Consider the following 144179-nt stretch of genomic DNA (forward strand, 5'->3'; position numbering starts at 1 on the left):
CATCTTTACCCTTTACCTTTACCCTTTTACCCGGTAAAAAGGGTAAATTACCTTACCTTGCCGAGGCCTACCGTCAGACCAGAGCAATTGATGTCACACACCAGTATTGACGATGCAGTCTGCTACAGTCTATGAAATAGGCGCTCATATGCTACATATACATATGTAATAAAGGACTCTTGCACTGGGTCTGTCTCCGTTGTCCTTTATTGTGGTTCTTACAACTTTGCCCGCACGGCGTCTCGCTCAGAGTCTCCTCCATCTCCCGCTCGGCAGCCCCACTGCTGCCGTCGCTCCCGCAGACTTGCTGCTGGCTCACAATGCAGCCCCGCTGCTGGCTTTTTACTCAGCCTCTCTGCCTCCGACCTGCAGCCCCACGGCTGCTCTCTATGCAGCCCCGCTGCTGCTCTCCGTCTCCTCCGTGCCCGGACACCGCTGGCCAACGGTGCCGAGTCCTGACCTGTGGCGATCACGCCACTTTCCACCTCCTGCCCTGCGTGGCCTCCTCCTGCCTTTATTCCCACACTCTCTTCCAGCCCTTCCGGTTCCTGCCCTTAAAAGCACTCCCTCTCCCCATGTGACCCAACTCCTCCCACCTGTTTCGTCATATCCGCGAGGCCGTTTACGCTCGCATTACACATATATACACACATATGACAAATATACTTTCCTTTCTAATTTTCCAGACATAGACATAACTTCAACCGAGATGATGGATTCAAATTGAGCAATCATTGGAAGGATGTAATTAACCAAGTTCAACTTTAGCTGCCGTTCAGTTTACTGCTAAACAGGCAGTTTAGATGTATTTTCATAATCATATCTATATTCCCAGTATGTTACCCCCAGCTTCACACACTACCATCACCATTACCACGTTGTTTTTTCATCTTACGCATTTCTAATATACCCCCCCCCCCCCTGCAGCATGACAAAGGCTGCTTAATCTTAGCTTTCTTATCTACTTTCGTCCCCTGCGTCACAAGGCTTCAGTTTGAGCTCCATGCGTTTGCCACCCAGCGCCCTCCCCGTTCCTCACATCGTTGGCTCCCAGTCCACAGCCCGCCCACACACTCACCATGCCCCCCCCCCTTCCTCCATCCCCCGCGACTATATAATTCCTCGTCAGTCATCTCTTGGACACACATAAGCGGTTGTGCTTTCGCTACGTTGTCCCCACCTGAAGGACGCTTGTGTTGCGCCAGAAACGTCGTGATTTATTTTAGTTGTTTTCATTCATTCATACGTGACTTTACAGAAAAAAACAAAGAGTATTCGTTTACCGCTTTAATATTCGAGCAGCTTGTTCCCGACCGCGCTGGTTACCCCACGCTAAGCCGGGGACGAGACTAGGCAAGGCCGATGCTCTGCTCGTACACCGAGAAACCCGCTCGGCCGCACTCAGGAAGCAAAAAAAATTTGTTTAAAAAAACTGGCCGACAAAAATAAACTTCGTCTAGAAAGAGGTCTCGTTGACTCACAGCAAGTTACACGCCACAGGCAGGGTGGGGGGGGGGAGACACTCACCACTGCCCTTGGCTCCAGAAAGAGAAAGTGCAACTTTGCTGTAGACGTGGGCACCCTGCGGTGCCCACAAGCCAGCGGCTGGAGTCGGTGACTCACGTTTGGGGTCACTGCTGGCGACTTCGCTTCCCCCGCACGCACTCTGGTGCTGCCATTCACCATCCTGTCAGAATGATGGCCAGGCCATAGCCTTGCCGGCAAGAATAGGGCTTGGGTTTCAGATGCTGTTCGGTAAAGGATGTTTTGGGTTAAATCGCGTAAATATTAACCCCAAAAAAACTATATTAAGGATATTGGTCGTAAAAGCTTACATGTTAAACCAAAAACTATTCTCTGTCATCATCTTGATACTGGAAAAAGAGGGTCCCGTACACCATCTTCGAACGTCAATAGGCCGCCGCAAACTCAATCACAACTGGAAATTATACGAAAGCTACAGCAGAGCACTCTGAACTCGCAAAATTTAAAAAGAGAGATGACTTAGTCATCCTCTCGGCCAACAAGGGTAATGCTACTGTCATCATGGATAAAACCACGTACAACAGAAAAATCCAGGACCTTCTTAATGATGGAAGTTATACCAAAATCAACAAAGATCCGACGAACAGCCTGGCGACATAAACCAACAATATCATTACCAGTTCGACTTCTCTAATCGAACCATTCAAACGGCTCTCCCTAAAAACTTCTGCTACTAGACCACCCAGATTCTATGGTCTTCCTAAAATCCATGAAGGTACTCCACTCCGGCCTATCGTTTACACTATCAACTCACCTACCTACAAACTGGACAGTTTTCTGTCTGATACCTTGCTTCCATTCACTGGAAAGACTACCTCAGCAGTACGTAACTCAACTCACTTGGTCTCTCTAATCAAGGGCATTTCGCTGTTTCCAGATTATTTTCTTGTCAGTTTTGATGTAGTTTCTGTTCACCAAGGTTCCTGTGCCTGACACCTTAGCAATAATTGAAGATTTAGTCCAACATGGACTGAATCCTGATATTCCTACTCTGGTTAGGCACTACCTTACCAACACTTACTTCACCTGGAATGGTACTTTCTACAAACAAAATAAAGGTGCCCCCATGGGTTCCCCATTATCACCAGTGATAGTGAATGTTTTCATGGAGAAATTTGAAACAGATGCCATCCAGACATCCACCCTACGTCCTTCCTTGTGGAAGAGATATGTACATGACACTTTCGTCAATTGGCCACATGGCCTGCCAGCATTGAACCAATTTCTCAACCACATTAATTCCATACACCTATCTATCAAATTCACCATGGAAGTGGAGAAGGATGGTAAGCTACCATTCCTGGAGGTTTTGTTTGAGAAGAGGCCTGAAGCCTCGTTGGGACACTCTGTCTACAGGAAAGCCACCCACACAGATTCCTATCTGAAACCTGATTCCCACCACCATCCGGCACAGAAGAATTCCCTCATCAAAACACTACACCATAGGGCCCACTGCATTTCTGAGCAACACCATCTGACCAGTGAATAAGAACATGTACACCCAACCCTAAAGATGAATGGATATTCAGACCAGATTATCCGCAAAGCTATTTCTCCAACCATGGAGAGACAACCTCCTGAGACTCCGATCAAAACCATCACGCTGCCATACATAGCAGGCATTACCAAAAAGATTTCGAAAATCTTAAACAAACACAAGATCCAGGTCCGATTCAATACAGTACATACAATTTGTGATCTAATCCCATCTGTGAAGGATGTCATTACTGAAATGCAATATCCTGGAGTCTGCAAACTAAGTTGCACCTGTGTTGGCTGTTACATTGGGGAAACGAAACAACATATCTCGGACCGTGTTTGCGAGCACAAGGCAGATCTTAAACACGGCAGAACCAATACCTCCGCCGTGGCTGACCATTGCTATAACGCTGTGGGGCTCTCATGATATAGTTTTTTCCGAGACCAAGATACTCTGCAAACCTTCGGGCTACTATCAAAGGTTTGTTCATGAAGCAATCAAGATATATAAACATAACTTCAACCGAGAAGATGGATGCAAATTGAGCAATCATTGGAAGGATGTTATTAACCAGATGTAATAAAAGACTCCGTCAGGCGATGCTGGTCTCCGTTTGGCTTTTATTTAGGTTCTTTTCCGCACCCCCCACTGGCCTCCTCTCGGACCAGTGTCGTCTCGCGCGCGCCCCGCGCACGCTCCCTCTCGCGTGCCACACATGCTCTCTCTCGCGTGCCCCGCACGCTCCTCCGTTAGCTCCTCTATTTCCGCACTCCGCACACCGCTGGCCGACGGCGTGCAGAGGTCCTTCGGCCACGTGGCCAATGGCGCGGATCTTTCCTTACCACCCAACGTGGCTCAGCCTCTTAACTTCCCAAACTGCCCCGATCTCTTCCGGGCTCCCACTTATATACATTCCCCCCACGTGACCCTGACTCCTCCCCTTCCGGATCCTCAGATCCAGCCTTCCCATACTACCCCACTGGCTCCGCCCCCATTCACCTCGCCTCCCATTGGAGCCGAGGTGAATGGTGGCCCCTCCCACACGCCCCACAGACCAGGCTCCGATCCCCCAATACCCCGGGCCGTGTGATTGGACCCGAGCCCAGCAACAACCCCATTTACGCTCGCATTACATGACCCCCCTCCCTGATGAAAAAGCCAGCCGTCCCGGCTGCAATAGGACAAAATAATGCGAGCGACAGCATCACAATCAGGAATACCAGACACAATGGAGAGTATAACAACAACACAATTAATGAAAGGGAAGGGATTTGGAACGAGTGCGGGTCGTCCTTCATGAGAGGCGGCGCCCTCAAAGGTCGCAGTCCCGACAGGGTTTTAGGAGCGGCGGAACCGGAACCATCCGCCGCTGGTGGAGGCCTGTCCGTCTCAGCACCCCGTTCCCCAGAGAGGTCTGTAGTCGGGGCCCCCTGCAACTACAACCACGGCGGGGTTGGAGGGGCAGTGGGGCCAAGTGTCCCCTTCGCCGTGGTAGGCCCACCCGGTGCAGGAATCCCTGTGTCCGGCAGGATCACAGCCGGCCCGTCTACAGGAGGCACGACAGGCGCGCTTGCAGGTTGAACAGGCAAAGTCAGTGGCACGTCAGACGCGACAGACACCGGCAAGGCAATGTTAGGAGATGATGCATCCACTCGCGGGGCCACGTAGGGTTATAATCGGGACGTGTGAACGTACCAACGCCGCGATCCGACCCGAACGCGCGCGGACTGCGGGCTAGGGACCTCAATAAGCTCAACTGGCCCCTGCCAGGGTTTGTGCAACTTAGGGGAGGTCCCCACCGGTACCTGTGGGCAGTGGAGCCAGGCCATGTCCCCCACTCGCCAGGGGGACCCACAATGAGAGCGCCGGGCACAACGTTCGTTCTGGGCCTGGGTCCTGGCCGTAGCCAATCGGGCCGCCTCCCGCGCCTTCGCCACGCGTCGAGCGGCATCACGAATATACTCGGGGAGGGGCTTAACAGGACCCCTCGTCCGCGTGCCAAGTTGCACTTCCGCCGGCGGCACATTCTCGCGGCCGTACATTGACGCATGCGGCGCCATCCGGTAAGCGTAGAGCACCCCAGGGATATGCAAATCCCAATCGGCCTGCTTCCCGCTAACCGTATGACAGAGCATGGCCGACAGGGTCCGGTTCAACCGTTCAACCATCCCATCAGTTTGTGGATGGTAGGGAGACGTCCGAACCTTCTTAGTCCCCAGTGCGTCGCACACTTCCCGCAATAGGTTGGAAGAAAAATTTCGCCCTTGGTCTGTAAGCAACCTTTCCGGCGCCCCCTTGTCCATCACATATCCGAACAGAAATGCCTCCGTGATAGACGCCGCCGACTGTTCGGGCAATGGCCAGGCCATCGGCCAACGGGAAAGATATTCAACCCTGACCAACAAAAATTTGTTCCCCCGTGTGGACGGGGGAAAGGGCCCCAGAATATCCAACGCCACCAACTCGTTAACCCACGACACTTGTATCGACTGCACTGGGGGAACATACGGTTGCTTAGGCGGCTTCCGCCGGGCACAGTCAGAGCACGCCCGAACATGCCCCACGACATCAGTTGTCATGCCGTGCCAAAAATAATCCCGCTGTAACGTCAACAAGGTTTTCTGCACCCCGAGATGTAACAACTTCTCAGCGTGCAGAATCCGAATCAACTCATATCGCAACGACGACGGCACAACAAGACACCAGCGATCGTGCAAGCCTTCCCTCCACATCAACAAGCCATCACGGAGAGTCGCTCCCGGCGTCCCATCGGACGACGGATATCCCCTCTCTTTTGCAGCCCGACTCCGTAAGGCCCCCAGCGAATCATCGAGCAATTGCTCTTGAATCCACACGGAACGCGGCAAATTCAAAACCCCGTTGGCCGGTTCCGGACACGTGAAAGCCCCGGGCATCTCCACAGCGGACACGACAGGATGCGGGGGTTGTGGAACCCGCGTGCACCTATTCGTGCCGGAGGCACAGGCGCAGGGGGATCCCTGCGGCAATAGGGAGAACGCGTCCGCGTTTGCGTGACGCGACCCCTTACGATATTGAATCTCAAACAAAAATTTCTGCAAAGTTTCCAACCATCGCGCCAATTGGCCAGACGGTTGGTTAACTTTCAGGGAAAATTGTAGAGCCATACAAATACGGCCGGTATTGACGGACAAAATGCACTATAGCCAACAGTTCCCGGCGGGTAATGCAGTAGCGAGTCTCCGCCGGAGATAAAACGCGGCTCCCGTAAGCCACCACGCGCTCAACGCCACCCTTAAACTGCGATAGGATGGCCCCAATCCCCGTGTCACTAGCGTCAGTATCCAGAATAAAAGGCAGAGTGAAATCAGGGTAGTCCAGCATCGGTGCTGATGCCAAGCGATCGCGTAGGCCATGAAACGCCGCCTCCTCCGCCGGCCCCCAGCTGCACCTCTAGTTCTTTGCCGTAGGGAGGTGCAACGGCATAGCGATCGTGGCAAAATTTGGAACGAACCTGCGATAATAGGAAGCGAACCCGACAAAACGACGCACGTCACCCACCGTGGCCGGAATCGGCCAGTCCCGGACGCACGCCGTTTTCTGCGGGTCCGTGGCCACACCGTCAGAGCTGACTATGTGGCCCAAATAGCGCACGGATCGTTGCAAAAGGTGACACTTCTTGGGCTTAAATTTCAAATTGGCGGAACGCACCTTAGCCAAAACAGCATCCAATCTCTGAAGATGCTCCTCAAACGTACGGCTGAACACAATAACATCATCCAAATATATCAAGCACGTGTCCCACTGCAGACTGGTCAACACGAGTTCCATCAACCTCTGGAACGTAGTACGGGCGGCGTTCAACCCCATAGGAAGACAATTAAACTGAAACAGGCCCTGCGGCGTACGGAAAGCCGTCTTTTCCTTCGAGGACTCGTCCAGGGGGAGCTGCCAGAACCCCGAAAAGGGGTCAAGAGTGGAAAAAAATTTCGCCCCAGACAAGGCATCGAGGGAATCATCCATACGCGGCAGGGGGTAAACGTCTGCAACCAACACCTTGTTTAACTTCCGAAAATCGACACAAAACCGTAATTTACCATCCTTTTTCTTTACCAGGACCACCGGAGCGCCCCACGGGCTGTTGGATGGAGAGATAATGTCAGCGGCTAGCATATCATCCACCGCGCCGCGTATATGATCCCTCTCCGCCGGGCTCAACCGATGTGGATTCATCCGAATGAAAGCAGCATCCCTGGTATCAGTATGGTGGGAGAGCAACGAGGTGCTTCCTAGATCGAAATCGTCTTTACTAAAGACATCAGAATATTTATCCAACAGCGCGCGAAGCGCGGACCGCTGGTCCGTAGTCAAGGACACGTTTTCTTGGCACAACCCGGCGATCCATCGATCGTCCTGCGCCGTCGAGGCCGAAACCCCCCCTACGAGGCCCCGGTGAGCCGGATCGTCATGGGCCGTGAAGGCGGTTGTAGCATGTGCCAAAACCGTTCCGGCCGGCACGATGACATTGTCCACGCCTACATTCAACACTTGCTAAAACGGAGGCTGACCCGGCCGAACAATCGTTCATGCCACGACTAGCGCCAGGCCATCCGAAACCGCATTGGACGGCGACAACAACACCCCCACCGCCCCCTCGACCCCAGGCACGGGCCTCCGATAATGCAGTGGGATAAGCATCTGCGAGCCAGGTGGAATGTCGACCGAAACATCGGATAGCGCCTGCACCTGACGGTCCGGAGCGGACTGTTCCCACGGCGACGGCAAAAATAATCTTCTGGCCCGCCGGTAACTCAATACAATTCTGATAAACCCTTATCTGAATGGGCATCTTTGCCAGGAAATCGGTCCCCAACAAACACGGCACAGCGAGGGACCTGGAGATTAACACCGTCCCGGAAACTGACACACCCCCAACCGAAATACGCGCCTCCACCTGACCAACGATGCCCATACTCCCTCCGTTCACCGCAACACATGAATCGTAAACCGGTCGTACCCGCGACGGCGGAATGGACAGGAGATGGAATATCACGTCCGAGATGATAGTTGCGGATGCGCCCGAATCAATCAAAATCCGCACGTCGACCCCCTGTATCGAACCCGGCACGGTCGACGACCCAGTAGCGGCTGCGACCACCCTCCGTGCCAATTTCTGCCACTGTCAGCGAGCGACGCGGATCCCTTAGAGTCCCCCCGTTAGAACAGGCCCCCGGAACGCATACCGACGGTGATGCATGAGATGACAGGCCTTGACAGATGTCTGATGCATTCCGACTTGCCTGACACGGTTGACTCTCTGGCGTTGACGTCGCGTCCTTTGCCGGGGACTCCGGCTGAAGAGGCGGGCGAGGGCGAGGGCGACTCCGACAGTCCCGCGCGAAGTGTCCAAGACGCCCGCAGTGGTAACACGACGAGTCGGCCCGCCGCCCGACTCCCCCCCCGTCTCGACGATCCCTCAGCGGCAGGCCGGAGCGCGACTCCGCTCCCCCTTGAGGAACCCACTGGGCCGCTGCAGCAGAGAGATCGCCAGGCTCCCTCTCGTCCGGCACAAAGACGGCCTTTGACGGAGTCTACCCGGCGGCGCCTCCCTCCACGGTCGGGCTCCCCATCCGGGAGGTCAGCTGCTCATGGCCGCATATCGGCATCGGAATGCCCAAGTCCTTGGACAGCTCCAACATCTTACCCAGTATCAAGGGCTCCAACAAGTCGGGCTCCGTCTCTGGATACGCGGCCATGGCCAGCTCAAGCACAGCGCCCCGGAAAGCCACAGGCGATTCCTCGGGTGCCCGTTGCCACTGGACGAATCTGCGGTGTGCGTCGTCCGGAGGCTCGTACGCTTCCGCCATCTCTTCGAACGCCCCTTTCAGCATCGCTTTCTTCGCAGCCTTGATGGAGCGGAAGAATTTCAAAGACTTGTCGTCCAGGAGCGTCGGCAGAACTTCCAAGGCCTCCGCATCCGTCCACTTGGCGGATCGGACGGCCGACTCAAAACACCACGCAAATGCGCTCCAATCTCCTCCAATTGAGAATGCTTTAATCGTTGTCAGGCGATGGCTGCGAGTCCCCGAGCTGCTGTCTTCCGATGCAGGCGTCTCCTGCTGCGGCGACAAGATGGCATCTTCCTGCCGTGGCAGCGACAAGATGGCGGCTTCCCGCCGCGGCGGCGACAAGATGGCGGCTTCCCGTCCCGGCGGCGACAAGATGGCGGCTTCCCGCCGTTTGTCCGTGACCACACCCAAGATGGTGGCGTCCTGCCACGTGTCGGAGGGCGGGAAGCATCGCAGAGGCCCCAATGGCGGACGGCTCGGCCCCACCCGAAGGCTCCCCGCCTGAAGGCCCGCCGCGTGGCCGATCCGGCATCGTCGCTGGCGCGACCAGGGTGACTAAATCCAGCAGAACGGCCCGCAGCGAATCAAGCTGGACTGCCACGTGTCGCCAGCCGTCCTCGGCGCCCGTCGACACAGACGACCCGGCCGCCCCGACGATCTTGTACTCCTGTCGTGTCGCTCGCCGCCACTTCGCCCACGCCTTCCATTGTCGGGACCACCACCACTGGAGGAAGGTCCTCTTCGTCTTCTGAAGATGGTGCAGGTATATTCTTTTTCTTGAGATGTTTTGACATCTCTCCATTTGTCTTTTATTTAGGTTCTTCTCTGCATCCCCCACTGGCCTCCTCTCGGACCAGTGTCGTCTCGCACACGCCCCGCGCACACTCCCTCTCGCGTGCCACACACGCTCTCTCTCTCGCGTGCCACGCACGCTCTCTCTCGCGTGCCCCACACGCTCCTCCGTTAGCTCCTCTATTCCCGCACTCCGCACACCGCTGGCCGACGGCGTGCAGAGGTCCTTCGGCCACGTGGCCAATGGCGCGGATCTTTTCTCACCACCCAACGTGGCTCAGCCTCTTAACTTCCCCGACTGCCCCGATCTCTTCCGGGCTCCCACTTATATACATTCCCCCCACGTGACCCTGACTCCTCCCCTTCCGGATCCTCAGATCCGGCCTTCCCATACTACCCCGCTGGCTCCGCCCCCATTCACCTCGCCTCCCATTGGAGCTGAGGTGAACGGTGGCCCCTCCCACACGCCCCGCAGACCAGGCTCTGCCCCCCAATACCCCGGGCCATGTGATTGGACCCGAGCCCAGCAACAACCCCATTTATGCTCGCATTACACAGGTAAAACCTTAACTGCTTTATGGTGTTGCCTTCATATCCGCATCTTCAGTTTCTTCCTCAGCCTCCCACTCCGTGCCCCGCCCACTCCCCCCCCCCCCTCCGGCATTTTGCCTTGCTCCTAATCCATCTAGCAGCGTTCCACTTTCCCCTACCCCACATCCCCCCTCTATATCTCTCCTCCCTGGCTCCTCCCCCCTCTCTTACCTATATAGCCTCTTGTCACGACAGCCCTTTTGCCCACTTCAGCAATTGTTTCTTGCTGTGGTAGTCCCACCTGATGACGGACGCTTGTGTTGCGCCCGAAACGTCGCGATTTAATTTATTTCATACCTACATGACTTTACCGAAAGAACCAAAGGGTATCATGAACTGGGTTGTACCACATAAAACTGACGAAACATCCACATCTTCTCATCACTAACCACATCCACACCACTCTCTCATATCACACCACACTTTCAACACTCATCAGTCTAGACATATACTTAAGTGTAGTGTTGTAAAGGACTGACTTCTAAACTTCTTTATGGCACACAGTTTATTGACTTAATACACAGTCCCTATCACACAAAGGGGTATATGGTCCCCTCACCCGTTACCCTGAGGAGGTACAGCCTCTGGACCGTGTACAGCTCCACACTCACGCTTAGCTCCTATTCTAAGGAGGTACAGCCTCCGGACTTTGCAGGCTATCTAATCTCCCTGCTATCCCAGCGTCCTCTGGCTGGACCTAGGGGATCTCTCCCCGACCACTGGTTACAGAGCCCTAGCCCTGATAAGGGCTGGAGGGCTTGGTCCAGGGTCCTAGATGTCTTCGGCCGACTTGGGTCTTCGTGTAGCAGAACTGGCCAAGAGCTCTCAGCGCTCTGGCTTTTATACCTGTTCGTGGCCGGGTTGTCCAATCCCCGGCCACCTTGTGGAACCCTCCGATTGGTCCTTCCCAATCTGGCGTTTGGATCCTACCTCACCCCATTTGACCCTGACCGTTTGATTGAGCGGGAAAACCTTGTTTACGATCCGCTCTCACAGCTTGCGAACAGCGAGTAGTTATCACCACTACAGAAGTATAATTTGAACGAAATTATTTATTAGTATGCTATTGACGCTCGTAACGATTACGTTCCTTGCAGCTCCCCCGACATGTAAACAAACTAGCCAGCTGACCGAGGGCCTGAAGTGTGTTTTCACTGTTCAGCTAATGCGCGTTCAGTTTTCGCCTTTGTGCAGCGGCTGATTTCAGTTTCAAATACCTTCGTATTCATGCGTCGTATATGTCCTAAGATTATATACACATAGAAACCACACTCCCATTAACTACTGTGTTAAAATAGTAACCCCAATTGAAGGCGATAATATAGAGCTAAAATCGATAACCTTCAAAGTCAGGTAGGTAGATGACGATTGCTTGTGTTGCGATCGAAACGTTGTGATCTATTATTTTTCTACCTACGCGACTTTACCAAAAGAACCAGAGTATGGATTCCTGCAGTCACGAAAGCTTCAAATCAAGCATAAACACCCAGTCGTTCATATAAGTTGAAGGCAGTATAGTACTATAGTATGAGCAAGTACAGAATCACCGAAACGGAATTTATAGCTTGAAAGTGCGGGGCCCGTAGCAATATGCTACTTTTCCCACTAGGATAATCGACTGACCACGGGGAGAACATGCAAACACCAAATATACAGGCATCAGGGTCGGGATATAACCCACGACCTCCTGGAGACCAGGCGAAGTAGTTAACAGCTTGCCACTGTGGCACCCCACCATGGAGATGGAGCGACATCAGCTCATGGACAGGTGCAATACGAGCTGTAGTGTCGCAGGACAACCATGTGGGATGCCAATGATGGTGGAAGGCTGATCCACAATGCTTGATCAGTGGCAACAAGAAATCCAGTCCAGCACTTTATTCTTATAGATGGCCATCGATGTTCATGCTGCGTAACTTTACCAATCAGCCGACAAACGCAGGTGTTGTGCATCCCGAGTCAACCAGCAAGACAACTAGACGTGTCACCCGTTTTTGTTACTGCTGCATTGCTTTTAACAGCAAAAAAAACACTTCACAAATGTTTTGGTGTATTTTTGGTTTAATGCAATGGTCAAATAATTATCAATTTGTTTGCATTCTACACAATGTAAAATTCTGACAACGTATCCTTTATTCATGGTGAGCCTAGACCTCCATGTCTAAAAAAGACAAGGGTATACGCAAGGCTTAACACAACGCAATCAAATTTTAAATTATGTGTTAACAATGGCGCGGTCTCATTGTGTGTGTGTTGAAGTCGGGTCGGTAGTTCGGGCCAATGAGACGTGGTGGGCACAGACACCGCGTCGCTGTGGAGTCCCACTCACATCTCTGGTAAATGGCTGTTATTTCAAAGGGCACAAAGCCACAGGCAGGCGCACACAACGGGGCCTCGAGAACAAGGGAAGAATATTGGTCAAACAGCAATTACCATACAAGGAGAATATTAGGGCCTAAAAATGACACTTGCTTCACACAGTGGATGTTTAATCTCCCGTGATGTTAAATAAAAGACAGTCGGGCTCGAGGGCTGGCTGCGTGTTCCAAATTTGCCGCAAGTAAAAAAATGGCACTGAAACTTACTCAATTGGGATTACAGGTAGCAACATTGCCCCTTACTGCAAAACTACAGCAGACTGTGAAACGTAGCGATATTCTTGCACTATGAGATTGGCACAAATACCCAATACGCTAATGATTTGAATTGACCATTTAAGTGTATGTTTGCATAGCCATTAAATATTTATTTAAATGTATGAGTATGAATTTCAAAGTGAAAGGGCAAAAATTTACGTGTGAAGACCACGTGAATGCGTATGAGTGAACAAATGCACATTCATCTTTGCACAACCATGCGTAGAAATATTACCCAAACACAGGCTTCAAAACAAACGCGTTTCACAGATCATTCCCTGCAACCAGCACGATGAGCTCCTCTTCACGCATGAAATCTCTGACATAGGCCCCTCCAGGTTAATATGCTAGGTGATGCTTCCCATGGGTGCCCCGTCACGGTGGGTTCTGTCTGTTGCCTGCACCGAATGCGAATCCCACACACAATGCAGACTGCATTTGGCAAGCACGATCAAGTCGTTGAGCACGAATATCACACGAGCACACGGGAGAGAATGCAGATTTTAAAAAAACGTATGACCGTGTGGGTGCATGCAGGTATAGGAGACATGGGAATTCCCTCTGCTCCCTTCAGGCACAACACACCGAATGACGGGGCGAGTGTGCGCACAGTGCATCACTTTCCCAGCTGCTCCGGCATGCTGAACGCCTCGTACACGTTCGCCGCAAAGTTGCGCACGGTCTCCATGGTCAGCAGTTCCTAGAAACATAAACGGGGTACAGGAGCAGGCCTTCAAAAAACCAGGCAAACTCAAACTCTGCAAATATGGGTTGGTTCGGCACCGATTTGTGGTACTTCCACACTCGAGGTACACGCACCATGCCCGGCCACGGGCTGACACTGATGAAGACGATGAAGGGAAAGTGTCGATGAGCAGATAGTTCTACGCCTGCATAGAATTCTCACCTTCAATCCACAACCACCACCAACCACCACATTCACTGTCACATCCCTACTGGGTCACACTTCTTCAGCTCCTCACACTAAAGTCACCAACAGCACCTCTACCTCATTCCCACATGAGTTTAATAATCTCCTTTTGACTCCCAAGCCTCGCATGCTTCGGACTCCCTTCACCTTCTTCTTGGTTCTTTCGGTAAAGTCACGTAGAAGGGAAATAATAAAATAAAGCAAATAAAACATAATAAAATGAAATAATAATAATGTAATTTTTTTATTGTTTTATTTTTATTATTTTATTACTTCCCTTCTACGTGACTTTACCGAAAGAACCAAGAAGATGAATCCCTGCAGTCACGAAAGCTTTAAATCGAAAAATCCCTTCACCTTGTCAGGTCACTATAAACCGCATCTGTTATTGTAAAGAGTGGCATAAGGGTCTTACTTTTATGCTTTTTTTCTAGATTAGAATTTATTATAACTGAGGATCCAAAAATTTAAATGCCACCCAACACTATCGACCAAATCTGCAGACATTATATCTAGACATGGATTGGGGGACTGCCTACTTGAACATCAGGGGGCTCATTTGGAAATGTAATGCTTTTAACCCGGGATTTAACAACCTTAGTCTGTACATGTTCTGAGACTTGACTAGAACATCACATTCCTGAAAGTATAGTTCGAACAGACGATTACAGACTTTTTAGATTCAATGTATGTATGCAGAACTTCTTTAGCACCGTACATAGCCAACCGTGCTAATCAGAGGTGCGGGAGCAGGACAAGAGGTGCAGTGGTCACCATTTATGTTCACATACATGCAAACCAGGCATTACCTTGATGTGCTGCTGTAGACCTCCAAACAGCTCGGCAACAAGCGTTTGTCTGGAACGTATTATGGGTCTTCTTCCAAAAGGGCAAATTTACCATTATAGCGATCTTATTAGGAATTCGATCAATATTGCACCAGAGGCACAAGAATTTGCGAATATAATTTAGAGCAAATAATCTCTTCTGCCACTCAAGCGAATAACAGTAACTCGGAGAAATTATTGATATTTTAACCCATTCTTCAAAAATACTCTCCCAAGGTTGATGCCATTGGAAATCATCAAGCACTCCAAAATACTTAAACTGCTCAAGTCATATCTATGGGACCTTATTACCAGTACCTAAAATGATGGTAATAACACAAGTGTAAAGATGTTCAAACACCAAATATATACATTTTAAACTAGATTCGAAGCTTTCGTGACTGCAGGAATTATTCTTTGGTTTTTTCGGTAAAGTCACGTAGAAATAAATAAAATAATAATAGAATACGACGTTTCGATTACAACACAAGCAACCATCATCAGGTACAAATGAATGGGAAAACAAACATAGTAAATTTGGAAATATAGTGCAATACAACAGTCGGCCAGCAAAACAGTCAACACCCCACCTGGTTGATTACGTTCTTCCAAAGATTGCTAAATTTGAGAGAGAAATAAAACATAGACACGGAGACACACAGACAGACACACAAGCAGAGAGAGACTCACACAGAGACAAACAGAAAGACAACGTCTCTGTGTCCAGGCCTTAAATAGAGAGAGAGGGGGAGGGTTAGGGCAGAGGGGGAGTGGAATTCTTGCCCATAGGGGACGGACGAGCTGGACACTGGACTTCTAAACAAACAAGCACGGAGTGTTGTGTGGAATTACTGCCCATAGCGGCCGGAGAAGAGAATGGACCCATAAACAAGCACGTAAGAAAGCAAATTTAGTAAAACCAGGAAGTGTAATGCAATGCAACACAGAGTCGGTTAGCGCACGGTTAACGCATAGCCTGGTTGATTACGTTCTTCCAAAGATTGCTAAATTAGAAGTTAAGTGTGAAACAAACAAGCACGGCAAACCCTCCCCATAGAGGTGGTTCAAACTAGATTTGAAGCTTCTCTGTGTTAGTCTCTCTCTGCTTGTGTGTCTGTCTGTGTGTCTCCGCGTCTATGTTTTGTCTCTCTCTCAAATTTTGCAATCTTTGAAAGAACGTAATCAACCAGGTGGGGTGTTGACTGTTGTGTTGGCCGACTCTCTGTGTTGTATTGCACTATATTTCCAAGTTTACTATGTTTGTTGTTTTAATCATTTGTACCTGATGGTTGCTTGTGTTGCAATCGAAACGTCGTATTTTGTTATTAATTAATTAAATTTCTTTCTACGTGACTTTACCGAAAGAACCAAAGAATATATACGTTTTGTCACGCATCAAGTCTGCATTAACCACACATACTCGTGGCAAGACAATGCATATATTACCAGATATTTGTTTGCATGTTTTGCCACAAGTACGTGTGGTTAATGAAGACTTGATGTCTTGCTAAAGGTATCTATTTGGTGTTTGAACATCTTTACACCTGTTCTATTTCCAGAAAGGCTAAAAGCTATTATTTTCCCCAATCACAACATTTTTTCTCCAAAACTGACGCCCACATTAAATTTTCCATTGCGATTTGTGACACTGCTCGTAAAATGGCAGTGCTCGATAATGCCTGGTATTATTTTAACAAATAAATTCCCGGTATTATTTTAAAATGCCTGCTATTATTTTAACAAAGTCTGGTTTTATTGAAATAATGCCTGTTATTATTTTAATAATGCCTGGTCTTATTTTAATAATGCATTGTATTATTTTTTAAATAATGACTGGTATTATTTAAAAAATAATGCCTGGTATTATTTTGAAGCCTGGTAATATTTGAATAATACCTGGTATCATTTTAAAACCCAGTTTTGTTTAACACGTAGGCGTTCGTGACCAATATTTTGGGACCTAATAACTGTTAATTACCCAAACAATAATATACATCCATTGTAATTTATATTACATTAACCCCCCCTCCCCCACTCCTTTGGTCTTTGCACCTGATTGGCTCACAAGTGACATGACATTTATCCCTCTATTTACCGGGGAAACGTCATGGTACTTGAATTGTAAATGTTGTGGGTTTACTCTCGAACACACCGGTGTGCTGAACTAGTCACTAATTGCCACGTTTAGTTTACGTAACAAACTGTACTAATTGGCTGTGTTGGGTGGTGGCGGGTTTAACGACACATTTATATTTATGCAATCTAACCCAAAAAAACCTCTTTTATTGAAAACCCAGTTTCTAAAGTTATTTGATAAACATGCCCCCATGAAAGAGATTAGGATTAGGGGCACTAGGCCACCTTGGTTTCATGCATTAGTTGCCAAACTGATGAAGTCTAGAGACCATGTGTTGACTATTGCCAAAACAAACAATCGCTCTTTTGATTAGTCCAATGACAGAACCCTAAGAAATCGTTGTACAAGATAAATAATAAACACGAAATACAAATACGACCGAGATGCTCTTCTCTGCTCTCAAAATGACCCAAAGGTCTTCTGGAAAATTCTAAAAAGATTTTAAATAAAGGTAACCATCATGGGATTCCTACTGGACATGTGAATAAGAGCTTCACAGCCCATCAGATTCCTCCAGTATAAATAAATATTCAGAATTTAGGGGTAAAATCTTGGTTGATGAACAGGAAATTATAAATATCCTAAATAAAAATTCTGGTCTACCAGGTCACATTTCCGATTGCACAATTCAATGACCCAAAGATCAGTGGTTGCACTCAACAGGATAAGACCCGAATGTTGATATTCAAAATAAACGACTGTCCGCCATCCCATGGGGATCATGAGTTTTTTTGACAGGGTATCTAAAATCAACACCCTGCGCAATGTTATGAAGTTGAAAATGTCTTCACCCCAGAGTGGACGGCATTCCCGCGTTCGCCGTGAGCGGCAGTGGGCGACACGACCTGCAGATCTCTCACTCAGTTGTTGCAGCTTATTCTTTTGCAATGGAACGTCCCAATTATGAGAAAGACAGCTATTGTTCATCTGTTGAATACCGTCGATGCGACAGAAGATCCTAACAATTGAAGGCCTATACCGATTCTCTCAACACTTATTCGAGTTTTTTAGACACATTTTAAGACTCGCATAGTTAGTTTTATCTCAAAATACAATGTATTCAATCACAGCCAGGCTTAAATATAATACAACCACAGCAGTAATTACGGCCGTTAACAGTCAGAAATCAGGTCACGAATCAATTTTCAAGGGCTTTATTCTTTGAACTCTGAAGTTTTTTAATCTGTTGATCAGAAAATTGGGTTAAATTCCCTTGCAGAACTAGACTTATCTGGAAGTGCCATATACGGTTTAAGTAGCTACCTCTCAGACCATCACCGGAATGCTTACATGTGTAATGGTTCGACAGAGGCGCACTCGTGTGGAGGGAACTCTATTTATTTAACACAACTGCAACAACACACCCTATACATAAGGTGGTGACCACCGTCCTACTCTCACTAACACTCGGTACTACTTGGCGTGGCCAAGCCAGGAGGCTACTGCTTGGCCACGATGACTGGAGGCGTGTGTCTTCAGAGTCTTCATACAACGGCTTCATCCCAGGCACCAACAGCCCCACTCCGCGCGCTAAGCCCGCTTATAAGCCACTCCGGCGTGGCCGGCCACGCCCTGGCCACGCCCCCTTCTCGAACCCTCGAGAAGGCTCCACTGCCTGACCACGTGACCCCCGGGGTCCCCCAGGCCCCCCTCTTGGATTCCAGCCTCCATACCGAACAGGCAGTGACGTCACGCCTGCAGACCCAACATGGCAGTGACGTCATGTGTATACAGGCCCGACATAGTAGTGAAGTCATATGTCGCTACATCACCCCCACCCCCCCGTGTAACATACAGCCGTCCCGGCTTTGCCCCACAACAACAGAACGTCAATAAATAACCGGAAAACGACAATAAATTACACGACTAACATATGTACACAATAGAGAGAGAGAGAGAAAAAATACAACAACCATGTGTAGGGGTGTTAGAAAGAGCCCGTTATGCATGGCAGCCTATGGTAAACAAACACAGTGGGCGGGGCTACGTGAGTGCACGGGCAGGTGCCCTCTACGACGTCCGCGCTTCGGACGTTACGATCCCCCGGGGCCCCACCCCTCAGGGAGGGGGGAGTATAAAAGGGGAATGTATCGGGGGGCTCGGGAGTGATGTGTTAGCTAAGAAGAGAAGACGGAAGACGTCCTAGATAGAGCCCTGGTCTCCCCCTGTTACGCCGTCCTTATCAGAACCGCGCAGGCTCGAGCCAGTGGCGTGGTACCAGAGCCAGAGCCAGTGCTGGTCTGGACTCTGGGTACCGGGCCCGACTGACCAGTGTCGGGCCAAGATAGCCTCCCCTAGTCCACGAGTGGAGGACTCTGAGGCAGGCTAGGGTTAGCTAGGAGGTGTGTCCTCAGATAGACGGGTGAGGGGGCCGATACCCCCTCAAGTGTGTATGTCACAACGTATGGTGTTAAATAAACCAGTGTGCCTCCAACTATCCGGTGTGAACGAGTCGTGAGCGTTACCACATCTGGCGTCAGAAGTGAAACAAAGTACGAACATGGATACACGCCGGATGACTCGAGTCGGGGTACCAGAGGCAGAAGACACCACTGCAGTCGGAGGGCCCGACACGGCTGAAGATGCCATCGACCAGCCGGGGCTGGGCGCATCCACGCCACAGCAGCTGCAGGAAGGGGAGCCGTCGATGGAGGGGCTGAGGCAGGCGCACGCGAAGCTGGCCGAGCTGCTGTACGCCGCAGCCGCCATGCTCGACACCATCACGCAGCTGGGGGCTGCGGGACCGCCACGGGGCAACGGCAGCCGACGACCACAGCGCCTTCCCGCCATTTCCACGGAGCAACATTTTGAAACTCCCGCCATCGCCGCAGCTGCTGTTGAGGGCGTGGCCGCTCTAAGCATCGCGTCCAACGGCGGGAGTACAGTACCTGCCGCGTCGCCACCAACGGGCGGAACGTCACCACGGGTGCGACCGGCGATGCCATCGCTGGTTCGTGCCGACGCTGAGTTGAGTGAGGCGGACGAGGGAGTGCGTTCTTCCTCTGCAGCCGCTGCCTTACATCAGCGGCTACCTCCACTCAAGGAATTTGTGGGCGAGGATGGCGACTGGGGCGGCTTCCAGCGGCGCTTCCTTGCTCACCAGGAGATGGCACAGTGGACAGACGCCGAGGCTCTCCGCGCGCTGCCAGCACTCCTCGACAGCGACGCCCTCGCCACTCTAACATCGGCTCCGAAGGAGAGGCGCTCGACGCTGCGGAAGGCGATGCAGGTGCTATCTGCAGTATATGGTCCACCATCGGACTGTCGCCAACTCTTTTACGATCGCCAGCGGGGGACGAAGGAGTCGCCCCTGGCGTACCGCACAAGCCTCCTGGCACTGGCGAAGGAGGCCTTTCCACGAATGGACGACGAGGGTGTCGACGCCATGGTGACAGAGAAGATACTTTTGCTGGCGGACGACTTAGACATCGTCATTGTCGCACAGGATGATGCAGAGATGTGCTCCCTCCAAGCGGCCCGTCTTCTCCACGCAAACCTGTCCTCTCAACGACGGAAGGCCAGCAAGGCAGCGAGCGGGCGTGCCGTCGCTGCGGCCACCCTCCCGGTGGAAGCGGTTTGCGCCATCGACCATCGACGGCAGCATGGAGCGGGAGTACGGGAGGACCGGGCCGGTTCAAGCCGTCTACAACATCCATCGTTGTCACCAGCGCTTCCACGCTGTTACAACTGCGGCATCCGGGGCCACGTCGCCTCGGGGTGCCGCTCTCCTCGGCAGCGCGGGACGACACCTCAACCGGACGCCGGCCCTCGTCACAAGCTCCACCATCATAATCCGGCGAGTCGCGGCACCCCTCATGTTTGGCCCACGCACACGCCCGTCACACACTCAAACACCGCAGCGAAGGGGGGGCCAATATCGCGTACCATGGCACCAACACGCACCGCTCTGGGTACTCACATTGAACCCAGCCAGTGGTCCGTGTTGGCCCATCGGGTTGTAGCCGCGTCGTCGGGGTCGTCGGCCGTTGTGGGTCACATCGATGGGGTCGAGGTGCGCATCCTGGTCGATACAGGAGCATCGGCGACCATTATTTCGGAGTTGATTTATAACATTCTCCCTGCCCAGAGCCGTCCTTTGATGCCTGTTAATGTGCCATTCTTTGCTGCTAACGGGGGTTCACTTGGCATCATCGGACAAATTCGAGCCCAGATTTGTGTCGGGGATATTAAATTATCTGGGCCGATTTTTGTTTCCTCCTCGCTGGCGGTTCCGTGCCTGCTGGGGACGGACTTCCTGGCCAAAATGCCGATTAGGATATTAATCGACCAGGGATGCATTGAGCTTCCATCGGGCCGACGCATGGCGTTTCTGCCATCCCCCGCTACGAGCCGGACGGCGTTCGCGACGGTGCCGGCGTTCGTAGATAGAACGGTGCGCGTTCCTCCGGGGGCGCAAATGTTGATTCCTTTGAAACTTCGGCGGCCCTTCGCTAAGGGCATTGGGGCTCAAGGGGTTCTGCTGGGACCGTCTAGGGCCGGGGTCAGTGGACCTAATTTACTCCCGGCCCAGACCATAGTGAGAGGGGAAAGAGAACCCTTCATCGCGGTCCTCAATGTGGGCTCGCAGACGGTGGTGGTCCCACAGGGGACCGTGCTTGCTCACGCAACGCCGGTGCCCTGTGAGGAACCCGTCGCGAGTCATGTCGGCGCTGTCCCTGCACCGCGACCACATTCGGACAGCGATGAAGGGTGGCTCGAGGCGCTTTGCGCGGGATCGACGGACCTGTCAAATTTAGAGCGCCAACGTCTTAAGACACTACTGAGGGAATTTTCCGACGTTTTCAGTCAAGATAAATACGATTTGGGCTGCACTCATCTGCTGCGTCACCATATTGATACGGGTGACAGCGCGCCAATACGCCAGAATCCTTTTCGGTTGAGTCCCGCCGAAAAGGACCATGTCAAATCGGCTGTTGATGACATGCTAGCCGCCGACATCATTTCTCCCTCCAACAGCCCTTGGGGAGCGCCGATCGTCCTGGTTAAGAAGCAGGACGGTTCGTTGCGGTTTTGCGTTGACTTTCAGCGCCTTAATAAAATTACGGTTGCCGACGCATACCCGCTCCCACGGATGGACGAATCGCTTGACGCCTTGGCGGGAGCGCGATTCTTCTCCACATTGAACTTACTTTCGGGATTCTGGCAGCTTCCTCTGGACGATGATTCAAAGCCTAAAACTGCTTTCCGTACTCCGCACGGCCTGTTTCAATTCAACCGGTTGCCGATGGGCTTACACTCAGCGCCGGCAACTTTCCAGCAGTTGATGGAATTGGTTTTGGCTGGATTGCAATGGGAGTCGTGCCTGATTTATTTGGATGACGTCATTGTCTTTGGCAAAACTTTTGATGAACATCTCCAGAGGTTGCGGGCGGTTTTCCTAAAGATGCGGGCTGCTAATTGGAAATTTAAGCCCCAAAAATGCCATTTGTTACGCGAGTCGGTGCGTTATTTGGGGCACATCGTGGGGCGCTCAGGTATTTCTACCGATCCCGCCAAAACGCAGTGTGTAAGCTCCTGGCCGACTCCCACCTCAGTGGGAGAGGTTAGGAGTTTTATTGGGTTTGCGTCGTATTATAGACGCTTCGTCGCTAATTTTGCGACTATCGCCAAACCCCTACATGCTTTAACATCTAAAGGGGTTCGGTTCTGCTGGGGTCAGGAGGAGGAAGCTGCTTTTTGCTCCCTTCGGGACGCTTTGGTAAACGCTCCTCCCCTGATTTACCCTGATTTTTCAAAACCGTTCTTGCTCGACACCGATGCGAGCAACACGGGTATTGGGGGCGTGCTCTCCCAGGTGGTTGACGGCGTGGAACGTGTGGTTGCGTACGGCAGTCGGGTGTTGTCTCCAGCGGAGCAACGATATTGTGTCACCCGTAGGGAACTGTTGGCAATTGTCCATTTCATCCAACAGTATCGCCCATATCTGTACGGTCGGCATTTCACCGTCCGCACAGATCATGCGGCACTGCAGTACGCCCTGAGGGTTCAACAGCCATCGGGACAATTGTCCCGATGGTTGGAGGTCCTCCAGGATTACGATTTCCAAACCACATACCGTAAGGGCGTTCGCCACACCAACGCGGACGCTTTGTCGCGCTTGCCAACCACCTCCGAGTGTGCATGCCTCCTGGGGTCTGGACGTTGCAGGCCTCCAGGGGACACATCGGTACCTGTCTTGGCGGCCGCCAACGACGACGATACAGTGGTTCCTAATTCGATCGAACAACAGGGCAAAGATTGCCTGTTGGGGTTGCCCGTCATTGAATGGGGGCGCCTCCAGATGGAGGATGTCTCCCTCCTCGGGTGGCGACGTCGCGTTGGCGGTGCGGCGGGGGGAAAAAAGAGGTGGTTCCGACGCATGGGAAATGTGCCAAGGTCTGCTGATGCATTGGGACGGGAAGTCACGTCGACATCGGCTGGTGGTCCCTACTGGGTTGCGGGGCGGGGTGGTATGGGCCGCTCATGAGCGCCTCCTACACCTGGGGACCCAAAAGACTCTCGCCTTGCTGCAACTTGATTTTTATTGGCCTGGCATGACGAGGGATGTTGGGGATTTGTTGGGATCATGCCCTCAATGTGCACAACGCAAACCGCCGGCACGGGAGTCTAACCCGCCCTTGCAATCGATCAAAGTGTCCAGGATAAACGAGCTGGTCGCTCTGGACATTTTAGGACCATTCCCCGCCACCCCCAGGGGGAATAGATATTTGTTGACTGGTGTCGAGTATTTTACACGCTGGCCTATGGCCTGGCCTCTGGCCAACCAGTCGGCAGCAGCCATCGTGGAGGCCTTTGTTCAGGGTTATGTCCTGGACAAAGGTGCTCCGGAGAGGCTGCTGACCGACCAGGGCAGAATTTTTTCCGGTAAACTACTCAGACAAGTCTGCGATCTCCTGGGCACAAAGAAAATTCGGACCTCCCCATATCACCCACAAACTGACAGGATGGTCGAACGTTTGCATCGCACCATCTCGTCCATGTTATCACAACAAGTTTCGGACTCGCAAACGGATTGGGACCTACAAATTCAGGGGGTCTTGGCGGCGTACCGGATGGCACCCCATGCAGCTACGGGGTTTTCTCCCTTTTACCTCATGTACGGCCGAGAACCAGACCCGCCTGTTCGTGCCCAGTTGCGGATCCCCATGCCGCAGGGAAAAACTAATCTGGCTGACCACGTTAAATTTAATCTGGACAAATTGACCGAGGCACGGGATGCTGCAATGCAAAACTCTGACCTCCGTCAGAAGGCGAATGAGCGCCTCAGATTGAGTCGAGCGCACATGCTGCAGTGGAAGCCGGGGGACAAGGCATGGTTGCACTGCCCCCATGTGCCACTGGCAACCTCCTCTAAACTGGTGCGGCCGTGGCGGGGCCCTGTGGAAGTGGTGGAGGTGTTACGTCCGCAGTGCGTGCGCATCAAGTGGGGGAAGCGGCGATGGTTCGTACACCCCTCCAGATTAAAACCCTTCGCTGCGGTACACAACCCCACTTCACACGCGCGTGGCCAAACATGTGGGGGGTCGGCCGACTTGCTGGGTCCGTCTCCGTCGCTCTCACCTAATGCCTTGCCGGCTGTGCCACCTTCAGGAGCATCAGGAGTGACGGGCTCACGCCCGATCACCCCTCCTGCGGATACCGAGGGTCACGCGGAGTCGGATGAATGCTCACCCCAAGACGGACAGTCGCCACCTGATGGTCCGCCACGCGCGGTTACCCCGTGTGAGGGGCCCGCTGCAAGGACGCGCGCTAAAATGCGCAAACTGTTGTGAGGCCGGAAAATGTGTACATAGCTGTTGTGTTCATTGGGTGTTGTGTGGGTGGTGTGTTCCCCGCTCCTCGGATGTACATATGTTGGGTTCACCGTGTGTTGTGTGTGCGTGGTGGGTTCCCTGCTGATTGTATATAGGCTGTTTTTTTTTACGGAATTCGTATTTATTCGGGGGGGGGGGGGGGGGTGCGACGGGTTGTTTTCTCATCTTGCTGTTGCGTTCTTGTTCTGGTTCCTGTTATTGTTCAAAAATAGTGAGGCACACGCGCGGTCAGGGGGTGAAGGCACCTTTATTGTCAAATTTTTGTATGTTGGCAGCCGGGACGGCTGCATGCTATGCGGGGGGGAGTGATGTAGGGGTGTTAGAAAGAGCCCGTTATGCATGGCAGCCTATGGTAAACAAACACAGTGGGCGGGGCTACGTGAGTGCACGGGCAGGTGCCCTCTACGACGTCCGCGCTTCGGACGTTACGATCCCCCGGGGCCCCACCCCTCAGGGAGGGGGGAGTATAAAAGGGGAATGTATCGGGGGGCTCGGGAATGATGTGTTAGCTAAGAAGAGAAGACGGAAGACGTCCTAGATAGAGCCCTGGTCTCCCCCTGTTACGCCGTCCTTATCAGGACCGCGCAGGCTCGAGCAAGTGGCGTGGTACCAGAGCCAGTGTCGGGCCAAGATAGCCTCCCCTAGTCCACGAGTGGAGGACTCTGAGGCAGGCTAGGGTTAGCTAGGAGGTGTGTCCTCAGATAGACGGGTGAGGGGGCCGATACCCCCTCAAGTGTGTATGTCACAACGTATGGTGTTAAATAAACCAGTGTGCCTCCAACTATCCGGTGTGAACGAGTCGTGAGCGTTACTACACATGCATGAAGCAGTCAGTTCACAGGAGCTCCTCCATCCCCGGTGCACCCCTGTAAAATCATGCACACACCGAACAATAAACAACCCGAGTGACAACATACACGTGTGAGAGTGTCATTTAAAGCGCGCGGTTTTTGAACGGGTCCGTGTGGCTGGAGCCCCAGGCGAGGTGGGCCGAAGCTCCCTGGAAGGTCCGGGAGAATCGTCAGCGCTGGCGGGCGAGTGTGGCCCCTCCGACACGGGGTCGTCGACGGGAGGTGGTCAATCGCAAGCTGTTCTGCGCACCGCGGGGCGTCCGCAGAAGCAGCAGCCGGTAGCGCCGGGTTCTTCACGAGCTCCGATCCTGCGGACTTTACCACAGAATCACCCTAAGCAACTACCTCCACGGGTGCACCCCCCAGCTCATCCGGCACACCTGACACTCGGCCTGTGGGATTTGGAGATGAGGGGACTTGACGGGGATGAATAAACGGCTTAAGGCGCGAGGGATGAACAAACCTATTCTGGCGGCCGAACCGGATTTTAACACACTGTGGCCAGTCGGCCAGCACCACTTCGACCGGGCCCCGCCAAGGCTTATACAGCTTGGGGGATGTGCCGACAGGCACTTGCGGACAGTGCAACCAAGCCTTGTCACCCGGAGCCCACCGTTTGCCCGACTTGCGACGACCCCTCAACCGCTCGTTGGCCAACTGGCGGGCAGCGGAATATTCAATGGGGGGGGGGGGGGGGGGTTCGGTTCCCGCCCATACATCAGAAAGAAAGGCGAGTAGCCAGTCGAAACGTGCGGAGGCATTCTGTAGGCTGCAAGCACACCAGGGATGCGCAAATCCCAGTCTTTCTGAGACTTATCGATCTGCTGACTCAGCATTGACGTCAGCGTTCTATCGAGCCATTCCACCATCCCATCCATTTGAGGATGGTAGGGCGAAGTCCCCAAAAGGTCGCACACCACCTTCAGCAATTTAGCCAAAAATGTTTTCCCTTGATCGGTGAGGAGGCGTTCCGGGGCCCCCTTATCCAGCACGTACCAGTGCAGGAACGCCTCAGTAATACTGGCAGCCGATTGATTTGGGAGCGGCCAAGCCACAGGCCAGCGGGAAAATTATTAAATGCCCACAAGCAAGTATTTGTTATCCCAGGCCGTAGTGGGGAAGGGTCCCAAGATATCCAGGGCCACCAGCTCATTGATGCGGGACACCTTAATCGACTGCAAGGGTGGGCAGCACTTGACAGGCGGTGGCTTACGGCGGGTGCACGGCACACAGCCCTTCAGGACGTTTCTCACGTCTGCCGCCATGGAGGGCTAAAAATAATCAAGCCTGAGGGTGGCCAGGGTCTTATGGACCCCCAAATGCATCAGGCGTTCATGGGTTTCTACAATCAGCCTGCCTCTGAGGCACGTGGGTACGATATCATATCGTTGCATGCCGCCATCCCAACACATTAACAGACCCCCCTTTAAAACGACGGGAGCAACCTTGCATCGCCCAGAGCCGTCAACCGACTTTTCGGCACGACGTCGCAACTTCAACAGTGAGGCGTCCTCCGCCTGGAAGCGGACCCATTCGGAATGACTCAGACCGAGGACAGGGTCCTGCGCCACGGAACCACTGGGCTCCTGGGGGTGAAGCGTTGATGCCGACACGACAATGGGGGGAGCAGCAACCACGCCCGACGATTAACAACAGGACGAGCCCGTGAGACACGCGCATTCGCCGTCCGGGGGAAGCCGCGACAGCACGTCAGCATTAGCGTGCCGCGTAGCCTTACGATAAGACACCCAGAACGAGTAATCCTGCAGGATTTCTAACCAGCGTGAAAGCTGGCCCGATGGTTGCTCAACGCGCAGGGCATACTGAAGGGCGGCGTGATCGGAACGCACCTCAAACCGCCTGCCATATAAATAGGGCCGGTACTGTTGCATGAAGAAAACTATGGCGAGCAGCTCCCGGCGCGTTATGCAATAACGCTGTTCAGCCGACGAGAGCACTCAACTGCCATACGCCACCACCCTTTCCACACCGTTCACCACCTGGGACAGTACAGCGCCGATTCCCATGTTGCTATTATCGGTGTCCAAAATGAACGGCAAGGAGAAGTCAGGATATCGGAGGGGAGGGGCGCCCACCAATCCATCGCGTAGGGCAACGAAGGCGGCCTCCTCCTCACCCACAGACTTCGGGGTAGGCCAAGGGCGCACACACGCAGTTTTTTCGGGATCGGTCACAATACCTGATTCACTGACAATGTGGCCCATATACTGTACGGATGTTTGCAACAGATGGCACTTCTGTGGTTTAAACTTAAGATTAGCCTCTCTCATCTTAGGGAAAACAGCGCGTAGCCGGGTAAGGTGCTCACCAAACGTGCGACTAAACACGATAACATCGTCCAAATATATCAGGCAGGAGTCCCATTGGAGTCCTGCGAGAACTAGCTCATCAGAAGACTGTTGAGCAGTCATCGAGAGGCAATTGCCAGAACCCCGAAAGCAGGTCAAGAGTGGAGAAGAAACGCGCCCCAGACAACGCATCAAGCGAATCGTCCATCCGGGGCAGGGGGTACGCGTCCGGGGCAGGGGGTACGCGTCCGCGACCGACACCTTGTTGAACTTCCTGAAGTCTATGCAGAAGCGCAGACTTCTGTCGTGCTTTTTAACCAGCACGATGGGAGCACCCAAAGGGGCTTGTGGATGTGGAAATAACATCGGCGGCCAACATTCCATCGACCGCTTGGCATGTGTTCCTTTTCAGCCGGTCTTAACCGCTAGGGGTTTTGGCGGATGGGCGGAGAGTCACCCGTATCAATATGGTGGCTCAGGAGGGTCGTGTGACCGAGATCGAATTTACCCCGGCTGAAAACGTCTCCAAATTCGAGCAACAGCGCACGCAATGCGGATCTCTGTGCGTTAAGGCAGGTTCCGATTCACGGAACACAGAGCATCTGCCCATGCGGCATCCTCAACACGCGCGTGGGCCTGTGGGCCGCGAAGCATCAACGTCCCCAATCATCTCACTGTGGACCGACGCGGCCGACGCGTGAGCGAGCACCGTTCCCGCCTGAATGACCGACGCATCCGGCCCCACATTAAGCATTTGAATAAAGGGCTGACAGTCCCCGGAAATCAACGTTTGGGCACCTACAAGCGCCATTCCCCGAGCTGCCTTGTTAGATGGTCCCAATACAATCCCCTCTGCGGTGGCCTCCCGATCAAGCAGCTTACGCAGCCGCAGGGAAACGAGCATATTTTCCCCAGGGGGAATCGTGACCGTGTGGGTAACAAGCGCCTGAACAGATGCGTCCACCTTGCGCATTTTGGCGGGAGATGATAAAAATGCGATTTGCCTCCCAGAGGCTAGTTCCAAACACCTCTGATTAGTAAGAATTTTAAGGGGTATCTTCCCAAGGAAGTCTGTGCCTAAACAAACACGGCACCGCCAATGAATCAGAAACCAATACGGGCCCTTCCAAAGCAATGTCCCCAATGCACACCTCAGCGACTATGTCCCAAAATTCCCAACGATCCCCCGTGAGAGGCGAAGTACGGAACGGAAACAGGGCACAAAGAACGACACTCCTGCAGAAAAATGTTGAAAATCAATTAGGAAATTATGGTGACGGAAGCACCCGCATCGATGAAGACCCGCACCTCAACATCTTGTATAGTACCCACGACCGCGGACGAGCCGGCGGTCGCGGCAACAACCTGCTGGGCTAATTGGGACCACTGATCTGGCCCGAGCGGCGAACCCTCACCCAATGCAAACGACGCCTCACGCGCCGCGACCCGACGTGAACGGATCTATCAGAGCATGAGATGGGTGAGGTGGAACCGAGGGCCGAGTGTGTGGTGCACCGCGACTCGCCTGGGGCCCTTTTGCAGTCGGTGGCGGCCGGGATGACGATGACGGTGGGGCGAAGCGTCTTCGACGTGCAGCACGGCACCCCGAGGCTACGAGTCCCGGCAGCCCACAGTTGTAGTAATTGGCGCGGCTGGAGCTCGGCCGAGGGAGGGTCCCTTGTGGATGGTGTTGTCTCCCTTGCCGCTCCGTATCACGTCTCCGACCTCCACCGCCGTCAACAGCCACGCAAACTGGGACGTGTTCATCCTCTTCTGACTCCTCGCACAAGCCCGCAGATGCGGCGCATGCCACCAGCCCCGACCGTTTCTTCAACCTCAGGTGAGTCTGTATAAATCGAGCGATGACGAGGAACGACGGCAGGTAAGGTGATGTTCAGCTCCTTTTCCAACCCCAACAGTCAATTCCTGCCGCCTCCATTTTTGGAAACGCCGCCTGCGCCAGGGACAGCAAAGCGCTTCGAAAGGTGAGGGGTGTCTCGGTATCCCCACACCGTCATTCCACAAATCTGTTGCGTACACAGGACGGCGGATCGTCGTAGACTGGAGCCATTGCCTTGAACGCTTGCAATAGCGTGGACCGCTGCGCGGGCAGGATGGCATAGAATGCCGCCAAGGCATCGTCGTCAAGAGAGGTGGGGAGCGCTTTCAAAGCTTTTTCCTCCATACACCCAGCCAACATGCAGCTTGTGGTGAAACGACGTTTGAACGTCTCCCAATCCCTGCCGGCAGCTGTGAATTCGTGGACAAATGGGAGCTGGCGATGCAGCGCTGGAACGTCCCGCGGCATGCTCGGCGGATGGGAGAAAATGGCGGCCTCCCCGCCGCGCGTCTCTGCCAAAATGGCGGCTCCCTCGCCGTGCGTTCCCGCCAAAACGGATGGCGCAAGTTCGGGCGGCGTGGCGAAAGAGTCACGCGCTTGGACGGCAGCAGCAACAATGTTAACACCATGTGGCGCCGGGGCAATCTTCTCCGGCGACAGCTCCCCGCTGTCGAGTTTGGCGACCAACTCGGCCGCAGCGCCCAGCAACTCAGCGAGGCGGGCACTGGCCGTCCGACAGGCGTCGGCCGGTGATGAATCGAATCTGCTACCTAAGCCGCACAGCGCTGTTCCGCCGGCAGCGAAGCCTCGGCAGGACTCTCCGGGGTCGCCATCCCTGGGGCGGTTGGAGGGATGAAGTCTCCGTTGTCCTCTTCTCCCGAGAAATTCTTGGCAGGTTGCATACGACGTGAGCATTTCGCCTCGCTGTAGCTAGGGCTAACTGACAATTTGCCACTTCTGTCACCAAATGTAATGGTTCGACAGAGGCGCACACACTCAACTGCAACACAACTGCAACAACACACTCTATACGTAAGGTGGTGACCACCATCCTTCTCTCACTAACACTCGGTACTACTTGGCGTGGAAAAGTCAGGAGACTACTGCTTGGCCACAATGACTGGAGGCTTGTGTCTTCAAAGTCTTCATACAACGGCTTCATCCCAGGCACCAACAGCCCCACTCTGCGCGCTGAGCCCGCTTATAAGCCACTCCGGCGTGGCCAACCACGCCCTGGCCACGCCCCCCTTCTCGAACCCTCGAGAAGGCTCCACTGCCTGACCACGTGAACCCCGATGTCCCCCGGGCCTCTCTCCCCATGCTTTGTCTACACCAAATCCCATTACAGTGCAGACAGAAAGTTTGTAATCAATTCAGCACTCTCATTCAGATTCCATGTTGAACAAATGTAAATTGTTGATTTAAAGCTTTCGTGACTGCAGGGATTCAGATTTGTGTTGTAGTCGAAACGTCGTGAGAATTTTTATTGTTTTATATTTGTATTATTTTATTATTTCCCTTCTACGTGACTTTACCGAAAGAACCAAGAAAATGTAAATTGGTTATCTCACAGACAAATATTGTTGCCCAATACAAATTCGTTTGGATATGATTAAAGTCACTACCGTCCTTCCACTCCTTGATGATTGTGATGTAGCTAACAGGTTGGAATCTACAACTGTCATCAATAAGCTACATCCTCTTTGGTTATTTCGGTAAAGTCACGTAGGTATAAAATAAAATAGATCTATTCTTTTTATTTTATACCTACGTGACTTTACCGAAAGAACCAAAGAGTATAAATTCCTGCAGTCATGAAAGCTTCAAATCAAGATTGAAGCTACATCCTTTATACCACTCTGCTCTGAGATTTTCCCTAGTCACCTCTTCTACAGAACACACCACTATGATATATATCTCACGGCTAACTTGAACTATTTGGAGGTGCGCTGAAATATTCATTGGGCTTTATTCATTTGAAAAGTACAGACAGTCCACGACTTGCGAACACCTGACTTACGGACATCCGCACTTACAAACCAGATTCCATCAGATTATTTTTCATTAAACATCAGCGGAGCAATCCTCCGCGAGATGTAATGAAAGAGTGTGTGTGGTGTGTGTGTAGGTTCTCGCTAACAGCACTTGCCATAACAGTCTGTTAAGAATATATATATGGGGGTCTTTATCTTTGTGTGCGTGTGTGCAGGCATGGCTGCGCTGGCTGGGTCATGTAGCCCACATACCTAGCCACAGCATGCCCAAGCAGCTTCTGTTTGGCCGGATAGAGGGGGCTAAACGGGCACAACACAGATGCAACACGGGCTGGAAAACTGATGGAATGTGGTAAGGGAGGACATGGAGCTGAGTGGACTTAACAATGACTGGTACCAGCGGTGTGAAGATTAGCCTCTGTGGAGGAGGCTTGTGAAAGATGCTATTGGACAGTTGGAGGCAGTTTCCTTCTAATAACAATGGAGGGCAGAGGAGCGGACGCTCACAACGAGTGGAATTCCAGGCAGCTAAAATACAGCAAGGTGGCACAGTAGGGGGCAGAGGTGGTGCATCTGCCAGTCATCTCAGTCAGCCAACCAATGGTACCTGGATCTGTCCCGTGACCTCCTGCCAGCGGGCATTTGATACTTCACGCGGCCTTAAAGCACACATAGCCTGGCACAAGTGCCGTGGTGATGTCACCACTACTTAGTAGCGAATGGCATTTGTTGTTTTGTGCGTGCAACATGTGTGTAGGTAGCAGTAGCGGTTAACGCACTACACTACCAGCCCGGCAACCCAGTTGGATTCCTGCTCACGACCAACTCCAGTGATGAAGGCCATAATTGTGGAGAAATGCTCCAATTTTAGTTTTATACATTTATATTTACCTGATCTACCCCAAAAAAAATCTCTGGATAATTTTGGTCGTGAAAACCTACGTGTCAAACTTACTATACCCTATTTATTACAGCATTAGATGAAAATGTAAAATATTTATTCTTATTTAAGAGTTTAACAATGTTTCCCTTTTTTAACCATAACACTGACCTATATGCATTTAAATACAGTACATTGTTGTGTTCCGACTTACGGACTGTTCGAGTTACAAATGGGCCTCAGGAACAGAAGTCGAGGACTGCCCGTAATCAAATCTCAGTCTGCTCAGTATCTCTCAAACTTGCTGGTGGCTTCTAAAGTCAACCTTTTACATTCAAGACAAAGCTCAGATAGATTTCTGTCCATCATTACACATTTTTGGAATGCAATGAGTCATGGGCTTTCTTAATTGCGGCACCTAATTCTGGAATGAATTGATCACTAATCTCAGTAGTCCGACCCTGCCTACTTTATATGTGTAACGGGTTCCGGAGACACTTGTAGAGGTAACTCCTTTATTACAATACAACACTCCAACAGTCCTGATACTCTGTTACAGCCTAGGTACACAGCCTAGGTACACAGCCTAGATACTCTACTCTGGCTACGCTCTGGAACTCGCCCTCACAAGGTCGCCGAGTCGGGAGTTCCAGAGTCCCACCACTGGCTCTCACAACATCCCAGGGTCTTCAGATGGCTGGTCGTGGGTCTTGGGTCTTGAGTTACAACTGGCCCCGATCGTCTAGGGAGCTCCCCTTTTTATGCCTAGCCCAACGAGGGGTGGGGCCGTGTGCGCCCCCAGATATCCCACAGAGCACACACAGCCCCCCCCCGTTGGCGGCGCCAAAAGGATTAAGCGCCTGGGAACCCAACGCCTGATGCCAAGAGGCTTAAGCGTCTGACCCGCCTGAGAACCCACGCCTGGCGCCAAGGGGATTAAGCGCCTGGCCCTCCCAGGGACCCAGAGCCCCCAGCAGCCCCTCCCTTCTTATGTCACTACATATGTATTGACGGCATTGATTGATGATTACTTCTGCTACACTTGTGAATGCCATTAGTTAAAGCCATATGTGACCAGAACTTGGGAATGCCATTTACAGAAAGACTATTAATAAAAAAGAAAAATATAAATGCCATGTGAGAGCTCCTATTGAGTGTTATGCGTAACGTGGTTATTTTGGATTGCTCACTGTTTTTCCATTGTACATAGTTCTGGTTCTTATTATTTAAAGTCATGTTTATAACATTCCCTGCTGTTGAGCTAAACAGCCCCTGTAAACTCTCCCTTCCTATGTAATGTGCTGGCTAATGAGATGGAACACGCTCATGTATATATGTAATAAACGACTCTGTCAGGCTCTCTTGGTCTCCGTTGTCGTTTATTTAGGTTCTTCGTATCGCACCCCGCTGGTCCTCGGCCGGACCCGCGCCGCCTCCGCCGCGCGCCCCGCGCACGCTCCGTGTGGCCAGCACTCGCTGGTGGCCGCTCCACTCTCTCCATGTGCCCCGCACACGCCGCCAGCCACACCGCTCGCTCCGTGTGCCCCGCACACTCCGCTAGTCACTCACTAGCCACGTGTGCCCCGCACACTCTGCTAGCCCCTCACACACCGCTAGCCCCGTCTACCCCACGCACACCGCTGGCCGACGGTGTGCGTAGGTCTTCGACCATGTGGCAGATGGCGCCGCTCTTTCCGCACTGCCCAGCGTGGCTTCCCCTATTCTCGCTCCGTTCCAACTCCTCGATCTCTTCCGGCTCTCTCCCTATATCCTTCCCATCACGTGACCCTGACTCCTCCTTCCCGTACTGCCCCCGTCTCCGCCCCCCGTTCACCTCGTCTCCCATTGGAGCCGAGGTGAGCAGTGGCTCCTCCCACACGCTCCGCCAACCAGGCTCCGCCCCCCAATGCTCCAGGCTGTGTGATTGGCGCGGAGGCCAGCAACCACCCCGTTTATGCTCGCATTACATATACATAGAGGTCTGATGCGACATGTTATGCATATGTATGTCAGGTGTGCTCAAATAGAGCAAGTCAAGATCTATAAGTATCTTGGGGTCATCCTTGATTCAAAACTGAATTGTGAAGATCATATTGATTACATTGGTAAAAAGACAAAAATAAAAATTGGTTTTCTGTATCGACACAAGCACTGCTTCCCTCCTATGTTCCGTTTGGAATTGATAAAAGCTACCATACTGCCTCTACTTGATTACTGTGACATTGTATATAAATCAGCCCCTAGTACTGTACTGAAGAAGCCTGACTCAATTTATCACTCGGCCTTAAGATTTGCATTGAACTGCCCATATAGGACCCACCACTGTGATCTCTACATTGGGTCAAACTTAACATCTCTTAATGTTCGACAGCTTGTGCATCAGATCTTATTTATTCACGATGTACTTACAAAAAAATCTGCAGACTACCTGCTGGATCTCCTCTCTGTTTCGAAGAACAAATGTGACCTAAGGTCTTCGCTCATTTACCAGCTTCACATTCCTTATTGCCGTATAAATACTGGAGGAAGGACCTTTGCTATTGATGCCCCCAGGATCTGGAATGCTATAGCCAATAAACTGCAACTTGGATCACTACCTGTGAGATCTTCACTCAAAACTGCTCTAGAGGAGTTGTACACCCCTAGCTGCCACTGCTATTCAGTTGCCTGAAATCAAATGTTTCGCTCCGGATGACCGCTGCAAAGTATGATCTTGTGTTTTGATTATAGTGTGCTGATCTTAAAGGTGATACTCCTGCTGTTATGGAGTGACTCATGCAGCCAGCTATGGCTGAAAAGTTTGGTAGTACTTGTTATGTATATCGTTTATTGTAAAATTTCAATCACAGTTCCTATGATCACTGTTACATTGCTTTTATAGCTTTATTTTGGTGATTTCGAAAACGTTTTGGTTTAGCCATATTTGTTTGTTGTAGTACAGAGTTAGACTGATAACTTTATAATCCAAATTGTCTTATGGTTGTTATTGTTTGACTTGCATCCCACTGGGATTTTTGCACACAGCAATGATATATGGTGCTTTTTCTGGAAGACTTTGCTGTTTTTTCCTGGATTTTTCTGTTCATTTTTTTGTTTGTTGCGGTTGCACCCGATTCAAGAGCCGAATGGCTCACAGGGCTATACCAAATAAATTAAACTGAATATTCATATGGATAGCATATAAGAACAAGCACTAGGGCATACTGAGAACTCCTTAAAGTCTGTAAAGTTACCAGATTAATTCAATGTGCTTTTACGTTATACAAGGCATAACGTTACAGCTACCGCCGTACCAGCCATTATGTGTAGTTCCTGTAAATATTCCCTAGCCATGTAACTTGATTGCCGCTTTGACCCGGTTGCCACTGAAAAAGAGCATCTTAGTTCAATGGGCCCTACCTGCAATCAGCCCCCGACTGAATCGTACGTCCACTGACCTGCACGAAGTGGTTGGGCGCGTCGCTGCAGACAACGTGACTCTGGGCATCAAGGATGGGGATGACCTTTGCGAGAGGGAGCCACTCTGCCGAGATGCTTCGCACAAAAGTACAAATATGACGAGCGATAAAGATAATCCGAGTACAAGGCATTGCCATTACTATTTGTATACGGTTTTACTTTACACACTATTTTCACAAAGTAATTATCTGTGACTTTTTTTGCAAACATAACAACGCTCAAGTAAATATTCACTGTGGCCACCACGTTAATGTAACCGCATGTCATCAGATCCTTCCGTAGTTGTGTGCAACTAGTAAAAGTAAGAAGAGCCTCATAATGGCAAATGGTACCCACACAGAATGGTAACAGTGATTTTGTCATTACAGCATCACTCATACCAATGGCATCCACAGACTCAGGAACAACCCAATGCTCTAAGTGCCACAGCCACCAAGCAGCACACTGTGAATGACCTGTAGAGAGAGTGAAGATGGCTGTTTCTGTTCTGCCTACTTGTCACTGAATCAGCTTGATCAGCATCAATGGTTCGATTCCCACACCTGAATTCAGAAAGATTATGGAGGTGGTGGAACGTACCCCATCATGTCCCGCCCTCCGGTAATCTGATCCTGCCGAAAAGACTCCGCTGCTCCATCAATGAGACGCAAAAAGCCTCGGTCCAGACATGCACGTAGCACGGTCCAGAAATCCATGCTGTGTACGCAGAGGGGAAGTGGGGAAGCACGGCTAAGTTTGCATGGTCGCTCAATAGCCGTTACCTGTCCATCACATCCCTCGTCTCACTCAGGTCCAATACACAAAGTTCTTGCCACAAATTAACCACAATACCTTGCTGAAGGAAAGTTCTTCTTTCCAATATTAGAAAGCCATTGGAGCTATGCACTTTAAAATATAGATTGAAAACGAATTTCTTTAGAACTTATTTTTGTGTTTAGGTTGTTGTCATTCCCTCACACCTCCGATGAGCACGGTTGGCTACGTACGGTGCGAAAGTTCAATATACATACGTACATCATGTCCCTCATCTCCCTCAGGTCCCCACACTATTACCTGTCCATCATGTCCCTCGTCTCACTCAGCATCTTCTGGGCAGTCAGCTCTTCCTCCCTGGAGCCACACACCTGCACAGTAACGAATGCCAAGATATAATCTTTGTCAGCATCATTATCGTCATCTCCACACGTGATCAATGTCATGTTATATTCAAAAACAATCGTCACCGTGTTTTTTGTAATGTACGTATATAATAACAATTGCCAAGGAAAGGCTAATATAGTATTTTGTGTCAGGAAACCAGCATACCCTGAAGAAAAACTACTTGCTGTACTGAAATCTCCTGGATATGCAGAAGATTATTGATATTTGGAGTTTCACAAATCTATGATATTCATAATCCCTTTTCAGAAGGATAGCCATTACATCACCATGTCACAAATGTAGCACGTTTTATTTTCTACATAAGACATTTAGGGATTATTATTTTTCTATCTTGGTTTGAAGCTTTCGTGACTGCAGGGATCCATACTCTTTGGTTCTTTCGGTAAAGTCACGTAGGTATAAAATAAAACAAAAAAGATCTATTTTATTTTATACCTACGTGACTTTACCTGAAAGAACCAAAGAGTATTATTTTTCTACTTAATCTGGAAGAGAGTGGTAGGAACATTGCTTGGGGACAGTGGCACAGAGGTAAAAGTGGAGTTACCCTAAAATTGTCAAGCACTACCACAGCCGTGCTAATAGTGAGATAACAACTAGAAGATGCCAAGATCCAGAAACGTATTTTGTCATGCAAAATATTTAAGCGCACCCCCCGAAGCTCTGTAACTCTCAGTGGCATAGCTACCGAGTGTGCAGGCACCGCTACTGCACCACCCACAGGCCGCAGGGCCCAGGTGCTGGGGCTAGGACGGGAGGGGACAATGCCCCCATTTATTTCCTTGCACCAGGTTCCAAGCCAACCACACCGGACCACTGTACAGGCAGTTCTCGACTTAAGAACGCTGAACTTATGAACACCCACACTTATGAACCAGCTTCCATGAAATTAGTTGTTTTAACATTAACTTAAAACGTGCACTCCCACTTGCAAATTGAACCACAGCACTATTTTGTTCAGCTGAGCGATCCTCCGTGAGATGTATTGAGTCTGCCTCATGCTGGGAGTGAGCGTTTGTGTGTGTGGGCATTTAAATACGGTAGATTACTGTGTTCCGACTTAGGAACAATTCGACTTAAGAACGGGTCTCAGGAACTAATTGTCCGTAATTGGTTTGACTTTCTATATCACACTGAGACAAGCAGGCCCTACAGAAGTAACTGAGAATAGTTTCCTCGTGGAAAGCAAGGGGTTTTGGGGCAAACCTGTCCGTCTAGTACGTCGTCTTCCGGAGCCAGCATGAACTTCCCAAAGCTGCTGAGCTCCTGTCGCCCGTCGCCCTCCACCAGGGTCCTCACGCACGAGATCATTCCATCCAGCTCGCGCAGCGTCACACTCTGCCTCAGAGACACGCTGGGATGCGCGGCATGGAGCCATTGCTGAATGCAGCCAGGGAAAGCAACGAGCACCTACATCACACGGGGTTACCTGGTCCACCTTTTCTCAGGACAGCACTCGAGCCATGAATCCAGAAAGTGGCTCCGTGTGCCATGGTGCTGCTGTGAGCGGCCACGCTGCACATGGAGCGCAGCTATTGTGTGGAGGCTTTCCGCTATGTCATTGTGTAGTGGGTACAGAAGGAGACTCAGGCTTACTATGGGAGGCAACACATTTATTAACTTTACACCAACAGATAACCTATGGTGGTGGACCACCAGGTAGCTACTCTAACACTCTGAGTGAGCTACAACGAACTGGAACCCCAACCCGGGTCAGGGTCCGTGTGTTGGAGACTCTTCTTCCGGCATAGAACGTAGATTTCTTCATGAAGACAACAGCAGCCAGTTCCACTGGGGACCCGGCTTTTTATCCAGTGTGGCAGGCCTCACTCCGCCCCTAGCCACGACTCCCTTCTAGAACTCTCGAGGAGTTTCTCCACTGGACACGTGGTCCCCCCAGCCCCCCCCTTTGGGGGTCCCCGGATAGACACCTCCAGTCACGTGTCCTCTGGTGTCAACCAGAGTGCCCTGGCCCCCTGCAACCCCGTTCCGAAGCCGGCACTCTTGCCCCCTATCCTATCGGGGCTGGCACTGCATGTAGAGCTTGGTGCCATTCCTTGACTGTTGGACTGTGCTGCCCGAGGCCCTCTAGGGGCGGTACTCCATCCCCCTTCAGTGGTGTCCGTGGTGGCAATATATTTGCATGGCGTGCCTTTCCCAGGCTGGCCACACATAGCGACGTGCAGCAATGTCACTACATCACCCCCCCCCCCCCCCAATTAACAATAGATAATTTAGTGAATGAAGTGAGGAGACCCCCCCCCCCCAAGTGCCTCAACAATAACAATAAACAATTAATACCCCAGCCCACCTATACAATATATACACTATCTACAAATGTACAGTAACGGACGGGGAAAAGGTGGAAGTACAGAACAACAAGCAAGGCGAGAGAGAAAACAAATAAAATACATTAAAACGCGAACGCTCGGAACCCCCTCCAGCACCAACATCTCCCAACCACACCGTGTACCAACACCCACAAGCACAACGAGGGCTAGATTCAGCCAATAGCCGATGCGGCCTGCCAAGTGCGACAACCAAGTGACAGCGTGGGAGTTTGTATGGGGATCACGAAAACTGTAGAGTTTTTGATTGAGTCCTCATGGCCGGACTCCCAGAGGAGGTGGGCTCAGTCTCCCTGGAGGTCCCGGGGAGAAAAATGTCCCGACGAACCTGGCTCCTCACGGGGAGCAGTCGGCCGGGCAGACGGGTTCCCGTCGTCCGGAGCCAGTGGAGCCAGAGCAGGTGGTGACTTGGGGGGCGTCAGTTGCGCGGCACCTGAAGACGGGATCACACGACTCCCCTGAGGGCCAATCTCAGCGGGCACACACCTCAGCTCGTCTGACACGTCACACACTCGACCCCTGCATTGTGGAGATGGGATGAATTTGCGCGGAGCGATGAAGGGCTTAAGGCGCGACGGGTAAACAAATCAGCTCCGCTGGCCGGAATTACATCAACAGGTCCTCACCAGGGTTTAACATTTTTGGTGACGTACCCACTGGTACCTGTGGGCAGTGGAGCCAGGCTCTGTCACCCCGTAGTCGCTCATTAGCCAATTGGCGCGAATAAAAATTTACCATAGAAGCCTCATGCACTTCCGATAGCTTCTGAAGGTTAAAGCGCATGGATTCCGAAAGATTTGATTTGGCCTTGTTTGCAACGACACGTAGTTGTACATCAATTGGGGGGTCATGATCTCTGCCGTACATTAAAAAGAAGGGCGAATAGCCGGTGGACGCGTGAGGAGCCATTCGGTAGGTAGCCAGAACTCCGGGAACCTGCAAGTCCCAGTCAAGCAGGGACTCGCTGACCTGATGCCTCAGCATCGAAGAATCCTATGCAGGCGCTCCACCATTCCATCCATCTGGGGGTGGTATGGTGATGTACGTATTTTCTTAGTACCCAATAAGTCGCACACCTCCTGCAGTAATTTGGAGGAGAAATTCTTGCCCTGATCAGTCAAGAGACGCTCAGGAGCACCCTCGTCCATGACATAGCCATCGAGGAAAGCCTCGGTGATGGCAGCCGCCGACTGGTTGGGGAGGGGCCAAGCCATTGGCCAGTGCGAGAAATATTCGACGCCAACCAACAAATATTTATTTCCACGAGGGGTGGAAGGAAACTGAGCAAGGATGCCTCGAGCGACCAACTCGTTAATGTGGGAGACCACAATTAATTGCACAATATACACACCCCGTCAACAAATCAGCTGCATCCTCTGCCATGCCCGGCCAGAAGAAGTCAAGCTGGAGCGTGGCAAGAGTTTTGTGCACACCCAAGTGCAACAGTCGTGCACTGCCCATACAAACTTCCCCCGCAGGGCAGTGGAACCAAAATACAATATTGTAGCGGCGCAAGCCGCCATCCCAGCACATCAGCAGACCGTCCCTCAGGAAGACCGAGGACACGCCCCTACGTTCCCTACCCCCCATACGTTACCTTGACACGGCGGCGCATTTTAACCAGGGAAGCGTCCTCCACCTGCAGGCATCCCCATTCCGCGAGGTCAAGGCCAAGGATGGCGTCATGCGCCACAGGACCGTCAGCCACCTCGGAGGAGGCAACCTCAGCCAACGGTGCAAGGGGCGGGGGTGAGTCGTCGTTCGGTGCCTTACAGCGCTCCGCGCCCAAAAAACACACGGACCTGTCGCTTGGTGCTAATTGCGACAGGGCATCCGCGTTCATATGCTGTGTGCCTTTCCGGTAGGACACAGTGAAGGAGTAGACCTGGAGGACCTCCAGCCAACGCGAAAGTTGGCGGGACGGCTGTTCAATCCGCAACGCATACTGTAGCGCTGCTGGGTCAGAGCGCACTACAAAGTGTCTGCCATACAAATAGGGGTGATACTTTTCGATTTAAAGCCAGTGAACTCAACACGTACGCCATACTCTTAAGGCTAATGGTTACTCCGACTACACAATCCGCAAAGCCATCGCTCCAACCATCAAGAAGGATCCTGTTGAGGAGCCTTTCAAAACCATCACCTTACCCTACATTGCTGGGGTCACAAAAAAAATCTCCAACACAAGATCCAGGTCCGATTCAACACAGTACAGAACATCCGTGATCTGGTCCCGTCTGTAAAAGATGTGGTTCCAGACATACAGTACCCTGGCGTCTACAAACAAAGTTGCCTCTGTGGTAGCAGTTACATTGGAGAAACCAAAAGACATGTCTCGGACCGCATCCGTGAACATAAAGCAGACCTGAAACACGGTAGGACAAACACCTCAGCCGTGGCAGATCACTGATACAATTCAGTGGGCTCACATGACATTGACTTCTCCAAGACAGAGGTTCTCTGCAAGCCATCTGGCTACCATGAGAGATTCGTTCATGAGGCGATCCACAAATACAAACACAGAGACAATTTCAACCGAGAAGATGTATTCTGGCTCAGCAATCATTGGAAGGACGTAATAAACCATTTCGGATCTTAACTGATTGTGTACACGTTTACGGTGACTTTCAGACCGCAGTTCACTCACTGGCATGACTATATATCTTGTATTCTCCGCAGGGAATGGATTCTTTGCTCCGCTGCAAGTCCCCTACCACTCTTCCATTGAATTATTTCGTTGCTTTCTCTTAGTATCTTTCACTCGACGTTCAATGGTATAGTGTATAGCAGATTGTATAATAATAAATAGTATAAAATTGTAATGTTTAATACAATGTATAAGGCTATATATAGTATCGTAATTGTATAGTGAATATACAGCAGTATGATATACAGTAGGGTGGATAGAATAATACATAGTGTAATATTACACTATGTATTATTTTAAGGTATAGGGTGGTGTATAGTAATACAGTATATAATTTAATGTTGGGTTTGTCTATGGCAGCATATAGTACGGGGTAGACCCGTGTGATGTAAATGAAAAAAGTTTAGCTGGAAGCATATTATATTTTTTGCGACATAGAATTGTAATGTATTACTTACTGTTAGTAGCTCAGCTTATTGGAGAGTATATTTAGTATACTGATGATACTATGTAGTTTATACTTTTGTTTTTTACGTGGTTGTTTAGTTACTGCAGCTACATACTATTAACATCCCTTCCCTTTATTAATGCTACCCCTATCCCCTCCCTTTGATGCTGCTAATCCTGCATAATGCACGGGCATAATATGACTTTGAAAACCTCCCGCCCACCTCCTACACATTTCACAAGTAGTACTAATCACATACCTGCATTTCCCATAAATATGCTAAATTCCTCTTGATATGCAAATTATTTTGTCAAGGCGCCCTTCCCCCCTTCAAAGCCAGCTTAAATATACGCTCCAAGCATGGAGGTGTTTCATTCAGACGCTGTCTCCCCGACAGACATGGTCTTCACCTGAGGACGGCTGCTTGCGTTGTGGCCGAAACGTCGTGAGAATTATTTTATTATGTTTTATTTTTATTATTTTATTACTTCCCTTCTACGTGACTTTACCGAAAGAACCAAGAAGAGGGGTGATACTGTTGTACAAAAAAAACGATCGGCAGGAGTTCCCGGCGTGTGACACAGTAGGGTTGTTCAGCCGGTGACAACACTCTGCTGCCGTATGTGTAGTGGTGGTATTGACGTGCGCCGACTGTGACAGTGATGGATCACGGGGCGGCGCGGGGTGCGGGGTTGGGCACGCGTTGTGGGCGTGGTGTGGACGCGCGCGCCGGGAGTGACAGATGACGGGGCGGCGCGGAGTGAGTGGTGAGGCACGATGAGATGTGGGAAAAGAGGATCGTAGCCAGCGCCCGGCGATTGGTCGAATAAGTGGGTGCTCGCAGCGACGTCCGCAGGTGGGGTATAAAGGGGGACGCGCGAGAGCACTCGGGGAGAGTTACCCAGTTGAAGACCCGAAGACGGAGCTGAAGACCTAGTGCACCCGAGTAGCTCAGTGGCGTTAGTCGCCGAGTAGCTAAGTGGATGTTGGTCATCCGAGTAGCTCAGTGGCGTTAGTCGCCGAGTAGCTAAGTGGATGTTGGTCATCCGAGTAGCTCAGTGGCGTTAGTCGCCGAGTAGCTAAGTGGATGTTGGTCATCCGAGTAGCTCAGTGGGCGTTAGTCGCCAAGTAGCTAAGTGGGTGGTTGTCACCCGAGTACTAAGTGGATGTTGGTCATCCGAGTAGCCCAGTGGCGTTAGTCGCCGAGTAGCTAAGTGGATGTTGGTCATCCGAGTAGCTCAGTGGGCGTTAGTCGCCAAGTAGCTAAGTGGGTGTTTGTCACCCGAGTACTAAGTGGATGTTGGTCATCCGAGTAGCTCAGTGGGCGTTAGTCGCCAAGTAGCTAAGTGGGTGTTTGTCACCCGAGATACAAAGTAGGTGTTAGTCACCTGTAACCAAGTTTGATAAAATAAAGAGTGTGTTACCCGTGAAGTCGTCTCCCGCCGAGTTACTACATTACAACTGGCGTCAGAAGTAAACCTGTCTTCAAGAAGTATGAACACAAGGAAGACTACCCGTACCCACGAGCGAGGTCGGGATGACGACGGCGTACCGGGGACACCGACCTCGGGAGTAGAGGACGAGGAGTTGCCGCCGATGCAGCACTTCGCGGTGATGGCCGACGCTCCGCTTGCCTCCGACACCAGCCTCCAGGACGCGCACTCCCGGTTGGCGGAGTTGCTACTCGCCGCCGCCGCTGTCTTGGCCGACATCTCCGTTCCGGCGAGCGGAAAAACGGCTGCGGGGGTCGTGGAGGAAGCGACGTTGGAGGATTCCCGCCAAAAGGCGCTTCGCGCCAAAAGTCTAGAAGTTGCCGCCGTTTTTGGGGGGCCGCCACCGATTGGCGGGAAAGACGGACGCCACGTGGCCGGACACCTCCGCGCAGCGCAGCCCACGTCATCAGCGCGCGCCGGAGCCCTCCATTTTGCGCCTGACAACCGAGCCGACATTTTACACAACTCCAGCGGAGCGCGGGAAAATCTCTCCGACGTCGACGACGATCGGGTCCTCCAGCAAAGATTGCCCGCGCTGTCGGCGTTCAAGGCGGATGGGGGCGACTGGGGAGCCTTCCAACGAAGGTTCCTCGCTCATCAGGAGATGTCGGGGTGGTCCGACACCACTGCCCTGCGTGCGTTGCCAGCGATGCTTGACGACGACGCGCTTGCAGCCTTCACATCTGCTGCAAGGTCGTCCCGCTCTACGCTCCAGGCCGCACTACACCTGATGGCGAAGGTGTTCGGGCCGCCCTCCACGTGTCGCCACCAGTTCTACGATCGGCGGAAGGTGGCTGGAGAAACGACGCTCGCCTATCGCACGGCACTACTCGCCTTGGCGGACGCAGCTTTTCCCCGCATGGATAAGGAGGGGAAGGACGCCATGGTGACGGAGCAGCTGCTGGTGTTGGCCCACGAGTTGGGGGTCCCCATCAACGTGGCAGACGAGATGGATATCTGCTCCCTGGCGATCGCCACGAGCATTCACGCGTACGAGGTCCTCAAACGCAGGCCGGGGGTCGTCTGCAATTTGGCGGGGAACGCGGTACTGGCAGCCACGATCGCCGAACCTCAGCCAGCTGCGGTGCAGGTGCAGGCCTTCGCTGCATCGCGTCCGGGGGAGTGGAGAACGGGAGGTCGTTCGCCCACACGTTCGCCCCGCAAGCTGGAGCAACCGAAACCTACGACGTCCGTCGTCTGCTACAACTGCGGCCTTCGGGGTCACGTCGCAGCCGGGTGCCGGGCCCCGCGTCAGCGCGCCACAGGACCACGTCGGGACGACGACCAGGGCCACAAGTCATCCCAACAAAACCCGGCAAGTCGCGGCACCTCACACGTTCGGTCCACAAACACGGCACATTCGGGTCGCCGCTTGGCGGTGGGGGGTTCGCGGCTGGGTGCCGGGGGTTCATTTCGGCGAGGGGGGTCCGTACGCGGCCCGCAAGCAGTCGAGTGGTCCGAATTGGCCCACAGGATCGTGGTTGCGTCGGCCGGGTCGTCCGTGGTAACGGGCTTCATTGACGGGGTTGAGGTCCGGGTGCTTGTTGACACGGGTGCGTCGGCCACCATCATCTCGGACCTTATTTATAACATTCTTCCCGTCCAAAGTAGACCCCTTCTGCCAGTAGACGTGCCATTTAATGCGGCGAATGGGGGATCCCTGGGGATCATCGGCCAGATTCGGGCGACTATTTGCATTGGTGACATCAAATTGGCGGGCCCTATTTTTGTATCATCATCGCTGGCCGTTCCCTGTTTGCTAGGTACGGACTTTTTGTCCAAAATGCCCATCAAAATTCTCATAGATCAGGCCTGCATTGAGCTTCCGTCAGGTCGGCGGCTTGCGTTCTTGACGAGCCCTACCAAAATACGCACGGTTTGTGCGACGGTGCAGGCGCTGGCAACTCAGACTGTAAGGGTGCCCCCGGGATCGAAAATGTTGGTACCCCGTCGGTTGAGGAAGCCACTCGAGGTGGGCGCGGTGGCACAGGGGGGGCCGTTGGGGCCGTCTAACAGGGCCAGAAGGGGCCTCGACTTAGCGGTTGCTCAAACCATGGTGAGAGGGGACAGTGAGCCGTTCGTAAGGGTCCTGAATACGGGGTCGCGGCCGGCCGAAATTGTGCAGGGAACGGTGCTGGCTCACGCCGCGCCGCTACCCGTTGAGGAACGGCTCGTGTCTCAAGCGGATTTCACTGTCGAGTCGCATCCTCCAAGTGATGAGGGGACAGAGTGGTTGGACTCGTTGTGTGCCGGTTCTGCTAACTTGTCCAAAGTGCAATTGGGAGTCGACGCTCCCACGGGGAGGGATTCGCTGTTGTCATTGCCCCTCATTGAGTGGGGCCGTCTCCAAATGTCCGACAGCTCCCTACTTACGCTACGTCGAAAAGTTGGCGCTCCCGAGGTAGGGGATGCGCGGGTCGGTTCCTGGGTGTGCAGACAGGGCCTTTTGATGAAGTGGGACAACATGTCCCGGGGTCACGTGCTCGTTGTGCCTGTTGCTATGCGGGGTAAGGTCGTTCTGGCAGCTCATGAACGGCTCATGCATCTGGGTTTTCAAAAAACGCTCGCCCTAATCCAGCGAGACTATTATTGGCCGGGGATGGGTAACGACGTGGCGAACATTCTTAAGGGATGCGTAGGGTGCGCCGAAAGAAAACCGCCACCATTGGCAGCTAATCCACTGCTGCAATCCATTCAAGTTTCGCGCACAAACGAATTGGTTGCGTTGGACATCTTGGGGCCCTTTCCTGCTACACCGAGGGGAAATAGGTTCCTGCTGGTTGGCGTGGAATACTTCACCCGATGGCCTATGGCATGGCCGCTCGCCAACCAGTCGGCTGCGGCGGTGACGGACGCCTTTGTCCAGGGTTATGTGTTGGACAAGGGCGCCCCCGAACGCTTGCTGACGGATCAAGGGAAGAATTTTTCGAGCGTTTTGTTGCGCGAGGTGTGCGACCTGTTGGGTACAAAGAAAGTGCGTACTTCCCCCTACCACCCGCAGACTGACGGGATGGTTGAGCGTCTGAACAGGACGATTACGTCTATGTTGTGCCAACAGGTCTGCGACGATCAGGTTGATTGGGACTTACAGGTGCCGGGGGTACTCGCGGCCTATCGAATGGCCCCTCATGCGGCGACGGGGTTTTCCCCATTTTTTCTTATGTATGGGCGGGAGGCCGATCCGGCCATGGACGTCCAACTGGGGATTTCCCAGCCACGTGCAAAATCTAAATTGGCAGACCACATCAAATTTAATATCGCAAAATTGACTGAAGCACGGGAGGCGGCGAGGTTGAATTCGCGGTCGCGGCAAATTGCGAACGAGAGATTGCATGAGCGGAGGGTGCATACGCATGATTGGAAACCAGGCGATAAGGCCTGGCTGCATTGTCCACATGCACCGTTGGCTACGTCCCCCAAGTTGTTGAGACCTTGGAGGGGACCGGTGGAAATTGTGCGGGTTGCACGACCCCAGAGTATACAGATTAAATGGGAAAAACGCCGTTGGTACGTGCACCCCTCCCGACTGAAGCCCTATACGGCACCGTGTGACCCCGTTCTGTGCCGTAACGACCGGGCGTGTGATGTGACCGTCGACTCGGGGAGGGAGGTGTCGCAGGCTGCTCCTCACGTGTTTCTACCTGCCCACCCCCAGGTGCCTCGGGCTTGACGGCTGCTAACCGTCGGGAGCCTGAACCCCGCGGCACGCACGGGTCCTCGGTGCCTGGCCGATGTCTTTCTGAACCGCTGGCACCACCGGACGTTCAACCGCGTCTGGTGCCGTACGACGGACCGGCAAGGCGGACTCGGGCTAGGTCTCAACAATTTTCATGAAGACGTTTTTTCTCTACACCGAGCTCGCCCGGTGTTCCCCTCTGCCGGGGTAATGTCCCGTTGTAGGGACGCTCGGAAGAAAAAGGGGACACTGCACGAGTCGAAAGAAAAAATTTTTTTTCCATTTATTTTCCTTTTTGCATACACATTGCTATTGTCACTCGCCGGTTTGTATATATTGTTCTATTGTCGCGGTGGCATTGGTTGAGGGTTGCGGATGGTAGTGTTCGCGTCGTGTTGTGTTGTTAGGTTAGTTGTTGTTCTTGTGGTTGTGTTGTGTTACGGGGCACACAGGGGGGTTTGTATATTTTTATAGCAGCCGGGTCGGCTGCGAGCTATGTGGTAGGGGGTGATGTAGTGGTGGTATTGACGTGCGCCGACTGTGACAGTGATGGATCACGGGGCGGCGCGGGGTGCGGGGTTGGGCACGCGTTGTGGGCGTGGTGTGGACGCGCGCGCCGGGAGTGACAGATGACGGGGCGGCGCGGAGTGAGTGGTGAGGCACGATGAGATGTGGGAAAAGAGGATCGTAGCCAGCGCCCGGCGATTGGTCGAATAAGTGGGTGCTCGCAGCGACGTCCGCAGGTGGGGTATAAAGGGGGACGCGCGAGAGCACTCGGGGAGAGTTACCCAGTTGAAGACCCGAAGACGGAGCTGAAGACCTAGTGCACCCGAGTAGCTCAGTGGCGTTAGTCGCCGAGTAGCTAAGTGGATGTTGGTCATCCGAGTAGCTCAGTGGCGTTAGTCGCCGAGTAGCTAAGTGGATGTTGGTCATCCGAGTAGCTCAGTGGCGTTAGTCGCCGAGTAGCTAAGTGGATGTTGGTCATCCGAGTAGCTCAGTGGGCGTTAGTCGCCAAGTAGCTAAGTGGGTGGTTGTCACCCGAGTACTAAGTGGATGTTGGTCATCCGAGTAGCCCAGTGGCGTTAGTCGCCGAGTAGCTAAGTGGATGTTGGTCATCCGAGTAGCTCAGTGGGCGTTAGTCGCCAAGTAGCTAAGTGGGTGTTTGTCACCCGAGTACTAAGTGGATGTTGGTCATCCGAGTAGCTCAGTGGGCGTTAGTCGCCAAGTAGCTAAGTGGGTGTTTGTCACCCGAGATACAAAGTAGGTGTTAGTCACCTGTAACCAAGTTTGATAAAATAAAGAGTGTGTTACCCGTGAAGTCGTCTCCCGCCGAGTTACTACATTACATATGCAACAACGCACCCCACCCCGTTGACAACCTGGGACAGAACCGCGTCAATGCCGGTGTTGTTCGTGTCCGTATCAAGGACGAATGGCGCAGCAAAGTCGGGGTAGCAGAGGGGAGGGGCGTTCACCAAGGCATCGCGGAGCGCAACAAATGCAGCCTCCTCCCCCCAATGAAACTTCTGGCATTTAGCCGTCAAAGCGTGGAGTGTTTTTTCCGTACAAAGTGAATCCAGCCACTTCTCATCCCAACTCTTACGCGGCGGCATGTGTGACTCGACCAACATTCCTGACAACACAATCCCCCTGAAGTGCGGGTGACGCATGGGCAAGCACGGTGCCTTGCTGAATAATGGACATGTCTAACCCAGCATTGAGGACCTGGATGAAAGGTTCCCGGTCGTTGGACACGGGTTTGGGCTCCTACCAACGTCAATCCCCGAACAGCCTTATTGGAAGGTCCCAAGAAGATCCCCCCCGCAGTCGCCGCCCGATCGAGGGGCTTGCGCAAGCGTAAGGGGACCAACATTTGCGCGCCCGGGGGAATCCGCACCGCTTTAGACGCTAGCGCTTGCACGGTGACGTTGGCCGTGCACATCCGAGTGAGAGAGGGTAGAAATGCCAAACGACGACCCGATGGCAATTCAATGCACCCTTGGTCAATTAAAATCTTTACAGGCATTTTACCCAAGAAATCAGTCCTGAGCAAGTATGGAACAGCAAGGGACGAGGAGACGAGAATCTGACCGGTCAATTTAACGTCGCCAATACAGACCTGTGCTATTATATTGCCATTGATGCCCAATGAGCCACCGTTTGCGGCAAAGCACAACACTTCAACGGGGCATAGGCTACGGCATTTAGCGGGCAAAATATAATAAATTAGCTCTGAAATTATGGTCGCCGACGCCCCAGTATCGACGAACATCCTAAAATCGACCCCCTCGATGGAACCAATAATGACGGACGAACCCGTGGTCGCGGCAACAAACCTATGGGCCAGCTCCGACCACTGACCCGGTCGGAGCGGCCAGTCGCCCCGATCGCAATCCCAACCCCCCTTATTGATGTATAACGAAAACGAGAACCGGCGCAACGAGGTGAGTGAGGTGGATTCAGGGGCTGAGTGAGTGAGGTGTCGTGACTCGCCTTAGGTTGCAGCGGAGAGGATGGTCGGGCGGACGACCGCTGTGGCGTTGTCGTGGCGCTTGGCAACCCGACGAGACGTGGCCAGGCAGGCCACAGTTGATACAGACGGTGAGGCCGCGCTCCGGAAGAGGTGATGTCCTCCCCTGGTGTTGGAAGCCGTCCCATCACGCCATACCGTCCCTCCTCCAACCTGGGTCGATGCGCAGGCTTGGGGTAGGCTCCGATTCCTCTGGCATACCCCGCACCTCACAAGGCATGGCACATGCCACCTGTCCCTTCTTCCGTTGCAAGAGGAAGTGTCCCTGGATGCACCTTTCAACTTTGAGGGAGCACAGGTAGTTGTCGTCGATGGCGTGGATGACGACTTGAAGGTCCCGCGCCAACGCCAGCAGCTTCTCGAGGACCTCCTGGTCGATCCTGCCTCCGCGCAGTAAACCGATGGCGCGTGTTGGACGGCGACCCGTAGATCGCCGCCATCTGTTTCAGCGCCTGCTGCAGCGTAGACCTGTCCCCCGGCGGGATGGTGACCAACGCCGCCAGGACATCGTCGTCCAGGGCGGTGGGAAGCGCCTTCAACGCCTCTGCCTCCGTCCATCCTGCCATCTCGCAGTTGGAGAGGAAGCGCCGCTGGGAGGCCGCCCAGCCGCCTCCAGCGGCTGAAAACTCTTTAAGGACGGGTAGACGACGTTGGAGAGATGGGACGTGCACCAGCGATCGCGGTGCAGCTTCGAACTTGGCGGGAACTCCACTCCGCTCCGCCAACAAGATGGCGGCCTATTCGTGGGCTGTGCCGCGGAGGCTCCCGATTGGCGGGAATCCTGGGCGGGAACCGCGGAGGCTCCTGGTTGGTGGAAAGATTTAGCGGGAACTTGAAAATTTTCTGCGGGAAACCCGGAAACATCGGCGGGAACTGCGGCCACGCGCGGCTCCGTCTCCCTCTCCTCCTCCGCCGACTCAACACGCTGGATCTCGTCCAGAATGGACGCCGCGACGTGGAGAAGCTCGGCGAGGCGGGAGTGTGCCGCCCGGAGAACCCTCCCCGATGGTGGTGAGCCGTCGTACAGCTGGACGGCGTGCTGCTCCACCGGCGGCGCATCTCCTCCCTCCTGCCCCTTTACCAGATAACCTATGGTGGTGGACCACCAGGCTAACTACTCTAACACTCTGAGTTAGCAACAACGGACCGGATTGGACCCCAACTCGGGTCCTGGTCCGTGTGTTGGAGACTCCTCTTCTGGCGTAGAACGTAGATTTCTTCATGAAGACAACAGCAGCCATTTCCACTGGGGACCCGGCTTTTTATCCTGTGTGGCGGGGCATGCTCCCCCCTAGCCACGACCCCCTTCTCGAACTCTCGAGGAGGTTCTCCACTGGACACGTGGTCCCCCCAGCCCCCCCTTTGGGGGTCCCCGGGTAGACACCTCGGGTCACGTGTCCTCCGGGGTCAACCAGAGTGCCATGGCCCCTTGCAAACCCGTTCTAAGGCCGGCACTCTCGCCCCCTATCCTGTAGGGGCTGGCACTGCACGTAGAGCGTGATGCCATTCCTTGACTGTCGGACAGTGCAGCCCGAGCCCTGCTCGGACCAGTACTACATCCCCTCTCAGTGGTGTCCGTGGTGGCAATATTGCATGGCGTGCCTTTCCCAGGCTGGCCACACACGGCGACGTGCAGCCATGTCGCTACAATCGTAATAATCCTAATGTAAGTGTTTTAAAAAAAAAAAAACATTTCAGTAAATGTTTTGAGGTGCATTACTTTACTGTCGAATCCATCCAACTCGCATGGACCAGCACGGTGAAGTATGATAAATAAACCCCCGGGACCTGCACGGTGTGGAAAGGCACTCATCTGGCAATGGATTGACAAAGGGCTGTGTACATGTACAAGAAGACAAAAATATATTCATCATGGATACAACAAATGCAGATTAATTTAAAAGTGGTGGAATTGAGGTACGTGTGTGAGTTGGTGTACATGGGGAACCCGTACCTGCCAACAACAGACTGCACGGCGTGCTTCACCTCCGTGGTTAGCTCGCTCAGCCCTGGGGACACAAACAAAGGCCTCTCATCCCATTGGTAATCTAGTAACACACGACAAGCTCCCCACGCAGCAACATCTCATTCTGTACGATTGTATAATCTATAAACACCCGCTTGGCATCGAGCCATTCTGCATTTCATCTCATTATCCAGGAATTTGCCCTCCTAAACTTAAACAAGGATGGAAGAACACCAAACTGAAACCTTTTACAAGGAATCATGTGTGCATTAACCATAATACTTGTGGTCAGAATGAAAACAAAAAACATACTAATATATGCATTGTCTTTGAAACTGATTGGTCCACACCAGAGACAGTTTTCTTTGGAGCCTAGTCTCAAAACAGTGTTAGACCAGTATTAGACCAGAGGACGCCAAAAGGCTCACCAAAAGGCGTCCTCTGGTCTATCACCGTTTAGAGACCAGAGGCCGCCAAAAGGCAATTATATTTTAATTGCCAAAAGGCGTCCTCTGGTCTAACACCGTTTTGAGACTGGGCTCAAAAGAAAGCTGTCTCTGGTGTAGACCAATCAGTTTCAAAGACAATGCATATATTATCAGAGTAGGTTTGTTGTTTGCATTCTGACCACAAGTTTTGTGGTTAATGCAGACATGGTTCCTTGTAAAAGGTTTCGGTTTGGTGTTCTAACATCTAAATACCTGTTTTGTTGCCAGAAAAAAGGGAAAAACCTCTTCTCATATTTTGGTACTGGCAAAGGAGGTCCCATGATGAAAAAAGATGGAGAAGTTGTACACTTCATTTTGTTATCTTACACATTCAGCAAACAGCAGAAACGGAGGCTTGGTTTGTTTAAGCGTGGAAAAGGTTACTCCATGAGGTGTGCACCTATGTGTGAACACATGTGTGCGTGCACACCTCAGTGCACGTGTGTGTGCACACCCTAGTGCATGTGTGTGTGCGTTCGCTAATAGCACTTGCTCCGACAGTCTCTGCAGGTTATACGGGGGATCTTTGTGTGCATTCCCCAGCAGTTAGTGCGCTGCCCTGCGAACCTAGCGACCTGAGTTCGATTCATGCTCACAGCCAACACCAGTGATGATGATCTGAACCCGTCCTGGGTTTCTCCTAGGTCGACTCAGCCTTAAATAAGTACTTGGTGAGGTGTGTAAACATCACCGCTCGGGAGACAAAGGCGTCCGGGCATGGTGCTGGCCACCCAACCTCTCGTATGCCGTGCTTTTCTTCATAGGTGCTCGCTAACAGCACTTGCCCCAAGAGTCTGTGTGTACACCCCAGTGATGTAATGCGTTGAGTGCATTGTTGCTATTGTAAGCACTGCGCCCCTAACAAACTGCTGGAGTTCAGTGGACACATGCAAACACAATGATATTTTAATTGCCAAGTTAGTATCATTTTATTTGTGTGGGATAGAAGTGGTGTCCTGCAGCCATCTCCCTACCGGTGCTTTAATGCAAATAAAGAGTAACACGTTATCTTTGACGGATTTAGCGCGAAAGACAAGATCGCAAGGAGGCCAAGTGCAGTGGAAAAACTTGCAGACACAGCACTGTTCACATACGGTTCAAAGTTCAAACTTGGGCATTAGGTTCGTGTTAAACGGCGAGCCTATGCAGGCACTGCAAAATACATTTCTCGATGCACAAAACACAGGGACAGTGTCACAAGTGCTTCCTTGCCATCGTGTGCATAATCCGCATCACAGTTGGCTGATTAACATGAAGAGATGAACAGCAACATCTTCCTGGAAACTATGCAAGTGATTTTACAAATGTGTATTTATTTATTTTTAATAGATATATATATTATGTACTGTTAATAAAATAATGTAGCGAGACTGCTGGATGTTGTGTGCATGTGATGTGGCATCACAATGCAAGCGGTGCTCATACCATCCCCCAGCAGGTACTGGATGGAGGAGAGGTATCGCTGCTGTACCTCCATCGGGACACGAATGGCCTGGCGCAAGACAAACACAGTGGCATCACACCGCGCACTGCTCTCAACTCGCTCTACACGCAACTGAAGAAAACCCACATCTAGGCAACAAGTCTGTGTGGCATGTGCGTGCCACCGCAGGGCAACGGCCTTTTCCCGCGAGAGATGTAAACGCCATGTTTCCACGACCACTGCAAAGGAAGCCCACCACCCCCGTTTACGAGTGATTAACGCAGGCTTGGGTTGGAATGCCACAAGCAGCCTGTCCTGTGCAGACTGTGTGAGTACCAACCCGGGCTGCGTGGCCCACGCTTACCGATGCCGCGAGCCTCACTTTGCTAAGGGGGCTACACGCTTTCATCTGTGCTGCCCTCAGGACTGGTCAGTATCACAGAGGTAACGCAGAAGAGACAAACTGGCAAGGGCAACTTGAGATCCACCGGTTTTTTTTGCAGCTCTCGACACCGGATCTGATTTATTTTTTAGACCCACAACAAGAACAAAACAAACTATAATCTTTAACATGAAACAGGTCAACACAAGAAACATAAATATCATGAAAGATCACTTGCTTCTCCTTCCAGCTGACAGGGAGGAGGGAGAGGGAGAAGAAAAGAGGGGGGTGGGGGAAAAGGGAAAGAGGCACAGAGGGAGGGAATCAAACAAGCGAGGAAGGCATAGAAACACAATAAAACTGGGTCCGAGTCTGAATCCGTCAATGGTAGCAGCAGAAACCTTTGCGCCCCATTCTGCCCCTTAAGAGGCTCGAAGGTAATGGGGGCAGAAGTTGTTCTCCTCCCCGCAGCGCGAGGGGGGGCGGTGTAGTTGAGGGCAGGGTGGGGGGGCGTGAGGCCAGCACCCAGCGGACCGATTAATGGCACGGTGGACGGTCATGATCCAGATCCACCCCTGGGGCGGGGGGTCTCCCGCATGAGCACAACCGCCCGCTGGCGAGCGCGGCGGGTAAAGGGAGAGGGATAGAATTGGAGAACGTAGGTCATACGGGTTCTCCCACACAGCCTGGGCGAAGCTGGCGGCAGAGGGGGCAGATCGTGAGGGGCTCGTCGCACACGGGCACAGGAGGGCCAAGGGGGGGTTAGGCGGGGAGGCCCCACCCCCCCATCGCCCCACTAGGGGGAGAGAGAGGGCAGAGCCTAGTTTTTATTTTAAACACGAATGGAAATGGTTTAGAGACAGCAAATGATAACTGAAGCATAATACAAATAAAATGGCTTTTTCTTATATTTATGATCATTGTCCTCTACCCAGGAAAGGAGCAGTGCTGGGTCACGACAGGAATCGCAAGGCACAGCTCAAGTCCGATTTCTCATGGCTGTGCAAACATAGCGTCAGCGTAGGTATCGACAGAGGTAAAAACAAAATGCAATACAGATGATAATTGTTTTTTTACCCTTTTATCTGGCAACAAAACTGACACCTTTTTCACGAGGAGTCATGTTTGCATAGACCACAATACCTGCAGTCATAATGCAAACAAAAAACATAACTCTGATAATGTATGCACTGTCCTTGAAGTTGACTGGTCCACACCCGAGACATGTTTCCTTAGAGCCTAGTCTCACATGGTGTTGGACCAGATGACGCCAAGAGGCGCAAAAAAGGTGTCAATTTTGTTGCCAGATAAAAGGGTAAAAAAACAATTATCATATTTTTCTACTGGCAAATGAGGTTCCAATGGTGCAATACACATGTTGCACAATCAAAAGTGAAATATTTAGGTCCAAGGCAATGTCTATAGAAGACACTTGGCTAATGTTTTAATCGCTTCGGGACCAAAAGCCAGAAGCTCCAAAGTCCATATCATCAGCTTTTAAACCACAGCATGTACACAGTACTACGTGTGCCGCTGTGACTGACAAAAAAATTTCAATATATAGAGAACTGCAGAACTTGGCCAATTGTTGGTGTCAGATCACTGCCTGGCTGCTGCCTTCCAGCTCGTGTCCGCAGCTCCTCAGCGAATTTGAGATGCAATTTCCGTAAACGATGCTAAATAAAAAACAAAACAAACTTATCTCATACAAGAAGTAGATGTTCACACAGGTAATCGATTGCTATGCAAATCTGTTCCCATGGTTAAGCTGTCACATTCTGATAATAGGTTTTTCCCCTTTTTTTCTGGCAACAAAACAGGTGTTAAGATGTTAAAACACCAAACTGAAACCTTTTACAAGGAATCATGTCTGCCTTAACCACACATTCTGTACATCATTAGGTAAAGGTATTAAAGGGCTTGCACGAGGATGTAAGAAACGTAGTATCACAATCATCATTTTAAGGCATTCATGGTAGCACAGCTGTTAATATGATTCAAGGAGCATTCTGATGAGTGAAAAATAATGACAAATCGAGTTGGTGCATGTGTGCGGTGCTGGAGAGTCGCAGCAGTGTTAAGGGAGTGTCTCTGCAGTGCCTCCCTCACAGTGGTACAAATGACACTGTAACGTCTCTTAAATGGTCAAAGGGCAAGGCAGGTGCACTGGCATTTGAAATGATAAAGCTGGGTCTAATGCTCATCTGGGTAGGGCACACCTTAACAAGCCTGCGTTCTTATATCTGCAATCGTATGGAAAGAGGGAGCCATACTTGAAAGAGATGTATAAAACAAATGTCTTCCTTAGTGGCGTGCCAGGCAACGCGCAGGTAACAATTACATTTGGCACCAGGTTCCCTCTTGCATCACGGGAACGAGCGGACATCCTCTCGCTGGGAGCACACACAGCAGTCTACCCCCACACTCGTGTGGGTTCCAGGTGAACTCTGAGCGGGAGCTGCACGCCTCCTCACGTCTGCAATGTTGCGAAGTCCCGGCGCGTTCAGGTGCGAGATCCACAGTGCGTCACATGCGTGGGCGGTCCGTGGGACGTACGCACACTAACGATTATATTGTGAGAACTTCCATTCAGAGCTAAGGTTGTAGGAAGTCAGTGAGGTGTGTGTGTGCCCCACCTCTGGACCCCGCGTGCTGGAGATGGCGTTGTCCAAGTAGATGTAGCCTCCCACTACGTTGAGTTGCACTCTGAGCATCACCACCAGCATGCACGCTCCGTACACGGCCACCACGCTCCGTGCGAAGCCTGCACATCCCATGCCGCGTAAATGCACAATTATTTGGCTGCTAAAAATTTCCACGTAAGCCACTTCGTTGAGCTATCATTTATGGCCAGGTCTGCTTGTGAAAAAGAGTTAATAACTCAGTGGGGTTCATCTGGTAAATAAAATAATTTGTATAGGTTAGTTTAACCTCTTCACATGTGCATGAAGCCAAGCCAAAGCTGCCATGATTGAAATCATAGGAGATGCATTTATAGCTGCTATTTGTGGCTCTTCTTGTGTCTGAGCCAAATATAATATATATTTTTTACCTTTTGAAATATCTGATATGCATTGTCAATCTCTCCAGTGGCTACATCTGTTATTCCAAGCAGTATGCCGAGTATTACCCGAACACATGGACCCCCCTTATTAATTTGTGTGACTATTCGGCAATGCAATGCAAGGAAAACATGTCAGGAAGGCAGACAATATAGATGCAATGTCACAAAGCCCTATAACTGATTTCAAATACAGAGTCTCAATAGGCTACCCAAAACCTTTGGACGAATGAATACTCACTGCTGTTTATACCATTACCGCATTGCTAGAAGGAAACGGTGGTTTTAATTACACACAGAAGTGTACAGCATCGCACATACAGAAGCTCTCAGCCTTAGAAAGAGCATCAGCTCATAGGAACTGAATGCGTGGTTATTTGGTCGTATACACCACCAACTCAAGGAGTTATATATATATAACAAAGAAGTTTGCATAGTCATATTTTATCATCTATTTGAATTTGTGGTATAAACCACAAAATTACCAGATTCAGTTCATTTGAGCTGGTGGTCTGGATAAGGCTGAGAGCTCGTATACATGCGATGCTGCACCCAGTGTGTTGTTAAATATACGTGTTTCCAGCTTGCACTAAACTTTTCTGTTGCGACCAGATTTCTTTCGTCATTAACATATTTGCAGAGCGTTGAACCTCTCCAGTAATGACTGGAGGAGCTCTTGGTTGTAATGCGGCCTTGTGGCTTGGTCCACTGCTAAATGCAAATCCAGCAAACCCTCGCTATGCGCGAGTTCTTGATTAGCGAGTTGTGCATAATCGCGAGTTATGAGGTGTATACTAATTGCTTATTCACGATACGCCAGACTCCCGTATTCGTGAGTGTATGCAGTGCCTAAAGACCACCGACACCGCGAAGTTGTACACAGAATGTTACTACATTGGAAATTGTCTGGGAAGATTAGGCATGCCCCCTCGGCTGCCCGCTTAGTCCTCAGTCTCACAGTAATCGCACTCTAAACTAGCTATTGTGCAATTTTACTTTATACGTACTTACAGTCGACTCATTTATACATTTTGGTATAAACGAGTCCACTGTGAGGTCCATTAAAAATAATGTAAATGCAATCAGGGAAAGTTGTAGCTAGTGCTGAGAGTGCTAAAATGATAACTGTGCAGCGTTGTTATCAAGCACCTGCATATCCCGATGAGTCAATCCTCCTGTTTTCCTCACCATCACCACTACCTTCATAGTCAGCAAATTATCATCATCAAAGGTAAAACAAATACAGTTATTTATAATGTATTATTTATTGTAGTTATTGTTATTAAACATGTCCTCCTTATTTTCACTCATACCAGCAACTTAACCCCATTTTTTCCCATTGAAACAAGGTTTCTGCTTTTTGAGAATTCTACATTCGTAACCCTCACAGGATACAGAGGGCTTACTCTACATTATACTGTAAATGCTAATTCACTGCTTGATGAGGGACTCCCCAAAGCCTGTGGGGGCTTTCAGCGTTGTTAGACCATACTTCACCTCAGTGCGGAGTGTAGGTTGCAGGAGGGAAGCATAGACATGGGAGCATATACAGTACAACTAATTTTGCTGCCTGCCATCTAGTCCCCACTATACAGCCTTGCAAGCCCTGTGGCAACCTTTTTGTACATAGTGGTCAAGCTCAAATCTGCTGAGCTTCTGAGATCCGATAAGAATAGGTAATTCAGTCATATGCGCAGGATAATAATCACCCTCTGTTTTAAATGTATCAACCCCTTGCATTTACTGATAGGAGTGAACAGCACAATGCAGTGAATATTACATCAGAAGAGCTAAGTATTATATTGAAATACTCACTCAGAATCTTAAGATCTTCCCATATTTCCAGCTTGTTTGCAGGTCTTGGGGCACAGCAACAGTAGCACTCCATGTTACACACTCATCATCATCACCTGAACAACATACTTCACAAAACCGCACCATCATTCACCATACACGACCACCAATCACAAAGTTTACGCCACTTGCACGACACCGCTATACACAATCCTACAAAGTCGACCATTCAAAGCCCCACACACTCACTGTCCTGCGCAGTCCACATCACGCTCACCACACTGCACTCACCGTCACTTGCATGCCGCTCTCATGCACGCTACAGGGCTCAGGCTAAGCGCATTCTCACTCTTATGAAGATTGCTATGTTCAAAAAAGTGTTGCATAATTGTAAGACTTTCAAGAAAATGATTTGCTGCCCTCTTTTAAAGTATGGCAATAATACTAATTTGTGCTTGTGCTTAATTTACTTGGGAAAGTCTCACCGAGTCTCAAGACATTTCCACATGAGGGTCTTGCACTGGCATATTTGAGCCACTTCTGTATTTGGGAGTGTCTGCGTATGGAAGGAAACTAAAGTACCCGGAGAAAACCCATGCCAATGGATAACAAACAGTCTGTATACAGACATCTTCATGAACCCACTTCCTGCACTGTCATCACCTGGTTACCTCTAAACACAATGGGTGTGTGGGCATCACACATTTACATGACCCAACAATCCTTTCTTCTCAAGAGGTGGACGACAAGCTCACAACACCGCTACGCCCGGCTCTCAGCCGGGCAGAGAGAATCTCATGCACATTAGTGACTGTGGTGGGGGCAGCTTGCCTGGCGCGCAGGGCGGCCGTCAGGCTCTCACAGTCCAGCTGCTTCGTGATGTTGTCTCGCAGCGTGGGCAGCATAGACAGCACTGCAGAGATCACACGTCCACTGCCATTACACGAAGATGTGGCCCAAAAGGCAAGGAGCTCTGGTCTCGAAGGTCCGTTCCTAGGTTGCACATCCCAGTCTCTCCAACACACGAGATGTGGTGTGGCTCTGTAAGCTCTGCTCACCTGTCATGTTGCACGTGCGCTGGTTGCTCTCGAAGTGGTGCACGCGGCGAGCGTGAGTGATGTACGCATCTGCCTCGCGCTCCTGCAGCTCCAAGAGCTTGCGGCGAGCCACCCGTGCCAGCACCAGAACACCTAGACACGTGGAACGTGCGGGCCCCATGCGCGCACACCGACGCACACACACACACACACAGCACAGCTCGGCCGAAACTCACCGACCTATGCCTAGCCACACAAGAGTTACATGCGGACAGACAAGTGTTTGCATTTACAGGCTTTCAGAGCAAGTGGTGTCAGCAGGTGTTGTTAAACAGAGGTCACCTTGAAAAAGAAGCAAAGCTGTTTCATGTGCCTCAATCGGTTTGTTTCACCTCCTGGTTAAATATAATATATAATAACAAACAGGCACCTATTGCCATATACGAGATGGCATGGACAATATCACGCCTGTTTATGTATTCCCATAACGAGTGGAAAGCTGGCTGAGTAGCCCTGCAATGGCTCTGGGCCATTCCAGCCCAGCTTGGGTCTGGCCCCACCACTCCAGGAGCAGCTTGCGGCACTGTGGGCTCAGCTCCTGCTGCTGCAAACCCCTGCCCCACCCCCCTCCCAACCCTCCAGTCAGACTGAACGATGGTAAAAACAAATGAAGAACTTTACTCAGGCCTGTGTTGAGTTGGGCAACTGCAAGAGAAAAAATATATACAGGAGACCCTTGAATATCGTGGGTTTATCGTTCGTGGTTTGGACTTATCGTGGGGAACCTCTTTGTACACCAATTAAATTATTGCGGAGGTTAGTTTTAGCGTTTCGCGGGTACGCTGTACACTTTAGTACAATATCACTCAAGGAGCTGGCGATGGCGTGGCTGACACCATGGTGCGGGGCGGGAGAGGAATGCGAGGCAGTTTTTTGTACCCGTAACTATGGGTGCTAAGCATAAACCAGCGGATAAGAGTAATAGTGTTGCTAAAAGGCAGTCATGACCTTAAGTGAACAAATAGAGTTGTTAGATAGGTTAGCTAGAGGAGAAAGTGCGGCATCTGTGGGCCGCCATTACAGAAGAAAACGAATCAACTGTGCAGTATATTGAAAACTGTGAAAAGAATATTCATAAGTGTCAAGGCAAATGCTCCTCAAAGTGTTAAAGTGGCATTGCAATCTTGTGACTATAGAATGCATGGAAAAGGCATTACATATTTGGATTGAAAGGCAAAAAAACAAGTATCATTGAGTGGCCCTGTGACACGTGCAAAAGCAATGCAGCTCTTCAAAAAACACGCACAATGAATCCGGCAGTTCAGCCAAGCCTGCCCCCCAGTTGAGCCAGCAAAGGCTGGTTAAATTTTTCAAACGGCGTTACGGCCTTCATAACGTCGAGTTCGCAGGCAAAGCAGCATCGGCAAATCATCACCCGGTGGAATTGAAAAAGTAAATCGAGAAAGGATATCGACCTGAGCAGGTCTTTAATGCAGATGAAACGGGATTATTTTGGAAAGAGGATGTGATCCCTACCTTCCTATCCAAACAAGAAAACCTGCTCTGGGTTATAAGGTGGCCAAGGACCACATCACGCTCCTGCCATGTGGCAACCCCGCAGGAGACTGCTTCACAAAGTCAATGATTTACAGATTGCGTAACCCTCGTGCCCTCAAAGGAAAGAACTACAATTAGCTCCCGGTATTCTAGCGATCCAATTGGGAAGCGTAGGTGACTGCAGCAATATTTACTGAATGTATAACCAATTGCTTCATTCATCAAGTCAAAAGATATATTGGCATCGAAAAACCTTGTATTTAAAATTCCTACTTATTTTAAACTAGCGGTAAGTACCCGGCGTTGCCCGGGCAAAAAAGACAGACACACACATCGACTTACAATGTACATGAGTTTAGCAGAAGAAGCAAAGAAGAGAATATTATTTGTCCGCACACAAACATTATGATTGTAATATTTGCCAGGTGATTATTTTGAAAATAGGTTTCTATCAATGTGATTTGACGCAATTACAAATATATCAACGCAGAGCAAGTTATTAATAAATTATTAGTTGTGAGCACACAAACGAAAATCGTGAACATTTGCAAGGTGATTATTAAAATACCAGGTTTCTGTGTACATGAGTTGAGCGAAAGAAGCAAGGAATAGATAAAATATTTGTCTGCACACAAACATTATTAATGTACATTCATTGTGCCTTTCGGTAAAGTCACGTAGAGAGAAAAATAATGAAAAGTGTAAAAAATGTCACACAATACCATACAAGAACAACAACCGCCATTCGGCACTAAGTGGCGGTGATGTCACCACGACGCTTGTGGCAGGCTATGTGCACCTTGAGGCCACGTGAAGTGTCGAACGCCTGCTGGCAGGATGTGACGGGGCAGACCCAGATGCGACAGGTCGACTGACTGAGACGACTGGCTGATGCACCACCTGTGCCCCCTACTGTGCCAACTTGCTGTGCTTTAGCTACCCAGCGCTCCACTCATTGTTGTAAGAGTCACTCCTCCGCCCTCCGCTGTTGGAGGACGACTGCCTCCAACTGGCCAGTAGGGTCCATCACGAGCCTCCTCCACAGAGGCCAATCTTGACCGCACTGGTAGCAGTCATCGGCAAGTCCACTCAGCTCCACATCCTCCTGTACCACATCACTCCATCTCTTCTCTAGACCGTTCCGCGCCCGTTTAGCCCCCACGATCCGGCCGAACAAAAGCTGTTTAGGCATGCGGTGGCTGGGCATGCGGGCTACATGGCCCAGCCAACGCAGCCTTGCCTGCCGGATGAGCTCACCGATGGGACTTTGTCCACATCTTTAAAGGATTTGTGATCTCTTCACACAATCCAGCCTGGTTAGACCCAGGATGGATCGTAGGCAGGCCAGCCGAAATGTTTCTAACTGGTGAAGATGTTCCATTAGGGGGGTCCACGTTTCGCAAGCGTAGAGAAAGGAGGGAATGACTGTGGCCAAGAAGACCTGAAGCTTCGTGCGGAGCGACATACTAGGTAGCTTCCACACAGCATTATGCAACCGACGAAAAGACAATGCCGCTTGACTGATTCGGAGTGAGACCTCTGCTGTTAAACCGGAGCCGGTCATGAGCACACTGCCCAGGTATGGGCAACTCTCCACTCTCTCCACAACTGCCCCATCAGCAATTGGGAGTTGTGGGGATGGAGTGCCCGATGGTACAAAATACCCAGGCAGGTGCTAAGTTTTGGTGGGGCTGATGGCAAGGTCCCACCTCTTAGTGGCAAGCTCCAGGTTCAGCAGCAGCGCCTCCAACTCCTCGTCTGAGTGAGCAGCAATTACCAGATCATCGGCATACGTAACATGGTTGAGCAATAGGGAGCCATCCCTTGACCGCACCCGGGCATCGATCAGCCTCCCATTGTATCTGTACCAGATGGAAATTCCTCCAGTACAGCTATTGAAGGCTTCACGAACTACGTGGTAAAAATAGATGTAAAATAATGTGGGAGCCAGAGGACATTCCTGTCGCACCCCAAGGTGTACAGGGAATGGCTCCGACTCCCAGCCACGTAGCTTTACCCGGGCCTGCTCACCATCATGAAGGTCCTTAGTGATCGTGAGCAGAGGGTGAGGGACTCTGAAAGCACGCAGAACAACTCAGAGGGCAGGCATACTGATGGTATCATAGGCCTTGACCAGGTCAATAAAGCAGATATGTAGGTCTTGTTGGAATTCCCTACACCTCAGCTGTAGCAGACGGACAGAAAATATGGCATCTGTACAGGACCGCCCTTTCCTAAAACCGCATTAAAACTGCACAATACGATACACACCATGCTATACACACATAACCACGCACACAATACCATACATACCATGCTATAGACACAATAGCATACACACCATGCTATGCACACAACAGCAAACACCCAATGCCATACACACAATACTGTAAACACCAGACTATACACACCATGGTACACACACAATAGCCTACATAGCATGGTACACAAACAATACCAAACACACAACACTGTGTGTATGGTATTATGTGTATGGTATTGTGTGTATAGCATGGTGTGTATGGTATTGTGTGTAAAGTACGGTGTGTATGGTATTGTGTGTATGGTATTGTGTGTAAAGTACAGTGTGTATGGTAGTGTGTATGGTATTGTGTGTATAGCACGGTGTGTATAGCATGGTGTCTATGGTATTGTGTGTATACCATAGTGTGTATGGTATTGTGTGTATACCATGTGTATTGTAGTGTGTTTCTGGTATTGTGTGTACGTTAATGTGGTTAGCATGGTGTGTATGGCATTGTGTGTATGGTAGTGCGTGTATAGCATGGTGTGGATGGTATTGTGTATGCTATTCTGTGTATGCTATTGTGCATGCTATTGTGCATGGCATTGTGTGTATGGTAGTGCGTGTATAGCATGGTGTGGATGGTATTGTGTATGCTATTGTGTTGTATGCTATTGTATATGGTATTGTGTATGGTAGTGTGTGTATAGCATGGTGTGTATGGTAGTGTGTATGGTATTTTGTCTATAGTATGGTGTGTATGATATTGTGTGTACAGCATGGTGTGCATAGTAGGCAGAGGTCGCAAACGGGTTTTGATTCCTTACCCGTACCCGGCCGCACCAGGGTCGCAAACGGGTACCCGTACCCAGCCGGGTACGGGTACCCGTACCCTACCCGTACCCTACCCGATACCCGGCCGGGTACGGGTAACCGGGTATCGGGTAGGGTATCGGGTACCCGATTGCGACCTCTAGGATGAAGCCATGTTGCAGGCGCGGGTGGGTTGATTCTAGAAACTTGAATTGTGAGAAGAGACAAGACGTTGGGAAATGAGTGACAAACGGTTACTCCCAGTGACTCACGGCCTACCCGTACCCGGCAGCACCAGCGTCGCAAGCGGGTACCCGTACCCGGCCGGGTGGTTTATAGCAATACAGTATATAATTTAATGTTGGGTTTGTCTATGGCAGTATATAGTACGGTGTAGACTCGTGTGATGTAAGAGAATAAAGTTTAGATGGAAGCATATTATATATTTTTTACGACGTAGAATTGTAATGTATTACTTACTGTTAGTAACTCAGCTTATTGTAGAGTATATTTAGTATACTGATGATACTATGTAGTTCATACTTTAGTTGTTTACGTGGTGGTTTTAGTTACTGCAGCTACATACTATTAACACTCCTTCCCTTTATTAATGCTACCCCTATCCCCTCCCTTTGATGCTGCTAATCCTGCATAATGCACGGGAATAAGTAGTACTATTCACATACCTGCATTTCCCATATCCCCTCCCTTTGATGTTGCTAATCCTGCATAATACACGGGCATAAGAAGTACTAATCACATACCTGCATTTCCCATATCCCTTCCCTTTGATGCTGCTAATCTTGCATAATGCACGGGCATGAGTAGTACTAATCACATACCTGCATTTCCCATAAATATGCTAAATGCCTCTTGATATGCATATTCCTTTGTCAAGGCGCTCTTTTTCCCCCCTTCCAACCCAGCTTATATATATGCTTCTAGATTTGAAGCTTTCGTGACTGCAAGGATTCATATTCTTAGGTTTTTTCGGTAAAGTCACGTAGGTAAAACATTTTTTTTTTTACTTGATACAGCTGTCGTGGCTGTGACGGTTCCACCTGAAGACGGAAGCTTGTGTTGCCTCCGAAACGTCGTGATTTTTATTTTATTTTACTTTTATCAATTTTAATGTTTTACCTACGTGACTTTACCGAAAAAACCTAAGAATATATATATGCTCCAAGCACGTGTGCTGTTTCATTCAGACGCTGTCCCCTCGACAGACCTTATTTTCACCTGAGGACGGCTGCTTGCGTTGTGGCCGAAACGTCGTGAGAATTGTTTTATTATGTTTTATTTTTATTATTTTATTACTTCCCTTCTACGTGACTTTACCGAAAGAACCAAGAAGATGAATCACTGAAGTCACGAAAGCTTTAAATCGAAAAATGTCTTGTGGTTGTTGTTGTTTGACTTGCATCCCACTGGCATTTTTGCACAGCGTTGGTGTACGGTGCTTTTTTTCTGGAAGACTTTGCAGTTTTTTCCTGGATTTTTCTGTTTGCGCATAGTCACTTTAATATGTTTTCTTGTTCATGTTTTTGTTTGTTGCGGTTGCACCCGATTCAAGAGCCGAATGGCTCACAGGGCTATACCAAATAAATGAAACTGAAAACTGAAAAAACTGACTGCATAGAAAAGAGGTTAAGTCTACGACTTGGAAGGCGTGTTGAAGGTAATGGAATGAAGCTGTGTATGACTTCCGTGAAGCTAGCACATGCCGTTGGGGATGAAGGCTTGGTTGACATCCAGGCAAATGAGGAACTCCTTCAATCCCACCAATACGAATTAACAAAGGACGAGTTGGATATGCTCATATGTGAGAGTGGTAATGAGGATGACGAGGAAGATATGATGGTGCCGAAACCACCAACCGCGAAGATGCCGGCATAGGTGCTGCAGATGAGTCAGGCCATGGCTGACATTTTTTTATTGATGCATTTGTAGTAGCATGGTTGGGCACTGTGTACATTTCCATATTTCATCCTTACCTCTAGTAGCAGGCACGTGTCAATAGCGGGTGGTATACTGAATGGGTAAGATGAGTCAGCCCGTTAGGCAAATAAGGCTCCCCAGACCCCAAGACTCCAGCGACGACGAGGTGATGGCAGCTGTTCCTCGCTGGGTTCCGAAACGCCGGCCACGCGAGCTGCGTGATGGGGCCAGACGTCCACGAGCGGGGTCCGGGGCGACCGACCGCCGGGCGGCGGCGGCCACGTGTTTGAAGTGTGGCCGACGAGGCCATTTCGCCCGGGATTGCCGCTGCCGACTTCAACCTCCTCAGCTCCCGTCGGGCCGACTTCCATCTCCTCCACCGGACGCGGATCCACGGCACCCTCGGGCAAGTCGGCACATATCGGACACCCGGCAGGTCTTGACACATCACGCATCCACTCGCACCCATGTTTGCACTCCTGAAGGGAATTGTGGGTCACCTGGGTCGATGCCACACTCGGTTACACAATGGAAAAAAATGGCTCGAAGGGTGGTGGCGGCCGCGTCGGGGTCCTCGACGGTACGGGATACTCCATGTGAACCTCATTTGCCAGTAAAAATATGATAATTGTTTTTTTTACCCTTCTATCTGGCAACAAAACTGACACCTTTTTTACAAGGAGTCATGTTTACATAGACCACAATACCTGCAGTCATAATGCAAACAAAAAACATAACTCTGATGTGTACTGTCCTTGAAGTTGATTGGTTCACACCCGAGACAGCTTTCCTTAGAGCCTAGTCTCACATGGGTTGGACCAGATGACGCCAAAAGGCGCATGGCCCATGTGAGACTAGGCTCTAAGGAAAGCTGTCTCGGGTGTGGACCAATCAACTTCAAGGACAGTGCACATTATCAGAGTTATGTCTTTTGTTTGTATTATGACTGCAGGTATTGCGGTCTATGCAAACATGACTCCTTGTAAAAAGGTGTCAGTTTTGTTGCCAGATAGAAGGGTCAAAAACGAATTATCATGGTACGGGATACTATCGAAGGGATCGATGTCCGTATTTTGGTGGACACCGGCGCGTCTGCAACCATCATTTCTGATATTATTTTTCATCTCCTGTCCATTCCTACGTCGCGGTTCCGACCGGCTAACGACGCATGCGTTGCTGCGAATGGGGGTAGCATGGGTATTTTGGGGCGAGTAGATGTGCGCATTGCTATAGGGAATATCACCGCGGAGGGACCAGTTTTGATCTCGTGCTCATTGGCCGTCCCATGCTTATTGGGCACCGATTTCCTTCGCCGGATGCCCGTTAAAATACTCGTCGATCAGGGTTGCTTGGAAATGCCAGGGGGCCGTAGAATGTCCTTCCTGCCGTCCCTGCTGGGCTGTTCGCCCCCAGGAAACGCTGTTAGTGCGATTGTTGCTGTTACGGTGGAAGTACCATCAGGCTCACAAATGCTTATTCCGCTGCGTTACCGAAAGCGCTTGGAAGCCGCGGACGATGCGACGGGTATGTTGCTGTCCCCGTCGAACTCGGTGGCAAAATCCTTTTCCCTAGTGGCGGCTCAAACTATCGTTCGGCCTGGTCAGGCCCCGTTTATACAAGTGTTAAATGGGGGCTCGGACCGGGTCGTCGTCCCGGCTGGCTCGGTGTTGGCTCACGCCACTACCGATTTCACCAGCTTTGAGAGCGACCAACCTACCAAAATGGATGCTGGCGTGCCATGATCCGATCGTTCGGACGATCGATGGATCACAGAATTGTGCGGGGAAAATACGTCCTTGTCGGCCACGCAGCAGAGCACCTTGCGTTCACTATTGTCGGAGTATGCTGACGTTTTCAGTAAAAATGATTTGGATCTGGGCCATACCTCGCTCTTGTCGCACCATATCGACACCGGTGCGACCGATTTGTATGCACCCGCATCGCATGAGCCCTGCAGAAAGGGAACACGTGCGTGGCGCGATGGACGACATGTTGGCGACCGATATAATTTCGCCGTCCAACAGTCCTTGGGGCGCGCCGGTGGTGCTGGTTAAAAAAAAGGATGGCGGGACGAGGTTTTGTGTAGACTTCCGCCGATTGAATAATATATCCGTGGCGGACGCATACCCCTTGCCAAGGATGGACGACTCGTTGGACGCTTTGTCGGGGGCAAATTTTTTCTCTACCCTTGATCTGTCGTCTGGGTTTTGGCAGCTTCCCCTCAATGACGCGTCCAGACCCCAGACCGAAAACGGCGTTCCGCATGCCACAGGGCCTCTTTGAGTTTAACCGCCTAACTATGGGCTTGAATGCAGCACCGGCGACGTTCCAACGCCTGATGGAACTGGTGCTAGCAGGCCTGCAGTGGGAAACGTGCCTCATATATTTGGATGATATCATCGTATTCAGTCGCACCTTCAAGGAACACCTCCAACGACTGGAAACTGTCTTCCAGAGGATGCGGTCGGCTGACCTAAAATTTAAACCAAATAAGTGCCACCTTTTGCAACGATCCGTCCGCTACTTGGGACACATCGTCAGCTCGGACGGTGTCCACGGACCCTCAGAAAACGTCGTGTGTCCGAGAGTGGCCCATGCCCACTTCAGTGGGCGACGTACGGCGGTTTATAGGGTTCGCATCCTACTATCGCCGATTTGTTAAGAATTTCGCAACGCTGGCTAAGCCGCTGCATGTACTGGCGGGAAAAAATCAGAGATTTAAATTGGGCCCGGAAGAGGAGCGCTCTTTTCAATCTCTCCGGGATCGCCTGGCCACCGCTCCGACACTCGACTACCCAGACTTTTCCCAGCCTTTCATCCTTGACACGGATGCTAGCGACATCGGCATAGGGGCCGTTTTGTCGCAACGGAAAGACGGAGTCGAGCGAGTGGTGGCATACGGCAGCAGGGTTCTGTCTCCTGCCGAGACGCGATATTGCGTGACGCGACGGGAACTGCTGGCAATCAAACATTTTGTTCGCCAGTACCGGCCGTACCTGTATAGAAGGAAATTCTTCGTGCGCACTGACCATGCTGCCTTGCAATATTCTTTGAAATTGGAACAACCGTCCGGTCAATTGGCTCAGTGGTTAAAATTGCTGCAGGAGTTTTCCTTCAATATCACGTACCGCAAGGGTACTCGAAATGGCAACGCGGATGCTATCTCTAGGTTGTCCCCGACTCCTCCCTGCGCCTGTCTGACGGGTACGCACCGCTGTGCGGCGCTGCCTACCCCGCCCTGTCCGGTCATGGGGGCGATGTCGAACGATGAGGGCCAGGATGTGCCCGTTGGCGCCGACAATACACTGCATTTGCCGCACTCGGTGTGGCTACGCGAGCAAGAGGCTGATGCCTCTTTGGCTCCACTGCGAGAACTGATCGGGAAACCGAGATCTCATTTGGCAGGATGTAAATGGCAGTTGTTTCGGGGCCAGGCAGGATTACTGATGTGTACGGATGGGTTGTTGGACCATTCACGCCTGGTTGTGCCGACGTCCCTTCGCCACGATCTGATCCGCGCGCTGCACGCCGACAAGCTGATGCACCTCGGCGTGCAGAAAACATTAGACGCGATGCAGCAGGATTTCTTTTGGCCTGGCATGACAGCGGATGTTACTAACTTTATCCGGTCATGCCATGATTGTGCGAAGCGGAAACAGCCACGTCAAAATTATGTCCCGCCCCTACGATCGATCGAGGTATCCCGTATTAATGAGCTGGTTGCTCTGGATATCCTGGGCCCGTTCCCTCCATCGGCTAGGGGAAATAAATACCTTTTGGTCGGGGTCAAATACTTTTCTCGCTGGCCTCTGCCTGACCAAACGGCCTCATCCATCACCGAGGCTTTCTTGAATGGCTGCTCACAGATCAAGGACGTAACTTCTCCTCTAAATTGCTCAAAGACGTGTGCTCTGGCTTGGGTACAAAGAAAATCCGCACTTCCCCTTACCATCCGCAAACGGATGGCATGGTGGAACGATTTAACCGCACCCTTTCGGCCATGCTTTGACACACGGTGAGTGAAAAACAAACCGATTGGGACTTGCAAATACCGGGCGTTCTGGCGGCATACCGCATGGTTCCGCACGCGTCCACAGGATATTCGTCATTTTTCCTGATGTATGGCCGTGAGAATGTACCCCCGATTGATGTGTAACTTGGTGCAGTGGGGAAACAACCGTCCCCTTCTTTGCCTGACACGTGCGGGACTCGCTTAAACGGGTTACGGAGGCGCGAGAGACCGCCAGATGTGCGACGGCCCGTACGCAGGCAAGGAACGAGAGGTATGAGCGTCGATCGCGAACTGGCATGCCTTGGTCGGTGGTCGATATGGCATGGCTCCATTGCCCTCAGGTGCCAGTGGGAACGTCCCCTAAACTGCACAAGCCTTGGCGGGGACCTGTCGCGGCTCAAGCCCTATGTTGACCCACATGCTGGCCCTTCATCCCCACTTGTTGACCTGCCGGGGTCTGGCGTGCCAAATGTGCCACTTGCATCGCCGATTGATCCACAGCGGGGCTGTGTTCTACCCCCCGCAGACGAACAGGTTTTGAAGGACGACGAGACCCCGGACGTTCCACCTCCAACGGGGCTTGTCCCAGACACAACGGAAACCGAAAATTCTTCTTCTTCTCCACGGCAACCACCTCCTGCTGAACAGTCGGCGAGGCAACCACGCGCGAAGAAAGGAGAGGGTCCGGCGTCGCGTACGCGGTCGAAGTCTCTCCCATTTCGCTAACACTGTTTTCCTTGCGGTCTGTCACCCTGGTGTTACTGCGTTACAGGGGCGCCCTAATGTATGTCTGCTGTTTTAATGTTTTAATTCCTCTGCGCGTTGACGCGTACTCTCCCTTACCTTGTGAATGCGTCATGGACGCCCTAAGATGTTATTCAAAGGGATTCGTTGCTGTCACTCTTTTCCCAGCCGAGACGGCTAACTTTTTACACCGGTGGGGGGGGGGGGGTGATGTAATGTGAGGATATATCCGGGTTGCTGATGGATCACAACTCGTTACGATGATTGGCTCTGCCGGTCCTGGCCCATAACCAATGGGGGGAAGTCTAGGGGCGTGGCCCTGACGTAATGGGAAGGTGACATCTGTAAGTAGAGGATTGGTTCTGGGGCGTGGTCCCGGGAGCATACGATGGAGTCTAGAAGATTCCATAGAGGTTAACCAGGATTGGTGGAAAGGTACCACGTGACATGGGTATTAAATAGGGGTGGAGACGAACAACACGTGGTCAGATCTGGAATGAACGGAGGGTGAGGCCACGCGGGAGCGGGGTCCAGGCTGCCACGTGGCCGCGCGTGTCTCTCTCTCTATCCCTCTCACGCTGTCTGTCAGCAGCGTGAAGGAGTGTTGTAAAAGAAAGACAAATAAAGACCGGATTCCATAAGTCGCTTCCACGACCTTTATTACAATTGGAAGGACGTTATTAACCAGGTAAAGTCTTAACTGACTGATGTTTCCATCCTACCTGCCTATGTCAGCTGCTATTTCCGACTCTCTGTGTATCTCTCTCATGCCTCTCTCTTAAATCTCTCATACTCACATGTCCTTTGCATTGTACCCTTTGGGTTGCACTCATGCTTTGGATTGCACCACTCTTCGATTTTACATTAACATGCGAGTCTCTCACATTAACATAGCCACTTCCGTACCTTCGTCGAGGAGGGCGCTCTCCGATCTTACAGTTACATGCTAATTTCTCACATTAACATCACTAGCTCCGGCCACTTCTTTATGACTCTTCAGCTACACCCATTTCAAACCTTTTAAAACAGTCTGCCTCAGCAGCAGACCATGCATTCCCACCTGATGATGGATGCTTGTATTGCGCCCGAAACGTCGTGATATATTTTATACCTACGTGACATTACCAAAAGAACCAAAGAGTATAGATTCCAGCAGTCACAAAAGCTTCAAATCACTATGAAGCTCACTCACACCACTGTGCACACCAACCCCGCTCTGCTTACTCACCCCGCTGTGCACACTCACCCCCCTCTACTCACTCACACTGCTCTACTCACTCACCCCGCTCTGCTCACTCACCCCGCTGTGCACACTCACCCCGCTGTGCACACTCACCCCGCTCTACTCACTCACCCCGCTCTACTCACTCACCCCGCTGTGCACACTCACCCCGCTGTGCACACTCACCCCGCTGTGCAAACTCACCCCGCTCTACTCACTCACCCTGCTCTACTCACTCACCCCCCTCTACTCACTCACACTGCTCTACTCACTCACCCCCCTCTACTCACTCACCCCGCTGTGCACACTCACCCCGCTGTGCACACTCACCCCCCTCTACTCACTCACCCCGCTCTACTCACTCACACTGCTCTGCTCACTCACCCCGCTCTACTCACCCCGCTGTGCACACTCACCCCGCTCTACTCACTCACCCCGCTGTGCACACTCACCCCGCTGTGCACACTCACCCCGCTGTGCACACTCACCCCGCTCTACTCACTCACCCCGCTCTACTCACTCACCCCGCTCTACTCACTCACCCCGCTCTACTCACTCACCCCGCTCTGCTCACTCACCCCGCTCTGCTCACTCACCCCGCTCTGCTCACTCACCCCGCTCTGCTCACTCACCCCGCTCTGCTCACTCACCCCGCTCTGCTCACTCACCCCGCTCTGCTCACTCACCCCGCTCAGCTCACTCACACCGCTCAGCTCACTCACCCCGCTCAGCTCACTCACACCGCTGTGCACACTCACCCTGCTGTGCACACTCACCACGCTCTGCTCACTCACCCCGCTCTGCTCACTCACCCCGCTCTGCTCACTTACCCCGCTCTGCTCACTCACCCCGCTCTGCTCACTCACCCCGCTCTGCTCACTCACCCCGCTCTACTCACTCACACCGCTCTACTCACCCACACCGCTCTACTCACTCACCCCGCTCAACTCACTCACCCCGCTCAACTCACTCTCCCCGCTCTGCTCACTCACACTGCTGTGCACACTCACACCGCTCTACTGCCCCCCTCTACTCACTCACACGCACCCCGCCATGCTCACCCCCTCCCCCTCTCTTCACCTCCGATCACGGCGCCCGTGAAAATCAGCTTCCTGCGGTGCCGCTTGAAGAATCCACCGAGTGCGGCCAACATAGCTCACGAGTCCGGGACCTCCTCCGCTGCCCCACCGGCTCGCTCAGCAGTCCCCGGGGGTGGTGGGGGGTCCTCCGCTCCGTCGGCCCCACAGGATCGGCAGCGCAGAGCTCACGATCACGCCACTCGCTCAAGGCGCCGTGCCGGCAGACATGTTGCTCAGGGAGAGCGGCTCTGCGCATGCGCCAACCACCCCTCCCCAACATGGTGACCATCGCGCCCCGCGCGCAAGTTCCGGTCGCTGCTGCCTGCCAGCTCCCCGTGCGAGCGCCGCGTCCCGCGTGCAGCTTTATCAGTCCCAGGGCACCGTCGTAAGCGTCGCAGCTGCGACTACTCCGCGTTGCCAGGACAAGCAGCCGGTTCCATGAGATCCCACGACTGTCACGGCGGTGTGTGGGGGCCCTGGGGCACCGCAGCGCTACCCCCGTAGACGGGGGGGGGGGGGTCCTTTCAGGAGGAAGAATCCCGAGCTGCTGTGCGTCGGCGAGGAGACTTTGTGGATTGTTCTGTTACACTCCTGCGTGTGATGGCAGCAACAGCAGCAAAATGTTCTTCCAGAGCTGCTCAATGCCAGTGTAGAGGTCTGCTAGCCACTGAGATGGGGCTTCAGAAGAGAGTTGTCGTTTTGCTATTCCTCCGTTGAAGGAGCGTAGAAAACTGGTTTCACTACACAGTCTCTATAGCTCTACGAGTCTTGAGTCTCTGGGTTTACTATAGTTTGGCTTGCATGGCGACAATCTCACTGTGAATGAGATGTTGCGCATCCGCTTCTCGGTGTTCTGATTTGCGTTGATGGTTGCGCCAGTGTAGGAGTAGTCAAAGTCAGGAGGTGCGATGTTTGGGACTCACCATTGAGGTGTTTATTTTGGATGTTACAGATAGGGATGAGATTGGGACTTGGTTGTGCGCAAATCGTGTCATTGTCGAGGTATTATTTGACCAGTGGGTGTAAACTCGTGTAAACTGCGTTGCAGTTTGCATGTCTGCGGTCTCAAGTGTTCCGCCTACAATGCGCGTTGTGTTATTTAATATTCAGATTCTTTGAGTCTTTCGGTAAAGTCCCGTAGATGGTTCAAAGTTTGCATCTGTCAGTTTAATGTACGAGCTGCCGGACCAGGCTGGAGCATAGCGACTGCCACTGAGCAGTAGATCACAGCACATCGACAACGAGTGGAGCGCCGGAAGGCGAAAGCACAGCAAGTTGGTGCATCTGCCGGTCATCTCACTCAACCCATGGCACTTGGGTCTATCCCGTAACCTCCTGTGGCCTTAACGCGCAATTAGTCTGGCACAAGCGCCGTGGTGACGTCACCGCAGCACATCACCGAAGGCGCCCCCAGGTGGTTGATTACCGCACGTAGCAGAGGTGAGTCCGCTATCAATGATAACCCCCTAGAGTGGGGTCATAGCGAACTGGGCCACTACAAAAGGACATTGCTTCAAGGAACATCAGATCAGTTGTTAGCGCATTGGCAATGTGCTCAAAGTGCGTGCCTTCGGCAGTAACGGCTGTGTAATTTGCATATATATGAACCTAAAGGATTACGTACATCGCAAGTCACTTGTGTTATGTGTTAAGTAGTGACGGTGCTAGCACCGAGCATTGAGAGAGGTGGCTATTCTTCATGATTCTCTGGCGGCTGTTAGCTATCACTTAGCATCGACCTCTCTTCCTCATTCAGCCGGATGAGAAGCAGCAGCATAAATGTACTGTGAGTGGTGGCCGCGATGTTAGAACACCATAGACCAGGAGTCGGCAACCTGCGGCTCTGGAGCCGCATGCAACTCTTGAAGGACCGCTTAGTGATGTTATTTATGAAGTACCCATCGTTTCGTATTCACTACATGCATTGCAGCTATTCAAATATTGAGTTGTCGATCCCCTGTAGTAGACCATGAACCACCCTAATGTGATACATTCAGAGGCCGGTTATCTTGCTGCCATAATGACTATCGTCACACTTACTGGGGTAATACCGACCTGGTAGAACATCTGAATTGGTTGTTCTATGGATAGACTGGCCCCTTAAGGTGCCCACTATATGCATATGGAAAAGTGAAGTTTCAGTTTTCTGCGATCTCTACTCGTTATTCTTGGTGTAAAAAGTCAACAGCTGAGAAAGTTCTTGCACTGTGTCAATAATTTACAAGATGCTCAGGATTCGTCCTATGCGCCTTTGCCATGGCTGTGTGTGTTGACTGTCGTGCGTTTTTCAACTTCGTTGGCGCAACTTGTCGATGTAACAGGCAAGCTAATGAAGCAGCAGGAGGCGTTACCTTCAAAACAATAACCTTGAACTTTGAGAGGCACCCCGTACTGGTCCCCTGCCAGGACCAGAATCGGAGACGAGCACCTCCATGTGATGATGTATGTTGATGTGCACGCTACGTGTAGGATGTGTGATTATGTGCGATTATGTGCACGGTGTCCCAAAAGTCAAGACAGGATTATTGACTTCATTTTAACGCTGTCATTGAAATGTTTTAATTGTTTATGCTTAAAGTTCGTTTTGTTTTTATCTATTAATAATCTTTTTTTTGTAAAGTCACGTAGATAGAAGAAAAATAATAATAAAGAAAGTTAATGAAAATGAAAGAATAATATCGATTTCTTGACTTAAAGCTTTCGTGACTGCAGGAATTCATATTCTTTGGGTCTTTCGGTAAAGCCACGTAGATAGAACAATAATAAAAAAATATCACGACGTTTCGATCGCAACACAAGCAATCGTCATCAGGTGAAACAAAATTATAGCGGGAGAGCTGCTGAAGCAGGATGTTATATAGTTTTGAGATGGGTTTAGCCCAAGGGTAAGTGGGTGGGGTTAGAGATGGCTCCAGTTCACTACTAGGTGTTGATGGTCAGAAATACAATGAGCTCTATGGTGTAGAGTTTTTATGAGGGAATTCTTCTGGGATGGATGGTGTTGGGAGTCAGGTTTTAGGTAGGTATCCGTATGGGTGGCTTTCCTGTAGACAGAGTGTCCCATTGAGCCATCTAGTCTCTTTTTTATTAAAACAACCAAGAATGGTAACTCGCCATCCCTTTCCACCTCCATTTATTGGCTGGGTGTATGGAATTGATGTGGTTGAAGAATTGGCCCAGCACTGGTAGGCCATGTGTAATATAAAAAAATAAGTGCTAAATTAATTTCAAAAGAAAATGCATATATTAATGTTCATGAAAGTCAGTCTGAACATTTCACAGTCAGGTGGTGAACTTGCAGCTCTTGCTCTGAACGTGTATCAGCCATACGAAGGAAGAAGAGGTTTGGACATTTGTTAAATAAATGAAATAACCCTGTGATTTGGTAAAATAACTAAAATTATCCTATGCGATTTACAAATAAATATAATAACTTTGTGTCCTGACTTTTGGGCCACGCTGTATTTATAATGTGAGTATTTATAATATAATCACACTAGTTTGGGAATTGTGTGTTGCTATCCTTGACTTTAGGGAACATCTGCATTTGAGGGCAGCACTGAGCCACCCAGAGATCGCTGAGCCATGAACCCTGGAGAGCCTGGTTCGGAGACTGACAAGTGGATGCAGCAAGCGTTCAACATGGTACTCCTCTGCTGTTCAGGCCACTAGCATGCGGCAGCCACCACCACCACCACCACACGTCCACTCGATTCCTCAGCACTGTTCATCATCTCAAATTGTATTGAGAACATGAATAGAGGAATAAGCTGGTTAGCAAATCCGAGCCAGTCATACCTGCTTATTAGTACACATTGGATGTTAATAACTTTTAAACAATGTGATACAAACAAACATCCTTGCTAATCTTTTCCACAAAATATACTGTCCAGAGTATAGTTAATCAACAATGCAACAATTAAAACGTTTTAGTAAAAAATAAAATTGTCATTATCTCATATCGTGGAGCCTGACAGAAACAGGAGACTGCCATGACTTGTGTGTGCATTAATTTATAATGGTCACCAACAATGCACAGTGTGATGTAGCACAGAGAGACATAGCTTTCTCGGTTGAGTTAGTGGTTTTTGTGAAATAGGTTTGAAACTTGCAGAATACCACACTGCAGTGTTTCCCAACCTGTGGTCTGTTTAACCTCTGGTGGTACGCATGGCTGTGGCAAGTGGTCTGCGGAACTGTTGCAGATTATATGAATTAGAGCCGTTTTACATAAAAAAAAATATTATTGGTGCATGGTGGCATGTGAGAGATGTTTGAGGGTTGACAGTGGCCCACGTGACCTATAGAGATTGGGAACCACTGGCTTACCATTTAGCTGTAATGCGCAACAACAATAATGCAGAGCTAGAATGTGTGAAGCTGTTTTGGACGAGACTGTCTAACATAACTGTTCCCACATCACATAGTGTGGTATTTTCACTAAAAAGCCTCACACTTGCCCTAGGCAGCCCACAATTTTGGTCAAATGTTTTACTGTCAGGCAGCTAAGATTGAAAATTTGGCAAAATAGGGAAGAGCTTGAGATGTACTGTAATCTTTACCAGAAGTATTTTATTGAACAGAAACAAAAACGGGAAGGTACAGCATGCAATCAAAGGGGGTTAGGTGGGGGGATGTGAGGCATAAAGCATATAACGGAGTTAGGGACCCACACATAGGGTGAACGTTATAAGTGGACAAGTCTTAGTGGAGGGAGAGATGCTTTAAGGAGTGTTGTGGGAGAGGCAAATGAGGGTGTGAGAGTGTGGTGTGTGTTGCGGAGGTTGGGTGACTCACAGGGGGAGGATCGTCGGGGATGAGGGGGGGGAGCAGCCCTTAGACCATTCGTCCTCTAACTGTACTGAAGGCTGCAATCTTCAAGCAAGCACGTAGGACTATGGGAACAACTGTCTGCTTAAGAAGCTACATGAGACTTGGTCCTGTGTAGGATTATAAGAAAACCCATTAGCGTAGCTTGAGATGAAGTATGGTGCCATGGATGGCCATATTGGTTGGCCATCCATGACACTATGAACCCAGCTACCTAAGTTGGATTCCTGCTCACACCCAACATCGCTGATGATTATCTAGACGGTTCCTGGACCTTCCTGAGGTCAGCTCGGCCTTAAATCGGTACCATGTGTGGTATGTACACATCAGCACTGGGGAGACAAAGGGTTAGGGTGTGGTGCTGTCCACTATCCCCCTCATGTGCCTGTCGGCCTTAATAGGGGCTCACTAACAGCAATTACTCCAACAGTCTGCTGAGGCCATGTGGGGGTTATGTGTGTGTGCAGGCACAAACGGCCCTGGCGCGGGGGGAGGTGCCAGTCGGCTGCCTCGTGGTGTACGCGGGACGTGTCATAGGGCGCGGGCGCAACCAAGTCAACGAAACAAAAAACGTGAGCTTGGCGGGACGACGTGCGGACACGCGGCTGGCACGCATTCCCTTTCGTATGTACGTTGAACTTATTTCGCACCATATGGAAATGTGACCCATGATGTTCTCGCCCGGGTCACATTTCCATATGTGCACGTGCACATTCCTTTGGTCAGTATACTGCTGGATGAGAGGGCCTTCTCATGTTTGCACAGGTCATGAGGGTTATTCGACCATACTTTACCATGATGATCAGTGCAGATGTGTGCCCCCGGTTTCTTGCAAATGAGACTCTCCTGTTCTGGTGTGTTCTCACCTGATTAAAATAAACTCGAAACTATGAAAACTGATTATAGGTGCAATGTTTCTTTAAACGTTCGTTTGGAGTGATTCAGGCTTCAAATTGGAGCAGTTACGCAGTGGGCCAGCTTTAGCGCCTTCGCCATTTGTTTAAAAATCAGCAGCCACCCTCATTATTACCGTGGTGTATGATAGCGGCAATAATACCGTGCACTCTCTGCTTCACAGTAGTCGCTAATGAGCCTCTGGATGTAATTCGCAAGAGTTGGCCACTGTGCTGGCGTCTGGATCCGCATTCTCCAAATTGGAAAATTACGCCGCAAATTACTCGATTGGAATTCTACGCGGCAATTGTCGCCCCCCCCCCCCCCCCTTACTCGCAGACCATTCATCAAAATAACCATGAACTACGAAGGTATATGAGGCAGACTTTCGTCATTAGCCATGATCGATCTACTCTTGGATGAAGGTTCCTCAAGCCATCGCCATCAGTCATGGTCTTTCAATCCAACATTCCATCCAGCTCACACACACAAGATGATTAAATCACTGCCATCTCTCCTTTGGCTGCCACTCCATTATTTTACTTGACCAATGGCCAGCAGAATCTCTTCGCACAACTTGTCCTGAAAAATCCCACTTAGATCTTAGCAGTCAATATGATGTCCATACCTTGCGTACGTTCTCTAATCCACACGTCCCTCTTTCTGTTATCTGTGTACAGACTGCACAAAAGCAATACAGATACAATCGAGACAAAAAAACATTGGATGCTTGAATTTAAATTGTGGGGTGGAGGTGTGGATGGTTATGTGATCCGTGGTGACTCTACCCCCCCCCCCCAACCCTGCTGCCAGGCGACGCGTCACGCCGAGCTGGTGGCACTGGATGAGGCGCTGGAGTGGTGCCGCGCCCAGGGCCTCGCCCCGGCTGGCGTGCTGCAGGCCTGCAGCCTCTACGTGACCGTGGAGCCCTGCGTGATGTGCGCCGCCTCCCTGCGGCTCCTGCGTATCCACCGTCGCCTGGCCGAGCGCCACCTCTGCTTTCCGTCGCCTCGCTCTGACTTTGGCTATTACAGCTCTGTCCGAAATGCTCGACCACTCGATCGCCACGCCATTGGGTTTAGTTGGCGTGGTCACGCCACCGCCCAGCCGCCGCTATAAGAGGCGAGGCCTCCACAATGTTATGGACAGCTTCCCAGTCACGTGTAGTTGGGGCAGTGTGCAAACCAACATGGTGTCAAATGAGCATGCCAAATTCATCAGTCTATTAAGCCTGATTAAAGACAGTCTGGGGAAGATGAGGATAGCAAGGGTGGCCATTTCAAAATCGTATATTATATTAACAATTATATATTTATGTATTTTGTGTATTGTCCATGCCTCCGTATATAAACAAATGTTTTCAGTCCCATCGACTTATTGGCTTTTCAATAGGCCGATGCAGATATTTTTTATACTTCTTCCTTCCTGTAAGGCTGTTCCAGCAGTAAGCGCACCGTAGGGTGCCTCATGTTCTCTCGCCTTGCACAATGTGAACACGTGGAGTGGAACACAGCTGCGCAGGCTCCTTGACCGCAAACCCCAGGATTGCCCCGCGTGGTCTGCGGCTGCCGGAACGAGCGCTTTGGGGGCTGCGGCTCCGTCATGAGCGTTCACTCAGCAGAGCTGCCCCACACAGGCTCAACGTTCCAGGTGTGAGCCAGGGAGGGTGTGCATCTGAAGCCCTGAGCAAAGGGCATTTGAACAGTGAAATGCGGAGGTGGAATGATACCATCACGTTACCCTCGTCGTCACATAACAGAGGCATGCTTCTTCAGTGTTCGTGTTCTTCGCGACCATTGGGGAACATCTGCCCTTGCTGCCTAATGTGTCACTGCCTCCAGGATCTGTTCTATTCTGTGCTTCTTCCCTGATCTGTCTACTCTTGCGCCATTCTGTGATATCGCTTTCAATCGATCAAAGTGTATTGGTCGCATAAACAGTTAAACTGATGTTATAGTTGGTGCAGTGAAAAGCTTAAGTTGTCAGCTTCACAACATTGCAATAGAATGTCTAACAAATAAACAACAAAAAATGTATAATTATTTTTGATCACGAAATTACTAAACAAATCCAAATTCCAAACCAAATAACACTAACAATAATCAAAATAACAATCTGCATATATTCTTGGGATGAATGAACACAAAGATAAACTATGAATGATATGTACAACAATATATATTCGCGTGAGCTCTGTCGAGTACACGGTATATGAATATGCAGTGTATCTCAACAGCTGATGTGCTGTTTTGCCACGGCCTCTGAAGCCTGTTGTTTACAGCACCGTGCGCGTTGGCGTGTCACCACTCGTCCTCTTTACATGTCCATAACATAAGATCTTTTGTCTCTTTATTATGGAGTAATTATTCGAAATGCATTGTTGTGTATTTAGTAGCATATTAAATGCATGTGGTGTGATCAACGGCAGCTCGTGGCCCAAGTTTGAGACTGCAACAAGCTTGACTTGGCCTTTTCAATGTTTTTAGGTGATGCCTGTTTGTGGCTTAATGGATGAATGGAATGTAAGGGCATCACGACACAATTTGCCAACGCTGGGCACCCAACAGACCTGTTCTGCTAAGAGGCTGCACAGGCACATGGTATGATCTAATGGAGCTGGTGTTGCCACTGCCATCAATAAATGTTCCTCTCCACGTGTTACCTGAGATTGGAAAATCCAGGGTGGACAGTGTCGTTTCCTCAGAGTGGAGTCATGAGCGCCTCCTGGGCATGGTTCAAATTACATAAGTACACTAATTCCCAAGCTTGAGCAAGGCAGCAAAACGACAGCAAAACAGTCCCAGGCAACACAGTCCCTCAATAAAATTCCACATAAAAATGTAACTTTTGATAAATGGGTAAGGATAAAAGTTACAAATCACATTTGCAAATGCAATTGTATCCAACACTAATCATCTGCTTCAGTATATTTTTTTAAGGAAGAGTTATGATGTGTGCTTTGTAAATGTTGTCATGTCCCGTATGTGATGTGCAATACATTTTAAATATTGATATTTAAAATGCAGGAAAATATTAAGTGGCTCATGTGGTGGCAGAGGGCTGAGCTAGCACCACTCAGATCCTGGGTTCAAATCCAGGCAGCTGCCCTCCCGTTAAACCAGGCTATCAAGTGCAGTGTGTTGCTGGTCACAGTAGGGTCACCAGTGACTGCACAGAAAACCCATTCATTTGAAATTGTTTTTTTTCACTTTTGGTTTTCTTACATTTTTGAAAACAAAGCAGTCAGTTTTATTCACATGACACGATCACTTATTTTCAGGCTTCTCACCAGGCATGTGTCAGTGCTCCTCGTGGATACGAGGCCAGGTGAAGTGACTTTTCAAAAGTATATCCTCGACATCACTTTTTGGGATGGGTGTCAGTTTTCTGGGGCCTGACATAGGTGTGGTGCCTGCTCGCTGTGAGAGTTCAAAAGAAAAAATGTCTTTTGTCTCATGATAACTCAATAGCATGATTATAATATAATTGGGGACAATAATACTAATAATAACATGAAGCACTGTAGCAACAGGCAATTTGCAACTAAGCGATTTGGTGTGTAATGTGTGTGTGATGCAGTGTGTGTCAGGGGTGCGTTCCCAGGAGGCAGTGGACATGCTGAAAACCTTCTACAAAGGACAAAACCCCAATGGTCAGTGCTTCCACTACGCCAACCTTACACCTGCATTTCAAGCTGCTCTTACTAGTTTAACACGTAGGTTTTCGTGACGAATTTTATCCATAATCCAGGTTTTTTTGGTTAGATTGCGTAAATATATAAATGTGTTGTTAAACCCGCCACCACCCGACAGCCAATTAGTAAGGTTATTCACGTAAATGGAACATTCCAATTCGTTACTAGTGTAGAGGTGTTACGGGAGGGCGAACAAACACCAGGGGTGGTTATGCCCGCACACGGAAGGATGCTTACATCCACATCCGCACTGTTCAGCCTGGGGGGCTGAAACAGCGTTGTGATCCCCCACGGCCCCACCCCTCGGTGGGGGAGTTGCTATATAAGGCGGTGAGCCGGTGGGCTCGGGGTTCAATGTTTAGCTTAAACCAGTGAAGAAGGAAGACCGGCTAGATAGGCCCTGGGACTCCCCTGTGACCGACCAGAAACCGCCACGTCATCAACAGCGGCCGACGGCGGCGACCGCCAATCAGCGGCCAGCGCGTCACCAGCGGTGCGACCACTGATGGCGTCCGCCGTTTCCGCCGATACTGAACAGATTGGCGGGAACGACGGTTGGCGATCTACAGCTGCGGAGGCCTCGTTCCAGCAGAGATTACCGGTCCTCAAAGAATTTGTGGCGGAAGACGGCGACTGGGGAGCCTTCCAAAGACGTTTCCTCGCCCACCAAGAAATGTCGTGATGGACGGACGATGAGGCGCTACGCGCGCTGCCGGCGACGCTGGACAGTGATGCCCTCGCCACCCTCACTACGGCGCCAAGATCGGCGCGCGCCACACTGCAGGCGGCGCTTCGACTCCTGTCTGCAGTCTACGGTCCACCTTCTGACTGCAGACAGCTGTTTTACGATCGTCAGCGGGGCGCCAAGGAATCGCCCCTGGCATACCGCACGGCTCTCCTGGCCCTGGCGAAGACGGCTTTCCCGCGGATGTACAAGGAAGGGGTGGACGCTATGGTGGCTGAGAAGATATTGCTGTTGGCGGACGATTTGGACATCGTCGTCTTGGCACAAGACGACAAGGAGATGTGTTCCCTGCGGGCCGCACGGCACATCCACGCAAACTTGCTGTCCCAGCGTCGCAAGGCCAGCAAGGCGGCGGCCATACATACCGTGGCTGCCACCACCCTCCCATCGGAAGAGGTCTGCGCTGTGGGTCGCCCGACGGAGTGGAGATCCGGGGGACGGCCAGCTCGGGACGGGCCGAGCCACCAGGATCAACCTAAGCCGTCTGGGGCGCTCACGCGGTACTACAACTGTGGCCTCCGGGGCCATGTGGCTTCGGGATGCCGGGCTCCTCGACAGCGCGGTGCGACGCCTCGGCCGGACGACACGCCTCTACCCAAGGCTCCGCAGCGAACTCCGGCAAGTCGTGGCACCCCACGTTTGGCCTACGCACACACCTGTGACACACTCACGCATTGCAACGAACGGGGGTCAGAAATCGGCTGTCGTTGCGTCGAAATGTGCCGCGATGGGGAGGGCGTTCCAACCGGGCCAGTGGTCTGAGTTGGCCCATCGCATTGTTGCCGCATCGGCGGGGTCGTCGGTCGTTGTGGGGCATATTGATGGGGTTGAGGTGCGGGTCTTAGTTGATACGGGAGCATCGGCGACAATTGTGTCCGATTTAATTTATAACATTCTCCCTGTTCAAAGCCGTCCTCTGCTCCCCGTTGATGTTCCGTGCTATGCTGCCAACGGGGGCTCGCTGGGCATTATCGGACAGATCCGCGCGCAAATTTGTATTGGGGACATCAAATTATCCAGGCTGGTATTGGTCTCCTCCTCGCTGGCAGTTCCGTGCCTGTTGGGGACGGACTTCTTGGCCAAAATGCCAATTCGAATCTTGATGGACCAAGGCTGCATCAAACTCCCGTCGGGCCGACGTATGATGTTCTTGTCCTCCCCCGCTATTGTCCGTATGGCATTTGCGATGGTACAAGCGCTTGTTACGATGACGGTACGCGTACCGCCAGGGGCTCAGATGCTCGTGCCTCTTAGGCTGCGTCGACCATTCGCTAAGGGGATTGGGGATCGGGGTGTTCTTTTGGGACCGTCTAGGACCGGGGTCAACGGACCTGATTTGGTAGCGGCCCAGACCATTGTGAAAGGGGACGGGGACCCCTTCATCGCGGTCCTCAATGTTGGGTTGCGAACGGCTGTAGTTCCTCAAGGGACCGTGCTTGCGAACGCAACGCCGGTACCCTGTGAGGAACCGGTCATTGGACAAGTGAGCACCGCTCCTCCGTCGCAACCGCATTCGGACCTGTGATGAGGGGTGGCTAGATGCGCTTTGCGCGGGATCATCAGACCTGTCCGACTCACAGCGTGATAAGCTACGAACCCTTCTGCGCGATTTTTCCGACGTTTTTAGTCGACACAAATATGATATTGGTTGTACTAAACTGCTGCGACACCATATTGACACGGGTGACAGCGTGCCAATCTGCCAAAATCCTTTTCGGTTGAGTCCCGCCGAAAAGGATCATGTCAAATCGGCCGTAGACGACATGCTAGCTGCGGATATTATATCCCCTTCTACCAGCCCTTGGGGTGCACCCATCGTGTTAGTTAAAAAACACGACAGCTCATTGCGGTTTTGTGTTGATTTTCGTCGGCTAAACAAGATTTCCGTAGCCGACGCATATCCGCTCCCTCGGATGGATGAATCGCTTGACGCCCTGGCGGGGGCGCGGTTCTTCTCCACATTGGATTTACTGTCAGGGTTCTGGCAGCTCCCTCTGGATGATGAATCTAAAACTAAAACAGCTTTCCGTACGCCGCATGGCCTATTCCAATTTAACCGCTTGCCGATGGGGCTCCACTCAGCGCCGGCAACTTTCCAGCGATTAATGGAATTAGTCCTGGCTGGGTTGCAATGGGATTCTTGTTTGATTTATTTGGACGATATCATCGTCTTAGTAAACCATTCGACGAACACCTCCAGAGGTTGCAGGCTGTTTTCCTCAAAATGCAGGCTGCTAATTTGAAATTCAAGCCGCAGAAATGTCATTTGCTCCGCGAATCGGTGCGGTATTTGGGCCACATTGTTGGACGATCAGGTATTGCCACAGATCCCGCCAAAACGCAATGTGTCAGCTCCTGGCCGACTCCCACCTCGGTGGGGGAGGTCAGAAGTTTAATTGGTTTCACGTCTTATTACCGACTGTTTGTCGCCGATTTCGCGACGATTGCTAAACCCTTACATGCCTTGACATCAAAGGGGGTCAAGTTTCACTGGGGACAGGAGGAGGAGGCTGCTTTTTGCTCCCTTCGGGACGCCCTTGTGGGGGCTCCGCCATTAAGTTATCCCGACTTTTCGAAACCCTTCTTGCTCGATACGGACGCAAGCAACACGGGCATTGGGGGCGTGCTTTCCCAGGTTGTTGGGGGCGTAGAGCATGTGGTAGCATACGGCAGTCGGGTTTTGTCTCCGGCGGAACAGAGGTACTGTGTTACCCATCGGGAACTATTGGCAATCGTTTACTTCATTCAGCAATATCGCCCATATCTGTACGGTCGCCATTTCACCATCCGCACAGATCATGCGGCACTGCAGTACGCCTTGCGGGTTCAACAGCCATCGGGACAATTGTCCCGATGGTTGGAGATTCTCCAAGATTTCGATTTCGAGACTACATATCGTAAGGGCGTTCGCCACACAAACGCAGACGCTCTGTCGCGTTTGCCGCCCACCTCCGAGTGCGCTTGCCTCCTGGGTTCGGGGCGTTGCAGACCTCCGAATGTAATCTCTGATTCGGTCCTTGCGGCCGCCGCTGATGCGTCTTCAATTGCGGGTCCTATTGAGCAAGAAGGGAGGGATTCTTTGCTGGGATTGTCTGTTGCGGAGTGGGGGCGCCTCCAAATGGAGGACACCTCCCTCCTCGCGTTGCGCCGTCGCATCGGGGGATCTGGTCGGGGGGTGGAAAATGTCGACTCGTGGGGGTTGTTGCAGGGTCTCTTGATGCATTGGGATGGGAGATCCCGCCGCCACCGGCTGGTGGTGCCTTCCACACTGAGGGGTAGAGTGGTGTGGGCTGCTCACGAGCGACTCCTGCACCTGGGGACTCAAAAAACCCTTGCCATGCCCCAGCTGGATTTTTCTTGGCCGGGGATGGCAAGGGACATGGATGATCTTGTAGGGTCTTGTACTCAGTGCGCGTAACGGAAGCCACCAGCAAGGGGGTCCAACCCACCATTGCAGTCTATCAAGGTTTCCCGGGTTAACGAACTCGTCGCGCTTGATATTTTGGGCCCATTCCCCGCTACACCTAGGGGAAATAAATACCTATTGACCGGGGTGGAATATTTTACGCAATGGCCTATGGCCTGGCCCCTAGCCAACCAGTCAGCAGCAGCCATCGCGGAGGTCTTTGTCCAGGGCTACGTCCTCGACAAAGATACTCCGGAGCGGCTGCTGACCGACCAGGGGAAAAATTTCTCAGGTAAACTTCTCCACGAGGTGTGCGAGCTCCTGGGTACGAAAAAAATCCGTACCTCCCCATATCATCCGCAAACTGACGGGATGGTGGAGCGTCTGCATCGGACTATCACGTCCATGCTGTCTCAACAGGTGTCTAAATCCCAGACCGACTGGGACCTGTTGTATCTATACCCCTTTTTCCCACCGCCGGGCCGGCCGGGGCTGCCCCTTGTGACGGTCCCGCTGCAAGAACGCGCGCCAAAACGCGCAGACTTTTGTGAGGTCGGCCGCTCGTGCAGCCCTTGCTGGGGTCGCGGGGTGGGGGGTCCTTGAAATTGTATATATGTTGGTTTCTTACGGGATGGGGTATTTATTGGGGGGGGGGGGGGTGCGTCGGGTTATCTTTTTTTCCTCTCTCGGTAGTGTTGTTTTTTGTTGTTGCTGTTGTTGCTGGTTACGCGAGGCACACACGGGTTTGGGGGGGGATGCATTTTTATTGTGGATTTTGTTGCAGCCGGGACGGCTGCGGGCTGTAGAGGTGTTACGGGAGGGCGAACAAACACACCAGGGGTGGTTATGCCCGCATGCGGAAGGATGCTTACATCCACATCCACATCGTTTAGCCTGGGGGGCTGAAACGGCGCTGTGATCCCCCACGGCCCCACCCCTCGAGGGGGGAGTTGCTATATAAGGCGGTGAGCCGGTGGGCTCGGGGTTCAGTGTTTAGCTTAAACCAGTGAAGAAGGAAGACCGGCTAGATAGGCCCTGGGACTCCCCTGGATCGCTGTCCTTCTAAGGACCGACCAGGGCAAGCCAGTGGCGTGGCCCTGAGAGCCGAGAGCCGATGCTCTTGTAAGAGCCGGTCTGGGGACTCAGGGTGCCGTGATCCCAGCTTGGCCAGAGCGGGATCAGATAGCCTCCCCTAGCTCTGTAGTGGAGGACCTGGGAGTAGGCTAGCCGGGATAGAGATCGTGGGATCTCCCTGTTAGACGGGTGAAGGGGCCAATACCCCTTCGAGTGTTGTATACCTTGGCCTGTATAGAGTGGAACGTTTAATAAATAAGTGTGCCTCCGACTACATCGTCCAAGTCTCGTTGAACCTACTACACTAGTACAGCACACTGGTGTGTTGGAGAGCAAAGCCACAACATTTACAATCTGAGTACGACGTTTCGCAAATAATTACATCTAGCTTCATCAGGCTATAGCCAGATTTGTGGAGAAATCCTCGGTTACGTTCCTACTGCACATGGACATGCCATATAGTTTGCAGTAATTTTTCCCACACCCAGACTGGTTTGTGTTATTGTGTATCTATATAATGTGTTTTAACTTGTGCAACAATAATAACATGGTGTACATCATGGTATCTAACATGGCATTTAAAACATACCACCACTTATGATACTCCAGTGAACATTATCATTTGTCACCCTCATTGCTGTGAAAGTGTTAGGGCCAGTGAATCGACAGCTCTTCTCCTTAGCTGTGAATCCTAGAGAATATGCAAACTTAATTGGGTGACAGGGAAACAAGAGTTGCATTTTGTATGTATGTATGTTGAATTTATATCGTACCTTGCATAGCTAACCATGCTTTCGGAGGTGTGGGATCATCAATTGCAGTTGAGCTTTGTTGGATGGGCAGTGTCTCCCTGCCGTGCCCATCATGGATGCAATTGTTTTCACTGATTTATATTGCCTCAGCTTCAAATTTTGGGAAATCTCTGCATTTAAAACATACACATTCACTTAACTTGAATTAATGGTACAGCTCACTTGCCTTATATCTCTTGCAAAAGCTATCATGGTCAGCAGTGATTGCTGCATCTGTTGAGCTCAAAATAGATTTGCCATATCTTAATTTTTGGAGCTTTCGTGACTGCAGGAATTATTCTTTGGTTCTTTCGGTTAAGTCACGTCTAAAGATAAAATAATAAATTAAAATAATAGCGACGTTTCGATTGCAACATAAGCAATCATCATCAGGCATAAGAGAAATAGCAACAAAAATCTAACTAGAAAACTATAGACAGACATACAAGCAGACAGACATCACAAGGACACAGAGAGAGGACACATATCGGCACAGAGAGAGGGGTCGTTTCTGTGACGGTCCCTTAAATATAGGGAGGGGGGGGGCGGGGACGGAGAGAGGGAGGGGGCAGAGAAAATTAGCATATCAATGAGTGGACGGCAACGTGTTGCTGCTGCGCAAGTAAGATGACGACGTGGCACGGCACGCAAGCTTGAAAATTAGGAGAAAGACACACTAAAATTAAATAACCTCGCAAAATATCGAAATGTGATGTAATGCAACACAGAGAGTCGGTCAACACACAATTAACGCATAGCCTGGTTGATTACGTATTTCAAAGATTGCTAAGTTAGAATTTAAGTGTGAAAATTTCAAAGAGGACACAGGCAGAGAGAACAAATAGCCAGATAGAGAAAAAAGATAAGCTTAAAACTTCCCCGTAGAAGTGGTTCAATCTTAATTTTTGGAGCTTTCGTGACTGCAGGAATTATTCTTTGGTTCTTTCGGTTAAGTCACGTCTAAAGATAAAATAATAAATTAAAATAATAGCGACGTTTCGATTGCAACACAAGCAATCATCATCAGGCATAAGAGAAATAGCAACAACAATCTAACTAGAAAACTATAGACAGACATACAAGCAGACAGACATCACAAGGACACAGAGAGAGGACACATATCGGCACATTATTTAATTTTAGTGTGTCTTTCTCCTAATTTTCAAGCTTGCGTGCCGTGCCACGTCGTCATCTTACTTGCGCAGCAGCAACACGTTGCCGTCCACTCATTGATATGCTAATTTTCTCTGCCCCCTCCCTCTCTCCGTCCCCGCCCCCCCCCTCCCTATATTTAAGGGACCGTCACAGAAACGACCCCTCTCTCTGTGCCGATATGTGTCCTCTCTCTGTGTCCTTGTGATGTCTGTCTGCTTGTATGTCTGTCTATAGTTTTCTAGTTAGATTTTTGTTGCTATTTCTCTTATGCCTGATGATGATTGCTTGTGTTGCAATCGAAACGTCGCTATTATTTTAATTTATTATTTTATCTTTAGACGTGACTTAACCGAAAGAACCAAAGAATAATTCCTGCAGTCACGAAAGCTCCAAAAATTAAGATTGAACCACTTCTACGGGGAAGTTTTAAGCTTATCTTTTTTCTCTATCTGGCTATTTGTTCTCTCTGCCTGTGTCCTCTCTGAAATTTTCACACTTAAATTCTAACTTAGCAATCTTTGAAATACGTAATCAACCAGGCTATGCGTTAATTGTGTGTTGACCGACTCTCTGTGTTGCATTACATCACATTTCGATATTTTGCGAGGTTATTTAATTTTAGTGTGTCTTTCTCCTAATTTTCAAGCTTGCGTGCCGTGCCACGTCGTCATCTTACTTGCGCAGCAGCAACACGTTGCCGTCCACTCATTGATATGCTAATTTTCTCTGCCCCCTCCCTCTCTCCGTCCCCGCCCCCCCTCCCTATATTTAAGGGACCGTCACAGAAACGACCCCTCTCTCTGTGCCGATATGTGTCCTCTCTCTGTGTCCTTGTGATGTCTGTCTGCTTGTATGTCTGTCTATAGTTTTCTAGTTAGATTTTTGTTGCTATTTCTCTTATGCCTGATGATGATTGCTTGTGTTGCAATCGAAACGTCGCTATTATTTTAATTTATTATTTTATCTTTAGACGTGACTTAACCGAAAGAACCAAAGAATAATTCCTGCAGTCACGAAAGCTCCAAAAATTAAGATTGAACCACTTCTACGGGGAAGTTTTAAGCTCATCTTTTTTCTCTATCTGGCTATTTGTTCTCTCTGCCTGTGTCCTCTCTGAAATTTTCACACTTAAATTCTAACTTAGCAATCTTTGAAATACGTAATCAACCAGGCTATGCGTTAATTGTGTGTTGACCGACTCTCTGTGTTGCATTACATCACATTTCGATATTTTGCGAGGTTATTTAATTTTAGTGTGTCTTTCTCCTAATTTTCAAGCTTGCGTGCCGTGCCACGTCGTCATCTTACTTGCGCAGCAGCAACACGTTGCCGTCCACTCATTGATATGCTAATTTTCTCTGCCCCCTCCCTCTCTCCGTCCCCGCCCCCCCCCTCCCTATATTTAAGGGACCGTCACAGAAACGACCCCTCTCTCTGTGCCGATATGTGTCCTCTCTCTGTGTCCTTGTGATGTCTGTCTGCTTGTATGTCTGTCTATAGTTTTCTAGTTAGATTTTTGTTGCTATTTCTCTTATGCCTGATGATGATTGCTTGTGTTGCAATCGAAACGTCGCTATTATTTTAATTTATTATTTTATCTTTAGACGTGACTTAACCGAAAGAACCAAAGAATAATTCCTGCAGTCACGAAAGCTCCAAAATTAAGATTGAACCACTTCTACGGGGAAGTTTTAAGCTTATCTTTTTTCTCTATCTGGCTATTTGTTCTCTCTGCCTGTGTCCTCTCTGAAATTTTCACACTTAAATTCTAACTTAGCAATCTTTGAAATACGTAATCAACCAGGCTATGCGTTAATTGTGTGTTGACCGACTCTCTGTGTTGCATTACATCACATTTCGATATTTTGCGAGGTTATTTAATTTTAGTGTGTCTTTCTCCTAATTTTCAAGCTTGCGTGCCGTGCCACGTCGTCATCTTACTTGCGCAGCAGCAACACGTTGCCGTCCACTCATTGATATGCTAATTTTCTCTGCCCCCTCCCTCTCTCCGTCCCCGCCCCCCCCCTCCCTATATTTAAGGGACCGTCACAGAAACGACCCCTCTCTCTGTGCCGATATGTGTCCTTTCTCTGTGTCTTTGTGATGTCTGTCTGCTTGTATGTCTGTCTATAGTTTTCTAGTTAGATTTTTGTTGCTATTTCTCTTATGCCTGATGATGATTGCTTGTGTTGCAATCGAAACGTCGCTATTATTTTAATTTATTATTTTATCTTTAGACGTGACTTAACCGAAAGAACCAAAGAATAGATTTGCCATAATTGTCAAATATAGATTTATACAGTGGCCTCTCGGTTGATTAACAATATTTTGTATTAACTATCCGCCTTCCATAGAGTCCCATTGTTTCTATTAACAATACATTTTGGATTAGCGATATGTTTACGATTTCACGCGTACCACCAATTTCGGCCAATCGGAGCTCCTAAGTGGACCTCAGCCAATCAGCGACGCCCGTTTGAGCCTCAACTTCTCTATCAACCCATTAAGCCATCCATCTTCTTTGCCTCGGGTAAGAATTTTATTTTATGCTTTATTTATGCGCCTTTTTGTGCTATATTCATTATTTTTCTATGTTTCTAATCATATTAATGCTTTAATATGTTCTTATAACGTTTATTTATTAACATTGCGTGTTAAAATATTATAAACTATGTTTTATATGGTGTAAAAGGTCAACTTCCAATTGTCTTGGAACAAATGAAGCACTTTAACATGTATTTCCTATATTCGATTAACGATAATTTCACTTAGCGATGTTTTTTGTGGAACCAATTAATATAATTAACTGAGGGACCCACTACATTTCCATTTTTCACAAATAATCACCACAGCTTCATGTTCAGCAGCATTGGTCGGCCGTTGTAAGTTACAATCTGTGAGTACAGCGATTCGTGGGTTTCTCATGAAACCGTGATGACGTGTCACGCTGTGTGTTCCACATACTGCTGCGCCGTGGCGTGACGTCATCGAGATGTTGAAGCTCACTTCCACAAGCCCCGGTGTCACTTGCTCAGGCGGCGTTGCCTCTGTGAGGATTGCGCTGTTCATCCCCATGTAACGTGGCGTGATCTCTCTGTCGTTGCTGCAGCTCCGAATCCAAAGATCAAGAAGGGCAACCAGCATCCCAGTGACATCGCCTCCTCTCCTTCGCTCTCGACACTGTGATGGTTCTACAGATGGTGGTCATTTCATGTTCATGGCTCATTCGGCTAAAGACCAAAGGGTTTACAACAATCTATGGTATGGCCATCATTTAATGAGTGGTGGTGGCAGCAGCATATGCCTGTAGTCCAGCACTGTGGAGGCTAGGGTTGGTAGATCTCACAAATATTGCGAAATTCCCTTCCCGTGGGTGTCAAAGTGCAATATTCTGAGTTTAGGGTGCCAAGCTGAGGATATAGTAACTACTTCGCCTGGTATAAAGGAGGTTGTGGGTTCGATCCCACCTGTTGTATATTTAGATTTTGCTCGTTCTCCCTGTGGTCACGTGGATTTTCCTCCAGGTTCTCCTGTTTTTCTCTCCACGTTTAGAAACATATGGCTGCTATACATTTCCACATGATAAGCCACTTCATTGAGCTATCACCTGTGACCAGGTCACTTTTGAAAAAGATCTCTGCATTCGAGAGTGAGTGAATACTGTGCGGCATATCATACGTTGAAATTATTATTATCAGAGCTGTGATGCTCAACCACAAGTATCCCACTGCAGTAATTCACAATTATGTGACCGTTTGTGAAATTGATACTCTTCCATCTACTTTTGTGCAGAAAAAAATCCTAATTTATCATATGTAAATTTAACACTTCGGCTTCCGTGACTAATATCCATAATAAAGGTTTTTTGGGTTAAATCGCTTTAATATAAATGTGTCGTTAAACCACCACCACCTGACAGCCAACTAGTAAGGTTTGTCGCGTAGACAAAACATGCCAGTTTTTTTCTTGTTGTGGTTGTCCCACCTGATGACGATTGCTTGTGTTGCGATCGAAACTTCGTGATCTATTATTTTTCTACCTACGTGACTTTACCAAAATAACCAAAGAGTATGGATTCCTGCAGTCACGAAAGCTTCAAATCAAGCTTAAAACATGCCCATTAGTTACTTCAGCACCGAAGTTATATGACTACATTAACCCCCCTCTCGTTTTCGCGCCTCATCGGCTCACAGTGATGACACCACCTTTATTTAAGACTGAAACAGGAAGACTTCACAATTCTGGTAAATCGCCTGATGAGGCTGGTTATAATCACCAGCGAAACGTCGTACTCAAATTGTAAGTGGTTGTGGGTTTACTCTCCAACACACCGGTGTCCTGAAGAAGTAACTAATTAGCACGTTTTGTTGTCATGACAAACCTTACGAGTTGGCTGTGTCGCGTAGTGGTGGTTTAACACATTTACACGATCTAAACCAAAAAACCTTTATGTCTCTGCCAATTTGGTAAACTTGTATAACATTTGTAGAAGTTAAAATTGTTAATTTGTACATACAACCCTTTTACAATAAACTCGCAGAAACGCAGATAAGGGGTATGCTCATTGTGGTTTATTTTCTGATGAAGGCCCACGTGACAAGCCACAGCACGGGTTCGAGAGTCACTTGGCTGGCGCATGGCAAAGCCGTGGTTGGTCATCTCCTGTGACGCGCGCTCTCTGCCAGTAGGTGGCGCAATGGTACACGGCACAACTAACTGGTGGTTATTGTACAGTCTCTTGACGTTCCACATTAATTTTAAAATTCAGCTTTGAAGTGAATTGCCTCCTTAAAATCACACGTTTTTGGTTAGTTTTAGACCCTACGCTAAGCTTGAAAACAACGTTGCCCATTTGTGTTCATTGCTTTTAATAATGATCCTTGCCCTTAACTTCACGCAAACTATGAGAGACTATGTATGTTGAACTTCTTTCGCACCGAACGTAGCTAAATGCTAATTGTAGATGCGAGAGTAAAATACCTTTCGATTTAAAGCTTTCTTGGTTTTTTCGGTAAAGTCACGTAGAAGGGAAATAATAAAATAATTAAATTAAAACAATAAAATGAAATTTTCACGACGTTTCGCCCACAATGCAAGCAGCCGTTCTTAGGTGAAGAAATAGAGCTGTCGGAAAGACAGCGTCTTAATGAACACTGCTAAGCTCGGCAGCGTATTTTAAGCTGGGTGGGAGGAGCAGAGAGCCTTGACAAAGGAATTTACATATCAACAGAGGAATTTAGCATATTGATGACAAATGCAGATATGGGGTTAGTTACTCCTTGCGGAATGTGTAGGTGGTTGGGGGTCTCAAAGTCATATTATGCTAGTGTATTATGTCGGATTAGCAGTAATAAAGGGAGGGAAATTTTAATAATAAAGAACTGCAGCAGCCAAACCACCGCGTATTAAGCTAGTGCATTATGTGGAAAACAGAAAAGGAGTTTCTAAAGAACTACAAATACCTTACTACCATACAATAAACCGATGTGAAAAAAAATTAATATAAACTACAGCAATATAATCAATGTACTCAATATACTCTCCAATAAGTTGAGCTATTAACATTAAGTAACTGGGTATACACTGCACTATATAATGAATACCATATAGTAAACTGATAAAAAAAAACCCTAGAATATTAACTACATCAATATCAATAAACTCAATATACTCTGCAATCAGCTGAGCTACTAACAATAAGTCACTATACATTACAATTCTATGTTGAAAAAAGTGGCGGTTTCTTTTTTCCTCAACGTTAGCACCACGGAAAGCGGCGATCGTTCAGACAGACGAGTCCATCTATGCTCGGAACGGAGGAGGGGGGAGATAGAGAGAAACAACCATGATGAGCTACTCTGTCCTGTGTTGCGTTACAACTATGCTATAAACTAGACTACTATACATTACAATATTATACCTTCCAATCTAAACTACACTGTATAATATCGTATACACAGCCCAATATAAGCTCTAACATTATGCATTATATTGATATGCCTCCTCCCACCCAGCTTAAAATACGCTGCCAAGCTTAGCAGTGTTCATTAAGACGCTGTTTTTCCGACAGCTCTGTTTCTTCACCTGAGGACGGCTGCTTGCGTTGTGGCCGAAACGTCGTGGTAATTTCATTTTATTATGTTTTATATTTATTTTATTATTTCCCTTCTACGTGACTTTACCGAAAGAACCAAGAATAGTAAAATACCTGTTGAGAAAGATGCTTTCACACCGAGGCGCACCATATAATCCCTATACACACGTGGCAGATTGTCATCTTCCAATTCGATCTGGTCACTTAGCATGGGATGTTTATAATTATTTTGTATTATGTGATACGTGTTATCACAGCCTTTATTCGTAATGGCACATCCCTCTTGCTTTTCCAGATCCAGTGGTAGAAGTTCCACGTTTCTGTGGGCAGGTATTAGAAGTGATCTCAGAACGCGGTTCTCGCCATTGCATCCCACCCATGGTACAATACCTTAAGACGTCCTGGTTTTAAAATGTTTGATACGTGAACGGAGGGTAAGGGTCAGGAGGACCCCACATATGCTCTGCGTTCTCACACCCGAAAATCCCGCGAAGAGGGTAACAGACTGACTTTAACTGTTACCCACACATCTGTGGAACGGAAGAGGCCATTTGAGATATATAGGCGAAATGCATGTCTGAATTCCATAACTTTGACCCAAAAAGTATTTTACAAAGCACGCAGGTTACTGAAGAGTGGGTGTTGTCCACTTAATCTCAGCCAAAGTGAGAGATTAATACAGTGATAAGATTTTTATAAAGCTGTAGGCAGGCAGGCATGTTGGCTCACACCTGTAGGCCAACATTTTGGAGGCGCAAGAGTTGGATGATCTCAGATTTTGTGAAATTACAAAATTCACATGGCCATAAGGTGGCAACAGATGGCAGTAGAGCAAATGGGTTGGTGAAACTGTCTGTGAGGTGCTTTGTCATCGCCTCTATCGGCACGGTTTTTCTCTGGGTGCCCCCGGTCCCTGGCCAGACTCCTCTCGAAATGGAACACAATCTCGAGATGGGAAAGGCATCTTTAAAGTAGTATTTTTTTCCAGGAAAGTTTTGAGACTTAGTGAGGCTTTCCTGCACAAATGGCATTCAGGTGGCTGCTTTGTTGGTGCTGCTTTGCAGAAGCATTAATGCAGCCAACTGCCGTTGTGGGTGAAGCCCCCCACCCACATCTGCCCCGAAAACGGCCATTCTCTTAAACTGGTGTCTTATGCATTTTTCAGCTTGAATGCATTGTTGCTGACAATGGCGTTGGCGTGTTTACAGCCCTGTTTTTGTGTCGTACTTGGTGACAGCGGCAATTACGGAGGTATGTTTCCGCACTTGTCAAGGAGAGGATGCACACCACTCATTGTTGTAAGGGCTGGGGATTTTTTTTATTCTTTCCATCCTGTATTGTACGCCTCTTCGTTAACGGCACGGAAATTCGGACGGAGGGTTGGTTTGGGCATCGGCAACAATCGCCCCACCGAGCACGGCCTGCGCCGTGGACGGGTCACCGCACCCTGGAGGGACGTGCCGTCCACGCAGGGGGTGGGTGTGGTAACATTCGTGTTAATGTCAGGTAGTGAACCGAACTCCAGCCGTCTCCGCTCGTATATATGTGTGTATGAACATGCGATATCATTGCATAGCGAGGTTTTCATACCAGGTTGGAGAGGTTGTGGAAGTTTCGTGGCTTTTTGTTAAAAGTCCAATTTCGAGCAGAGGGCTCCATTTACATTATAAGGCTTAAGGTGTAAAGCATTTATTCGTCAATTCCCGCTGTACGTGTATAAGATGGGGTCACCAGAACTTGTACAGATAATACAATATCCATTTACCACCACCCTCTTCTCTTCGCACCTGATTGACTTACAAGTGACCACATCACATGTATCCCTCTATTTAAGACAGAAACAGGAGGATTTCTCCACAACTCTGGCTGCCGCCTGATGAGGCTGGTTGTAAAACGTCATATCAGAATGGTAAATGTAGTGGGTTTACTCTCCACACTGGTGTGCTGAACTAGTAATGAATTGGCATGTTTTGTTAACATGACAAACCTTACTAATTGGTGGTGGGGGGTTTAATGACACATTTACGCGATATAACTTTTATGCTATGCACAATATGCAATACATTTTACCGTATAATTTTGTTACGATTCGGGACTTGAAAAAAAACTTAACATGTTTTTCAATCACAGTGCGGCCTTAAAAAGAAAGTGATATAATAGGCAACGTTTCGGGCCAATGACCCTTTTTCACAGCACACAGGGAGGCCAGCGAGGCAGTCTATAAAGGTGGCCAAGACTAATCAAAGGGTTGCCCTAAACGTAAGGTTGGGAAAGGTATTGGAGGTAGCGTCGTCACTGCTCATTGAATACCTCCTGAGGACAATTCGCGTTGGAAAGCACGACAGGGAATGTTACAGAATCCGTGCATATGCGTGAACTTTCTTCGTTGTATAATAAGACTCTTTGAGACGACTTCTGGAATCCGTCTTTTATTCACTTTGGGTTACATCTACTTCACGCTGCTGGTAGACAACGTGAAGGGACAGATAGACCGAGAGAGACGCACTGCCACGTGGCAACTCGGAGCCCCGCTCTCGCGTGGCTCCTTCCTCCGTTGGTTCCCGTTCTGACCACGTGTCATTCCTCTCTACCCCTATTTAATCCCCGGGTCACGTGGTACGCTTCAGCCAATCCTCGTTAGCCTGCGTCGAATCTTCCAGGCTCCCTCGTCAGCTCCCAGGACCACGCCCCTGACTCATCTCCCCATTGGCTGAGGCCAAAGCCAGCAGAACCAATCTCCATAGCTGTCACCCTTCCATCACGTCAGGGCCATGCCCCCAGGCTTCCCCCTAGTGGCTGTAAACCAGGACCGGCAGAGCCAATCACCATGACAAGGTGTGATACGTCAGTGAGCCGGATATTCTCATTACATCACCCCCCCCCCCCCCCCCCGGTGTAAAAAGTCAGCCGTCTCGGCTGGGAAAAGGGTGACAAGCCGAATCCAATTTAAATAATTATTAGGGCGTCTGAGACGCATTGACAAGGTAAAGGGGAGGAGTAGGCGTCTACGCACCGAGGAATTCAACCATTAACAACAGACATACATTAGGGCGCCCCTGTAGCGCAGTAACAACAGGGTAACAGACCGCAAGGCAATCATAACTAATGAAACGGAAGAGATTTCGACCGCGTACACGACGCAGGACCCTCTTCGTTTTTCGCACATGGTCGCCTCGCCGCCTGATCTGCAGGAGGTGTTTGCCGTGGAGAAGAAGAAGAAGAATGTTTGGTTTCGGTTGTATCCGGGATAGGTCCCGTTGGAGGAGGGACGTCCGGGGTCTCATTGTCCCTCAAAACCTGTTCATCTGCGGGGGATACAACACAGCCCCGCTGGGGATCAACGGGCGAGGCAAGTGGCACATTCAGCATGCCAGACCCCGGCAGGTCAACAAGTGGAGATGAGGGGCCAGCGCGCGGGTCAATGTAGGGTTTGAGTCGCGCGAATGGACATACCAACGGCGTTTTCCGTACTGGACGCGAACACTCTGGGGATTCCGAATGTCCACCAGCCTCACAGGCCCCCGCCAAGGCCTGTGCAGTTTAGGGGACGTGCCTACTGGCACCTGAGGGCAATGGAGCCATGCCAGATCGCCCACCGACCAGGGCATGTCAGTTCGCGATCGATGCGCATACCTCTCGTTCCTTGCCTGCGTACAGGCCGTCGCACATCTGGCGGCCTCTCGCGCCTCTGTAACCCGTTTAAGCGAGTCCCGTACGTGATCAGGCAAGGAAGGGGATGGTTGTTTACCCGCAGTACCCAGTTGCACATCAATCGGGGGTACATTCTCACGGCCATACATCAGGAAAAATGGTGAATATCCTGTGGACGCGTGCGGAACCATGCGATATGCCGCCAGGACGCCCGGTATGTGCAAGTCCCAATCGGTTTGTTTTTCACTTTCCGTGTGGCAAGTCATGGCCGAAAGGGTGCGGTTAAACCGTTCCACCATGCCATCCGTTTGCGGATGGTAAGGGGAAGTGCGGATTTTCTTTGTGCCCAGCGCAGTGCAAACATCCTTGAGCAATTTTGAGGAGAAGTTACGTCCCTGATCTGTGAGCAGCCCTTCGTGTGCTCCTTTATCCATGACATAACCATTCAAGAAAGTGGCTGTTTGGTCAGGCAGAGGCCAGGCCATAGGCCATCGAGAAAAATATTCGACCCCGACCAAAAGGTATTTGTTACCCCTAGCCGATGGAGGGAACGGGCCCAGGATGTCCAGAGCAACTAGTTCATTGATACGGGACACCTCAATCGAACTCAATGGCGGAACATAATGTTGCCGAGGCGGTTTCCTCTTCGCACAATCATGGTATGATAGGACAAAGTCAGTGATATCTGCCGTCATGCCGGGCCAAAATAAATCCTGCTGCATCGCAGCCAACGTTTTCTGCACGCCGAGGTGCATCAATTTGTCAGCGTGCAGAGCGCGGAGCAGGTCGTGGCGAAGGGATGTCGGCACGACCAGGCGTGAACGGTCAGACAATCTATCAGTACACATCAATAGTCCCGCCTGGCCCCGGAACATCTGCCATTTCCATCCCGCCAAATGAGATCTCGGTTTCCTGATCAGTTTCCGCAGCGGAGCCAGAGAGGCATCGGCCTCCTGCTCGCGTAGCCACACTGAGTGCGGAAAATGCAGCGTCTTGTCGGCGCCAACGGGTACACCCTGGCCTTCATCGTTCAACATCGCCCCCATAACCGGACAGGGCGAGGTAGGCAGTGCTGCACAGCGGTGCGTACCCGTCAGACAGGCGCAGGGAGGAGTTGGGGGCAACCTGGAGAGAGCGTCCACGTTGCCATGGCGAGTACCCTTGCGGTACGTGATCTCGAAGGAAAATTCCTGTAATGATTCCAACCACCGAGCCAATTGACCCGATGGTTATTCCAATGTCAACGAATATTGCAAGGCCGCGTGGTCAGTGCGCACGAGCAATTTCCTTCCATACAGGTACGGCCGGCATTGGTGAACAAAATGTACTATTGCTAACAGTTCCCGTCACGTCACGCAATATCGCGTTTCGACAGGGGACAGAACCCTGCTGCCGTACGCCACCACTCGCTCGACCCCGTCTTTCCGTTGCGACAAAACGGCTCCTATGCCGATATCACTAGCATCCGTGTCAAGGATGAATGGCTGAGAAAAGTCCGGGTAGTCGAGCGTCGGCGCGGTGGCGAGGTGATCCCGAAGAGATTGAAAAGAGCGCTCCTCTTCCGGGCCCCATGTAAATCTCTGATTTTCCCCGTCAGAACATGCAGTGGCTTAGCCAGTGTCGCGAAGTTATTATCAAAACGGCGAAAGTAGGATGCGAACCCAATAAACCGCAGTACGTCGCCCACCGAAGTGGGCGTGGGCCACTCTCGGACACACACCGTTTTCTGAGGGTCCGTGGACACACCGTCCGAGCTGACGATGTGACCCCAAGTATCGGACGGACCGTTGCAAAAGGTGGCACTTTTTCGGTTTAAATTTTAGGTCAGCCGAGCGCATCCTCTGAAAGACAGTCTCCAGGCGTTGGAGGTGTTCCTCGAACGTGCGGCTGAATACGATGATATCATCCAAATATATGACGCATGTTTCCCACTGCAGCCCCGCTAGCACCAGTTCCATCAACCGTTGGAATGTCGCCGGTGCCGCATTCAAGCCCATAGGTAAGCGGTTAAATTCAAAGAGGCCTTGTGGCGTGCGGAACGCCATTTTTGGTTTGGACGCGTCATCGAGGGGAAGCTGCCAAAACCCCGATGACAGGTCGAGGGTGGAGAAAAAATTTGCCCCTGACAAAGCGTCCAACGAGTCGTCCATCCGTGGCAAGGGGTATGCGTCTGCCACGGATATCTTATTCAATCTGCGGAAATCTACACAAAACCTCGTTCCACCATCCTTTTTCTTAACCAGCACCACCTGCGCGCCCCAAGGACTGTTGGACGGCGAAATTTTTTTCGGCCGCCAAAATGTCGTCCACCGCGCCGCGCACGTGTTCCCTTTCAGCAGGGCTCATGCGATGCGGGTGCATACAAATCGGTCCCGCCGCACCGGTGTCAATATGGTGCGACAAGAGCGAGGTATGGCCGAGATCCAAATCGTTTTTACTGAAAACGTCAGCGTACTGTAACAACAATGAATGCAAAGCGTTCCTTTGCGTGGTCGACAAAGATGTATTTTCCCCGCACAAATCCGCGATCCATCGATCCTGTGAACGACCGTAACGAGGACCATCAGCGGCTATTTTAGTGGGTGGTTTACCCTCAAAGCTGGTGAAATCGGTAGTGGCGTGAGCCAATACCGATCCAGCCGGAACGACGACCCGGTTCGGGCCCCTATTCAACACTTGTATGAACGGGGCCTGACCCGGCCGAACGATAGTTTGAGCCGCTACCAGGGAAAAAGATTTAGCCACCGAATTCGACAGGGATAACAGCACACCCGTCGCACTGTCCACAGCATCCAAAGGTTTCCGGTAACGCAGCGGAATAAGCATCTGCGAGCCCGACGGCACCTCTACCGTGGCAGCAACAATGGCGTTAACTGCGTTACCCGGGGGCGAACGGCCCAGCAGGGAAGGCAGGAACGACATCCTACGGCCCCCTGGCATTTCTAAGCAACCTTGGTCAACAAGTATCTTAACTGGCATGCGGCGCAAGAAATCGGTGCCTAATAGGCATGGGACGGCCAATAAGCGAGAAATCAACACTGGTCCCTCCGCGGTAATATTACCGATAGCAATGCGCACATCAACTTGCCCGAAAATACCCATGCTACCCCCATTAGCAGCAACACACGCGTCATTAACCGGTCGGATCCGTGACGTGGGAATAGACAGGAGATGAAAAATGACATCGGAAATGATGGTGGCAGACGCGCCCGTGTCCACCAAAATACGGACATCGATCTCATCGATGATACCTCGTACCGTCGATGAGCCCGACGCGGCAGCTACCATTCTAGGGGCCAATTTTTTCCATTGCGTATTAGAGTGTGGCATCGACACAGGTGTACAACAATTTCCGTCCGGAGCGCAAATATGTGTGCGAGTGGATGGGTGATGTGACAAGGCCTGCCGGGTGTCCGATTTGTGCCGACTCGCCCGAGGGTGTCGTGGATCCGCGCCCGGTGGAGGAGATGAAGTTGACTCGACGGAAGCGGAGAAGGCAGAGGTCGGCAGCGGCAATCCCGGGCGAAATGGCCCCGTCGGCCACACTTGAAGCACGTGGCCGTCATCGTCCGGCGGTCGCTCGTCCCGGCCCCTGCACGTGGTTGACCCGTATCATCATGCTGGTCGCGCAGCCGGCGTCTCGGGATCCAGCGCGGAACAGCAGCCATCACCTCGTCGTCGCCGGAGTCATCGGAGCAGTGGACGACCCGCCGTGGAGACCATCCCAACGGTGGAACGTCTATTTGGGGGTTCCCCGTCCATGCCGCCATCTGATCCCAGCGCTTCAGATTGAACTTAGCGTCCAAGCAGCGCGCCACCCATCGCAACGTGAGCGGTTCGTGGCCGCATACCGGCAGCGAGATGTTCAGTTCCTGGGATAGCTCAAGCATTCGGGAAAGGATGAGAGGATCCAGGAGATCAGCCGTCGAGTCGGGGTAGGCGGCCATGGCCAACGCTAACAGCGCCCCCCGGTAGGCCAAGGGCGATTCCTCTGGTCCTCGACGACGTGACATAAATTTTCTGGTAGCCGCCGTCGGCGGGTCGTAAAACTCTGCCATCTTTGTGAAAGCATCACGAAGCGTCTTCTTCTTGGTCGCCGGGATGGATCGGAAGACCGCCAGGGAGACATCATCCAGCAGCGTGGGCAGCGCCTTCAGTGCCTCTGCCTCCGTCCATCGAACGGATCTGAAGGCCGACTCGAAGCGCCACGTGAAGGCACTCCAATCGCCCCTGGCGATAAATTCCTTAATTTGAGGAAGACGATGTCCGCGGTGAATGGCCAACGCCTCGAGCGTCTCTATTCCCGCTTCCCGCGTTCCTTGCATCTCCGTCAAAATGGCGTCCGGCGACCGCGTGGCGACAGCCCCGCCCAAGATGGCGTCCGGTGGCTCCATCACGGCCGCCCCGTCCAAGATGGAGGCCTCTCCCCGCGCGGCAGGAGCAATGGCGGACGTCGATACCCGCTGCAAATCTTGGTCCTCGGCAGTCGGCTGAAACCCCGGCGGCCGACCCAGGGCCATTAGCCGCCATCCTTTGTCCGCATTTGAGGCCGTCGCTTCTGCAGCCTGTCAGCGATGAGCGGCGCCGAGGAGAGCAGCAGCCGGAGATAGAGGAGCCATAGCTCCCAGCAGTTCGTCCTCGTCCGTCTCAGCTTCTTCCTCCGATGGAGGGTCCGGTGGGTTCCAAACGGTCCCAGAAGAAACTTCTGACACCAATGTAATAAGACTCTTTGAGACGACTTCTGGAATCTGTCTTTTATTCACTTTGGGTTACATCTACTTTACGCTGCTGGTAGACAACGTGAAGGGACAGATAGAACGAGAGAGACGCACTGCCACGTGGCAACTCGGAGCCCGCTCACGCGTGGCTCCTTCCTTCGTTGGTTCCCGTTCTGACCACGTGTCATTCCTCTCTACCCCTATTTAATCCCCGGGTCACGTGGTACGCTTCAGCCAATCCTCGTTAGCCTGCGTCGAATCTTCCAGGCTCCCTCGTCAGCTCCCAGGACCACGTCCCTGACTCATCTCCCCATTGGCTGAGGTCAAAGCCAGCAGAACCAATCTCCATAGCTGTCACCCTTCCATCACGTCAGGGCCATGCCCCCAGGCTTCCCCCCATTGGCTGTAAACCAGGACCGACAGAGCCAATCACCATGACAAGGTGTGATATGTCAGTGAGCCGGATATTCTCATATTACAGTTGTTTGAAGTGATGCTTGGTATTGGATAGCGTTGTGGATTGTGGAATGTTCTCCTGGTACCCCATGTCTTCCTGTCTGCGTGCGTCTCTGTGTCATAGTTGCGTTACCGTACGGCCCACGCATCTGTGCTTCCCTATATCTGTCAGTGTATGTAAGAGATGTGCCAGAGATGGATTCACGATGTGGCTGTATAAACGTCCTAGTATTGACGATGATATTATACTCAGTATTGGTGATGATGATGCTGCTCATGTTTTTCATGACAGTGATGCTTGTAGGGGTGATACTCATGATATGGATAGTGATGGTGAGAATGAGGATGATGGTCTATCACGACAGAAGTCAGGGCCTCTCCATCTCAGGCAACCTCATTAGTGACAGTGTTGACAGTGGTGGTGGTGGTATTGAAATTGTACCTCTGACAATGAATCGTTGAGCAGACACCGTATATCGAACTTCTTTCGCACCGTCCGTAGCAAACCGTGCTAATCGCTGGATAACTGCAGCACACACCTCTCATTCATGTTTAAAAGGAGCACATGCAAATTTTTATCAATGTAATGCGGGCGTAAACGGCCTCGCGGATATGACGTAACGGGGGGAGGGGTTAGGTCACGTGGGGGAGAGGGGAAAGCTCTTAAGGGCGGTAACCGGAAGAGACGAGAAGAGAGTGTAAGAATAAAGACGGGAGGAGGCCACGCAGGGCAGAGAGTGGAGAGTGGCGCGATCGCCACAGGACGGGACTCTGCACCGTTGGCCAGCGGTGTCCGGGCACGGGGGAGACGGAGAGCAGCGGTGGGGCTGCAGAGAGAGCAGCTGAGAGACTGCACAAAGGCGGAGAGGCTAAGAGGGAAGCCAGCAGCGGAGCTGCATCGGGAGCGGGGAGAAAAGGCTACGTGAGCGACGGCAGCTGTCAAGCTGCCAAGCGGAAGGCTCTGAGCGAGGGCCGTGTGGGGCAAAGTTGTAAGAACCCAAATAAAGAACAACGGAGACAGACACAGTGGAAGAGTCCTTTATTACATCAATATTAATCACTCAATATAGTTTGCTGTTGCTGATTAAGTTTCCAAATTGTTTGGCTTTGTTATGTTTGTAGTTCATAACCGTTTCTCCAGTGATGCGACTCCCCCTTTGTAATTCGTGCCAACGCGCTCATGATGTAATAATGACATGATGGAAGAAACCGCATATTCTCTGACATATCACGGCGTTCAGATAGGGAGTTGTGTTCGCGCGCTGTTGGAGGAATCTAAACGCGTTTCCGACTTCATTTTCGGCGGCGCAACTGGCCGCTCGCATCTTTTTGCACTTTTCATCATCCCATTGCTATTTTTAGCTTCCATTTCGCAAACGTCAAAATACAATGGCCTTACGTGCGAACACGCCACATAACAATGGAGTTGTGAAAATGGGATTTAGGAGCGGGTGGTGTGGTGGGCTTTATTGCTGTCATGTATAATTCAAACGTACACGCAGGACCGCATGACCCCCCCCCCCTCCTGTCAGCCTTCCCCCCCCCCCCCATCATAGCACACGGGCGCATACTGCCTCCATCCCTGCTCTCGCGGCAAAAATAAGCTGTACCCGCGGTCAGGTTCGTGCTCATTTCCAAGTCTAACTTTAATCCTGCCGTGTGTTGAGGTTATGAAGGTGGTGTAGGAGCAGCGGCCAGCCACCTATAAACAAATATGAATGCGTCCACGAACAAGGTTAGATAACAGTAATAATAATTTGCTTACTTATCCAGGAAAGCTATGCTGAGTAGTGGGACTATTTACAGGATGATCCTGCGTTGGGTTTTTTCAGCCAATTTTGTGACGAGGTGTTTTTATGTTCGTCTACAGCATGTATGTATATTGAACTTCTTTCGCACCATACGTAGCCAATTGTGCTAATCTGAGGTGCGGACTGAGCATATGTGTAGTGACATAGAATCGGTCACTTGGCAGCATAGCGCTTGTTGCTGGCAGGGAAGGGGATCTGCAGTTACAGCAACCCTGACTGACAGCCGGTCGCATGATAGACCAGAGAGAGGGATGTCGGACAAAGGTTACGGAAGGGGCAGATCGAGAACCTGCTAGTGGGTTTCAGAAAGGGGGCGTGGCCAGGGCGGAGCCAGGCCACGCTGACAGTATAAGAGGGGCCCCGGGAGGTGACTTTGGGGCTGTCATTTGGAGTGGGATCCCGTCGTGCTGCTGGAGTTTTCATCACCATCACCGTCTTCACCATCTCGGCGTCACCAGTCAGGCAGTCTGCCAGCTGTCCTGACTGGGGACCGTAGTTGCTAAAGTGTGAACTGTTAAGTCTGTTAATAAACAGAGTGCCTCCTACTCTTAGTGTCTCCGAGTCAGTCACTACATATGTATAGCAAAGTAAATATCACATTTTCAATGCTTTACCAAGCTAATCCATGCACTTTACGGGCCGGGAATGTGTTTCCCATTCATTACCCCGAATGTGTAATCAGGAAGGGACACTGGGGAACCGATTCCTCCGCATCCTCTCACACTGTCCTCTCTGGTTCCACCTGTTTCACACAATTAATTGGACCAAACACTGATACAGGACAGTACAAGGATTTCAGCAGTAAATGCTTTCACGTAATTTCCGACGAGCCAATAGAATGTTGTGAAAGTGTCAAGTTCTGCACAGATCGGGAAAGTAACGTGAGCCTATCCTAAATCTATTTATTCTATTATTTTAACAGGTAAGGCCCACTTAACTATGTAGCTCTTTTTCAGAAGCGACCTGGTCACATGTCCCAACGAAAGTGGCTTATGTGGAAATTTATAGCAGTAGCCAAATACTCTAAACGCATGTTGATTCTAAATGTGGAGGGTAAGAACCGGAGGACCCGAAGAAAAATTCACGCGACCACGGGGAGAGAGACATACAAACTCCAAATATAGCAGGCGTCAGGGTCGGAATCGAACCCACGAACCCACGACGTCCTGTATACCAGGCGAGGTAGTGAACATCTCGCCACCGTGGCGTCAGCCAAGTTCTGAAGCACCAATAATGGTCCGAACGCGTTTCGCTTCTCCTTGGATGACCCTGCCCACCAGGGTGCTCTGCCAGGACACCCGCTGGGCGGAGGAGGATGTGACCAGTGGCATGGCCACAAGCAGCAGCTGCTGCCGACAACGAGCAATGAGAAGTCCGGCTGTGGGGTGGTGCCGAGGAGGGACCCCTGTGGGGTTGTCACGAGGGAGTGGATGCTGCTATGCGCTGTCTAGCAGTGACATCGTTGGCATAGGCCCCAGTGCAAGGAATGAAACGGGAGCCAATTCGTAGTTGGCGGCGGGGTCCCTCTGGCTGTCTGCGTGCTCACCACAGCCCTAGAGGGTTGCACGACACTGGTCCAGCCCGCCAGCGGTGACACTCGTGCTGCCCTACAGCGGTAACGCTCGTGCTGCCTTACAGCGGTGACACTCGTGCTGCCCTACAGCGGTGACACTCGTGCTGCCCTACAGCGGTGACACTCGTGCTGCCCTACAGCGGTGACACTCGTCCTGCCATACAGCAGTGACACTCGCTGAGGTTCCTTGCCTATGAAGGATGCTCATTAGGTGGCTTCGTAAATACCATGTGTTCCTAGCATTTTGAATTTACATTCAGCCTGTTGGCGTGTTTATTTAATCAACAATACGGTTTGTAAATTACATTGTCCCTGGAAGGAAAATCGTGCGCGTATCACAATACGTGTACAGTTCGGTGTAGCAGTGATAACACAACAATGCGTGCTGAGCTCATTGAGGCATTGGGCCCGATTATCGTTGAGGAATGAGACTGAAAGTCTCCATGTTACGCAATTTGCCTTCACAAATGTACACTCCATGATTCTCCACGTCCATCGTGTCCAATAGCATCGCGACTTGCAATGCGGTAGAAGCCCGTTCGTTCGTGCTCGGTGACAGAGCAATCGTGCAGCCGCAGCCTCCTCTAGTTTCATGATGCCAATGTTGACAATGTTACACGCGTACTCCACATTTTCCCTGACCCGATCGATCGCCTTAAATAAATAAGCGTTGATGGCTGTGTATGGTTTCCTTTTTTTACATTTTTATATAATACAACGTACTGTAGTAACAACTATCATTCCCATATGATGTTGCCTTGATTAAAACTTAACAATACATGCCCACGACATGCATCTCACGAGAACCAAAAAAATGCCTTTCATTACACTTTAGAGCAGTGGTTCTTAACCTTGTTGGAGGTACTGAACCCCACTAGTTTAATATGCGCATTCACCGAACCTTTCTTAATTGGAAAAATAAAATATGATTTTTTCAAATTCAAAACATAGGTATATGTTTTACTGGTGCACAAAATGAACCGTGCATCAACATCACTGTGTTCAAAGAACAAAACCAGCAAAACATGATTTTCACACAAAAACATAATAATGAATACACTATGAGATCTCCTTTACCAGTGGCAAAATATAGTAATAGGTTTTTACCCCTTTTAACTGGTACAAAATCTGACACCTTTATACAAGGCATCATGTTTCATTATCATTATCAGCGTTGTTTCTTTTTGTTTGCACTTTGACTTCTTGTGTTGAGGTTATTGCATTATGATGCCTTGTATAAAGGTGTCAGATTTTGTACCAGTTAAGAGGTTAAAACCTATTACTATATTTTGCCACTGGTAAAGGAGATCTCATAGTGTAAATGCTTACCCCGAGCTCTCAATACTCTGATAGTGCGCTGTCTTTGAGTTGTACGCCTTTTGGCGTCATCTGGTCCAACACCAATGGAGACTAGGCTCTAAAGAAAGCTGTCTCGGGTGTGGACCAATCAACTGCAAGGACAGTGCATATCATTATCATCATCAGAGTTGTTTCTTTTTCTTTGCAGTTTGACTTCTTGTGTTGAGGTTATTGCAAACATGATGCCTTGTATAAAGGTGTCAGATTTTGTACCAGTTAAAAGGGTAAAAACCTATTACTATAATAATGAACACTTACTGCAAATCAGTGTGACTTCTGCTGTTGCCTTTCAGAGACCAGTTCAGAAATGCGCGGCTTCACCTTGGCAAGTGGCACTCTCATGTCATTTTCGCAACAAAGTCTGTTCCTTTTCTTCGTTTTTATGTCCAGCATCCTCAAAAAGGATTGCTCGCAAAGATATGTTGTAACAAACGGTATGAAAATCTCCAGGGCTTTCTTAGCAATAACAGGGTACGTTACCATTTGTTGACACCAAAACGTTGAGAGCGTTGTTGTTCTGAAGAGTTGCTGTTGAACCTGACTGCTGAATTTCAATGATTTCGTCGAGGTATTCATCATTGACATCTGCTGTCTCAACACTAAACGTGAACGGCTGTCTCACCCATGCTGGATATGACTCTTGTAGGGAAGTATCTGTCGAGAGACTTTGCAAGCTCATCTAAGTGCGTGGCAATTGCTTGCTTCAGTTCCGCGGGTACAGAAATGTCTCCGATTCCAGATACATCTTCGATCTTACTTACATAGTCGTCCAGCAGGGGAAAGTTTGCGAAGTTATCGTTCTCTGTTCGTCGTTTCCATAACGGTAGCTTTTTTTGAAAAGCCTTCAGGTTTTATTCCACTTCAATGATGTTGACTCCACCGCCCTGCATCTGCTGATTGAGATGATTGAGAGCTGCGAAGATATCAGCCATGTACGCTAAAATGAGAATGAACTCAGAATTTTTGAAGCAATCTGCATGACAATGTTGGTGCTCTTGCAAAAACAGGGCTAATTCCACACGCATTGCAAAAACACGATTCAGCACCTGTCCCCGGGATAACCACCAAACGTTAGAATGGTACAGAAGTACCTCGAATTCAGAGCCCATTTCTTTACACAGCTCACTGAAGATGCGGTGCCTCAGAGCACTATTTCGCACATAGTTCACGCATTCCACTACAATTTTTAATACTTCTGTCAGTTTTGGAGGCAAGGTTTTTGTTGCCAACGCATGCCTGTGCAGAATACAATGCGTAACAATGATGTGTGGTGCATCGGCTTTCACTAGCGCACCAAAACCAGACTTTCTTCCCAGCATGACTGGAGCTCCGTCCGAACAAACTGCAGAAACCATATCCCACAAAAGATTGTTGTCTTTGAAGAAGTCATCCACAAGTTTCTTCACATCGGCTGCCTTAGTTGTTGTTGTAAGAGGCTTACAAAATAAAAAATCTTCCTTTATCACGTCGTCTTTCACATAGCGCACGAATACAGCAAGCTGGCTTAGATTGGAAACGTCTGTGGTCTCGTCGAGTTGCAGGCTGAATTTTGCCGGGCTTGAAATCAGATCTGCAACTACTTGAGCCAAGATGTCTGCTCATGTCCTCTATTCTGTCGCTGATGGTGTAATTTGAAAGAGGAATTTGGGATAACTTAACTTCAGCATGATATTCGCCATCTTCAACACAGCTGGTTTTATGAGTGTTTCACCAATGGTGTGTGGTTTGCCCTGCTTTGCGATCAGGTAAGCAACTTCGTACAATGCTGTGAGGATCGGTTTGTTGATGGGTACAAAGCTGAGAACAGGCAGAGTAGCCTTTTCATCGAATCTGGCTCTCTTCACCTTGAATTCAGCGAGCGTTGTGTATTCCCCATCTCCATGCAGCTTAAGGAAGTGTTCCCTTAGTTTTGCCGGTGCTAGACTAGAATTGCTCAACTTGGCATTGCAAATCATGCAGGTAGGACGCTGACTCCCATCACGTTCCGTTATACATGTGAATCCATATTGTACATATTCGTCCGACCACTTTCTTTTTTTGCTCGACATAGTATGAAGGGATTAAAATATTAAGAAAGAAATCACACGACGTACCATCACGGCAGTCACAAGTCGACTACCGAGCGCACCAAATTCCCTGCAGCACGGATAGGCCAAGCGATGTAGCGTGATCACTTGCAGCCAATGATGGCCAAGCCGGACGTGTCATCACGAATCATGAGTCGGGTGTGTGTCTTAACCTCCGCCGAACCCCTGAGACTGACTCACCGAACCCCTGGGGTTCGATCGAACCCAGGTTAAGAACCACTGCTTTAGAGAGTTTGATACAATAACAGCCGAATGGATTTCATTTTTGTAAAAAATTTATGAAATATGCAGTTGTCATGGTTCATTACTGGTAAACCTGGAGCCGATTTCAGAATCAGTAATCGATTCGAGTGGAATTTTATTAATGCACGGATTGGCACACGCGAACGTACAAACAATTTTTAGCAGGGAAGACCCACTGATCTATGTAGTTCTTTTCAGGAAACTACCTGGCCACTGGATATATCAACGAAACGTGGATTTTCACTTGGAAATATTTCGTACCCAAATGCTCGAAACGGATTATTTTAAATATAGAGGGAAGACCCGGAGAAATCCGCGCGACCACGGGGAGAGAGACCTGCAAATTCCAAACATATAGGCGTCATGGTCGGGATCGAACTCATACTCTCCTGTATACCAGGTAAGGTAGTTATCATCTTCCACCGTGGCACCCTGCACTCACCACACTACAGGTCGCATCACCTCTCTGTGTCTTCCCTCTCTTTGCTCCACTTTGGAATTCCCACCCATCGTCCTCTCTTCCACAAGCTCATGTAACTCGAGTAACGAGTTTATTATTTTCCGTTACAACGGTGACCTTAATGATGAAAAAATAATAGGGTTTACCCTTTCCAGCAATAAAACAGGTGTTAAGATGTTCAAACATCAAATATATACATTTTGCAAGACATCAAGTCTGCATTAACCACACATACTTGAGGAAAAAAAGATCTTCTGATATATAATGAAAAATGCATTGTATTTTAAACTGATTGGCCTACGCTAGAGAAGCCTTTATGGCCTCGTCTCACCAGTGTTAGACCAGATAACGTCAAAAGGCAAACCGTACAAAGACAATGCAAGTGTAGTGACATCGGATATGTCACTGTACAATGCCAGCCCTGGAGAGGCACGGCGTGCGATGTACTCATATCGCGGACACCCCGTATATGTGGGTGTAGTACCGGCCCAAGAGAGGCTCGGTGAGCACCGAGTCATAGCACTGAGTGGCACCACGCTCAGCGTGCAATGCCGACCCCTACAGGATGGGGTGTGAGAGTGTCAGCCATAGAATGGGGTTACTGTAGGCCATGGCACTCTGGTTGACCTGGGAGGACACGTGACTCGTAAAAGTCTACACAGGGGCCCCAAGTGGGGGGCTAGGGGTGGTCACGTGTCGGGGCGAGATCCTGCTAGAGGATTCGAGAAGATGGTCATGGCCAAGGGTGGAGCCAGCCACCACCAGTGAGGATATAAGCCAGGTCCCCAGAGGGACCGGGGTTCAGCATTGCTGTTGTCATCTGAAGATCTACATTCGACGTCCGTGAAGAGTCACCAACACGTGGACCTGGACCCAAGCTGGGGTCCTGTCCGTTGTAGCTACTTCCAGTGTATTTAGTGTAGTTAGCCTGGTGGTCCACCAACATAGGTTGTTATCTGGTGAAGGGGCAGTTACCCCTTTGTGTTGGTATGTGTTGCCTCCAAAGAGTACGTCTGCGACTAAGTTTAACTCACTACACAAGTACCAGAACACTAATAGCTCTGGTCGAGCAGTTACATCTATGATACCTTTTTGCCAGTAACAAAAATTTTCGTTATTTGAAGCTTCTAGATTTGAAGTTCTCGTGACTGCAAGGATCCATACTCTTTGGTTCTTTCGGTAAAGTCACGTAGGTGAAAATAAAAATTAAAATAATAAAATAAAATAAATGCATTTATTTTAATCACGACGTTTCACAAACAACACAAGCCTCCGTCATCAGGTAGGACAGCCACAGCAAGAAATAATTTGCTGGACTGGACAAGAGCTGCTCGTAACAAGATATTATATAAGGCAAGAGGGGGGGAGGAGCCAGGGGGGCGGGGGTGTGGAGGAGGGGTGGGGTTGAGTGCCACCAACCAATCACCAACGGTCGGTGAGAACAATGCCGGAGCTGGGAAAGGTGCCGGGGGCGGGGGGGTGTGGAGTAGGGAGGGGGGAGTGAGGGGCAACGACATCGCCGGTGTGACACAATGCCGGAGTGGTGCACTGAGTGGATCTGGGGGTGGAGTAGAGTGTTGAAGAGACTGGAAATCGTCCTGTTTCAAATCTGCCTTGTGCTCGCGCATACGGTCTGATATGTGTCGTTTCGTTTCCCCAATGTAACAATCACCACAAATGCAGCTCAGTTTGTAGACTCCAGGGTACTGCAAGTCAGGAATGATATCCTTTACGGATGGGATCAGATCACGGATTTTGTGTACTGTACTGAATCAGACCTGGATCTTGTGTTTGTTTAAGATTTTGTAAATCTTTTTGGTAACGCCTGCTATGTATGGCAGCGTGATGGTTTTGATCGGAGTCTCAGGAGGTTGTCTCTCCATGGTTGGAGAAATAGCTTTGCGGATAATCTGGTCTGAATATCCATTCATCTTTAGGGTTGGGTGTACATGTTCTTATTCACTGGTCAGATGGTGTTGCTCAGAAATGCAGTGGGCCCTATGGTGTAGTGTTTTGATGAGGGAATTCTTCTGTGCCGGATGGTGGTGGGAATCAGGTTTCAGATAGGAATCTGTGTGGGTGGCCTTCCTGTAGACAGAATGTCCCAAAGAGCCATTGGGCCTCCTCTCAAACAGAACATCCAAGAACGGCAGCTTGCCATCCTTCTCCACTTCCATGGTGAATTTGATGGATGGGTGCAGGGGCGGTTTCTTCATTAGGGCGATTGGGCGACGCACCACCAATGTCATTCAACCACAGAGTCACGCTAGCCGTCACTGTCAGCCTCTGGATATAGTCCAATCAGCGTCATGTCACGTTCTGTGGAGTACCGCCTCTTTTTGGGCGATTTCACTACGGCTGAGAATCGCCCCGAGTGGCCCCATAGACTTACATTCAAAGATGTTTTTTTTCGAACGGGGGCGCTGCAATGCATTCTCTATGGCTTCCGGGAGGGCATGCACTAACGTGCTTACGTCATCATACGTGCTAACGTCATCATACGTAAGCACGTTTCATCCAACAATATAATTTATTGCCACCTAGTGGAATCTTTAATAAAAGAAACTTGAGTGGTTTGTTTTAATAGTGAGTATATAAACAAACAAGATGTATTGTAAGAGTCACTTTATTTTTCATTAATATTAAAGAAGTGAAGTTGCCTTTACATGCTTAAGCTGTTAATTTATTCATTGCATGGGTGGACCTTATCCTTATCAATCATCCAGACATTTGCCCCCCCCCTGAGAGATTTTGCAGGAGCCGCCACTGGATGGGTGTATCGAGTTAATGTGGTCGAGAAATTGGTTCAATGCTGGCAGGCCATGTGGCCAAATGACGAAAGTGTCATCCACATATCTCTTCCACAGGGAAGGAGGCAGGGTGGATGTCTGGATGGCGTCTGTTTCAAATTTCTCCATGAAAACATTGGCTATCACTGGTGACAAGGGGGAACCCATGGGAGTACCCTAATTTTGTTTGTTGAAAGTACCATTCCAGGTGAAGTACGTGTTGGTAAGGCAGTGCCTAACCAGCGTAGGGACATCAGGTTTCAGTCCATGGTGGACTAAGTCTTCAATTATTGCTATGGTGTCAAGCACCGGAACCTTGGTGAATAGAGAAAATACATCAAAGCTGACGAGGACATCATCAGGGAACAGTGAAATGTCCTTGATTAGAGAGACTAGGTGAGTTCAATTAAGTACCGCTGAAGTGTCCTTGCCAGTAAAGGGAAGCAAAGTATCCGACCCTCCACACCCCCCGCCTCCCTGGCTCCTCCCCCCCCTCCTCTTGCCTTATATAATATCTTGTTACGAGCAGCTCTTGTCCACTCCAGCAAATTATTTCTTCCTGTGGCTGTCCTACCTGGTGACGGAGGCTTGTGTTGCTTCCGAAACGTCGTGATTTAATTTCGTTTTTTTTCATTTTTATTATATTTAAATTATTTCATTTATTATTTTATTATTATTTTTATTTTCACCTACGTAACTTTACCGAAAGAACTAAAGAGTATTGATTTGAAGCTTTCGTGACTGCAGGAATCTATACTCTTTGGATCTTTCGGTAAAGTCACGTAGATAGAAAATTTATAGATCACGACGTTTCGATCGCAACACAAGTGTAGTGACATATGACATCATTACTATCTTCTTCTTCTTCCTAGCGTTGTTTCCGCTGTGGCACAGGGTCCGCTTTTCGGCATTGTCTTCTCCATTTGGCTCGGTCCAGGGCATCTTCGGGGGATGCGTTGACCGTCTTCATGTCTTCCTTTATTCGATCCATCCATTGCTTCTTCGGACGTCCGCGTGGACGGCGGCCCTCTGGCTCAATACACATGGCAGTCTTGGCCACTGATGACTCTTCACTTCGCATCACGTGGCCGTACCACCGAAGCCTTGCCTCAAGCATCTTGTCCGCAATGGGGGCCACACCAAGTCGCTTCCGAACGTCTTCGTTTATGACACGATCCCATCGAGTCAGTCCAAGGCTCCATCTGAGCATCCTCATCTCCATGGTATGGAGGGCTTGTTCGTGTACAGTTGTGGCTGGCCAGCACTCGGAATCCATAGAGTGCCACCGGTCGGACAATGGTCTTGTAAATTTTTCCGATCACAGAGGACTCCGGTGACTTTCCTCCACTTCATCTATGCCGCATTGACTCGTGACCTCACATCAGTCGTGATGCTTCCATCTGAGCTGATGGTGGAGCCCAGGTACTTAAAGTCCGTCACTTTCTTCAGATCTTCTCCGTCAATGCTGATGGTGCCGTCAGTTTGGAGGCCACATTCCATATACTCCGTCTTTTTGATGTTGAACCTCATCCCGTTTTCGTCCAAACGTTCCTTCCACAGGCGCGTTTGTCTTTCCACATTTCCTCTCTCTTCATCTGAGAGTAAGACGTCATCCGCATAGAGAATTGACCATGGCAGGAGCGTGTGCAGGTCAGCAGTGATCGTGTCCATGCACAGGATAAACAGGAGTGGTGACAGGGCCGATCCTTGGTGCACTCCAACGCTGATGGGAAATGGCGGTGATATGCAAACTGCGCACCTGACTGCACTGGTGACGTTCTTGTATAGGAGTTGCACCCAATGCACGTAGGTTTCAGGGACTCCATGGGATCGAAGCGAGTGCCAGATGAGGTCGTGGGGGACCCTGTCAAATGCCTTTTGAAGGTCTAGGAACGACACGTGCACAGCTTTGATCTTCTCTCTGTGCCTCTCCAGCAGGAGCCTCGCCGCGAATATGGCGTCCGTAGTGCCACATCCTTTGACGAAGCCGCATTGGTTGGGTGATAGGGTGATGATGTTTCTAATCCTCGTGTCCAAAACTCGCTCAAAGATCTTCATCGCATGACACAGGAGCCGGATTGGCCTGTAATTCGAGCATTCTGCCACGTCCCCTTTACCCTTGCAAATTGGAACCGTCGTGCTGGTCGACCAGGCTTCTGGGACCTCACCGGTACTCGTGATAGTGCTGAAGAGCTGGGTAAGGAGGGCAGCACCCTGCCTGTCAAGGATCTTCCAGGCCTCAGCAGGGATATCGTCCGGGCCAGTCGCTTTCCCATTCTTCATTCTCTTGATAGCTTGTTCCACTTCGATGATGGTGATAGGCAAAACGGGCCGGCGAGATCTTCCCAAATCACATTCGCTGGTCGGTTGGTGTTCACGTCAATCTGATTGAGGGCGACTCTCAGCTGATCCTTGCATTCCTTCATCCGCCACCACTTAATTCGCTGCTGTCCCGTTGTTGGTGGGCGATGTCGCTGGCCAATGTCCATTTTCATGTCCATGACCAGGATGCGATGTTGTGGGGCGAAGTTGTCCGATGGTATGACTTTAGTGTTTGTCACCGTTTTGAGCTTATCCCGCTTGACAAGCCAGTAATCAATTTGAGTTGATCTCCCACCACTGGCGTACGTAATGAGATGGGACGGTCTCTTCTTGAAGAAGGTGTTGGCGAGGACAAGATCATGGGCTTCCGCAAAGTCCAGGGCTCGGTTTCCCTCATCGTTTCGGGTACCATATCCTTGGCCACCATGGTATAGAGGGTATACATCCCGGGCGTTTCCAACATGTCCATTTAGGTCTCCACCAATTACTAACTGCTCTTCTCCGTTTATCGATTGCATGTGTCCATCAAATTGTTCCCAAAATTCCTCCTTGGTATCTGCTGGGCAGCCAGACTGCGGCGCATAACAAGATACCACCCGGAGGCGTAGGTCGTTTGAGTCGATTTCTATGGACATGAGGCGGTCAGAAACGCGGTGGACGGCCACGACGTTGTCTCGTAGATTTTGGCTGACTGCGATTCCAATGCCATTCTTGGTGTTTTTTTTCACCGTTGTAGAACAATTGGTATCCTTCTCCAATCTCCCTGGCCTTTGCTCCACTCCACTTCGTTTCTTAGATGCATACGATGTTGATACGACGGGCCTTTAGGGCAGCCGACAATTCTCGACTTCTCCCTGTCAATGTTCCGATGTTGAGTGTTCCCAGCCGTAGTCGGACTAACTTCTTTAGCCTGCCCTGTCCATGAGCAGGTAGCCCTCGTCCACTTCTCACGTCGTTTGGGCGAGGGCGGCGCGTGTTTCCCCCGGGGGGCGCCCTAGCTTGTTCCAAGTTGATTTGACGTTGCCATAGATGCGACACAGAAATACTTTGGCCGGTGGGTCGCTCCATCTGACGCCAAAGGCCCTCACCGTTGGTTGGGATCCAGCCGGCACCGCGTGGAGGTGGTGATGGGATTTTGCCGGCCATATGACATCATTACTATATCGGGCCTATATACACATGACGTCACTGCCATATTGGGTCTCCAGGCGTGACGTCACTGCCTGTTCGGTATGGAGGCTGTTGATGAGGCCATGGCACTCCGAGTGACCCCGGCTGGACACGTAACCGGATCCAAGAGGGGGGCCGGGGACCCTGGGGGACCCCGGGGGTCACGTGGTCAGGCAGTGGAGCCTTCTCGAGGGTTCGAGAAGGGGGGCGTGGCCAGGGCGTGGCCGGCCACGCCGGAGTGGCTTATAAGCGGGCTCAGCGCACAGAACTGGGCTGTTGGTGCCTGGGATGAAGCCGTCACATGAAGACTCTGAAGACACAAGCCTCCAGTCATCGTGGCCAAGCAGCAGTCTCCTGGCTTGGCCACGCCAAGTAGTATCGAGTGTTAGTGAGAGTAGGACGGTGGTCACCACCTTATGTATAGGGTGTGTTGTTGCAGTTGTGTTGCAGTTGTGTTAAATAAATAGTGTTGCCTCCACACGAGCGTGTGTGCCTCTGTCGAACCATTACACAAGCAACCGTCATCAGGTGAAACAAACACAGCAGGAGAACTGCTGTGTTGCGATCGAAACGTCGGGATCTATTAATTTTCTATCTACGTGACTTTACCAAAAGAACCAAAGAGTATAAAAATAATGATATTTTTCATCATAATTGTATCCTGGCAAAAAGGTCCCATAGATATAATTTTGACCGTGCTGTTTGTCACTGGCCGCCTGACGTTCTGGGCATTGGTGCCCTGTGCTCAGCCAACTGCGTTTAAACAAAACATGGAAATTCCGAGTGGAGTCGCAATAGAATAACCCGCATGTGTGCCTGAACACAACAGCTGGCACCCCGAAGTTCGCCCGGTGGAGACCCCAGAATATTGTTGCTGTCTGGAAACTAAACAAAATGAAAGGCATCGGAAAAATCAACAGGATATAACAACAATGCCGTTGAGGTCGCGGTGGGGGGTGTGATTAAGGGGAGGCAGGGGGTGGGAGCGACACTGAGGAGTGCAGTGTTGCTACTGCGGTCCTCTGGCCATGCACGGCTCACTCGTTCGCTGTCTGGGCGGTCAGCAGGGCACGTGGCTGCCTGGGCTGCGTGGGCGGGGGGGCGGGTTAGGATTAAGGGGAGGGAGTTTAGGGGGAGGGGGTTGGAGGGAGGAGAGGGTTAGGAAGGTGGGGGCAGGGGGGATTTCCATGACGTCAGCGCGGAGGCTGTGAGTGCTCACCCAACGCGTCGCGTTTCGTTGGGACTTGGCGGAGCGCTGCTGCTGCTGCTCCTCCTCGCCGTGTCACCCATAGAGCTGAGAATTGAGGAAAGGAAACATTGATCGTGAATAATCGTGGGTAATTAAATATATAGTTTTTTAAATCATTGAGCTTAAGCGTGTCCAGTGAAAAAGTCTCCTCTTGCAAAGTATTGGCATTGGGTCTGTTGTGCATGGCTCACGAGAGAGCACTCGCTGCACATTAGAGGTGGGAGCGAACCTTGCACCGGGGTCAGCTGGACAACACTGACCGATGGGAGCTGTGTGGTGGCCATGACCGTGGAGCAACTCCGCAAGCGCCGCGATTCCCTCCCGGCCCCTGCACTAAACACACACCTGCACGCAGTGCACGCACGTAGTGTCCTGGCGGGGGATTGCCTGGCACATCGGGTTTTAATCCGAAGGGCCCCTAGAAGGGAAGTCCCATGGCCAGGAAATTGGCCGACCCTCGCAGGACAGGTTACATTGTGGGCGCAGAAAGGAAAGGTTCACTGGGTCAACCGCAATGAGTTACCACATTGGGGGGAGGACGGAGGGCAGAATTTTAAGCCAGAAAAGCACAAGCGCCCTGCCAGACAATGGGCAACGAGGGGCAATGGGTGGCCGACAACACGGAGTACACGGTAACAAGGGGGCGGTAACCACAGGTAAGCGTACGATTGTCTGCGCGGGGCGACGTCACACTGGGCCTTTGAAGTTTAAGGGATAAAAAAGCGGCCCAGGACGATTTTAGTCAGTTGTCTTCAACCTCCGGGCCGTCAAGACCGACTCCCTGCCGTCCTGCCTCCTCGAGCCGCTCGCAGCGAGTGCTGTTACGAGGCATTGCTAGGTAAAGTTTTCTCCCGTCTTTCTCCCTCCGACTCTCACAGCGTCCGTGCGACACCGTGAGTCCAGCTTCGAGGTACATGGTAGGACGCTTGAGCGAATGGGTTCTTAGGCAGTGTGTATTTGCACCATTAATTAACTTGAGTACAGAGTATTGGTGCAGTGTGATTTCTGTGTGTGTGGGTGAACATCGGCATGGTGTCTGCGATTTGTGTGTGGTGCGACTGTGCGGGGAGACGGGGTGCATTGGAGAGCGAGCGCAGGGCTGCAGCGTCGGTGTGGTGTTGGTAATTGGAGTGTGTGTGTGAGGCGTGGCATGCCACGCGAATAAGGGCAGAGGAGGAGTGAGTTAAACCCGCTCGCTAACGCTCGCGTGTGTTCACACAACAACAATAGCATTGAGGGAGAGGCGCGCGCGCAAATTCGTGCAGCCCTTTAGCGCTAGCCTTTGAGTGCAAGCGGATTAGGGCTTAACCACCCGGAGGTGCGCGCGCATATTCATACCGCCGTTTTCTTGCGCTAGCCTTTGTGTAAAACGAGCACCTGCAGGGGCGCGCGCGTGCACGCAGCTGCCTCCGTATTAGTGGTGGTGTACGTGGGTGTGTGCGAGATAACCCCGGGCGGTGGTGAGCCAGCCACTTAGCTATGTCCTTCAGAGAGGGCGCTGGCGCGGGGGGGCCGATCACTCGATCGGCGGGGGCCCAGCGAGAGGCGGCAGATGAGGAGGAGGGGGGAGTGGAGGGGGTGGACGTCACGCCCTGCCCACTCACAAACAGCGGGGAGGCTGGCATCAACCCCCACAATGTGGTGTCAGAGGTGGCACGACCCTCCACGCCTCCAAAAGAGAGAGGCGCCCCACCCCAAGCGAAGGTAAGATGCGTATTCACCGGGCAAGGGATTTCGTCGTTTGCCCGCAACCTCATGTATGCCAAAGATGTTAATGGCTGGACAGATGGGCGGGCAGCCGACTTTGTAAAAGCGCTACCCACAAGTGCGCAAGCGCAGTGGGGCGAACTCATACGCCGACTCGACCAACGCTTCGGCGCGCGCAATGAGGAGGAAGCGAAGGCGGCATTAAATGCGTGCTACCACCAGCCTGGCGAGGACCTCCGCAACTACGCCGAGGACGTGCACTTGCTAACGCAAAGTTCACGCCTGGGGTACGCAGCAGACATCATTGAGGACCTCGCCGCCAAGAAGGTCCACCGATAACTGACTGGCACCTCGTGGTGGCAGCCAGATGTGAGCTGCGCGTGTCTCCCATTTAACACGCTTTTTGAGCGCGCATGTGCATGTGAGAGACTCGCTAATGAGCGGGCGCAGTTCTGAGGACTGAGACGAGAGCACGCCATCGCAAGCCTTCTTCCAGAGGAGGTGCCTGCCTGGACGGTGAGGGGGGGGGGCTAGAGAGCCTCCGGAACCTAGGGAGGCAGCCCCAGGATGGGTGGCAGGGCTACAGACCGGCATAGGGGATATAGTCGGCCATGTGACTTATTTACGCGGGGAGGTAACCCAGGTGCGCGGGGAGGTGGCCTCCTACGGCCGTCACCATCGGGCCTCTCGCGGAAATGCTGGTGCTGGTGGCAACACCCTCCAACGATCCTGCACACCGACCATCCGGTGATGTAATGCTGACACGGTACGGGGTTGTGGGGTCAGCCATACTAGTAAACGCAGACGGGGGCCGACTGTTTATGCGGGTATTTAACCCCCACAGTACCCCAGAAACGCTGCGACGGTGCACCGTGGTAGCCACAGTACACCCCCTGCATGCACACCACTCTAACGACTCCCAGAGCAGAGGTCATTCCCCTGCTTGACGCGCTGCATGTACCCTGGGCAGATTTACCCAAGGGGGAGGCTGATCAGCTGCGAGGGTTACTGCGGGAGTACGCCGACGTGTTAGTGAGCACGATTGGGATGTGGGCCGGACAGACCTCGTTAAGCACTAAATTGACACAGGTGCAGCCCGACCCATTAAACTCCCCGCATACCGAGTGGGCGCACCCGAACGGGCCCAGATTAAAGAGGCGGACGCGGATATGCTACGTAATAACATAATCTAGCCCTCAGCGAGCCCCTGGTCTGCCCCAGTTGTACTGGTGACGAAAAAGGATGGGTCAACCTGGTTTTGCGAGATTGCATGCCCCCTCACCCAACTCACTTCCCCTAAGAACCCCTATCATTGGACGGAGGCCTGCCAGATGGCCTTCACCACCCTCAAGAACCACCTCACCCATACCCCCACTCTTGCTTTCCCTGACTTTTCACAGATTTTATCCTGGACACCAACGCCTGCAGCAGCGGGCTGGGCACTGTGTTGTCACAGGTGCAGGATGGGACGGAGCGGGTCATCGCATACTCCAGCCGGACTCTGAGCGGGGCCAAACTGAATTATTGCATGACCCGTCAGTATCTGTACGGCAAGACATGTCACGTGCGCACTGACCATTATTCTCTGCAGTTCCTCCTCACATTCAAGAAACCGAGGGGGCAGATGGCCCGGTGGCTGACGCAGCTGCAGGAGTATAACCTGCAGATCGAGTAGGGAGCTGGACGGACGCACGCAAACGCGGACGCATTGTCAATGCAACCAGCAGTGTGCGCCGAAATGCGGGCAGAGGAAGCCTGCCCGGACTTCACAAGGGGATGCTGCTGACAGGCAACGGTCCCCTGGAATGCCGTGAGACTAACCCCCCTCCATTGAGAAAGAGTGCCGGGTGTGCCACAGAGGTCCCTGTGGAAGAAGCCGGGGGCCCGTTGGGCCGCCCGGCGGGCACAGAGGCTGCACCCGGGAGCCCGACAAGCCGCTCGGCCCTGCCCGGTCGGATCCAAGAGGACGTCAACTGTGCGTTCCCGGGCCTGGACGACGAGCAGTTGTGACTGGCCTAGCAGCTAGACCCGGACCTGGCGCCGGTGGAGGCGGCCCTGCGGAAGGAAAAGGTCACCATACAGGGACCCTGGAGTGGTTTGTATGCCCGGTTGTCTGTAAAGAATGGGGTGGTGCGGGAACTAACCGAAGCCGGGCAGCCGGGGTGCATCTGTGTTCCCGCCCAGGTGCGGCCCCAGCTGCTACGGCTGGTGCACGACCACCCGCTCCGGGGCCATGATGGGGAACGGTGCACTCGGGAGACCCTGCGTCTTCAGTATCTCTGGCCCAAACTGACGCAAGACGTTGCCGCCTGGGTGCAGGGCTGCCACACTTGTCAACAGTGTGGGCAGAAACCTGCGCGGCCATTCCCGCGATCCCACCGAGGCAACCTGTATATTCTTGTAGCGGTAGAGTATTTCACTCATTTGAGCTTCCCTTAGCCGGGAAGCTCAAACGTATGGCAGCCGCCAATCAGCAGGATTGGGATGAACACCTCCCCTACACTCTGTTCGCCTACACCACCACGGTGCACATCTCCACTGAGCAGACCCCCTTCCTAATGATGTTTGGTCGGGAGTCTCACCTACCAGCAGATCTGTTGTTCGGTGTTTCCCTACCACAACCGGAGGAAGGCAGCCAGCCCGTGGAGCACTTGATGGGGACCCTGCAAGGGACTCGTGGCTGGGCCTACCAACAGGGGGAGGCCGCACATCAGAGGCAAGAGCAGGGCACCCGCCTCTGTGTGGAGCCCCCCTTCTACTCGGCGGGCTCTAAGGTAGGGCTGCATACCCCTCGTGTGGGGGCCGGACAGGTGGGGAAGCTGACCACCTACTGGCGTGGACCCTGGACCGTGGTGTGGCAGATCTCCCCCTGGACGGTACTGATCCAGGGCGTGGAGAGGGGCCAAGAGATGGTGGTCAATGTCCGCCGATTAAAACCATGAAGGGCAGCCCCAGCGGGAGAGGCACCCGCCCTTCGTGTACCCCGAAACCTCAGAATCCCCGCACCCCCCATGCCCTCTGTACCCGAGCGGACCCCGGCCCGGCAAGGAGGCGACAGGTGCGGCGGCACCTAAACCCCTCTGCCCCCGAGTTTGTTCCCCAGCCAGCAGACGCCGGAGGACGGGAGGAGGCTCTGGAATGGAGACGGAGAGTGCCACAGGAGCCTCGAACAGCTGAGCCACCAACAATGAAACCGGCAATAAGGGCCGAACAAGTCCCACAAACTCCCTGGTGCTACCTAGTTGGAGCGACCCAGGCGAGGTGCTCCAGTCAGCCTGGTACGGGGACGGGCATCTTGGGGGGCTATGTGGTGCCGCGACCGCGGAGGAACTCTGCAAGCGCCATGTTTCCCTCCCGGCCCCTACAATAAACACACACCTGCACGCAGCACACGCACGTAGTGTCCTGGTGGGGGATTGCCGAAGGGCCCCTAGAAGGGAAGTGCCATGGTTTCCCGGTGCCAAGAGATTGGCCGACCCTCGCAGGACAGGGGGATGGTAACGACAGGTAAGCACACGATTGGTCCAGGCCGATTTTAGTCAGTTGTCTTCAACCTCCGGGCCGTCAAGACCCACCCCTGCCTTCCTGCCTCCTCGAGCCACTCGCAGCCTTCGTGTGATGCCAGCGAGTGCTGCTCCGAGGCATTGATAGGTACAGTTTTCTCCCGTCCTTCTCCCTCCGACTCTCACAGCATCCGTGCGACGCCGTGAGTCCAGCTTTCGAGGTACGTGGTAGGACGCTTGAGTGACTGGGTTCATAGGCAGAGTCAGGCTCAGCTCTTCTCGCAAAATATTTAATAAACTTTAGTACAGAGTATCGGTGCAGTGTGATTTCTGTGTATGCGGGTAGAACATCGGCATGGTGTCTGCGATTTGTGTGTGGTGCGAATGTGCGGGGAGATGGGGTGCGCGGGAGAGTGAGTGCAGGGCTGCAAAGTCGACGTGGTGTTGGTAATTTGAGTGTGTGTGTGAGGCGCGTGTATTAAAAATAAGCGGCCGCCGATGCTTGCACGTCCATGCCACGCGAATATTAAGGCGGGGGAGGAGTGAGTTAAACCTGCTCGCCGACGATTGCGCGTTTTCGCGCAACAACAATAGCATTGACAGCGAGGCGTGTGCGCAAATTCGCGCAGCCCTTTAGCGCTAGCCTTTGTGTGCAAGCGGATTAGGGCTTAACCACCCGGAGGCGCGCGCATATTCATACCGCCGTTTTTAGCGCTAGACTTTATCTAAAACGAGCACCTGCAGGGGCGTGCGCGTGCACGCAGCCGCCTCTGTATTGGTGGTGGTGTACACGAGCGTGTGCGAGATAACCCTGGGCGGTGGTGAGCCAGCCACTTAGCTATGTCTCTCAGAGAGAGCACTGGCGCGGGGGGGGGCTGATCACCCGATTGGAGGGGGCCCGGCAAGAGGCGGCCGACGAGGAGGAGGGGGGAGTGGAGGGGGTAGACGTCATGCCCCGCCCGCCCACAGGCAGTGGAGAGGCGGGCGTCAGCCCCCACAGCTGCACTGCAATCGGTATCTGTCTGCGTGTGTCAGAGAGAGTTCACATGCTCGCCTCCTCTGTAGCTCCGTGTCGGTCTCGAGATCCTGCTTAGTGCCTCTATGTGAAGAATCGAATCGATTTGTGAATTGATTCATTTTACTCTTTTGTTCTTTCTGTAAAGTCACGTAGAAAGAAATTAAAGTAAATAATAACAGAATACGACGTTTCGATTGCAACACAAGCAATCGTCATCAGGTAAAAAACAAACCTAGTAAACTTAGAAATATAATGCAATACAACACAGAGAGTCTGCTAACACAACACTCAGAGAAACAACGCCTCTGTGTCGAGGCCTTAAATAGAGAGAGGGGGCGGCAGAGAGATGGGGGGGGGCTAGAGAAATTAGCGTGTCAATGAGAGAGTTGTGTGGAAATCCACGCCGTAGCGGCCGGGGGAGAGAAAGAGCAAATAGGCCGTTACAAGCCTGGTAAATTTTAGAGAGAAAAATTTGAATTTTGAGAAAACAAACCATACAATTTTGGAAATGTAATGCAATGCAACACAGAGAGTCGGTTAACACACAGTTAACGCATAGCCTGGTTGATTACGTTCTTCCAATGATTGCTGAATTAGAAGTTAAGTGTTAAGTGTTGCTTGTGTTGCAATCGAAACGTCGTATTTTATTATTTAATTTATTTTCTTTCTACGTGACTTTACCGAAAGAACCAAATAGTAATTCCTGCAGTCACGAAAGCTTCAAATCAAGTTTCAATCATTTCAAATGTTTGAATCATTTCAAACTTAATTTGGAGCTTTCGTGACTGCAGGAATTACTCTTTGGTTCTTTCGGTAAAGTCACGTATAAAGAGAAAATAATGAATAAAATAATAGCATACGACGTTTCGATTGCAACACCAGCAATAGTCATCAGGTAGAAAACAAACCTAGTAAACTTAGAAATATAATGGAATACAACACAGAGAGTCGGCTAACACAACAGTCAATATCTGGGGCCGTGTGCGCCCCCAGATATCCCACAGAGCACACACAGCCCCCCCCCGTTGGTGGCGCCAAGCGGCTTAAGCGCCTGACCCGCCTGGGAACCCAGCGCCTGGCGCCAAGGGGCCCAAGCGCCTGGCCCGCCCAGGGTCCCAGAGCCCCCAGCAGCCCCTCCCTTCTTATGTCACTACATTACCCTCCTCTATGGAGCCTCCAGCCGTCCCAGCTGTCAATAATTAGAAAGTTTAAATTAACGAAAGGGAGAGAGAGAAAAAAATACGCGAGCCTCAACAGAAATAGAAAAGAGAACAAGAAAGCAACCATAAATACCATAACCAACCTGTACAACTTTACACTATATACAAGTGAAGTATTGGAAAATGACGGCAGGAAACTCCTTGACGGGAACACACTTCTTTTATTAAATCTTGACTTGTAACAATACAACGCGTGGCCTCTCTTCTTCACAATGCGGTCACCATACAACGGTACAACTCGTGACCTCTTCTTCTTCACCCTACGCTTCTCTTGACTCTCTGGATTCTGTGCTGCTGGCTCTCTGTGCCTCGTGTAGACTCCGCGCCTCGGCTACACTCTTCTCTCGCCTCGTGTAGACTCTGCGCCTCTGCTACACTCTCCATTCGCCTCGTGTAGACTTTGCATCTCTCTCTCTGGCTACACCGTATGCATACTCGGCTCGTGTAGACCTTCCTCTCTCTCTGGCTACACCGTATGCATACTCGGCTCGTGTAGACCGTTCTCTCTCGCTGGCTACACACTATACATCACTCAGCTCGTGTAGACCGTTCTCTCTCTCTGGCTACACACTATACATTACTCAGCTCGTGTAGACCGTTCTCTCTCGCTGGCTACACACTATACATCACTCAGCTCGTGTAGACCGTTCTCTCTCGCTGGCTACACACTTATACCTTACTCTCCTCTATTCTCCATTACTCTCCTCTACTCTCCATTACTCTCCTCTTCGGGCTCTATCTCTGCACCTTCGTCTTCATTCTTAGATGGTTCCACTTCTGCCCCCTGCTCCTCTGTGCATCACCTTATATACCTCTTCTTCCCGGGAGACGGAGCGGATGCGGACCTCAACGTCGGCACCGCTCCTCAGTTACCCAATCCCCACGCGCTATCCCTACGATCCGGTTCCGCTCAGCGCGTGTTTCCACTCCCCGACCAATCACACCGCGCTGCTACCCGATCACTCCCTCTGGGCGCGTCACCGGCACACAGCCAATCAGCAGCACTACCCCCACCCGCGCACTGACGCCTGCTCCTCCCCGTCAGCGCGCGTCACCACACACACACCCGTACATACGCGCTGGCACACGACATATACACCCAGCGCGTATCACCACTACATCACCCCCTCCCACATAGCTCGCAGCCGGCCCGGCTGCTAACAACAACCAACCGCGACGATAAAACGACAACCAACAAAAAAAAAACCCCGTAACCCCCCGAGTGTGCCCCGTAACATAACACAACAACAACAACAACAAGAATAACTATGTACAGATTGACAATGAACACGAAAAGTCAACAATAACACGATACGAGCAAATTCGAAAACGAACGCGCCCCACGTCCCTGCGACTACACGCAGTGACGAGGCGCTCCAACTGCCCCGACTCCTCACGAGGCAGGTCATGCAAAGTAGCACGACCTGGCGCGAGTCCGTCTGGCTGGTCCATCGTATGGGGCGGGACACTGACGACCGTCCGGCGGTTCCGGCTGCTCCAGACGGCGCGGAACGGGCCTGAAAGGGCCGGCCCCGCCGCGGAGATCCGGCCGCCGGTGATCGGCAGCTGTCAGTTCCGAGACACCTGGGAGCAGATCAGGCGAAAATACGTGTGGATCAGGCAGAGACATTTCCCCCTCTGGGTCGCCGGTCACGTCACACGCCCGGCCATCACGACACAAGGGGAGGCCATATGGAGGCGAGAACGGTTTCAGTCGGGAGGGGTGAACGTACCAACGGCGCTTTCCCCACTTTATCTGAACGCACTGGGGCCGTGCAAGGCGCACGACCTCCACGGGTCCCCTCCACGGTCTCAACAATTTAGGCGACGTAGCCAAGGGTGCCTGAGGGCAATGCAGCCAGGCCCTGTCACCTGGTTTCCATTCGTGCATGGACACCTTCCGTGCCCGCAACCGTTCATTAGCAATTTGGCGAGCCCGCGAATTAAGCCGTGCGGCCTCCCTCGCCTCTGTCAGCTTGTGAATATTAAACTTAATATGTTCTGCCAAATTAGAATTAGTTCGTGGAGCGGACAGGCCAAGTTGCGTTTCCATTGGCGGGTCAGCTTCCCGACCGTACATCAAATAGAATGGGGAAAACCCCGTAGCTGCATGGGGGGCCATTCTATACGCGGCAAGGACTCCCGGGACCTGCAGGTCCCAATCTACATGTGCCTCGCACACCTGCTGGCACAGCATGGAAGTCAAAGTTTTGTGGAGCCTCTCCACCATCCCGTCAGTCTGCGGGTGGTACGGGGAGGTACGCACCTTCTTGGTACCCAACAGATCGCACACCTCTTGCAACAATTTACTCGAAAATGTTTTACCTTGGTCGGTCAGCAGGCGTTCGGGAGCTCCCTTGTCCAGGACATAGCCCTGGACGAAGGCATCCGTCACAGCCGCTGCCGACTGGTTAGCGAGAGGCCACGCCATAGGCCATCGGGTAAAGTATTCGACCCCCACTAACAAATATTTATTCCCTCTCGGCGTGACTGGGAAGGGCCCCAAAATATCGAGTGCAACGAGCTCGTTGGTACGCGAGACCTGAATAGATTGCAGCGGTGGATTAGCTGCCACGGCCGGTGGTTTACGCCTGGCGCACTCAACGCACCCCTTCAGAATATGTACCACATCACTTCCCATTCCCGGCCAGTAATAGTCACGCTGAAGCAGGGCAAGCGTCTTGTTAACTCCCAAGTGCAAGAGGCGTTCGTGTGCCGCCAAGACAACCCTCCCCCTCACAGCGGAAGGCACCACGAGTGCGTTCCGCCGGGACAAACTGTCCCATCTCAATAACACGCCCTGCTCAAGTACATAGGAGCCGGTACGCTCCTGGTCCCCCTCGGGACCCCCAACCTTGCGGCGCAATGCTAGCAGCGAGCTGTCCGCCATCTGGAGGCGGCCCCATTCGCTGAGCGACAGCGAGAGCAGCGAGTCCCGACCCTGAGAGGCAGTGGAATCATCCCCGATCGGTGCGCCCACTGTCGCAGCCAGTGCCCCCATCTCCCCCGCAAGCGTCGGTTTACAGCGCGCCGATCCCGACAAACACGCGCATTCATCACAAGGCAACAACCGCGACAAGCAATCGGCATTCGTGTGTCGCAACCCCTTACGGTACGTAGTCGTAAACTGATAGTCCTGGAGGACTTCCAACCAACGCGACAACTGGCCCGAGGGCTGGGCGACCCTCAATGAATACTGTAGCGCCGCGTGGTCCGTTCGGACTGTAAAGTGACGACCATAGAGATATGGCCTAAACTGCTGCACAAAAAAACAATGGCAAGCAGCTCGCGACGGGTGACACAGTAGCGCTGCTCCGCCGGAGACAACACCCTACTACCGTAGGCGACAACTCTTTCGACACCCCCAACGACTTGGGATAGCACCCCCCCAATGCCCGTGTTGCTAGCATCCGTGTCCAGCAAAAAGGGACTGGCAAAATCGGGATAACACAAGGGTGGGGCACCCACCAAGGCGTCCCGGAGGGAGCGAAACGCGGCCTCCTCCTCCGGTCCCCATTTGAACTTCACTCCCTTCGCCGTTAGAGCGTGCAAGGGTTTTGCAATAGTGGTGAAGTGCTCAACGAACCGCCGATAATAAGAAGCAAACCCGATGAAACTACGCACGTCGGAAACGGACGTAGGTGTCGGCCACGAACCGACACAATCCGTCTTCGCGGGATCGGTGGAGATCCCCGAAGAATCGACAATGTGACCCAAGTATCTAACGGACCTACGAAGGAGGTGACATTTGGCCGGTTTAAATTTCAACTTAGCCGATCGCATTCGCAAGAACACCCCTCTCAATCGCCGGAGGTGTTCTTCAAACGTTTTACTGAAAACAATGACATCGTCCATATAAATCAAGCATGTATCCCACTGCAAGCCCGACAAAACCAGCTCCATAAGTCGCTGAAACGTCGCTGGAGAGGAGTGAAGTCCCATGGGTAACCGGTTAAACTGGAACAGCCCCCCTGGAGTCCGAAATGCTGTCTTAGGTTTCGACTCTTCGTCGAGCGGCAACTGCCAAAACCCCGATAACAAATCAAGAGTCGAAAAGTATCGCGCACCAGACAATGCATCGAGGGACTCATCCATCCTGGGGAGCGGATACGCGTCAGCCACAGAGATCTTATTCAGGCGACGGAAATCAACGCAGAATCGCAGGGACCCGTCCTGCTTCTTAACCAGCACAATAGGCGCTCCCCACGGGCTAGAGGAGGGCGAAATAATATCGGCTTCTAGCATATCGTTAACAGCCGACTGAACATGTTCCTTCTCCACGGGACTCAGTCGGAAGGGATTTAGCCTGACCGGCGCCGCATCGCCCGTTTCAATGTGATGGTGCAACAAATCCGTGCACCCAATGTCATACTTATGTTTACTGAATACATCAGAGAATTCAATGAGCAACTCGCGCAGCGCACCCAACTGCGCCGCCGACAAATCGTCCGAGGCGGCACATAGCGAATGGATCCACTCAAGGTCTTCCCTTGGCTCAACGTTCCGCGCGGGGCTCGAGCCCACCTGCGCAACCAACCCATCATCCCCAGGGACCTGCGCCGCGTGAGCCAGCACGGTGCCCTGCGGAATGACAGCTGGTCGCGACCCCGCGTTCAAAACCATCACAAACGGATCCCTGTCAGCCCGCACCAAAGTGTGAGCCACCGATAAATCAAGACCCCCGACAGCCTTGTTAGAAGGACCCAAAAGCATACTCTGTCCCGAAGCCTCCCTCACCCATGGTTTCCGCAACTGGAGGGGAATCAACATCTGTGAACCCGGGGGCACTTGCACTGTCTGCGTCGCCACCGCTTGTATCGTAGCGCACGCCGTCCGAATGTCAGTAGGGCCCGTCAAAAATGAAATCCGGCGACCCGATGGCAGTTCAATGCATCGTTGATCGATAAGAATTTTAATAGGCATTTTAGCCAAAAAATCAGTGCCCAAAAGACACGGAACTGCCAAAGAAGACGAAACGAAAACGGGTCCCGACAATTTGATATCTCCAATGCAAATGGACGCCCTAACCTGACCGATAATGCCCAACGATCCCCCATTAGCGGCGTAAAATGGCACATCCACTGGAAGCAGCGGACGACATTGGACTGGAAGAATATTATAAATGAGGTCCGATATAATAGTTGCCGATGCCCCCGTGTCCACTAACACCCTAATCTCAACCCCATCAATAGATCCCGTAACAACGGACGAACCCGCCGAAGCAGCCACAATTCTATGCCCCAATTCCGCCCATTCAATGTCTCCCTGGTCCCGGCCGAACCCCCCTCGCCGAACCGAATCCCCGAACCTTAACCGGCCCTCCTCCGCCGCAACGCGGCGTCCCATGTGTGCCGAATAAACAGGCCGAGCGTGTGAGGTGCCGCGACTTGCCGGGGATTGTAGAGATGACTTGGGCTCTCGGTCGTCGTCCAGCCGAGCTCCCATGGCGCGCTGCCGCGGAGCGCGGCACCCGGACGCCACGTGGCCCCGGAGGCCGCAGTTATAGCACGTGACGAGGGTCGGAGTAGATCTTGGTTGCTCCGACTTTCGGCCCGATCGCAGAGGCGACCGGGCCCCCGGCCTCCAGTCCCCTGGTCGTCCCGTGGCGAACGCCTCCTCTCGTGGGCTGACGACTTGGGGTTCGGCGACCACCAAACCCGGGGCTGCGACGACAGCAGCGTTGCAACCAACGCCTTGCTTCCGTTGTAGGGCCTCGTGCGCTTGAATACTCGTGGCGACTCTCAAAGAAGAAATATCAATCTCGTCAGCTGTGTTGATAGGGACCCCCAGGTCCTGCGCCAACTTGAGCAGCTGCTCCAAAACCATCGCGTCTTGGCCCTCCTCGTCCATCCGAGGGAACGCAGCATCAGCAAGAGCCAGCAACGCCGTGCGATAGGCCAGCGCGGTCTCCGTGGCCGCTTTCCGTCTTGCGTAGAACTGATGGCGGCACGTAGAGGGAGGTCCGTAGACCCTGGCCAACAAACCCAGCGCATCCTTCAGCGTGGAGCGGTCCGACTTCCGTGCAGCCCTGAAGGCCGCGAGCGCATCGTCGTCCAGCATGGCGGGCAATGCCCGCAGCGCCGTAGCATCGGACCACGCTGACATCTCTTGATGCGCCAATAACCTTCGCTGAAATTGGCCCCAGTCTCCGCCTTCCGCCTTGAAGGCTGACAACGTGGGCAGGCGCTGCTGAAAAATGAAGTCATCCGCCTCGTGGTTCCTCTCCGCCTGTCCGTCGGTGTCTAAGATGGCGGCTCCAGCAGCAGACGTAAGATGGCGGACCCCCTCGCGCGCTGATGACGTCGATGCGCGCGCTTGGGAACCCACCACCACGTGGCGCTCGCCGTTCCCGCCAAAAGTAGGCCCAGGCGCAATGGCGGGAATCCCCCATTCGTTTTGGCGGGAATCTGCGGGGCGACCTTGTAAAATGTCCCCCACCGTCCCCGCTCCTCCCGACGAGCTGATCTCCGCCAAGATGGACGCGGCGGCGAGCAGCAGCTCCGCCACTCGGGAGTGCGCCTCACGAAGCCCGGCGTCGGTCCCCGGTCGCTCGGCCGGCGCCGTCGACGGACCCTGTAGCGTGGGCAAGTCCTCTTCCTCACCCCCCGCCACCAGCGGCCCCGAGTCGTCCAGGTCTTCCTCGCGGTCAATCCCGTGGGTCCTACGGGTCTTCCTTGTCTCCATACTTGGAAGCCCGTTTCACTTCTGACGCCAGATGAAGTATTGGAAAATGACGGCAGGAAACTCCTTGACGGGAACACACTTCTTTTATTAAATCTTGACTTGTAACAATACAACGCGTGGCCTCTCTTCTTCACAATGCGGTCACCATACAACGGTACAACTCGTGACCTCTTCTTCTTCACCCTACGCTTCTCTTGACTCTCTGGATTCTGTGTTGCTGGCTCTCTGTGCCTCGTGTAGACTCCGCGCCTCGGCTACACTCTTCTCTCGCCTCGTGTAGACTCTGCGCCTCTGCTACACTCTCCATTCGCCTCGTGTAGACTTTGCATCTCTCTCTCTGGCTACACCGTATGCATACTCGGCTCGTGTAGACCTTCCTCTCTCTCTGGCTACACCGTATGCATACTCGGCTCGTGTAGACCGTTCTCTCTCGCTGGCTACACACTATACATCACTCAGCTCGTGTAGACCGTTCTCTCTCTCTGGCTACACACTATACATTACTCAGCTCGTGTAGACCGTTCTCTCTCGCTGGCTACACACTATACATCACTCAGCTCGTGTAGACCGTTCTCTCTCGCTGGCTACACACTTATACCTTACTCTCCTCTATTCTCCATTACTCTCCTCTACTCTCCATTACTCTCCTCTTCGGGCTCTATCTCTGCACCTTCGTCTTCATTCTTAGATGGTTCCACTTCTGCCCCCTGCTCCTCTGTGCATCACCTTATATACCTCTTCTTTCCGGGAGACGGAGCGGATGCGGACCTCAACGTCGGCACCGCTCCTCAGTTACCCAATCCCCACGCGCTATCCCTACGATCCGGTTCCGCTCAGCGCGTGTTTCCACTCCCCGACCAATCACACCGCGCTGCTACCCGATCACTCCCTCTGGGCGCGTCACCGGCACACAGCCAATCAGCAGCACTACCCCCACCCGCGCACTGACGCCTGCTCCTCCCCGTCAGCGCGCGTCACCACACACACACCCGTACATACGCGCTGGCACACGACATATACACCCAGCGCGTATCACCACTACACAAGCATCAATCAACAAACAGGTGAAGCAATGACATGTGAACAAACGACCCGTGGCACATCTAGCCCTCCTCGGGATCCGCATAGAAAACGGGGAATTAACAACAACAAATATACAGATTCCGACGCGTTGGATGCACAACCACCGCATGGATGGCAGGGTTCCACACCACCCTGCCAGCCTCCCATCCGTCAGGTGGAGAGAAGGCGAAGACCAACATGTCGAGCATCCCTCTACACACACTAATCCGGACGTCTGTCTACGTCCCGGGTCGAGAAGTCGTACTTCAGGGCCGACCCATGTACCGGGCAAAGAAGTCGCACTTCAGGGCTGCTCCAGTATCTACATTTTAAAATATATATATAAAATTGACATGACACAAACAAAATAAATCTGCCTGCTCCTGTCCATAAATGGTGGCCGCACGCGCGAACCGCATCTCCAAGGCATCCCATGCTTGCGTCCCAGCAGCCCTCAATGAGGACCACCACCGACATTACATGTCAACCGTTAGCACCCCCCGCCTTTCCAACGTGGCGTCTCCATTCTAAAACCGCGCACGTCGGGGGAATTTCCGTGTTACCACCCCACCGCCTTTCCGACGCGGCGTCACAACCAGTAGCACGCGTCGGCCATATCGGGGGAACTTCAACCCAGTCTCTCTCCAAGAATCGCATCGCAGCATATAGCTGTACCGACCGAGCTGAGACCCAGTCTCTCTCCAAGACTCGCATCGCAGCATATAGCTGTACCGACCGAGCTGAGACGACCCAGTCTCTCTCCAAGACTCGCATCGCAGCATATAACTGTACCGACCGAGCTGAGACGACCCATCGTTCACTCCCTGCACAACATGCACCAAAACAACTGAGGGATACAGTCCCAACGTAACGGGACTACTACACCTGAACACCACGAATCTCCAGCCCACTGTTTCAACGCGCCTCGGAGTGTTTCAATCTCCGGGCCGTCAGGGCGAGCCTACTGCTCCAGACGCACCACGGAGGGTCTCAACCTCCGGGCCGTCAGGTCAAGCCGTCAGCCATTCCATGACGGGACCACACTCTCCGAGCCATGTGAGCGCACAGCCCACTAGGCTAGACATGCCACGGAGTGTTTCAATCTCCGGGTTGTCAGGTCAAGCCGTCAGCCATAGCATGACGGGACCAGAACTCTCGTGTTAGACACGCAACACCCGCTGGGCCATCCTGGTCAGGATCTGCAACCCAAGATATTTGAGAGCCACCATGACAATTCCAAATCCTTGGCAGCATGTCACCATCTCAAGATAAATGCCCCATACAGTCTATACATCGTTAACAATGACAGCACAAGCTATACATTAACAATCACGAACAAAGCTCAATACAAACCATACATTGTTAACAATCACAAGCAAAGTTTCGCACACACATTGACAACACTCACGAGCGAAGCTCCACACAGTTTACCCAACAACAATCACGACTCCCCGACGACAACGAAGAAAATGTCAACAAAAATCATTAATCTGGAGCGGGTAAATGGACGAAGTGTCAGGGGCCTGGTCTCCCGACCTCCAACCTTTGGCCAGAGCAGCAAAGGCGACCAGCGTGTCGGTAGATGTGCCGGCCCCGGCGCTGGTTACAGTAAGAATGGCGCCCTCACTGTCCGGTCGCAGCGCTGATGACGCGGTATGCTAGGTTGAAGCCAGCTGTCGTTCGGCGGTGAAGGTCGCAGCGCTGATGACGCGGCGTTGTTTGGTTTGACCACGCTGGGCCCGGAAGTGACGTCGCTCCCAGCGGTCATTGCTCCCCCGGCAGAAGTGACGACACACCTGGAAGCATCCCCCACATCCGTGGGGGTAACGCCGGTGGCGGGAACGGCGGTGGCGTCCACCATGTTTGTGTCGGCGGCGGGCTCGGGCGAGCGCCGCGCCTCCTCTCTCTCTCCCGCCATCGCCTGTGAGCGCCGCATCCCGCCCAGGAGGGAGGCGGTGGCGGAGAGCAGCTCTGCGAGGCGAAGCAGCGCCTCCTCCATCCCTGCTCCCGACACTGTAGAGGGGACGGTCGGCGGAGCAGACAGCTGCTCAGCCGGTGGTGCAGCGTCGCTGTCGGCCGGCGGTGCGGCATCGTTGTCGGCCGGCGTTGACCGCCCCATCGCTGTTTGCTCCTCGATATCGCCGTCAGGACTGAAGGTACGTGGCTTACTTCTTGTCTCCATGACCACTTCTGACTCCAAATGTAACGGGTTCCGGAGACACTTGTAGAGGTAACGTCTTTATTACGATCCAACACTCCAACAGTCCAACAGTCCAACTACTCTGTTACAGCCTAGGTACACAGCCTAGGTACACAGCCTAGATACACTACTCTGGCTACGCTCTGGAACTCGCCCTCACAAGGACGTAGAGCCGGGAGTTCCAGAGTCCCACCACTCGCTCTCACAACATCCCAGGGTCCTCAGATGGCTGGTCTTGGGTCTTGGGTCTTGAGCTACAACTGGCCCTGATCGTCCAGGGAGCTCCCCTTTTATGCCTAGTCCCCAACGAGGGGTGGGGCCGTGTGCGCCCCCAGATATCCCACAGAGCACACACAGCCCCCCCCCGTTGGTGGCGCCAAGCGGCTTAAGCGCCTGACCCGCCTGGGAACCCAGCGCCTGGCGCCAAGGGGCCCAAGCGCCTGGCCCGCCCAGGGTCCCAGAGCCCCCAGCAGCCCCTCCCTTCTTATGTCACTACACAACACAGAGAGTCGGTTAACACACAGTTAACGCATAGCCTGGTTGATTACGTTCTTCCAATGATTGCTAAATTAGAAGTTAAGTGTTAAGTGTTGCTTGTGTTGCAATCGAAACGTCGTATTTTATTATTTAATTTATTTTCTTTCTACGTGACTTTACCGAAAGAACCAAATAGTAATTCCTGCAGTTACGAAAGCTTCAAATCAAGTTTCAATCATTTCAAATGTTTGAATCATTTCAAACTTAATTTGGAGCTTTCGTGACTGCAGGAATTACTCTTTGGTTCTTTCGGTAAAGTCATGTATAAATAGAAAATTATGAATAAAATAATAGCATACGACGTTTCGATTGCAACACAAGCAATCATCATCAGGTATAAATGAAATAGAAAACAAACCTAGTATATTTAGAAATATAATGCAATACAACACAGAGAGTCGGCTAACAACAGTCAACACCCTACCTGGTTGATTACGTTCTTCCAGAGAATGCTAAATTTGAGAGAGAGATAAAACATAGAACCGGAGACATATAGACAGACATATTAGCAGAGAGAGATAACAGAGATACATAGAGAGAGACACATATATAGGCACACAGAGAAACCACGCCTCTGTGTCAAGGCCTAAAATAGAGAGAGAGGGAGGGTGGGCGGAGAGAGGGGGGGGGGTATAGAAATTAACATGTCAATGAGTGGCACAAAATCTGCGCAAAAAACGACTAAATGACAAAAATGAGGGGAGACAGAGAGACACACTAAATTAGATAACCTAGCAAAATTTCGAAATGTAATGCAATAATTTCACTCACAGCCACATCTTCCTCCATGATCAGCAGCAGCCATGCCTTATCCACAGCCACAAGTTTTCACCATATCTCATCTCATGATGCAACAAATTCACTTAGCACCTGCTGACGAGCTTATTGTATCACTCCATCTCATATTTGTCTGCTTTCTCTCCTTTGGCTGCTACTCGACTGTTAATCTCGACCTAGCACAAATTTCAACATCACATCCCCTGCCATACACTGCTTCAGGAAGGTGCCGTTATCCCCTTTGAGCTGACCGTGGTGGAACTCCCCAGCCACGCTCTGGCGGAGAGCAGGGCCCTGAAGTTGCCCCGGAGGTTCGGTGATCGGCTCCCGTCCAAGGCCGCCTTTCTTGCCCTGTAGGATCGCCAGCTTGGCGTAGATCACCAGAGCGTTCACAAGTTCGCCCCGTTGGTCGTCTTTGCCTTCCCTCTGGCCAAAGACGAGCATTGTGGGGGAGAAGTGCAGGTTGGAATTCAGCAGGATCCTCCTCCTCCCTATGCATCTGAGAGATGCTCTGATTCCTGGGCTGTCTGCATTTTTTGTGCGATAAAGATCTGAATCAAATTGTTCCGCTCATGTTCAGTCTTTTATCTCTATCATGAGTGATAGTTCCATCTTTCTCCCTCAAGGGAGCGATCATTTGTGAATTGTCAATCATCAAACTGCTTCTTTGCAACTTTCACGCTCCCATTGCTTGCTGTGACGTCTTCAATCATTTCTGGCCCCCGTTATACCGTATGTACCGGTTATCTCTTATGAATGTTGACGAAATAAATAACATCCTAGTCATCATATTTTAGTTTATGAAGCTTTGCCAAGATTTGTACAAGGTACGTTTGTGCCCGCATGCCCCGCTTCCATTTGCTACTGGCTTCCCGTGTAAAATAAAAAAAATGGTTTGGTGTCTCGTTTAAATGAAAACGACTCGCCTCGTAGCCCTCTGGCTTTGGGGCCACAGGAGCAAATAATATTGTGGCCGTGTAAGTGGCCAGATAAAAAATAGAAAATCCAAGAGTGTGGGAGAGAGGTTGTCAAAAACTAAACAACAACAAACGCTGTTTCGAGTTTATGGAAGGGGAGCTCAGAGTTGAGGAGCCGCTCTGGGCCCGGGGACTGCGATTTGGGGGTCCTGCGCCGATGATTGCCGCCAATTTTGAGGCCGCCCTTAACCAGGCGCACGTGCGAGTTTTAATGGGTGCTGTGGTGGAGACTTTTTTTTGGGTTCAGTGAAAATGCGCAAAGGAGCTAAAACTAAAAAAAGTCAAATAAAAGTTATCCCTATTAAAAATAAGGCAGACATGTGGTACCAATCCGTATAGAATGCTACAAATGCACATTAACCAGAAGAGACCCTAAAAATGTACTCACTGTGAAGAGGTAAAATATGCCACGAGGCAGTGCCCACCCTCGTTCTCTGGGTGCTACGGGAGGCTCGGGGTGAGCCGAGATGGCTTGAGACGTGGCGCACCAACCCATGTACCTGCAGCCCAGTGCACATGGCGTTGTGTCACTGGGCAAACCTGAGAGCGAGGATCATCTGATCCAGAAATAAATAGCGTCAGGCTTGGTTGCCAATGGTGCTGTTTCAAATGCAGTGTCAATGATGAATCTGGAGAAGGTTTTAATTCATGCTCAAGATACCATTGACAACGATGGTTTGCTGTTATAGTCACTAAGTGGATTCTAATTTTACTTGTATCAATTGTTATAAACACACTAATTAATTAGTTTACCAATTAAATTAAAGCAATTTGCTCTGCTGCATGGAGAGTGTCTCACGCACGCGGTCTCAGAGGGATCCACCACCCCCGGCTCCTCACTCGCACGGCCTGTGTGAGACGTGTAACACGTTACCCTGTCCACTTCGTTCGTTCTGTACGAAAGTCTTCTGGACGTAAACAAAAGCATACCCTGACGATTCTGAACGTCTCGACTGAAGAGTAGCAATGAACACGGAAGGCCTGGAAAGAGCAGACGGAGACTCGTCGCTGCGAAGTCGGATCAAGCACGGGAAGCTGCAAGGTGCAGGAATCGTGACCAGGATGGATGGTGACGGCCGCAGGGTCCGGCGATGGTCGGGGAGGGGATAACCAGGATCTGTCGTAAAACTTCAGACACTGTCCGGAATGATAAATCCGCGTCGGCGGAAAACGCAGTGGGGGACAGAGAGGGGTGGTGAGAGCGGGGCCCCAGGGGTTGGTGGGTGAGGGATATCGCAACGCAATAATTGTCCCAAGGCCAAGGGACTAAGAAAAAGCGGAATCTCGTTATTCAACTGACACGGGACTGTTACAAGTCGAGGCTCCAGTGCTCTGCACCTCGAATGAAGTTGGAGGTTCCGGAATCCACTCTGGAAAAAGTCGACTCTGCCCTTTGCAGTGAAAAAGAGGGGAGATAGCTCTTCGACTAGACCATGTCACTGGTGGTGGTGGAGGACTTCATCAACGAGGTGGAAACCGATTCAGACTACAAGAAGAAAGCACTAAACTAAAAAAGTAAAAAAGGGGAGTCGGAGAAAGTGATACGCATTGGCCAACGTTATTCACAGCCACATTGTGAGATATTTTCCAAATATTTAATTGGAGAAACAAAGACACGTGAGGGGAAAATATATCGGGGTTCATAGTGTATTATTTTTGTTTATCGACACACCTAACGCGGCCACCATCCTTTCTGCTGCGCAGCTCGGGTGCAGCGGTGACCGAGGCGTTCACGCAAACCTGAGGGAGGTCGCTCTCCGCCATCGCCAACGAACGGTCCTCCTCCGTCAGCGTAAACGGTGCGGGCGCGCTCGCGGCCTATTTTTATCCCTCGCTTGGCAGTAATTACACGGGGCCAACCTCGCGGATAGGCACATGTCACCCTGATTCGCAGTAATTATTGTGGTCATGCCGTCTGGGTATTGGGGGGGGGTGTTACCGTGGAACTGTAATTTGGGTGGATATTACAGATAGGTTGAGGTTGATGGAAGAAATATCCTTAAAAGGAGTCGATTGATAATACAGCAATGATGGCATCGCTGGTAACGGCGAAGCCCAGTGTTTAAACGTGAGCGCGAGAAAAGCTTCTTATTTGTCAATGTTGAAATGGTGTGGTCACGTTTCTCGAAGAGCCAGGGGGAGCTTCCCAGCATCGCCCAGCGGGAGGGATGAGGAAGAGATCGAGCAAAGCGCTGGGATGGAGTTAAACGAAGTGGTGGGTTGATTTGTACAGTCGTTGGTGACCGTGCTGAGACCATAAACTCGCTGCTGCACGAGAGAACCCGATTCAATCACAGGCGGCTCTCTCGTGGCGCCACGATGCCGAGATGTTAACTACGTCGCCTGGTATACAGGAGGTCGTGGGTTTGATCCCCACCCTGACTTCTGTATATTTGGAGTTTGCATGTTTCTCTTACCCCGTTGTCGCGTGGATTTTTCTCCGGGTCCTCCGATTCTTTTTTTAAATCCTTTATATTAAGTTCACTTGCTTGCTTGCTTGCGCGCTTACGACCGTGCAAATATTTCGGTCGTTTTTTAACCCACTTCCCGTGATCCAATCGAGCTGACATTTTGCACACAGACTCGTTGTGCGTGATAATTTATTTTCGTGAAAATTTTTTTCCAAAATTTTCCACTTTTTAGGAAATTTTTTTTTTCATATTTAATTTAAAATGCCAATGTGAAAAAAATGAAACTCTTACTCAAGAAAAACAGAAATGAATAATAAAATAAAACCGATGCCATGCATATAAAGGATTTATAGTGAAAAACTTTGTTTTTACGGGTTAATTTTTTATCTCCAGATTTAGAAACATGCATTTCGAGTATTTGGCTGCAACAAAATTCTCCGTGATAAGACACTTCGCTGAGCCATAATTTGTGATAGCCATTTCGCTTCTAAAATTGAGCTAAATAGCCCAGTGGGCCTTATCTGGTAAAATGAAAACAATAGTTTTGTTTTGCTTTATTCAAACCCAAGGTCTCGGAAGTTCCAGCTCAGAGCTCTGGCCTCTGAGCCAGAAGGCCTGTCGCGTTCCAGCGCTGGAAGAGAGCCTCACTCTCAGCGATCGCTGATAAATCCTCTCTGCCAAGCACATGGAAATGCAGTCCTCACACTCATTCGTGCACCGAGTTGTTTTTTTGCGTTCATACTCGAGTTGATACCAGCAACCTCTTCGCTTTGGAAGAAAACATCCAGGCACGGAGACGGGGATATTGTCCCTTGTGTGCTTTTGGAAGGTGCGGTGGATGTTTCCGACCCTGTATATGCAATGGAAATATATCCCTGAATCCCCTTCACAAAAAAAAACGACACTCACTTTTTGGAAAATATAACAATCAGCTGAGAAGTTGAACGGAAGTCTGTATAGAAAGAATTGCAATGGAATGCACAGACGAGGTGCTACGAAAAAGTTGTGAGATGCGTCCTCAATCTAGATTTGAAGCTTTCGTGACTGCAGGAATCCATACTCTCTGGTTCTTTCGGTAAAGTCACGTAGGTAGAAAATAAATAATAAATAAATCACGACGTTTCGATTGCAACACAAGCAATCATCATCAGGTGGGAACACCACAGCAAGAAAATGTTTTGCTGAAGTGGGAGAGAGATGCCGTGGTAAGAGGTTATATAGGTAAGAGAGGGGGAGGGGCAAGGGAGGGGTTTAGGGGGAGGGGAGCGTTGCGTGGACGCTAGGAGAGGGACATGAAGCTGGACGGGGGAAGTGGGCGGGGCTGGAAGTGGGAGGCTGAGAGAGAGCTGGGAATGCGCGGGGGGAGGATGCAACAACAACGCCACTGCAGCAACATGCCAATGAAGCAACAATTCTAATGCAGCAGCAATGCCAAACGCTTGGGATACAATTAACTCGGCAAAATAGACTAGTGCCCGGCAAATATGATGTAACAACAATAAACAGTTAAGGT

General features: G+C 51.0%; 2 protein-coding genes across 5 annotated transcripts; one reads left to right on the forward strand and one right to left on the reverse strand.

Moving 5' to 3' along the window:
• Window positions 1-12292: 12292 nt before the first annotated feature.
• On the reverse strand, window positions 12293-74249 carry PEX3 (peroxisomal biogenesis factor 3). The gene is made up of 12 exons (XM_078866223.1): window positions 74001-74249; window positions 60411-60542; window positions 60184-60265; window positions 59374-59417; window positions 57134-57261; window positions 54118-54184; window positions 52193-52247; window positions 38303-38450; window positions 36989-37059; window positions 36515-36631; window positions 35914-36010; window positions 12293-13572 (listed from the first exon to the last, which is right to left on the reverse strand). Exons 1-12 carry the CDS (start codon window positions 74071-74073, stop codon window positions 13489-13491), a joined length of 1098 nt encoding a protein of 365 aa, XP_078722349.1. The 5' UTR covers window positions 74074-74249; the 3' UTR covers window positions 12293-13488.
• A 31-nt stretch (window positions 74250-74280) lies between these two features.
• Window positions 74281-95103, forward strand: ADAT2 (adenosine deaminase tRNA specific 2). 4 transcript variants are annotated; one of them, XM_078866226.1, is made up of 7 exons: window positions 74281-74462; window positions 77534-77644; window positions 79297-79401; window positions 80537-80687; window positions 81267-81373; window positions 83303-83375; window positions 90730-91204. In XM_078866226.1, exons 2-7 carry the CDS (start codon window positions 77585-77587, stop codon window positions 90828-90830), a joined length of 597 nt encoding a protein of 198 aa, XP_078722352.1. In that variant the 5' UTR covers window positions 74281-74462; window positions 77534-77584; the 3' UTR covers window positions 90831-91204. The 4 variants fall into 4 exon arrangements, with proteins under 4 accessions (XP_078722352.1, XP_078722353.1, XP_078722354.1 ...); XM_078866227.1 differs by having other exon boundaries at window positions 74281-74384; XM_078866228.1 differs by lacking the exons at window positions 74281-74462; window positions 90730-91204 and adding exons at window positions 74471-75439; window positions 93698-95103.
• The last annotated feature ends 49076 nt before the right edge of the window (window positions 95104-144179 follow it).

The sequence above is a fragment of the Lampetra fluviatilis genome, chromosome 22 (genome assembly GCF_964198595.1).
Source record: "Lampetra fluviatilis chromosome 22, kcLamFluv1.1, whole genome shotgun sequence".
Classification (NCBI taxonomy): Eukaryota; Metazoa; Chordata; class Hyperoartia; order Petromyzontiformes; family Petromyzontidae; genus Lampetra; species Lampetra fluviatilis.

What these genes read in the sequence shown, in the direction of transcription:
- PEX3 (XM_078866223.1), bottom strand. Translation starts at nt 74,073, where the DNA reads ATGTTGGCCGCACTCGGTGGATTCTTCAAGCGGCACCGCAGGAAGCTG. An exon ending in GGAAGATCTTAAGATTCTGA is followed by an intron (nt 57,262 to 59,373) that starts GTGAGTATTTCA and finishes TGGGATGTGCAG; the next exon opens with GCTTCGCACGGAGCGTGGTG. An exon ending in CCAGTACCTGCTGGGGGATG is followed by an intron (nt 52,248 to 54,117) that starts GTATGAGCACCG and finishes TTGTGTCCCCAG; the next exon opens with GGCTGAGCGAGCTAACCACG.
- ADAT2 (XM_078866226.1), top strand. Translation starts at nt 77,585, where the DNA reads ATGAACCCTGGAGAGCCTGGTTCGGAGACTGACAAGTGGATGCAGCAA. An exon ending in TGCAGCAAGCGTTCAACATG is followed by an intron (nt 77,645 to 79,296) that starts GTACTCCTCTGC and finishes GTGTGTGTGCAG; the next exon opens with GCACAAACGGCCCTGGCGCG. An exon ending in CGCCTCCCTGCGGCTCCTGC is followed by an intron (nt 80,688 to 81,266) that starts GTATCCACCGTC and finishes CGCAAACCCCAG; the next exon opens with GATTGCCCCGCGTGGTCTGC.